Below are 144179 nucleotides of genomic sequence, written 5' to 3'. Positions count from 1 at the left end.
TCGGCTACAGAGTGGGTGGGAGGAGGGCGGGCCATCGTCTGGCCCTATGTCAGGGAGGAAGAAGTCAATGTCCCGTCTATAGACACGCCCACTCATGAATATGCATAAGTAGGCTGCAAATCAGCCTGTTTGTGTAGAGTTGTTCAGAAAGTGATTTTTCAGAGGCTAAAACTCTGGAAAACAGGCGAGTTTGGGAAAATAAACCTCAAATATTATGTTTTTAGAGTTCTTAGAACAAATGGAGATGGTGAAAAATAGCATGATATGGAACCTTTAAGTAATGGAGGGTAGATAATGAGGAGATTAGACACACTTGGGTGGAGACGGAAAACCTACTCACTTTCTCAACACACACAGACAAGACTGGGAAATCAGGGATAAATACAGTAATATTGGCCCAGAGACAGGACTGAATGTATTAAAAATATTAGTACATTTACTAACAAATAAGGGTGTACTCACACTGGCAACTGGGGCCGTTCCAAGCTCACAGCAGGAATCCCCCCCTCCCTGTCCCTTTTCTGACACGGTAGAATGGACGTGATCACCAGCTCAACTCGGTTCCCACAGAGAAACACATCATCACGTTAATTTATGACACACGTATGGCGTTACGTCACCATTAAGCGACTCTGGGTTTGTTGTTGACAGTACATTCTGTTAATTTCATATTTTCTGTTGCGTAGGGTAACTATAAACCAAGATTTACCCAGACACGTGCTCTTTTCACAGACTGGGTTTCCCAGGGCCCCTGAACGCATCACGTTAATTTAAATGACCGTAACTCTGCTCATGTTTGTTCTATCGGAGAAATTCCACCAGTTTATGAAAGATAATAAGTTGCTCTTTACAGCCAGTGTCGGTACATTGCGGTAATTTTACTCACACGTAACAGAAACATTAAAGATGCCGCTTTGTTTTGACGAAATCGACACAAGGAACAGAGAGAACCAAGTGAGTGAGAAAGAAAGAGATTAAAACAGACCAAATAACGGTGGATTTATTAAAAATGAAAGACTCTCTGATGATAAAAACCACCATGAATGGAGGTTCAAATGGATTTATAAACAAAGGAGGAAACTGAGCCTATAAAGGTAAGATCAGTTTAATTTCTGGATCAATAAATGTCGTTCTGATTTTGTGGAGCTATTCTTTGTGTACATTAATATAAGTGTAAATAGATGCTTTTAATGTGTGAGACAATTTAGGACAGAGTATTTGTGTGTTTGTTTAAACTTTGTGTGTGTGTGTGTGTGTGTCTGTGTCCATCTGATCATATTTATCTCCATCACTTTCAGTTTTCCTTGTGATGAACATGACATTATCTAACTCTTCTTTTATTTCTTCTTCTTTAAGTCCATACAGAGTGGACACGCCCCTCCCTGGACATTAAAACCATGAGCTGATCCTAGTTTCCATCATCAGGTCTAGACCCATCACTTCTACAGACAACAGACAGAATAAAGCTCAGAGTCAACATGGGAACATGGGATGCACTTATTTATTGAAATGTATATTAAATGATTATTTAATTTTCTGTAATTTTATTTTTTAGGAGATGTTTTTAATTGTTTCAATAATTTAGAGACTTAAGGAACAGATTGTTATAATGCATAATAAAGGTGATTTACTTGAGTCAGCACTAATTTCAGATTGCTTTTAAGTCTTTGTATAAAAATACTTTAACAGGACAACAATGATGTGCAGAGCTGCAGTAATGATGGCTTCATACAATAATAATAATAATAATAACCACTGCACACGCCACCAGAGAAGCTTCCAGTGAATGATTTACAAATAAAAAAAAGTTCACTCATGGTGACATTGAGATCTCAATGTCACCATCAGTGAACTTTTTTTTTTTTGTAAATTATTCACTGGAAACTTAGATATTGTGTGACAAAGATATCAAAGTGTGTTGTTTTGAGAAGAGTCATATTTATGATTAAAAGTTATGATTGTTCACAGCATAACCTTATATTTAGTTCTACAAAATGTGTTTACAGCTAATTTTACTGATTATTGTTACACATCATCCTGCATGTGCATTATATACAGTATACATGTGAAGATTTAACCAACTGTTGGAGAAACCATTTTATTAAATACAAAGCAAACGACATGCAAACAGAAAAACAAAGGTAGAAATAGTTTATTTAAATTATGAAATTAGTGAGTTGTTAAAGTGCTGAGGTGCAGCGGAGGGTCTTCTTCTGCAGAGACGTGATGATGAGGGGTCCGAGTAAAACCCAAAATTCCATGGTAATTTTGAGGGTATAAACATGCATATAAACACATTACTGGTATATTAACCCATATAAACCAAAAAATATAGAAATGGGACATTTTACAGCTGTGTAATGTGTAACATATTACTGGTATTTTGAGAACAGGACACATGTAGATTTCTGAGCAATTCATTATAGTTGTGCAGGACTGACAGGAACTCCACATACTGAAAATTGGTATTGCCACATGTGCACTAACACGACACGACCTCAGAAGAGAAATAAAATAAGATTAAAAATAAATAAATAGTTGCAACAATTTGCAGTCTTGTTCCAGGTTCTGCTGTCATAATATTCCCATCCTTGTACTTCCAATGTTTAAATGTTTTGTTTTTAAGGTTCATGTTACATTTTGCAAAAGGTTGCACTTTATTTCTGGCTTATTGATTTTTGGTTTGGAAAATTATTACCCTTTCTTTCAGACATTTCATTTATTTGGGCTTGTATTGGTGATGTTTTTGGTTACATTTAGATGAATAAATTATTACACTACACTTTGCTCCCCAAGACACTTTGTTTGTTTTCATTCTACAGAGTTTGTGAGTATGTGTCCCAGAACACTGAAACACCATATATATATATATATATTTATAATATTTATACATTAGCAGCAGTACAATGTCCAATTTCCATTTTTTTCTGGGTTATATAATAACCAACCACATGTGTCCTGTCCACAAAATACCAGTAATATGTTACACATTTGCAGCAGTAAAATGTCCCATTTCCATATTTTCTGGTTTATATGGGTTAATATACCAGTAATATGTGTTTATATGTATATTTATACCCTCGGAAACCCCCTGCAGTGCAGTTCACACCTACGCAGGCCAGACAATGGCCCCCCCATGGTTTCACACATGTACAGAGCTGGTTAGGAACGGCCCTGGTTGCCAGTGTGAGTACACCCTAAGTAGCCACGAACTAAATCAATACACAAACAAAAACTAATAAAACTCAATGCTGAAAGGACGTAAATGATTGGACAAAACTGGACCCATAGTGATTAACCCATTAATAAAAATTGAACAGAAAAATCAAATTTAACAAATTAGTAATAATTTCTGACAGCTATTTTATTGAGTGATTCCCCTGGTACAACTTTAAAATGAAAGTAAGTACTGTATATGCATCATCCATATTAATCCTGCATCATCTGCTTTTCGTGCAACTTGTAACATAATGTGCTTTTAATGCATGAAAAATTAATTATGATATTGCATTTTTGGGGACAAAAAAGTCTGTCAATTGTCAAAGGAAATTCACAAAGTAAACATTTATTTGGACTACACTCAAGTTGACTTTATGGTGGTGAGCTTTTTACACAGAGGTATTATAGCATGTGTTGACTGAGGGAAAAGGATAGAGGCTTTTAACACACTGCTGAGAATTGTTATTTTTTCTGAAAGCAAAACGATTAAATCAGGCAAGTTTAGAGGATGTGAGTGAAGTAAAAAGAACAGTTTGTTTTGGCTTGATTATTAGCAGGAAGGATAAACTTCATCACAAACATTGAAATCCTTTGAAAACAGCCAAAAGCCAATCAATCTGAGTTTCGTCTGGAATGACAATTCCTCATCTGCTGCCTACAGGCAATCAACATCTGGTTGGAAATATGTCAGATGAAGAAAATGTGTGTCACGTGGGAACATGATAAATGGAAAAGTGGTTTCACTCACACAGTGCTACTAAACGCTATGTTTTAGACATTTTAAAAACTCATTGTTAATCCCTGTAAAGCATCTCTGCCAAATAATCCACCAGATGTTTGCATCCTTTAGATTTGGTGCTGATCAAAGAAGCTAGCATAAAAAAATAGTTCTTAAAGTTATTGCATGTAATATGTAGCATTACACTGTGAATGAAAACAATTCAGGCACATTCATTTGTATAGCACATTCCATACACAAGGAACTTTAAATGAATTTTGTGCTATAAATGATTAAAAAGTGGGACAGAACACATTTAAGAGTTTAAAAATTTTGTTTTTTGGACTCTATGGTCTCTTAATTTCAGTATTGTACGACTCACTCTGTTTCATATTAAATCTGCTTTTATTCTCATTGTTGCACTTTGAGATTTGTTTTAAATGTAAAGTGCATTATAAACAAACCAATATTATTAAATCAACAATAATATGATTAAAAATCAGGAGCATGGACCAGCATCATGACAACTGAGTAAAGAAAGTTAACCAGAAAGAGCATTCGGTGTATGTAACCGTAGCAACAGTCGTTTCATCAGTGGAATGTCCAAGTCATTTCAACTGGTGTGGCCAAGGTGGCTCATACAGCTTTATCTATTCATCTGCAAATAACTATTACTGTATCTTAATACATCTGCATTACAGATGAAACAAGCTAACTGTTATGCTAGTACAGTTTTCAGAGTGCACTGAAATGGTATTGAACAATGCAAAGGTGTACACACGTTTATCTCGCACTTTTCATACATGCAACACAAAGTGCTGAATATATCAAAACAGTAACATACAAAAACCCTTTTGCATTCATATATATACATGCCCGTGTGCACACCTATCTTAGTGCAAGAAAAACATTTATTAATTAAAAGGATATAATCTACTAAAACCCAAAAGCCAAGGCTAAATAGGCATGTCTTGAATATACTTTTGAAAATGTCCAGACTCTTCAGGTATGACTGTTCTACAGACGAGGACCATAATGACTCAACGCTGCCTCGCCATGTGTCTTTGTTCTAATTTGAGCAATTGTTCAAAGGCCTCTTTCTGAAGACCTTTAGAGTTCTGGAGTGCTCATAGTATAAAAGCAAAGCAGATAATTAGGTGGGAAAGAGTGTTACATTAGTCAATTCTGTAAAATCCGTGTATGGCTTGTTCTTTGGATATTCCATTTCAAAACGGAAATACAGAAAGAACAAAAAGTAGACATGCTGTGTTTTTCTGTTTTTTGACATCTTTTTTAGTTTGTTTCATATTCATGGGGTGCACGACTAAGAGTTACATAACACGATTTGCTGCCTAAAGTCGTAAACATTCTAATGTCACAAACACCAAGTCCCTTTAATGGCCATTAAAGTTTATTGTTGCAGAGGCCAGAGATGGGCAAAAACACACTTCCAAACAAAACATGATAATATATTATCAAATAAATTAAGACGGCAGGAGAAAGAACCTCAACCACAACGTAGGAACTTTACACATCGTTAACAGAAAACTGAACTAACTTACTCATCGTATGAAAGTAGAAAAACAGGGACAGAATCTTCACATAATTAAACTCCAAACTCACATAATTTACAAAAGAGTCCAAAAACAAACAAAAACAGTCCCAAAGAGTGTCTGAATTAGTCCAGGCTCCAGCTGTAGGTAATCAGCCACTCAGCCAGTCCCACACAGAGGCTGCGTCCCAATAGTCCCTCCTATCTCCTTTCCCATCAACTTTTCCTTAACCCCGTGGACGACGTCACAGGGTAAAGGAAAGGTGTTAGGAGACTTATTAAAGGAGTTAGGAAAAGGCCATCACATTTATTTTGACAGGTAAACGCACTTCCACAAGGTGACGGAATACTCAGACGGTGGCGAAGGTTAGTGACATTTGTCGTGGTAAAAAAAACAACACATTTCCCAAAATGGACTACTAAAAGTGCATTTATAATAGAACTTTCTACTGACATAATCTCAAATATACAAGGTTTGAATGGAAATCAAAGGAAAAGAGGCTACCAGGCTGTGAGGAAAAAAAGTCAAACTAAAAGAACGTCACATGGTTGCTCACACTCACCTTCCACTCAGAAAATCAACATTCTTGATTAGAACATGAACTGAAAATACAAAGGTCATTCTTGGTCCCACACCAGGTGGGAGATAACCAGAAATGATAAAAACTATGGAAATATATGCATTCAGGGGGCATTAAATACTGTTTCATTCCACGTATTTACAAAGAGATTCTTTCAAATGTGTTATCACTCGTGCATTCTATCAACATGCTTTACTAGAGATGTAACGATTAATCGTAAGGCAGTTAAAAATCGATTCATAGGTACCACGGTTCACATCGATGCTCTGAAAATTGAATCGCAGTACTTTTTTTAAACAGCAGAGGGCGCTATATATTAATCCTTCCAGAAGCGGACGTGACGGGCGGAATCTGCTACTATTTTCTTTCTGGCCGCTATTTACTGTTGAACATGCTCATAAATGATTCTTTACCCCTTTAGCACCGAAAGAATATCTGTAATATTACGTGAATATCTGTAAAAGTCAGGTATTTCTATTAGCTCTGTCTGCTAGCATAGCTTCTCTTCTTCACTGGTGGAATAATTGCATGCCAACCGACCACTGGGTTACCATCGCCCTCTGCTGGTCTAAACAAATATCTGACGTAAATACAGTAAAATTACTGGGGTTTTTTTGTTTTTTGTTTTTTAAAGTCCAATTGTTAAGGCACAAAATACATTGTCAGTTGCACTTTTAAAAAGAAAAAGAACTATTACGCAGTTTTGAATTGTTTATTATAGAACCAGAATTTAAATTAATAGGCTTCTTCATTATTCCTTTATTTATTTCATTCAAGATTTATTTTCAGTTAAATTGCATCATTTTGAATAGTTTATCAAGGGATTCTTTTGACAATGAAAAATAAAAGGAAAATAGTATAATATTTTCCCGAAAAAATTAAAGGAATATTTTTCAGTCATTTGTCTACAGTCCCATTTTGTAAAATAAATCGTGAGAAAATTGTATCGTGAACCCAGTGTCGTGAATCGAATCGTATCGGGAGTTGAGTGAATCGTTACATCCCTATGCTTTACAGTTGTTTTTTTCATAGAATTCTGAGCAAAATGTTGAAGTCCGACCAAGTAGGTAGTTGGGTTCAGAAATAAGAGAACGGGGGTACTTGAGCCAAAAAAGTTCAAGAACCACTGGTATATAGAAGTGAACCTAAAGTCAAGCTTTGACTGATAAATACACCAACCACACCCTCCATTCTACAATGAAAAGAATAGTCCTGGACAAATGTGCTTCTAAAGTGCCAGTAACAGTAATAGTTCATGTTAAATTACTTTCCAAATCTGCATTTGCTGAATAGCTTTCCCACTTTCTCAACTTACCCAATCAGTATCTCAAAATGAATGTACAGACTTTAGTAGCAATGTTTGGGATTTCTTGCATCAACGTGCATAAGTTCAGTTGGTGTAATTGTTTCTTGCTCCCAGCGGCTTTGCTTCCCATCAGGAGCAAATGTTAAAATGAACAAAACCAACAGAAAGGCTTATAGCTTGTAGTCAAATGCATTTCTTCCTCTCTGAAATGTTAACTTCACTACCAGCTTTGATCTCGTTCAATCCCTTTGAGCTCAAAAGAACAGTTTAATATAACACATCCTCAAAGTCCATCAATGACCACAGGTTTTCAGTGGTTTTAAAGGTCAAATCATCTGCAGAAAACATGGTCCACTTCTGAGCACCTTTGTAATGGACGGTTTGGAGTTAAAATGAAATGTGAGTGTCAGCCTTGCAGTTGTTTTAGCCTTCTTGATCTTCTACATGCTGGTAGAAAGAAGTCTTTCAAGGAGAGGAAAAGTCAAGCTTTAATAAGGTATGGAAAAAAAAAACAAGCCACAAATGGTGAACAATGAATCTAGCCTTAACTCTCTCTACCTTAATCAATCCCATTCACTTCCATTGTGTTGTTGGTGAGACTGCTGGATTGCAGTCCGGGAATTAAAAGTCACTGGACTGTAAGAAGGCAATCACAGCTATGTTTTATGAAGACACTGCGCGGGGGGCATTTGTGGGGGAGTGGAGGGGGGCAATGAAGAAAGTGGACTATGCCCCATTGATAGATAGTGTAAGGTGGATTTGAGTCCTCAAGTCAATGACCACGTTTACATGAGAGTTTTCATTCCCCTTTAATTCAGAATACAAGTTAGATCCTCTTTAAACTGACCATGTAAACACTTAATTCCAAATGAAAATGGCCATTCCGTATTATACTGAATTAAGTGGCTGGTTTAATCATTTTTTTTAATTCCGAATGGAATAATTCCTCGATCTTGTAACAGTTTAACTTTATATTAATTCTGGTCATTCCGCACACACTGTCCCGATGATGCGCTGGTGATGACATAATCCAAGATGGCCGCTCAAACTCGAGACTATTTATTTAAGCCTTAGAACAGTGGTTCTCAACTGGTGGGTCGCGGACAGCTAGTCAAAAATAAATAAATGCTTAATGTCTCTCATGTTGAACTTGTATTTTATTTTGAAAGAAACTTTTCTGTTGACAGGCATGCTGTGAAATGCATGTTGCACAGGAAAATATATAGATTTATGTTTATGTGTGATTTCAACAGCCATTTTTCAAAAACAATTTTTTTTTGGTTGAATTCTGAAAAAAAAAAAAAAAAGTGGATTGTGATATAATGTCCGTGGCAAAATGTGGGTCCCAGGGTGAAACCAGTTGAGAACATCTGCTTTAGAAGATATGGATATCATGAAAAGAGTGGATAGATGGAAGCATAAACATGCTGACATTCACACGGACACTGGACTTATTACACACAGACATCGGCAAATGAAACACTTCATCGGACGGGTGATACTAAAACCTGGAAACATCCGGAAACATTTCGGAGACATACCGGAAATGGAGTAAATGCGGCCATGTACTGCAAGCACAGGCTGTAATATCATGTTAGAGCTACTATCTTTACCAGGGAGCAAATATTTATTCATGCTTATTGTTTTCCAGAGTTTTACTGGGCTTTATTTATCGGTGATTACTTCCCATCCCTCTTCTCCTGCTCAGTTGACGATAGTGAAACCGTATGTTGTTGTCCAGCTGCTGCTTCAAAACTACAGTCTAAATAAAAGTAAAAACAGCTGAAAATAAAAGGTTTGTTTGATACTTCACGTTCGCCCCCATCCAATCAGACCCTTCTCGACCTAAAGTGGAATTCAATAAAGCCGAATAAACGTGTATCCATGTAAACCTCAATTTTGAATTACTATTTCCATATAAACACAAAGCAGAACACTTTAATCCCAAATAATGAATTTTGAATTAAAAAATATCATGTAACCATAGCCAGTGTTTTTTTTCCCCCTTTCTGATTAGTAGGCACTGGTTTTCTGTATGTCGTAGTTGCAAAAACAAATAAATAGGTGTAGACAATCATAAACTGAGCATGCGTTCAATTAATGAGACAATAAACGTTAAATTTCTAAAGCAGTCTTCGTTTAACAACATATAGTGATCCTCCTCCCTTTCTCCGTTCACAAGATCTCCGTTTTTGTGATCACCTGAAGATATGGTGCTCCTTGTAATTGACGATTGGCACAGGCAGAACGAGTCCTCCTCTGTGATCCCTAAAGCCAGACTGTGTCCTCGGGGAGCCCTGCCATGCTGCATTAGCATGAGGGCAGTTGGATCAGTCCACACTGACTGTGACAGGCCTGCATCCCCCTTCGCTCCTCATACATTAAACAGAATTATACAGTCGCGCACAGACGGAGCAGATCAATGAGGTGGATGGCACATGCCAACAGCTGCCAGGGAGTCACTTTAGAGTTGTGAGATATCTCCGTGCTGCAAAACTAGCTCAAAGAGTCGACTGATTAGGACGCTGGTTCTCCAGGGTGAACTGAAGAACTGAAACTTTGTCTGAGTGGCAGCTAAGACCTGAGAAGACTACTAACGTCTAAAATAAAAGTTCTAACTACCTCATGTCTTGGATGAACAACCAAATGCAAATTTTTAGTTTTTCATTTAAGAGTTTTGCAGAAAAAGGGATGGAATGAATCAATAATCCAATCTAATAGAATCTTGACAAATGATATATACAGTATATATATAACAAAGAAAAACAGTAACAAATCCAAGCATTGTCATCAGATACCCTCCATTTGGCTGCCAGCCATTTTCAGAACAGAGACCCCCTCACTGTCAGCCATTTTAGAGCATTTTGACTGATTTTTAAAGACCCACAGTATATTTTGACAATCTAAAATCGGGAACCAGATTCTGAAAGAATAGACTACTTTCATCAGAATTGTTTTTTTGTTTCTTGCTTAATTCTTCCATAATCAGCAGTTGAATATAATGTAGGGAAGTTTCACACCAAAGGCCAGGTTCTGAGCAAAAACCTGTCAGTGACTTTAAGGCTATTTTTTTTTTTAGCTTCAGTGACACCTCAAACATCTGAACATTGATTTTCTTTCTACAAAACTACAAAAACAAAACTGACACCAGGCTTTTAAAGGCATAATTATAATTATTTTGCTATCTGGGACAGAGTTATATGGTTCCCTTACCGTATTTTGGCCTTCCTTCTCAGTCTCCACACACGCAACTTCCTCCTCCTCCCTGACATGCCGAGTCTCGCCATTTGGCCCTGTTTGTTGATCGTTTTCTCTCATGATCATGACACTCAATAGTCCACTAAGGTCCACACATGATCGGGTTGATTGTGCGCTGCTGTGAGCTTCACAATCTTTCCTTGTAGCGCCATTTTCTGCCTCTCTCGTGATGGTGATAATCATTGCTAATCTATCATCCAAAAGTGCACTGCTGCCACCTACACGACACCAGTTGGTCACTACATCATAGCACAAGAGTAATAGTCACGGGAGAACTCATCACACAGTCTCCCATCAACCCCCGCTGAAAAACACAATTGACGTACATATACATGTCATTGGCAGCGAGCGTTTGGATTTGAAATGACGTATATATACATTTGTCAATGGCAGTGAGTGAGCTAAACTACAGTGAAGATTTATGTATAATATTCAACTTTTTTTTTCTCTAACAATGTTATTCTTTCTAGTGTCACCTTAACAAAAGTTTTACATTTAAATTTAATTTAAGTAAAAAGTTCTGTCCAACTTTTAAACAACCGAAATGCATTGTTAATTAAAATTATTATTTTTTTTTTTTTTTACAAAGAATCACGTGTTTTGTTCACCAACATGAACTGGATTTGTATCTACTTTCTGTAGACTAAATCCCAAATAAGAGACCAATGGGTAGTGAATGCCACCTGAACACAAGCAGGTTCTGATTAATCATGGCCGGGTCACCAGGGTGAGGGGGTCTGAAACACCGAAGGACCATTCATCCATTTTCTGACCAACTTCCTCCTAACCAGGGTTGTGGTGGTCTTCTGGTGTCCAACAATGCATAATATAAAATAAAAAAATAGAATGTTGAACTTGACTCCACTGATGCATTAAATAATATTGTACAGGCCAGTAGCTGCGTTACCATTATCCTTGAAAATGTGCAAAAATCTACATAGCGCAATAAAAACTGGTAATGGAAAAACATAAAATCAGAAAAAAATACTCAAATATCACTAAAAAGTTTTTACACTTTCATGAGAATTTAAGACATTGCAATATTGAAATGTATCGCAAAAGCGCAATAGAAACACTTTTTCCGCAAATCCATGTCACAGAACATGACGTACTTTGTCACATGACCACTGCTCTCTGAGAAAACATGAAGTGGACAGAAGAGGAGAACTGGACATTTCTTAGCATTATACTTGAACATTATTACTGTCACATTAGACATGAAACAACAAAGAAATTCAGTGTCATAAGGAGGTTGACAAGAATTCATCCGAGTCTCCTGCCCAATACAACGTTCAAAGGAAACATTAAAAACGCAACTATACTTTGTCGACACTTACAAACATCGCTTTTATTTTGCGAAAATCTGTAATGGAACTACAGTTTATAACTGACTGAGCTGCTGGAAAAGAGTCAAATTAAATATGGGCGAACGTGGCTCTGGTGGTGGAGGGGTCGTCTTCTGATTGAGAGGTTGGAGGTTCTATCACAGGGCTATACCTGTCTATGTGTCAAAGTGTCCTTGGGCAAGACACTGAACCTTAAGTGGCTCCCAATGGTTGATTAGTGCCTTGCACAGCAGTTCAGTCTCATTGGTGTGTGAATGTGAGCAGACTATTATTTATATTTCTATTATTATGCATCTTTTTTGTACTGTAATGTGTGCACTTGTATTTAATCCTTACTTGTGTAATTTTTTTTTCCTTTTCTCTTTCTCTCTTTGTTTAGTGCTTATTTTTTATTGTAATATTTCTTGAGTAATTTCCCCCTGGATAAATAAAGTACTTCTGATTCTGATTCTGACTACCTTGGTGGTTATAAAAGCACTATATGAAATCAAGTCTATTTACCATTTACCACATGTTATCTCAATAAAACACAAAGTGCATTGAAGTCAGAGCGTGTGCATCTTGCAGCTCCGTGTGCTTTGATTGTGGCATGCATTATTTCTTGTTTAATCCCTTCCAAGTAATGATCTTTATAACGTGGATCAAGTACTGTTGTGATGTAGGAACGAGGATCTCTGAGAGACGTGCGCTGACAGACTTTGTCAGGCTGTCGTGTGGTCCGTATCGACGGAGGGCTACATGTGACCAGTGTCTAAGTGACACAGAAAAATAAAACTTCTGTATTCCGTCAACTCTGCTCAGATGTTTTAAATACACTTGTTCCGTGAGTCCGCAGACAAGTTGGTCCGTTTCCAGACATACTGTGAAACGCTTGTTTTGGTGAGAAAAGTGTTTCGTCCGAAAACTGAAAATGTTCTTTTGGGCCAATTCATTTAGTACGTTTTGTTTTCATGACTTTGCTTTTATTTAGTTAAGGTTTCTTCAATTAAAAAGTCCAGTGGAGGAAATTACCTAAAAAAAAAAACAACCGTAATTATTTTTAATAAGAATAAGTTCCATTCACTGCACACAATTCTCAAAAACAGGAAACTGATGTCAAAGCCATGAACACTATTCATGGTTTGCACACATTTTCCAAAACTCTTGAACTCTTTTTTGCAAAACACTGAACACATGTTTTGCTCATTTGAACAAAAGGCACACATTTTTCAAAAAGTGAACACAAAGACTGTTTTACTGTGTACAACGCAGTGCTGTAATTTTGTGTAAGATTATTTTCATTTAGTAATGTACAGTGATAGACTACTTTAGCTGTGTGTGCTAGTTTTTAAAACAAAGTTCAAATTTGGACAATAAAGTGCACTTTTTACTTTGGTGCAGTGCTTTGCAAATCTTTCAGGTACAGCATCTTATCAATTGAAAAAAAACAGTAAAAATTCAATTACCCTGTGAACTATTGAATCACAGTGAATATTTCTACTCGCATTACTGCTGAAACATCATCAGCATATTTCCTGCTTTGTTCAGTTGCCATCAGGTTGGGCTTTTTTTATTTATTTATTTATTTTTAATATTTGATTGGCTTTACCACCCAGTCTGCTTGTGTCTCCTACTTTGAAAGCAGAAAATCCCTGTAGAGCAAACTCGATCATACCTGACAGTTCACCGACACATTAAAGAAAGTCAAGATGATCTGCCGTGGGCATCGTGATGAGGAATCACTGCGGGTGATGTTCTCCTGTCACCGTCTTTGCCATGATGACTGAACCTAAAACAGCAGCTGCAGGAAATGAAATTAGCATATTCTAAACCCAAATCACAACATTACATAAATTTAATCAATCTCGCATCCCAGCAACATGCCAGAGTCACCAGAGACGCTGGAGCCTATTGCAGCTAAACAAACACAAACAGCTAATACTGCGCAAACATGCATGCGAGAGATCATGTAGAAAAAGATCAGTGTTTAAACCCCCGTCTAACAGTGAGGCATGATCACCCACCACTCAACTTTATTTCTTTTAAAGAAAAAATGACTTTTAATAACTCTGCTCCCCCTCTAATTATGTTTGATATCGATTTCTACTTCATAGAATTGCATACTCTCCAGCTTTAGCAGAGGACATCCTTAATCTAAGCTTCAGAAAGGCCCTTGAAAAATGTGTTTAAAAAAATCATTGACACACAATCCTTTCCTAAATTCCACGATTAAATCCAAATCTTTCAACTGAGGCAAAAAGGTAATGGCCCTGATAATGAGCTACACGGAACAAGCATTAGAATCATTCTCTGCAGTTGCGGTCAAATGCCATTCATAAATGCACTCATCATTAGCCCCTCCAGCGATGCATAGATAAGCCTGCAAATGGCGAAACATTTTCAGGTGACAGACTTGACTTCATGGCTGTCACTTAGAGACGCAGTGAGATGCTAAAGGGTGAAAGAACATAAAGACATTAAGAAAGACGCAGCTTACAGCAGTTAATTAGGATTTTAGTGATTCCTTTAATAGGAATCTGAGGTGGCTCGAGGAAGGCATAAATTTTTTTTTTAAAAAAACCATTTCAATTCTTTTTGCAACTGGAAGAAATCTGCGCCTAAACGGGTTAAAACCCGGAGCCTGGAGTCGCCCGAGGTGTTTTTGCAGTGATGTCATGCCGCGAAAATAGCTCCTCATTAGCACCTCTGAAGCAGGTCGTATGATTAATCATCACCAAAGATTTACAATCCAATTAGAGAGTGTCTGGGTGTGAAACAAATGACTCACCTTTGAGGGAAACACACCAATAAAGAGACCTGAATAGGCTTTTGTGTGGCAAAAATTTGTACACCCGGGTAGATTGATGGAGAAGTGAACAGGCCATATTATGAGGCTCACTGAAAAATATGGGAGGCTTGTCATGCAAATGAGAAAAGACTCAGTTTTTTTATCACATCAAATATGCTCTATATCGCTTACTTCTCAAAACTGGAAACAAAAAGTCCTTTTAACCTCGTCTAGATGAGCGTGCGTGCATACATGTGCCTGCAAAGGAAATTCTCAGAGAATTAGTCATTTAGCAGCGAGCTCTTCCGCAGTCTGGAGCCGAGCCCCACGTTTTTATCCCAGCATTTGCATCACGGCTAAACATAGATCAGCCTCCTCACATCCCTACTGGATGCTTCAAATAACCGTGTCTGAGGCTTTAAAGGGAACGTGTCATGCTAATTTTCACCCATCTCCATTTGTTCTAAGAACCCCAAAAACACAGTATTTGACGTTTATTTCCCCAAACTCGCCTGTCTGCTAGAGATTTAGCCCTCAGAAAAGTGACTTTCGGAGCAGTTCTAAAACTCGGGCAGTTTAGTGGCCTACTTAAGCATATTCATGAGTGGGCGTGTCTGTAAGTGCTGACTTCAAGCCTCGCTCTTTTACGAAGGGGATCAGTAATCACCAAAGCGATTTTATTTTTGCTATCCACAGATTGTTATTGTTTTCATCCAAAAAACTGCACATTACAGTAAAACACATGGCTATTTAAGAGACTATTGTTATTGTGAGTCCGTCTCAGCGCTTCAGGGTCCGTGTTTATCTCATCAGCAGCACCTCTCATTCAATCTCTCACTGGAGTGTTAAGCTGCTAAGTCTTCTTTCTTTTCTAACTACAGGATTAGTACATTTAATGTGATAATCATTTGTTTTGTCCAACCACTGCGTCGCATTGTGTCACAAACACACCAGATCAGTGATACAAGGTGATATAACAGGTACTAAAAATGTGTCTGCTCCCTGGTGAGCCAATGCGCCGAAACAAGATGCGCTAGAAACCGCAGGAGCGTTGTACACCTCCGCAGGAACAAATAGTACTTACTACAGTGTACGTTCACTGTGGAGGCACAGCACTGGCAGCAGGAAAGTTCTGTATTTAGTTTTACAAGTAGCGAGAAAAACAATGGCAGACTTTTGCAAAAGTTTTCATTAGGTTGGGGGTGGAGTCCATGGGTGGAGTTATCAGCGGAGGAGAGAGAGTTTTTTTTTTTTTTTTTTCCCCGATTGCACTTGTGACGTCACAAATGAAGAACATTTGAAACGAAGCAATTTTCTGTGTTGTAAGACTTAGACCACAAACAAACAACTGGATAGATTTATTTCACATTTTGTGTGCCGGTGGACACTCAAGTTGCCTATGTTACCAAAAAGACTGCAAAAGTGGATTTTTCATAATATGTCCCCTTTAAAACGATAAACTGTCTTCAATAACTGCTTGTTTCACACCAGAGTGGTGTCTGTGTTTGGGAGAGCGGGTTAGATTGGGCCCAGAAAAATCCAGCCTGACCTGGGCCCGTGGGCATAAAGCCCAACCAACCCAAGCCCGACCATTTAACTTAAATTGTAGGTCCGAGATGAAGCGGGTCAAAGCTTATCGGCTGCTCGCTCATTGATTCATACCTAAAACTATATTCACACACACACGCACACGGCATCTACCCAAAGATGCATTCATAGAACTCACAATAATCTGAACCATCACAACATTAGCATTAGAACAATAAAACTACAACTATAACACACTGAAGGGATGTTACAGTATGGAGACCAGACCGCCCGTGTGTGGAGCGCAGACCTGACTGAGGCACGCAATCATGCTCTGCTCGTCAACTACTTGTCTATTTTAAAATAGGTTAAGTACGATCAGATTTCATATTAATTAAACTAAAAAGGTGATGCATGTAGCTTATTCAGAAATTTATAAAAATCTTGAAGGCCGACCTGACTCATGCGTGACATCTCGGCCCGAATCAGCCCAAATTTTGGGTCAGGATCTATTTTGATTATGGGTACAACAAAAGCTGCTTCAGGAAGTGTGTGTCTATCGCAGCAGCAGAGTAAATCAGTAAATGTTCGTAGCAGACATCACTTCCCTCTTCTCTTCACTTCTTTGAACACAGAAATACGCTATTCAGTTGTTATTTTCCTACCGCTGCATCACATTGAGTCAAACAAGCAGAAAACACGTCAGTTCGTCTGATGAAGGCGATAAAAGCGGCTCCTAAAAGTTGAAACCGTTTCTAAACGCTCACGTTGCGCTTCAATTCACCTATTTACTGAGGGTAAAGATACAGTATCACGTGACAAAACACCAATGGCGATACCTAAATAGGCTTTTGTGTGGCAAAATGTGTACATGGTGAAGTGAATGGGCCATATTTTGAGGCTCACTGAAAAATATGGGAGGCTTGTCATGCAAATGAGAAAAGCCAGAAGACTCACAGTTTATTTATCACATGAAATACGCTCTATATCACTTTCCAAAGGTGTAAACAGGAACTTGTCTAGATGAGCGTGTGTGCATACATGTGCCTGCAAAGGAACTTCTCAGAGAATTACTCATTCAGCATCGAGCTCTTCCCCAGTCTGGAGCCAAGCACCAAGTTTTAATCCCAGCATTTGCATCATGGCTAAACATAGATCAGCCTCCTCACATCTGCACTAGATATCCAGTGGAGGACTATGACAGCGTGTTGTGACTGCACGTTAACATTTTTGATTAAAAATTCATGAGACTTTATCTCTGCAGCACTACCTGTTCATAATACACAGAAACAGTCTGTGCACAAGTTCTGTGTAATCGAAAAAGGAAGCGACTATTCTGTTTATTTTTCACATTCTTTTTTGCAGTCGGGTTATTTTGTGTTTCGAAGAATGATTCAATCCCTCCCAAATAGGCTTTTCTAACACTTTCTTTGCTGAGTTTGGGAGGAGAGCTCAAATGTGGAACGGATGCAATAACCAGAGTCTCCGTCTGATAGAGTAGCTTTATCACACACTACTTGCACCGTTGGGCTCAAGTGTTCGATCTTGCTGGTTTTTGCACACACGTAAATGGAAAAAGTGCCACATCAGCCCCGAATAAGAAAGGGAAACATGAATTACAATGAAAATAGTTTTTATATCAATCATCAAAATCCATCCAATTTTTTTTTCCATTCATTTCTAATCCTTAAAAAAAGCTTTTTTTTGCAAATAGCAGTGAGTTAGAGCAGCTGTTCAGTCCTGCTCAGCAGAGCATCTTATCTGAAAGTGCCACAGTTCCCTGGCAGAGATGGAGGCTGATAGGGTTTTAGAGGAAAAAAACAAGTTACTTATCTTGACGAATAAATAGAGCACAGGCTTTTCACCAAAAAATCCAATCAGAATCAAATATGCCAGAAGCTGGGTTTGCTTTATGCATTTAGCTACAAGCTGGCTTTTCACCTGCTACATGTCTATTAGACATTAAAAAGATGTCAGTTTGCAAGTTTGCCATGCTAATTAAACAGTCATGCACCATTTTACACTAACTGTGTATTTAAAGTTTCCAAACTAACCAACAATAGATCTTAAGATAATTTTAAAAAAAAAGTAAAAACTGTGCAAGAAACAGAAGATACTGTGATATATACGCTACCACGCTAGGACCTACATCGCATCACACTGTTACAAATGCCGCAGCCTAACATAGGCTGCAATCTATTGGCTGATGAGGGTGCCCTTCAGACAACTCGGCGAGCTGCTGTACTCCAGTTAGGTTTCAAGGTAATGTCCGTGTTTCAACTGATAAGTTTCCTTTACTACATGAAGTCTCCTCCTCACTGCCCCACGTCTACATATCAGTCCATTTACAGCTTTTTATGGTCACTTTTTACTGGAACCAGACTGATACACCACTTCGTACCCTAGAGCTGTTGTAATGTGTGTATGTCTATGGTCTGCACTGTTGATTCACGTGACGTCACTCACATTGCTGCATCGCGACAAAGCTCGAGCGCTAAATTCAGGTGGAGGACAGGAAGCTTGAGAACCTGCCATCTGAAATCATCAAATTGCCCATATCTTGTGTAGTTTACGGCTGCTCCAGTCGTTCTAACCGAGAAAAGGAAAAGAGATTTTATAGAGTACCGAAGATTGTCGTTCACAAAGGTGAGAAATGTAAAAAGTTCACAGAACAATGATGCAAAAAGTGGATTTTAAACCTACGTCTGTGGTCGGGAGGAGCAGAGTCTGCTGATGCTGTAGCGACCACTTCATAAGGTATGTTAGCGAGCTAACTTTGTTTTTGTGGCTGTGTTTATATAGCATTAGGAATCAGTGTACCCTTCATTCTTTGGTTATTCCGTTTTAAAACCAAATCAAAATAACAAATAAACAGTGTGGTTGTTTTGTTTTTCTGATTTAAAACCAAAACAGAAATACAGAAAAAACAAAAAACAGATAAACAGCGGTTTTTTTTTTTCAAACTTGTTCTGTTTTTGTGATATTTATGGAGAAAATAGTGCGAGAACTGAAGAGATGCTACTCTGATCTCCGCTCCGTCTGTCCGTCCTCCTTACGGACCCAACAACTGTTTATCATTTTATTACAAACTGGCTGACTTTTACTGCTGCAGCGCTCGCTCTCTGACTACGTTTCTCTGCATCGTTGCTATGGAGAGGCAGTGTGCATCATGACAAAATGAGTGATCAGAATGATTCAGTGCAAGCAAGAACAACTTATTGTTAATTTCATTGTTCCCCCTGGTCTAATGTGACGGAGCTCAATTTTGTGGCGGCATGAAGCTTATAAAACCGGGAAAAATCCACAATTTAGCCGCGTCATTGTTTAAACTGCAGGGTCCAAAGCGTGAGAAAAAAGTAGCGGCTTATAGTCCGGAAATTACAGTAATTTATTTTTCACAAAGGCATCTGTATTTGTTTGTCAAAGTGTACAATTATTTATTGAATAAAATAACACCAATTATTTTATAAATAAAAAAAAATCTCAGGCTCTAACGAAGCATGAACTGTAAAACTGAGAAAATAGCCTCCATTTAAAACTGTTTTGGTGCTGTGCATTAAATTTAATCTGATTGGTCGGCTATGATGTGATGCATATGATTGTTGTCTGGTCATTTCATTTTTCTGTAATTTCACAATGTTTGTCATTTGAAAACAAAAAAATTTATATTTTACCGAGTAACGTTTGTGTTTAGAAATGTAATAAATTATGTACTGAAGTACAAGTACAATTACTAATTTAGAAATATACCCAAAAAAGTACAAGTACCCATAAAAGCAACTCAATTAGAGTACTTGTAATCCTCTACTTTCACCTCTATAAACCACATATAGTTGCGTGTCCCTTTTTAACACTTGATAGAGGAGGAAATGTGATATATTACCTTGTGTCCATACACAAACTGGATGTGAGTCCTTGTTAGCTCATGCTATCTCATAGTTTACACCTGTTCCCACAAACTGTCAGGTCTGTTTTCAACAGTTACCCTCCACCCATGGGAATACATGGAAGTCACCTCCTGTTGGTATTGATTTTATTCTTGTGAATGTTAAGTGTTTATGTAAAAAGGGTTCAGCAGCAGAAGACGACGACGACATAGGGTAGCCCGAGGCAATAATCCTCCTCTCTCACCATGAGCACCCCTCCCTCTCTGATACACATCATTTTATTTCCTCTGTTACAATGGAAACTCATTGGCAGGGTTGTGGTCAATTACATTTTTTAATTACAATAACGTCTTTTATTATCGATGTTCAATTAAAACAAAATTATGATTATGGTGACCAGCATTTTTTCAATTACAATTACATTCTTAATTATTCAAGTACAAATTCAATTAATCCAAATTAGTGACCCTTTAATAAATAAGCTAATAAAAAATAACCTCTCTCTTGAGTTAGCATCTCTATGCTAATGAGTCAGTTTTGACCCATGTCTTAAATCAGCTGTAAAATACACTAAAAAATATTATCTATCATCTAATGTGTTTTTAACCTTTCAGTTACCTAATTAATAAAAATATTGGTATTAATATTTTTGGTGTGGGCGTCTGAGCCTTTTTTCCGTCACTATACCTCTCGATTTCAAAAAGATAAAATGATACGTAAGATAACTGAAATGTAGTGGGGGAACTTGATGTGAAACCTATTTTAATAACTGTTAACTACGTATGTGTGAGACATAGAACTGTAACATGATGTCTCAGTTTTGGGTTTTAATGAAATTGTAGATTTCCATGCCAATTACAATTATAAAGTAAATTATCTGAACTCAATTACATCATTTACATTTATTTTTTTACTCACTATGAAAATGAATAGTGAAGGTTAATATCTGATGCGTCAGCTTTTATGATGGGCTGCTGCCATTCTTGTTTTCCCTTTAGGCCAGTGTCAGTGAGTCACAGCAGACATGGCTGCTCTGACACATTAGGAAGAACATAATTCACAACATTATCCGTGAATGAGCCTTTGTTAAGTGAGCCTCTGAACAAAAGGTGCAACTTCATCTTTATAATATAAAGAGCAGCCCTCCTCGAAAATAGGGACGAGTAATATGGACCAAAACTCATATCTCTATTTTTTTTAAATAAAATAGCAATATACTATATAAATCAATCCATTTATTTCCCATAAAGTCTTCCCAGAAAGACAATTCTGGGTTCAATGTGATGACGCCAAATTCCACACAGTCACATTTCTCCTCTAAGGCAGTGTTTCTCAAATAATATCACTCTGAGACCCACATATGTCACGGTCATTAAATCGTGACCCACTTTTTTTTTTTTATTCAACCAAACACATGTTTTTCAAAAGTAGCTGTTGAAAACACACATATATAATCTCTTTAAAAAATAAATCTATACATTTTCCTGTGCAACATGCATTTCACAGCATGCTTGTCAAAAGGAAAGTTTCTTTCAAAATAAAAGACAAATCCAACATGAGAGACATCATTTACTCATTTTTGACCAGCTGTCCGCGACCCACCCAGTAGAGGTCCACGACCCACTTTTGGGTCCCGACCCACCAGTTGAGAATCACTGCTCTAAGGCATTGGTTATCAATCTTTTCAGCCCGCAACCCCCAAAATAAAGGTGCCAGACACCAAGGACCCCCACTGTACCTGAAGGTGGTTGAACACAGAGGGAAGTTTACTATTGTTGGCGCCATAGTATATAGTCTTCTTAAAGATGTAAATCCTTGTTTTAATCAGAAATAAAATGGGTTAAAAGTGACCAAAAATAGTGGAAAAGCTGGTGAAATGGGATTTGAAAAACCTCAGAAAAAAAAACGGAGAGAAAAAGTGGAAAAAGGGTTCAAATATTGGAACAATTAGTTTAAACTGGCAAATAATGGGCACGACAAATCGTGAATGTGGTTAAATCTGATGAAAAGAGGTTAAAAGTGACGAATAGCGGATTGACATGCAACTTTAGGTGGGATAAGTAGCAGAAAGGCTCTATAAGTGCCCAAAATGTCTTTAAAGTGGAAAAAATGTGCAGAAAAGGCATTTAAATGTGATGGAGTGTAGCAACAATGCATTAAAAGGGGCAAAAATATGGCAAGAAAAGGTGATGAAAATAGATAAACCCCCCTCCCAGTGTCTTGCAACCCCATATAGGTCCCGACCGCAAGGTTGAGAACCCCTCAGGGACAGCATGTGTGAGTGAGTTCTGTAGTGGGGCTTGTCTAGGGGAAGGTCTGGGTGAGAATGCACTCAGAAATCCATCAAACTGTGGTTTTTATGTTGTTCTGAGAAGTGGTGAAAGCAACAACTTTAAATACAAGTATTTTAAAACTAAATAAGCTATATATATATATATATATATATATATATAGCTTATTTAGCTTATTTATATATATATATATATATATATATATATATATCAACATAAGCGAAATTGTAATTTTTTGTATCCCCAAAATAGAAAACTGGATATATCTTCAATTTGATATACTGTTTAGCTCTACTCTAAAGATGGAGTTTTAAAGAAGCATTTAGTGACATCAGGCGCTAATAGGTGGGAAAAAGTGCCAAATTAAAAAAAAATACAAATAAAAATGCATCCCCCTGTAATTATTATGAGTTATGTTCAAATAAAAATGATTATTTATTTATTTTTCTTACTAATCACAAGTAGACCATTTGGCTAGCGATGCTTTTTGCTCCTCTTTGTAAGCTGTTTGGTTGTTTGAAAGCCAAGGCTAAAGAGGAATGCTCACCCAGCCTTCAAAGTGCTGTGAAGTGAATGCTAAAGAAATGGGGGCTGTACACTGGCAAAGCTTTAATCAATGCTATTATTAATGGTTGACTGCGTTGGATCGGAAGAAGAAGCCAACTGAAAGGACATTTCACACCTTAATCGGGTAGAAAAATAGCAATTGCAGCAAAGCTTCCCCTGAAAATTCATCAGTGTTCATTTGGGACCTTTTTTATCCACAGACACCGGCCATGGTGGTTATGGACTGATGGTGGCAATAACCTCAGGATAATTACCACAATAACACTGGAAACAAGTATTTCTTGGCAAGTATAGAGAATAACATTTTCCAGCTCTATTTGTTCAAGGAGACAACATTTTGAATGCTAGACTTATTCAAGAAAATATATTGTTCAGCAAATGAGATAAGTGTTGATTCTATCCCCCAAATTTACCAAGCCCAATACGTACACAAAAGCATAAAACAATAAAGTTTAGCTGTCATGTTTAATACTGGATCACTATATGGAATATTGTGAAACTTTGAGGTCTTTATCTTTGATAAGCTCATGTTTGACCCTGAAAATCACTAATGTTCTACATATCACAACAAAAGAATACGTAGAGATTACTCAAGCTGCCATGGCAACCACCCAGAAGAGAGTGATTTTTTCACCCAAACAAATATCTGATGTAAATCAGTGAAATGACGTTTTTATTTTTTATTTTATTATAAAGTCCAATTGTTAAGAAAATACATTTTCAGTTGCACTTTTAAAAAGAAAAAGCCGTTTTTGCATTGTTTACTATAGAACCAGAATTTAAGTTAATAAGCTTCTTCTTCATTTGTATTATTCCTTTATTTATTTCATTCAAGATTTATTTTTGCATTGTTTTGAATAGTTTATCAAGGGATTCTTTTGACAATTAAAAATAAAAGGAAAATAATAGTATTTTTCTAGTTTTTTTTCCCAAAAAAAATAAAGGAATGTTTTTCAGTCATCATTTGACTACAGTCCCATTTGGTAAAATAAATTGTGAGAGAATCGTATCGTGAACCCAGTATCGTGAATCAAATCGTATCGGGAGTTGAGTGAATCGTTACATCCGTAGTGACGAGTGGAGAATAATATGAATAAAATGTGTTTGAGGAGACGTGGCAGCAGCATAGGATGGTTGCATAGAGAGCATTCCTGTTACACTGGCTATAAAGACAGTGACTGCCACTTGATATCACATAATTTCTATTGATTTTTAATGTATTATTGTCGCCAGAGTCATCTCAACGTCCAAAAAATATGTGAATACTGAAGCGGGACGTGAATCCGTGACTCATCGCATTGAAAAGCGGTGGCATAATTCACTACACCATCATAACTTCAAAGGCATGTGAGCTATAGATCAAACTATTTTACAATATAAAACAACAATGAGCCTCAAACGTGGATTCATTTAGTCCTTTATATTATCCACAGGTTTGTATTCAGGAAATGTTTTAATGCAGATCAACCTATCAGTGTCTTTCACTTAATGATCTACATCATCCACAATGTTAGAAAGAAAACTACCATTTGCACAAAAAATTAAAAAAAATAAAATAAAATAAAAACGTAAAGCAACACAACATTAGTAATGATGTTAGCACGTCTGCGGTGTGTGATGTTACTAATGTGTTTCAGAGAAGAGTGTTATGGTTCATTAAAGTGTTAAGAAATGGTGTTCAGGTGGGCGGAGCCAGGTAGAAGTCCAGGGTTTCTTTGATAAAACCTGCCAGCGAGCAATGTTGCCATGGTAACATACTCAGAAGAACATAGGAATGAGATACTGAGAGTTTCCCTCATTTGAGCCCCAGAGTTTGAACATAACCCGCTTTATGGAACACCCCTCAGGTAGTGAGCAGACCCTGAGGACCACAGCTGTGTTTTAGATGAGTGCCTGTTCTTCTATTGATTATTGTTGTTGAGTCATTTTCTGTTCATCTCTAATAAACTGATTAATTGATTCAGCATAACCTCTGACTATGTCTCTTTGTATGTAATCTCAGGTACTGAACACAAGAGTTAGCTCGAAAACTCTTACATTACATACATTTTCCACATTTTCAGTAACGTTTTAACAACAAAATTGTAACAATTTGAACTTTGGTTTTTATCATATTGTGTTTTATACTTTTAATTTTCCAAACTCTAAATGAAATGTGGCCTTAGTGTAAGCTTATTCAATTACACAAATCAATGAAATTCATGCTGCAATGTTTCATTTCTAACCTGCTTTTTTTAGTAAAAACAACTTAAACAAAAAGTCCATATTAGTTTAATCAGAGTTCCAAAAATCATATCAATAAATAAACATTTTACCGACCATTGGCGTCTTCTGTTTGTATGAAGGTCTGAGCTTCTCAAAGTCCCTCTCAGGTGATCTAACTCAGCGATCAACACTGATCAGGTGATATTAGCCTGTTTCCTCCTACAGGTGCACTCTGGGAAGTGGAGTTCTGATTCATTTCAGCTCAACAGCCACTCAAAACTCAATTTAAACACTATTAGATTAACATGGTGGCTATTATATATACAGTATATATATGGATCATAAATCATACTAACCCACTTTTTATAAAGTCTACCGAAATTCAGTTTATGGATTAAGTTAAAAACATCTCATATTATGTATAAAGCTAAAATCAAATCGCTGCCAAAAATATTATGTCATTTTTTGAAGTAGACAAGGGGAGAATGATTTGTGGACGGAAGCATGTGTATCTCAGTTTATGGAGTATCCCTTTGGATATTAAATTTAATATTAAATTCAAAAGTTGTAACATCATAAATAAATCACATTTTTTTCATAAGCAAATCTTATTAGGTCAGTACAAAGACTAGAATATTATGGCTAGGTGAACATGTGGATGTTATGTAAGTAGCTAGGCCTATGAATGCTTGTTTTTGTTTATATTTGTGTGTATTTCTATATACTGTATGTATATACATGCTTCTGCTCAAATGTCAGATCTATTTTGTTCTTTCTGAATAAGCTTGGAGGTACACATTTAGATTTAACATTTATATCTAATATTTAACTTTTAGATTTAGATTTTACATTGACGTTATATTTTTACGGGGAAAAATTTATCACAAATTTCACAACTATTGCTGTAAATTTGGTCAAAAGAAACATTTAAAATTTAGATTAAACATTTAAGATTTACGTTTGCATTTAACATTTGGATTTAACATTTAGCATTTACATTTAAAATTTGGATTTAACATTTAGCATTTACATTTAAAATTTAGATTTAACATTTAGATTAGATTATTTACGAGAAAAGAATATCGCAAATTTTACAAACATTGTCGTATATCTAGTCAAAAGTAACAAAAAATTTCACATACTTTTTTTTCAACGTTACTAAATGTCGCAAACAGTTTAATTGAGCATGCACAACTTTACAATCTGCGCCCCCTATTCTTTGGCGTCACACTGTGGATGCTGTCGGACAATGGTGCTTTCTTTTCGTGAGTCATCTCCTTTCCCTAATGTGATTAATACATTCAATCTAACATGACAATTACACATTCATTAAAAAGCCAAGTAACCATATCAGCTTAACATTTGCATGTCATTGGATTTGACACAAGCATCAGACTCCAGCTAGAAGTCATTATCAAATGTTTTATTTTGTGCTGATCTGTGCACTCCCCCCACAATCATACCAACAAACCCCCCAAATAGCACTAGCCATGTGTTGTTTTACAATTTATTAATAGCAACATCATAGTACTAAATGTACAGGGGACGAATCCTATGAGAATCACATTTACTGTGCTGGCAAATACAGAGCTTAGTAGTACAAAAGTAACCAAATCAATTCACCTGGACATTGAAACATTTACCAATAACTACAAAAGGAAATCTAAATGTCATGGGTAAAACTCAATAATTAGCTATGTTTCAAATTCACCCATGACATTTAGATTTATCATTCAGATTTAGATTTTACATCTAGATTTAGATTTTGCATTTAAGATTTCTTTTTGGCATTTAAGATTTGTATTTTTCATTTAGATTTAACATTTAGAATTTAGATTTAAAATGCAAATTTAAATGTAACATTTAAATTTAACATTTAGATTTAACAATGACAATGCATTTTTAAGAAAAAAAAAATCACAAATTTCAGAACTATTACTGTAAATCTGCTCAAAAGTAACATGTACCATTTAGATTCAACATTTAGATTTACATTTAACATTTATATATAATGCACCATTTAGATTTGACATTTTGATTTTGCATTTAAGATTTATATTTATCATTTAGATTTAACATTTAGCAATTTGATTTAAAATGTATATTTCAATGTAACATTTGGATTTAACATCTATATTTAGATTTAACATTGATAATGTATTTTTAAGAGAAAATATATCACAAATATTACTGTAAATCTGGTCAAAAGTAACATGTACCATTTAGATTCAACATTTAGATTTACATTTAACATTTATATATAATGCACCATTTAGATTTAAAATTTCGATTTTGCATTTGAGATTTATATTTAGATTTTAGATTTAACATTTAGCATTTAGATTTAAAATGTAAATTTAAATGTAACATTTAGATTTGACATCTATATTTAGATTTAACATTTAGATTCAATATTTAATATTCAGATTTAACACTGACATTATGAGAAAAAAATTCACAAATATTACTGTAAATCTGGTCAAAGTAACATGTAACATTTAGATTTAGATTTAACATTTATATACAAATGTACCATTTAAATTTAACATTTAGATTTAGATTCAACATTTATACATAAATGTACCATTTAGATTTAAAATTTAGTTTTAGATGGAATATTTAACATTGCAATTATATTTTTACGGGAAAAAAAAGGATCACAAATTTCACATATTTTAGATTTGTGCTGATTGGCTCTTATCCGTGCACACACACACACACACACACACATTCAATCCAATAAACACCCCAATAGCACAAGGCATGTGTTGTTTTACAATTTATTAATAGCAACATCATAGTACTAAATGTACAGAGGACGAATCCAATGAGAATCGCATTTACAGTGCTTGCAAATACAGAGCTTAGTAGTACAAGAGTAACCAAATCAAAGTCACCTGGAAATTGAAACATTTACCAATAACTACAAAAGGAAGAGATGTGGTTCATAGGACACAAAATTAAAGTTATACAACATTGATCCGTCACAGAGACAGACTGGAGTCCCTTTTTGTGTGTGTGTGTGCGTGTGTGTGTGTGTGGCTGTGTGTGGGTGTGTGTTTGTGTGTGTGGGTGTGTGTACATAGTGTTCATATATACTATAGTCTTATACAAAAGTTAACAGAGGTACTCATTGATATATTAAACACAAATATAAAAAGTTTAGGAGTCACAAAATACAAACTCTTCATTTTTATGGCGACAACACAACTCGAGTCAGATTTCCGTCATGGTATGAAATGTGATTGTAAATCTGCATCAAATGAAGAATTCACACGCCCCCAGTATATACGACTTCTCACACATTCAAAATGGAAAATCTACCTATAAATGTATGTTTTTTTTTTCATGTTTTTGACACCTCTACACACTCTGATTTTGGTCAACTCATGTGAAAAGACACACGTTTCTCAGTTTTTCCAGGTCTTTTTTGATTGTGTCAATCATTCCAAGCCTGCACTTTGTTTTGAAGGCATTGCACAGTACTAGAGGCCCCATTGTGCAAATCAAACACAACAGCAGAGTTTTGATCACTCTGCAGGTCATCATGCAACGCAGAGATCATGGGTGAATTAGGATGATGCAAACATTGTTTTTGTTTTGTTTTTTTTCAAGTTGTTGAAATATGTAAAAGCACTGAAGGTGACAGTGCATTTAGCTCTTGTATTTAGAAAGAAAATGTAAACGTAACCGCAGGAGAAAAAGAACGATAAGCTTTACGTTAGGACTTAGAAACAGCAGAGCTACAGTTTTCTAATGTTTGAAATGGTTTGAAACAAAGTGAGAGAAACACATCAGTCATTGAAGTTACTTTTATCAGGTTTTAACCAGGGTTGGGGTCAATTATAACTGTAATTGGTGATTAATTACAATTATGATGTAATGTATTGTCCTATTTTATTATTATAACGATTTCTTTCTCCTTCCTCCTTCAGTGTTTTGACCATTAAGATCTCAAAACGTGTCAACAATTCACCACAGGGGTGCTAGTATTTTTGTGATTTATAACTTTTGTCAAAAAATCTTTTTTATCGATTTTTTTTGTTCAAAATTGTTCCATTAAAATAATTGGGAAATTACCATTTTCAACTTTTTTCCCTTCAACTTTGAACTTGAGCTGTTCGGCCATTTTTCAATCGATTTCAACTTTTAATTTTTTTAAATATCAAACTATCTGTTGTTTTTCAACTGTTATCTTCAACTTTTCTCTGTCTTCAAATGTTTTTTTTAAAGTTTTATGGGCTTATTTATTAAAGGTTAAGGTTCAGTAACTGTGATTAATTGTAATAAATCATGTGCCATTGTCCTTATTTTAATTCTATGTGTCTGTGTGTGTGAGTTTGTGTGATGTTGGGCTTTCTTGAGGATTGTTTGTGCGAGATATTTCTTTTTTTTTAAATTGTATGTAGGTTTTTATGATGTAAAGCAATTTTAATTATATTTATTATATGAAAAGCACTCTATAAATAAAGTTTGATTTGATTTAATTGAAAACATAAATGTAATTGAGTGTCAGAAGGAAAATAGTAATAATAATTGTAATTGTGAATAGGGGAAAATGCCAGTCAACGTAATTGTAGTTGAGTTGTAATTGAACATGGTTAATTGAAGACGTAGTTGTAATTTTTAAAAAATATAATTTTTGACCCCAACCCTGATTTTAACACAATCAGACGCTTTTTTCCAGTTGAGTGTGATGTCATTCCCTTCCCAACAGAAAAACCACATCCTTTCAGCAAATACATTAGCATGACACATTTCTAAAACAAAAAAACACTGCAAAGCCATTTAAATACCAAACCAATTCATTGGCTTTCTTCCACTAGTCTTCAATGGTTATGATTTTAATACAGCTGAGAAAAAAACGGTCAAGACCTCCTCTTGCAGATGTTCAACCAAGATCTTTTTCAAACAACATATATGTCAATGTATATGTATATATATACATATATTTCTATGTTTCACTCAGTGTCTGACATGCAAAGAGCTAGGATTCATGGTCTCAGTGAATGAGTTCCATTTTTCATCTTGACATGAAAAGCCAGTGATTGATAAGTTGTTTGTGCCAAGAAGAGCGTATGTTTCATGCTGAAGAAACAGAAAAGGAAGCTGATATTAGCAATTTATTCTCTACTAAGCACACACGCACATAAACACACAGCTTCCAGACAACATATCCTGAGTCAAACTTCATCAACCGAGAGGAATCTGTTTTCCCTTTAAGCTATAATAATAAACCACGCTCATCAGCTGTTCTGAAACATGGAGTGGAAAGTCAAGACGATGACATTTTTGCATCCATCTGATTGATTTCAGAAAGAAGTAAAAAAAAGAAAAAAAAAGATGATGTTTCCAGGCATTCTTGCTTGTTAAATATATATATATATATATATATATATATATATATATATATATATATATATATATAGCCGACTGTAGATGATACACGTTAGCAGCCGTTTCTGTTTTCTAGCGAGGAAACTTCGTACACAATCTTTCTCCAATTGGAAAAAACTTTCAGTCTTTGATTTTAAGAAAGGTGGTATTATTAACTGGTGACATGGCTATCATGTAGAGGAATAGAAATGTGGCTTCTGTAAAAACATTTCCTCATAATCACTGGCGACCGTGGCTCAGGTGGTAGTGGGTCGTCTTCTGATTGAGAGGTTGGGGGTTTGATCCCAGTACCTGACTATGTGTCGAAGTGTCCTTGGGCAAGACACTGAACCCTAAGTTGCTCCCAGTGGTCGACTAGCGCCTTGCATGGCAGTCCTGTCCCACTGGTGTGTGAATGTGAGAGTGATTGGGTGAATGAGCTGATATGTAAAGCGCTTTGAGACTGTTTCAGTGGTGATAAAGCTCTATATAAATCAAGTCCATTTACCATTTTTACCATTTAACCCTCCTATTAGCCTTGGAGTAAATTTGAGAAGATTTAGATGCCAACTATTCAAGATAAATTCATTCTAATCTAAAAGTTTGTCCTGATGGTGGCGCTAGAGAACAGGTCAAGGTCTCATTATCAAAGGCTTATTTATGTATTCAACAAATAAAGAAAGTGCCTGACACAAAAACTTGCTCAAAAATTATTTTCTGGAGGCAAATATCCCTGGGTCAGATTGAGCCCAAGGGAAAAATGTGTTAGTAATATTTGAGGATAATGGGAGGGTTAAAACAGACGTAGGAAATGAGTACTGGGAATGTTATAAAGCCAGAAATGCATTTTTAAACCTCATGGACAATAATAACTTATTCATCTACTATATTGTAATTTGCCGTTACAAGTTAGATTCAAGATGATGTTGAGCACTTTGAGTATGGCGAGGTTGGCCCAAGTGTCTGTATGTATTGTGAAACACATGTAGATCAGTTGGTTATGAGAATGATCGTTTTGTACAGTAAGGGCTCTTTACATTAGCTCCTCGACATTACGGGGTTTATATTAACTCTTGTAGACAGATAAGCATAAAAAAATGAAATTATGAAATTATATGGAACAAAAATATTTCATATTTCTTAACAGACCCCATGGTGGTATAGTTATTCATTGAGGGACTTTTCCTTTGCCACGCAATTCATTACATAAGAGATTTATCGTTTTCTACCAAAAGTGGCGGCGTTCCCTTTTCGACTTTGCCATTCTCTCTGACCTGTATTGTTGTTGTAAAAATGTACCAAAAAAAGCACCTTAACCGTAAAAAGAAATTGTATGAAATTGACTAAACTACTTGTAAACATGTTTTTTATTTCTGTTGCAACCACTACTGCCATCCTTGGAATACTGTGTTTTATTTTTCTGCTAGAAAAGCAGAACTGCTTTTGATTGTAATAATCATTACCTGACTATCACATGCACACACATTTAGCAACCAAGCCTTTGCTATTAAAAAACTATTCATTATCAGAGCATGTACTGTATCCCAGTGGTGGACTGGGACCAAAATTCAGCCATGGCATTTTGTGTCCAGACCAGCCCATTACATCATCAGCGACACCAAGTAGACACCGTTATTAAATCAGTGATGGTCAACATGAAACTTTTTAACCCCTTTTTTACTTTTTTTCTTTGACCATTTTGGAACTTCCTTTGTCCCTTTTGAAAAAGTTCTGACACTTTTTTCAGACTTTACCTACCTTTTGCCAATAAATACCCCCTTTTTCCTGTTTTTTGTCCATTTTTGCAAGTTCATTTTCACACTCTTATCCAATTGCTGTCATTTTTTGATTTTTTTTTGGCCACTTTTTATCAAAATGAGCTAATTTTTGCCCAATAAATACCACTTGTTTCCTTTATTCCCTACATTTGCCTCTTTTACATTGAGCTCTTTTTCACTACTGTTTGCCACTTTTTGTCCAATAAAGCTACCATTTGCCATTACATACCACCTGGTTCCTCTTTATTTGCAATTGTTTTGGCCACTCCTGAGTGTTTTAGTCACTTTACACTCTTTTCTTGCCACGTTTTTGCCATTTTTGGCCACCTGTGAGCATGTCTGCCTATACGCGCTCTTAAAAAAATAAAGAAAATATGTAGCAGACCGGACCGACCCACCAGGACAATGCCCGGTAAGCCAGATGGCCAGTGCACCCCTGATACTGTATATCCCAATCTAAAGGAAAGTTCCATCACCTAACAACAACTGTTTCTCAGAAAAGCTTTTAAATAATCTTACTTTGCGTCTCTCCATCACATATTTTTATATTCTAATCATCAGACCCCAGCGGAGGAAAGAAATGGCCAATATTTTTCAGAAGTGGAAGTAGTGTATATACAAATACAGTGGGAAAAAAGTGACAAGTGAATGAATGGTATAGATCAAGTTTAGTGGGTTTCTTGGCAGCTACTATTAAAGATTCTCACACAGTAAAAACATTTAAAATATTCATAAGAAATATGTTTGAGAGGGGCTAACCATGAGTACAGCAGAACCCAGGATATGATCACAACACCTTTAGACGCTCAGACGACTCTCATCCATCTCTCTCAACTATTGCACTGCCTACTGAAGTATTATATACGGTTTAGCTAAATATATAATACAAGTACTGCTCGAAAGTGCAGATAAAAAGCTTGGCACACGGTTAGTTTTGTGTTTTTGAAAGAAATACCGTAGTTACACATGTAAACAAAGACACTATCCCCGACCTAGCCGACCCCTTCCCAAAAAAATGGGTAGAGGCCTTTAAAAATAGAACACAGCTGTACACAAATAGAAGCAAATATATAGAAAATACATTTACAGTTGTATAATATACAGTAAGTTTCGTAACCCTCTTGACTAGATAGATACACTCTTCATTCAAAAAAATATATCTTATGTTAAAGAAAGCCATACAGCCTGGCACATGTGAGGCTGAACTGGTATGGGTCATTCATGGGAGTGGTTTTTCATGTGGTAGATGGACCAAAGCAGTGTTTTAACACAGTGTTTATATCCCCAAGTCATCTGGAAAACTCCTGAATGGCTAACATTTACAGACATAGATCTCTATGGAATGACTTGTCATTAGGTTCTTTAGGAATTACTGTAGGTACAAGTCCAAAAACTATCCAAGTAAATCATCTCCTCAGTAATCCTTTCAATCTGTACATATTGCTGTCTGCAGCAGCCAAAGACGCTTACAATTACTGAATTGTATTTGTGCTTTGTATAAACCCACAGGACAACAAAAGGCAGGTGAGGGGGTTTCTTTCATTTTTCCTTCCTTTAGAACATTCCGTGGTACGAGGGTAATCTCTCTGTCTGAGTCTGAAGTTGATAACAAAATTAATGGTGCTGCAAAGCTCACGGGAGTTCCCTCACTTTGACTTAAGAGATTGTTTAAAGCAATTTGATAGGCTTGTCCTAATCTCATTTTTTTTCTTCACATAAAACATTAAGGGGGTACTTTAGCTTTCCAGTGTTGTCTAGTAATTCATTTAGGCTTTGACCTAGCCTCTAAAAAATGAAAAATAGAATAAATCAAGTACCACTTTACGTGAAGTAATACACATAAGGGCTGACATTACGCTGTCATTATGATGACATGGCACCTGTCATTAGCATGAATAAGGTGTCATAAAGGGTGTCATTAAGTGTCGTTTGTTACCCTAACCCCTAATGCTGCGTTCACTGCAGGCGCAATTCGATACAAAGTCAACGTGAAGACGCGCTAAGAAGCTAAGTTTCCATTACAGATTTTCATAAAATAAAAGCGATATTTCTAAATGTCAACAAAGTATGATTGTGCTTTGAACGTGTTTCCGTTGAATGTTATTTTGGGCTGAAGCCTTGTGACTCCTGTGAAATCTCATCCTGTGAGATTTCAATATCAAAACATCTGAAAAACCTCCTCATGAAAGCGTCAAAACTTTTTTTAATTCAGGTGTTTCCATCACCAGTTTTTATTGTGCTATTTAGATTTTGCGTATTCCCAAGTGTAATGGAAACCAGTCTTTTCACCCATTTTAGCATGGAAGAGAAAATAATGGTGGCGGTGTGTGACCACCTGGAGGTCTATGACACGGCCAGTTTTTTTTTACCGTGTCTAGACGGACCAGGAAGGGTTTGACGCAGCTTCTGAAGAAAACAGTAAAACTCAACGGGTTGGATGCGTCACTGGTTAACCTGGTGAAGCCAGGAACGCCGGTGTCGAGCGTTTTGATGACAGCATAGATCAATTTTACTGGGGTTCTCAATAGTTGATGGTGAAAAGAAAAGGAGTCTGGTCGGCGCTTTTTTTTAATATTCTCTTCAGATGCAGATATGAAGCGAATATGGAGAAAACATTTTTCTAACCTGCGGAAGCATTCGCGCCTTCCCCGTGCCGCTTCTGGTGTGAACGCAGCATCATTCTCTACTTGAGAAAAAACATTCCACTACCTAACCCCACTAGATCCCTCCACCTAACCCAAAAAATGCCAACATAGCTCCAATGGTGTAGTAATTAAGCAAAAGGTGTAATAATTTAGCAAACAATACTTAATGACAGCCTTCATGACACCTTATTAATGCTAATGACAGATAATGACAGCGTAATGTCAGCATTTTGTGTTAGCAAAAAAATCTGGTCCTACTGAAGGACTGGGTCCTTGATGAGAAACATTTTGTTTTATACAAGTTTCTTATACATTCGGGACTCATGATGAACTAGGAAATCAAACATTTTGCTGTGGTCTTGGACAAAATGGACCAAATTTTCAGTCAAAAGCTAAATCTCTCGTTTCAGTCCTTGACACTAATTTCAAGATTTTTTTCACAACTTTGAAGGAGTCTTAGAGTTTGGTGCGGGAATATTCAATTGCACTCTTCAGAACGATTCATTTTTCAATAACTTTGCAATTCAAGCAAATTACCACATTAATTATTTGATTGTGGGGCTCAGATTAAATCTTCTCCACCCTTAATCGGTGAAGCTAAGATCGAAATCATAGCCGGGGCCCTGGGAATTTATCTTAAGCAGCTGTCGAGATAAAGACTGGAATTGTGCGTGAGAAATCTAGACAGACCTGAGGCGGCGTGAACGTCCCGTCCAGCTCTTCTACGTGCCGTATCATCATCGTATAAGGAATAAACTGCTGTGGGATTGTGTTGGATTCATCAGCCAGAACCAAAAAAATAACCACCACTCGTATCCATTCAGGAACAAAGCTGCTCACGTCCTAATCATTAAAAATAGGCAATGGATTCATTCACGCTGGATGTATCCAGGTGGTTCTTTGTTCTAAATTTGGCTCGCCTTTTAAAGCGTTTGTCTGTGGTCGATTCCTCTGATTAAAAAAATACTGTGTTTAAAATGGGACCTCAGCTGTAAGTAAAGCATAGACCGTTACCGTGTTCCAGGGTTGGGGTCAATTATATTTCTAATTGAATAAATTATAATTACAATTATGGTGTAAATATTGTTTTGTTTTTATTTTCTTTAAATCTGTTACTGTCATAATCGTAATTAAATTTGTAATTTAGTATAGATAATTGACTTTGCAATTGTAATTGCAATGAAAATTCGATAAAAATTGTCAATTATAATTTAACGCAAAACTGCAGGGAACCGTGTTACAGTTCTACACATATGTAGTCCACAATTGATAAAATAAGTTTCATTCTGAGCTTCCCAACATTTTAGCATTAAAAAAATCAAATTGAGGAGTATACTGGCACCTATATTTTCATTGATTAGGAAGCCAAACAAGGCAACCAATAGATAAGAAATATTAAACACACGCATAACAGCTGATTTTGTTATCATAAGAGAAAGCTAACACAAGAGGACGGATACATTTTTATTAGGTTATTTATTTCAGGCTCAGTAATTGAGAACGTTAATGTAATTTACCTTCTGACGATAATAAATAATTGTATTTGGAAAAATTGCTGTTCACTGTTATTGCAATTGACCATGGGCAATTGAAAATGTAATTGTATCATAAAAATGTAATTGACCCCAACCCTGCCGTGTTCCATAACTACATTGTAGAAAAGTGCTTAATATGAATATTCTTACATACACATTTCTTAAAACTATTCAAAAAAATATATTTAAATAGATTCCTTTTCTTCTCATGTTGTTCACATTATTAGGAAAAACAGAAAAAAAACCAAAAACAAACCTACGCCATTGGAGTTGACTGAGGTTTATATTATATTAGCGCTCTTTCTTTCTTCTGTCCGTCTATTGTTGTAGAAGCTTCCGTCTATCCAGGTTGTGGCACATAGTGGCATTATTGGCACATTGTTCAGATATTCAGTTCATCCTCCACCCAAAGCGCCTCCTCGGGCTCTGTTATCAGATGTTTTCCTTGAGACGTCGGCATCGTCTGCAGTCCCGTCCCATTCACATATCCATATAGAATCTAGAACTAAATGGAGTTTTTGTGAAAACACGGAGTGGCAGCTTTGAGGCTGCTTTACTTTGTCATCTTTATAAAAATAAATATTCTCTTCTCCGGTGTCCAAAGAGTAAACACACTATTTTACAAAAAGGAGTTTTTTTTTGTGTGAGCGTCTTCTCTCTCCAACTGGATACTGTGAAGATACAGAAAACAAGATTAAAATTATCATCACATTGGAAGAATAAACAACACAGAAATCATCTACAATAATAATATGTATGCACGAAAGCGTAGAGCTGCCACAGGGCCAAATATATTTTGGATCACCATATTGTATGAACAATATAATTATATTGTACAAACATTATATTATATTGTACAAACAATATACTTATATTGTACAAACATATTATATTGTAAAAACAATTGTTTGTACAATATAATATCATGTTTGTACAATATATACTTGTAGTAAAATTATGGAACAGAATGAGTGTGGAGCAAAAACAATGTAAAAAAAAAAAAAAATTCAGTTTAAAAACAGGAATGAAGAGAGGCTTTACTAATCAATAGTTGTTTTTTGTTGTTGTTTTAACGAGTACAGTTCCCGTCGGAAGTATGTATTCATGTGGGAGCTTAAGTAGAGTTGTCAGTTATGGCCAAATGGCTGTGTTTGAAAGTTGAATATACAAAGAGGTGTACATACTCTGATAATAATCTGTAGTGTTATAAAGGGGTGCAAAAAATAGTTTTTAATATTGACCTTCTTTTTTAAACCCAAACTGCGACACAGTGACGTCATGAACCGGATGAACCGGAACCGGAAGTACCACGCTCAATATTGCAAGGGAGCCGTAATCTCAAAAATAAAATCAAAATTAACGTCTTGCAACACCAAATTACTCCAAAATAACAAATGCACATACTCGGGGTGTGTGGAAGCTGTTGACAAAGTTTCAGGTCAAATAGACACGGCGTTGGGGAGGAACTCGCTCCACACACACACACACACACACACACACACACACACGTACGCACGCAGAACTTCCTTGCTTTTATAGAAAGATACTGATTAGCTCTGGACTATTTGTGAATATGTAGATTGTTTGTGTGATGATATATGGGTAATTAATTGCATTGTAGTTGTATTTAAAAAATAAATAAATAGGAAGTGAATACAGGGGTAATATTAAATACGTTTACGTATCTTCCTACTCGTTTTCGTACATGCAATTGAGAGGTTTATAGAGTTTGTCTGCTGAATACAAACGTATTTGGATATGAAGTAGTGCTGTTTATTGATCCTAGTGCAACGCTCAACATTTTAGTATTTCAATTTGTCATATTTAGTGGTAAAATGTCAGAATGACTGCCCTCTAGGGGTTGAAACCAGGATATTACAATTGATTTTTGCTATTGGCTGAGAACAAGATCATGTGACGGTGTTGGGAACATCTTGCCCCTTTTATAAAACTAGCACCTGTGGGCTCTACAATCTGTCGTGAGTAGGTTGTATTGATGCTGCGTTCTCACCGGACGCTTTTCAGATGTCAAAATCACGCCTAATGCTCCTAGTTGGATGCTTGTGCTCATTGTCCATCTCCAAACAGGAGGCGCTACGGGATCCTGCGACGCTCCTAGACGCGTGTCCACCATATATTGTGTATGTAAACCTTTTGACACTTTTGGTGTGAATGTGCCATAAGAGAAGAGTGAATAAAGAGGTATTTTGAGTATTGAGTAGCTCATTAACATAGCATAGATTGTTGGTTTTATAGTACGGACTGGGTCTGTCTTAACTGCTCCAGAAACCCCGCCCATAATCAAGACATTTTTTTTGAATCTCCATCCTCGTAGCAGGTCAGGAGAAAGCAGGGGTTTAGTTTGTGGATCAAATCAATGGTCTATTTCTGCTGTTGTAATTCATCATTTTTTTTTATTTTTTATTTAATTTTTTTGTCTGTTGTTCCATGTTCGAAATAAAGGCATCAATTCAATTCAACCTGTGTGTGAGGGGATTGGTGTTGAACTAAGTGCTGAAAAACAGGCCACCCAGTGTCTTTCTTGCGGCCACATTAAAGGGCATTGATGCATTGAAAATCAGCACGGCTAAGCCCTTTTGTGAGCTTAAGAAACACATGGAGAGTGCAGAGATAATAAGTTATCTTATTTCTTTCAAGGCTGCAGCACAGGAAGCATGCTGTGGAAAAGCGACGCTGACTGAGACTAATGTGTGTCCAGACAACACACACTCGCCATGCTACCTGCGGGCAATCTATTCCTTTTAAAATCTGGGTCAATAACAAACAGTGCACCTCATCCTGGGTTCCCAGCAACACTATGGGGGCCAGAGCATATGTTTGACGTTCACGCTTTGCATTTCAAATGGAGGGCCCTTTTAGCATACATTATCTACACATGAAATGTTTCACAAGTCCATCAGAAGTGACTCTTCACTCATGGAAATGTTGAAAACATGGTTTGGGTGTAGTTGTTAAGTAGCACTGTGAATATTAATGAAAGATTTCATAGGGTCAACGATGCTGGTGAATCTATACGGGAAGTATGGGTAACAGTTCACCTGAAGTTTTATACATAAGGCTGAAATTATTAGCATTAATAACGTGTCATGAAGGCTGTCATTAAGTGTCGTTTGCTAAATTATTAAACATTTGGAGCTCTGTTGGCATTTTTTGGGTGAGGTGGAGGGATCTAGTGGGGTTAGAGTTAGGGGTTGGGTGCATTCATTCTTTTTTCTCGATGAAACCCCCTGTACAGTTCTGGACCGTTCAGTTTGGTGGGGAGTCAAGGGCAGGGCATGGGCCGGCGCATGTTACTCAGGTTTCTCTGTTCCATACACTGTTAATTATAGAGCTTGTGAAGGTGTATCAGTGTGGGAGGTGTCTGAGACGTGTCCAGAGACCAGAAGTGTGTAGACTGGATGCAGTCAGCCACCTCTGAGCCTGCGTGGCTAACCCTGGAGATAGACTACGGGCAAGTAAGATGGGAATGAGCATGGGATATGGGTGTGCAGTGTGGTGGGTATGTAAGCAGTGTGGTGAATAGTGAACAGGGAGCAGAAGTGAGGGATGGGCTACCACCCTGGCACTCCTTAGTCTGTCTGGACAGCTGTTTGTAGACTGTGTGAGTGTGGAGAGGGTGTGGTGGGCTGAACAACCAGGGTCAAAAGTGGGAGAGATATCTGTGTCTACAACCATAACCGTGCCTTTCTGGGAAACCACCGGCCATCCAGCCTCCACCGCTATCTGCTCTGTGAGAAGGAGGGGCCAGAGAGGGACAGTGTCTGGGTGTAGTGATAATGCAAATCATCCTATGCTAAAGTTCTAAATTCAGAGTAATTTTAGGTTTAAGGCCCTCGGTGCTAAAACCTTTAGTCTTAAGAAAAGTGTACTCTAGTGGTTAGATTTAGCTTTAATTTATGGTTTAACGTGTAAAATCCACTTTAGATTTAGGGCAAGTTTCCTCTAGTAGTTAGGGTTAGGATTGAGAATATGGTTAAGGATATTAAAAGATAAATTTGATGTGGTAGGTGTCTTTTAGGTTAGGGCAGGGGTGGGGAACTCCAGTCCTCGCTCTCCTCAGAGCTTACACACTTGGGTGCACCGCCGCGTAGTAGTTTCCATTAAAATCCTACATGTTCCATGATTCTTAGCAGTTCTCTGTAGTCTTTGTACTCCTGGGACGTGTTTTAAAGGTGTCTCTACTTTGGTATCTCATGTTCATCTGTCCTGCTCTGTTTCACAGGAAGGTCAAATGCAGGTCAGCGTTACTTTTATTGCGGATCGACACAATGCCGATTTTGTGTGACACCAACTACGCAGAGAAGTCCGTGTGGTCGTAAAGTCTGAGCTTCGCATTTAAATGGTCTGGTGGACTTTGTTTCGCGGGTGTCTGCCCGAGCATGTTTGAACGTTAAGGGTTAGCGTTAATGTTAGGATAACCAACGACTTAATGACAGGCTTTGTGACACCGTATTCATGCTAATGACAGGTGTCATGTCATAATAATGTCAGCCTTTATGTATAAAACTTCAAGATAAGTTTTTTTGTAACCTACTTGACATGAGAACTTTATTAGTGCAAACTTTAAAAATTAACGCATTCTGTCACTTGCGCTTTATCATAAATAGATTTATTTAATATTGAGTAGTAGTCCACACTTTAAATGGGTTCATTTCATTTATGGATCAGAGAAACATTTTGGGAAATGTTTGCAAAGTACCCACCAGAGCCTAAATTGACTGAGTCTCCTCCACGCACAGAATAAGAGGAATAACTTCATCTTGTCAACACGAGATCTCGAACCACTTCTCGGACACGAAAGCCACAGGAATCAGTTGTCTTTCAGTCGGGGAGGGCCTGTAGAGGAACGGGAAAGCAGAAAAAACAACGTGAGTGACACATGAACAGGGTATTTATTCAGATATTTACATTTCCCCTCTAACAAAACACATCACAACTCAGTAATGAACCAAGTATTGATTTCCGTGGGACAGAAATGCTGAGTAAGGCCATTAACCAAGACGACAGACAATAAATTCAATAGATTTTACATCCTCCAAAGCTGATTAGTCTTTCTAGTTAGCTCTCAAAGACTGGTTGCATTATTGTCCTGACACAGGCAGAGAAACAAAGGCCCGTGGCAGTCACTGACTGTAGCAGAGGACGAATGAGGTGACATCCCTCCTACGTGAGTCAAAACATCTTAATCACCCCCTGGTGGCTCGGTGAGTAAACACTATCAACCTGTCCTCCTCAACTTAATGATGCTCAGTCTTTAATTAAGACTTTTAAGCTGTTTTTTTGACGCACACATTAAGAACAACATTAATTGTAAGACTGATAATAACATTATTAATACATACCACAGCAAGTGATTCATTGAGAGTCTGAACATTTAGTAATTATCTTTCTGTGGTGGCCCAATAATGGACTGAGGTTCTGTCCTACATGTGTCGCACCCCGTACTTTAGACCAGGGGGTACGCAATGGCACTACAGGGGGTACTTGAAAGAGAGAGCAAGAGGAAAATGAACTAATAAAAGAATGAACAAAATGTAGTTTTATATCGTTTATTTTAGTTAAAAACGATAATTGCACTGAATATTACCAGCAACTCACAAAACAATGACAAAAAAACACACACACAATAAGAGAAAAATATACAGAATTATAAAAAGAAGAGACAAACATCGACAAAATACAGAAAATGACCCCAAAAACCTACAACAAAAACACACTAAATCAGAGAAAAATACACAAGATCACTACAAAACACTAAGAATTAACAGAGAAACAGACAAAACGACATAAAGAAATAACTAAACGACACCAAAAACACACACACTGAGAGAGAATAATTAAAAATAATAGCAATAACACACAAAACTGACAAGAAAAACACAAAAAATATACTGAATAACAAAAAGAACAGACAAACAACAACAAAATACACAAAAAATTATGATAGAAATGATCTTGATTAGAACAAACTGAAAATACAATAATTGGTGTTGGTCCCACACCAGGAGGGGGATGACAGGAAATTAACTATAGAAATAAAACTATTCATGAGGCACTAAATACCGTTTCCTTCCATTTATTTAGAAAATAGGATTCTTTAAAATGTGTTTTATCACTCGTTCATTCCACCATTATGCTCCATAGTCGTTTGTGAATCGCTTTCTGAGCAAAATGTTACAGTCGGACAAAAGGAGGTACTTGGATTCAGAAATAAGAGAAAGGGGTACTTGAGCCAAAAAAGTTTGAGACCCACTGCTTTAGATAGTTGGCCACATGCAGGACAAGATGGTTTAGATCTGTGGCCCTCAATAAGCAGCCAATTCAGAAAGCACAGTGATGGCAGTAGACCTGGCTCAGTTCCTGGAAGCTGAGAAAATATTCAGAGGGGAACCTTTGGCAACGTGGTGTACTTAAAGGGATCCCCCACTGTTTTTACATCTTTGAAATGTACTTATTAGAAGATCTATGCCTATATAAATGCATTATTTTGCATAATATTTGTTTTATTACCTTTTAAAAATGGGACCGCAGGAGGCGACAGTTCCATCTCTGTGATTTAGTAGTAGACAATGAAGCAGAGAAGAAGAGCTCAGTTCGCTGACAGGCTCTGGTGGCTGAAGTTAGCGAGTAAATCACTTTAGGGTGGGAGTGGGACAAATAAAGAATTTCTGGCGAATCCAAACACAGATTTTTCAAGAATTAGTTTTTGATCATGTTTGAGCTCAGATATTTTAGCATTTCGTTTGCTTTAACAGTCCGTGATTTACTCGCTAACCTCAGTTTACATCGACATATTTAACTTTTTCTAATTCCTTATTTAAAGCACATGTGTCAAACTCAAGGCAAGGGGGCCAAATCCGGCCCATTAGACTATCCAATTTGACCCGAAGAAGAAAGCAAAAAATTCAGAGGAACATGAATCATAAATCAACTAGTTCAGTTGTAGATATCTCCAAAATAATTCACAAATTAAATGAAACTTTACATTATTAGCAGTGCTTTTAGTATTTCACCTTATGCTTATATTCAAGGTTCTTATTGTCATTTTTATCTTTACATAAAAAAACTAAATTAGTTTCTCGGGACCAGCAGCATACAACAAAAGAAATGAAATATAAATCATATATATATATATATGTGATTTATATTTTATATATATCACAAATTGTTAAAAAAACTGCAATTTTCTATAAAATTACATAAAAATTGGCCACGAAATGAAATGAATTTAAATTGAAGATCCTGCAGGGACTGATATCTGTCACTTATTGCTTGGATATTACCAGTGCCGTGTATATTTTATCATTTATTCATACGTGGAAGTGCAAACTAGAGCACAATAATGATTAAATTACAAATTCTCCCACATAAAGTCTGTGACGAGGAGAAACTGCTCCATATTTGGCCCCTGAACTAAAATGAGTTTGACACATATAGCCTACTTATATATACATCATATATATACAATTCAGAATGCTAACATCAAATTGACATTCATTTCACAGTTCAATTTTCAAAGCACACATGCACCGTTTGATGTAAAGACACAGAGAAAATGGAGCCGTAAAGACTTCCTACTGCACAGTATCCATATACTGACTCATTGCACAGCAATACAAATCAGTGGAACATTTCGATATGTATGTGTGTGCGTGTGTGCGTGTGTGTGTGTGTGCGCGTGTGTGTGCCCGCACAGAGCCATAGCGTTCAGCTGGGTGTGAGGCAGATGGATGACAAATGAGGCGATGGACAACAGTGTTGAAGGCAAACAATTTATGTGCGGGGATTTGCTCAGGCTGATTGTGGCTCAGTAACAACACAAAATAATGACTGTGGAGGTTCAGAACAGCCAGATAATTCTACTGCATGTGAGGCAATCATTAGGGCTTTACAGTACACATCAATGCTTTTATTAGGGTTCCTAAATGGGAATATGTAATGAGTTCTTAACATGATGTGAATTGATGGGTTTTAATTAGAGGATTACATTTTACATATCCTATTATTCACTAGTGCTCTCACCTGATATTTTAGAGCAGGGGTCTGCGACCTGTCTAGGTTGCAGCCTAATGTGGCCCTTTGACTCCATATAGCTTTAAACCACCAATGTGCAGGTTAAAAATGCACGTTTTATGTGTGGCAAGAAATTAGCAATTAGCATGTGTTGATCACATGATCATGCATTATCAAATTCAAGTTACTTTTTGTAGCCTTTCAAATACATGAACTAAAAAAAAATCTGCTTTTTATAACATTGTGTTCATGTAAACTGAGATGTGTGAGAATTTGAAGATGCAAGATACTGTTTTATTTCTTGATGTCAATTTATTTTATTTTATTTTATTTTAAACAGTTTTTAAGTTGCCATTTACATGATCAATATAAATCAAATCAAATTAAATCAAACATCATTCTATGTAATTTTAACTGTATATAATTGAATACACTGTATTGTCTTTATTCAGAAGGTATTTTAAGGTACTTTAATCCAGGTGAGATGAGGTTAAATGGTTCCTTGTAGAGTAAAAGTTGTAGACCGCTGTTTTAGAGCTACTGGCAGGAACAATACAGTTATTTTAGTAGAGAATATACAGATGGTTTTAGTTCTTCAAGTCAAAATGATAACCTTAATACCGTATACATGTATTCATTCCACACAGAGTAATGTACTGTATTTAATCCTCCAATTATCATTGGGGTCAATTTGACCACATTCAATATTTTCAAAAGAACAGACATTCTCTTCCATAAATGAAAATACCAACATCAATCAATATGATTCATTCCGTTAGTCATGAATGTGCACCCGAAAATAGAAAAAAAATAGGGTGAAAGATTTTCAAGATACGCTAATGGTACCTTCACACCAAACGCGTTTTGGGCATCAAACTCATGCCTCACATGCGTAGTTGGACGCTTGTGCTCATTGAATACAGACACTTGTCACCAGTGTCGATGATGCTGTGGATGCGTGTCGAGGGGAGGGGCTTCTCTGTTGCCAGTGGTGTTCAAACAATGGATGATATTGTGGCGACCAGTTATGTTCATAATTCACAGTGAAGTGGTGGGAACTTTGTGTTGAGAAGGTGGTGTTTTCGGTCGGATGTATTTTGGTGTGCACTGTGATGTCAGAGGGCCATAGAGAAGTGTGGGTGAATGGAGAATAAAGTTTGGAGTTCCTTGCTGGACGCCGCCTCCGACTCCTGTTCATCAGCTCTATATTATCCAGAGAGCGGCCGTTTCTGGATTCACCAGAGCTGCGCTCGGACGAGAGTCGCTTTCAGCGCTACTTCCGTGTTTCCCGTGCCCAATTTTCTGAAAATCAGAGGCAAATACTGTATCTCTGGGGTCAGATTGACCCCAAGGGTAAAATGTGTGTATGTTTGAGGATAATAGGATAATAGGAGGGTTAATGCATTAACTTCTTACAATATTGCTGATTGTTGCTGACATTAAAGCAGAACTAAGTAACTTTTTCACCTTAATAAATCCTTCTCATAGTGTTTATGGAGTGATAGGGGGTCTTTCATTCCCCCCCCCCTTCCCCCTGCTGTCTCTGGCCAGAAAACAGCACTTGCAACTTTCCCTGCCTCCGACCCGGTGGTAGACGTACTGCTTTACGGCAGCCCAATACAAACACACTGTCGTCAACAGGCACGCACACACATTCGCAACCTAGCGTTCCGTCAGGCAGCACACAAAAATATCCATCCATCCATCCATCCATCCATTTTCAGAGCTGCTTTGTCAGCACACAAACACACACACACACACATTTCCACACTCCCTTCCGTATTACTCCCTCATCATTCATTTATTTTACTTGTCTCTCTTCCTCATACTGTTCACATGGTCACATGGGACTAAATGTGTGAAAGCACCTTAGTGTCACTGTTGTATGATGATTTTTCAGTGATCAGTTGCTGTCTTGGGAGAGCAAAGGTGTGCATGTAGCTGTGGGGTGGAGCAGGAGCAAGTTACTTAGTTCTGTTTTAAATGAAAACCCAGAATCCATTAACTGGCTTCGATAAGACGCATTTAGCTCATCTGCATAATTGTTTGTGGTGTTTCTCGACTTCGCTTGACAATAGTCCATCGATTCTCTCTGGGTTTAGGCCAGTGGAGTCTACTGGCTAATAACATGGCCCCCCCAAACCTTCACTGACAGTTTAAACTTCCCTCTGGACCTTTGATTCAGTGCCTCATTACTCAATCAGCAGACTGTGACCTTCCTATTATCCTCAAATATTACTAACATATTTCAAATTTGGGCTCAATCTGACTCCAGGCATATTTGCCTCTAGAAAATGATTTTTCAGAAAATTGTTGACCAAGTTTTTGTGTGGGCCACTTTGTTGATTTGTTGATTCCATAAATTACCTCTTTATAATGAAAGATTGACCTGTTCTCTAGCGCCACCATCAGGACACACTTTTAAACTACAAATAATTCATTATTAATTAACATTAATGACCACAAGAGTATCAATGCTATTGGTTGTGGTGATAATATGACCTTTCCTGCATCAGGTCAAACTTTCAGTTTTAGAGTTAGTGTGGTGTTAGTGTATCTTGAAAATGTTTCATCCAAATCTTTTCTAATTTGATGACTTTCCCATAATGCACCTGTTGCCCCCTTGGAATGACCACTCCTGATCATTGGTTTGGCAGCCTTCTTTATTTTTATTCCGTTGGAGTTCACAATACAAGAGTAGCACAGTCCGTTGAACACATTTTTTTCTACCCTTCTTCTTCGCTTCTTTTACCTACAATGACGTCACTTCCCCTTAACTGCCAGTCAGAAAATAAACAATATTTCGTTATTAAAAATCAAAATAGCATCAGAATGACCTTAGTGACATTTAAATTATAAGATTAATGAAAATGTAATAAGTAATCAAGAAAATAAAATAGAAATATATATTCTTATATATTCAGGTTGCAACACACCCTATTGATTGATGTTGGAAACCACATCTTCCTCTCATAAACAAATAAATTTACTTATTTGTATGTCTCAGACATATCCTCCTCTACATCACTTTTACTGTGAAAGAGCTGTTATATGTCATGTATCAACTCAAAAGTATCAACTATACACCTGCAGGTGTGGGGAAGTTAGGTCAAACATGGGTCTCACACAGACGGACATGTTTTACACAGCTGAAACAACTGTGTGCAATATGCTCAATCAGCTGTACCCCTAAAAATAGGCAAAGTTAAGAAATATGAAAAAAAAAGTCAACTAATATATTGTGAATGATGGACATTGAATGGGGTCATATTGATCCCAAGGATAATAGTTCTGTTCTGTCCATACCTCTATTTGACGAGGCCCCTGAAGCACTAACCATGAGCCTACATTACTTTTTCACACTTTTTTATTTTTAATAATAGTTTTCAAAAAATTTTTAGAAACTGGATTTTGGGTTATTTGCTGTTTTTCATTAGCAGTTGTCTGCTTCCTTGTATTTTACTCATCTTTTAAGTTTGACTTTTTCTTACTTACTTTTCTTGCTTTTGGCTGTTTGGTAGGTAGTAGATACATTGTTCCTGTGATACTGTTGGTTGTGAATGAGTTTTATTCAGGCACTTCTCATCTGAAAACATGTTGGGAACTTAAGACTTGATGAGTGTGACAGGTTGATAAACTGGGGCACCCTGATTTTTACTCCACTGGGATAACACTGTGTGATCTCAGCAAGTAAACTGTAAAGAAACACGTGTGGGATTCAACCTTTTTTTTTTTAATGTATGACATAAAATACTGGATAAAAACAAAGATAGTCAACATTTGGGAATCCTAAATCCATGGAACATGAATAATTTAATACATCAATTTAAAAATGTAAATTCAGCCCAACCCTGGAATACAGAACATACCTGTTTCCATTGTAAGCGCTCTTGTAGACGGGCGTCTGCTGGATCATCTCGTCGGTGTAGATGGGCACGGCAGTCCGAACACATTCGTGCGAGCACTGCAGGCTGTCGTTGTAGGCAGTGAAGATGTCCACCTTACTGGACACGCGGGCTGGCGTGAAGTCGGTTAGGTTTTGGCAGCTTTCTTCTTGCTGGTGGATCTTGCGCTGATGGCTATTGTGGCGACTGTTTCCAGACTGAGCACAGCTACAGAAACACACACCAAAGACAAGATGCAAACATAAAATCATACCTCGTGTTTCACACGTTCAGACAGTACTGTTGCTATCGTACAACAGGGGTGGGGTCAATTACATTTTAAAATGTCTTGAATTATCCATGTTCAATTACAACACAGCTACGATTACGTTGACTGGCATTTACCCCAATTACAATTAATATTACTATTACTATGTTCCCCTCTGACACTCAATTACAATTTCATTCTCAATTAATAAAATTCAAATTACAATTACTGAACCTCTACCTTTAAAAAATAAGACCATAAAACTTAACCTTCATCTTGTGTTGGTATTTATTTTTGTTCTTTTATGTTTACTTTTGCTTTTATATGGTGTTGCTGCAACGTGTGAATTTCCCCAATGGGGATCGACAAAGGTTAATTCTATTCTATTCTATTCCATTCCACTCCATTCTATTATATTCTATTCTATTCTTAGCTTTCTGTTAGCTTAGCTTATGATAACGGTTTGGTTTTGACTTAAATCTAGGTCTTAAATCAGCTGTAAAATACACAAAAAAATATTATCTATCATCCAATTAGATTTTGATCGTTTGTTACCTTGTCAGGCTGCCTAACCAATGACAATATAAGCATTCATATTTTTGGTGTGGGCGTATGAGCCTTTTTGTCTGTCAGTACACCCCTCAAATTAAAATGATTTTTTAAATGGTAAAATGAGAACTGACAGGTAGTGGGAAATCTTGAAATGAAACATATTTTAATGATTGTTAACTATGTATGTGTAAGCTATAGAACTCTAACATGGTTCCACACGTTTGCGTTTAATTCAATTGTAAATTCGTTTTTGGGGATTTACCATGATCTGAACTCAATTACAATTAAATTACAAATACAACAGCAACGTATTTTTTTTCAATTCCGATTACAATTATAATTACATCATAGTTGTAACTTATCATCAATTTTACAATTATAATTGACAACCAACCCTGTCGTACATGGAACCTAGTGGAAAGGACAGTTGCCTACCAGTTTTTAAGGACCAGAGTTGTGATCAAGGCTGCGATGACCATAATGAGAGACACAGTGATTGTGATTATCTGGTGGACTGCTAGGCCTGCAAACACATGGGAGGAGAAGAAAAGATTGAATTAAACCAAACAATATGAACAATCTAAAGTAGAAGTCAAAGTAATCGAAAATAAAACCATAAAGATCATGAAGACATGGTCTGACAAAATGTCACACTTTGGTAAGTATTTATAATACAAATGTGATACAATAAAACAACTGCAAATTAAAAGTGTTCTTTCATCCCGGACAAGCCCCCCACAAATAAAATAAATAAATAAATTGAATTGGGAGCCTCGCCTCCACATTCACAAACTAAACTTCAGGTGACTTTGACGAACACCAACTTAAAAACACCTGGAAAAAAAAACAAAGTGAACAGACATAAAAATGGAGCACAACATAACACAGAACTAAACTCGAAAGCAAAGCGTCCAAAACAAAGTCCGCCAAATTAATGCACACAAGCAAAACATCCAGGAACAAAATAAATCAGTGCTTCACAAAAGTGTCATATGACCAAATCCTCAAAACACAAAGCAAATATTTATATTACTGAGGTGATGGTGCAAAATACTGGCAAAAAACATATAAACGTGCTATCCCAAAACTACATTCAGGCACACAAAGCATGATAACAGTCTCCCCTAAAGCAGCAATAACAGGCGAACCAAAATGGTAGAGCAACATAGTTAGCCCCAAACTAGACTAAAACTAAAGTTGCTGCACCACAAACAATTGACCTGTGGTAAAATTAGACCAAGTACTCCCCAAAAGTGATTCCGGACAAGCCCCCAATTTATGTTACGGCCCCCTCTAGAATGTAATACCAAAACGCTAGAGGGGCCGCAACACAGAACTAACAGGTTTCAAAGTATTTATTTACTCAAAGATTTTAAAAGTAGCAACAGAACAAAACAGAGAACAGTGTTGAGAACGTTACTTTAAAAAAAGTAATTAGTTATAGTTACTCACTAGTTGATCCAAAAAGTAACTGAATTAGTAATTGAATTACTCAATAATAAAAATAACTCATTACCAAGAAAAGAAACTATTTGAGTTACTGTAAGTTGCTCTATGTCAAATAATTCAGATTTTTTTAGATGCGTGTGTCTGTGAGGTGCTTCATTAAATTTGAGTTGCTTACAACAAATGTGGACAAAGTCTTCACTCCTGGATATAATGAACACTTCACATGCACGTTCTAGTCTTTGACCATAATTAATTTAAAGTAGTGTTTGTATCGTGACCTTAAAAATGACAACTTTTCATCAGACTGCTCCACGCTCACCATCTCTGCTGCTTCATCAAATCTGTAGTGGTTGTGTGTGAGGCGCGTGTGCTGGCACATGTGTAAAAAACACTGGCTCTGATTGGCTACCATGGAACATGACGCTGCCTTAGCCAATCATAAACGCTCGCCTTGTTTCTAACCCACCTCCTCACTACAGCTGCATATGAAGCCAGGGATGCTTTTGCATCGCATTTACTGTTCAGTGACGTTAACGGCGTAAATAGTAATTAGTTAGATTACCCTGTTACTGAAAAAAAAAAAAAAAAGCAGTTACCTAACGTCGTTAATTTAAACGCCGTTATTCCAAACACTGCTGGAGACCTTGGCCAGTGGGGAGGAGTCTCCAGTCTGTTTTGTTTTGTTCTGTTGCTACTTTGAAACCTGTAAGTTTTGAGTGGCGTCATATTTATGTTGCGACTCCTAGAGGGGGCTGTAACAAAAGGGAAAATATAATTTTGGGTAAAAGGGACATAATCGTCATAAATTAAATGACAAACCAAGCGGAATAAAAGAGAATTTTACCTTTATTGGTTCACTACTCTAGTTAGACTTCATGCATCATCCTCAGGCTTTCTTTGAAACATTGAATAGACTCAAATTATTCATTATGAATAAACCTAATACAGGCTTTGAACCCCAAAAACCTTTAATAATAGGAGAAGGATCAATGTGCATTATCCAAAATACGATACAAGCACGCACACATGCCATAATATTTCAATCTCTACCTTAAACTAAGACATTTTTATAACTTAGGATGGGTTTTAGACAATATGTCTTTATTATAGTTATGCCTTAACCTTAAAGATTATTTTAAAATTGAGTTTTCCATCCTTAAAAGTGAAAATAGTGCTGTGGTTTTCCATGTTGAAGCCAAAAAGGAAGGGTTTGTTGTTTGTTTTTTAAAGACAGATGTGCTATATCACGTTCGTCCCCTGTCCAATCACAAGCCTTCGCAACCCTCAGACCTAAAGCAGAATTGAATAAAGGCGATTAAACATGTTTTTCATCTAAACGTCAATTCGGAATAACTATTTCCATGTGAAAACAAGCAGAACACTTTAATTCTGCGTTATGTAATTAAAAAATAATTAATTCTGAATTAAAAACATCATGTAGCCATGGCCACTAAAAGGTCTGTCATCGTTCCTTGAGGAGAGACTTTCATCATGCTTTGTGTGCCTGAATGTACTTTTCGGATATAGTAGTTCTGCCAGTAAATACTCCTTTTTTCCCTTTTTTTGTCAAGTTTTGCAAGTTAATTTTGACACTTTTATCCAAATTTTGTACTTTCTTGAAATTTTTTGGCCACTTTTTATCCAAAGCTAACTTTTGCCCAATAAATATGACTAGTTTCCTTTTCCCCCGACATTATTAGCACACAACACGTAGAATCTGTTATTAAGTCAATGATTCTCAACATGTGGCTTTTTAAGTCTTCATTTTAATTATTATTCCACCAGAAAACCTTAAAAGAGGGAAACTTTTTAACCCTTTTTTTTAATCTATTTCCTTTGGCAATTTAGCAACTTCCTTCGTCTTATTTTTGCCCTTTTTCAAATATTTTGACACTTTTTGCAGACTTTAGATTTCTTTTGCCAATAAATACTCCTTTTTTTCATTTTTTGTCAATTTTTGCAAGTTCATTTTGACACTTTTATCAAATTTTTGGCCTTTCTTTAAATGTTTTGGCCACTATTCATCCAAAACTGACTTTTGCCCAATAAATTCGACTAATTTCCTTTTTCCCTACAGTTTGCCTCTTTTTGTTCCACATTTTTGGCCTTTTCACTATTTTGCTCATTTTAGCTGCCCTTTGCCAATACATACCACTGGCCTTCACTTTAAAACAATGAATATATGTAGAATAATAATGTAATTTTTTCAAAACAATTTTACTTTAAAAGAAAAAAAAAAATTCAAGGATTTTTATTTGTCATCATGTAAAAACGTCTCCAAGTGGCATTGTGTTATTTTTACAACCAGGGCCCTACACTTCTCTTGCTAGTTTAATAACTGGGTGATGTTATTTTGTTGTATATCATTTCCTTAAACACAAGGAGCAAAGTGACAGTTTATTTAATACAGCCAGTGCATAAATCAAATAAACTGATAGATATGATAACACATTGCAAGCATTGATCAAGGATTAAGATTTCAGGATTTCAAAAGAAGAAAACAATGATGTTATGTCTATCTTATTTATAGATTTTTGAAGAAATCAATGAAGCCCTCAGGTAAATGTGCATCTTGTAGCAATGTCCCACAATCTACTCTGTTCACGAGTCAATATTTACCATTGCAGCTTTATTTGCCGATTCCCTTTAGGAAACAGTACGTCCACCAAAATGTAAAAAAAATCTGAAAACAAAAACAATGGTTGTCTTTTCTTATGTTTTGTTGTTTTTCCATCCAGGATGATTATTTTGAACAATGCCAGTCCTAAATGTCCTCAGTGACTGAAACAGAGAAGCCTGTACTATTGGTGGAGGATCTTTGAGGTGTGTGATGCCTCAGGTTGTATTCTGAGTCACTCCACCTGAATGTTCAATGTGCTCAGTGAAGTTTGTCCCTCAGGAGGCTCCGTGCCCTCCCTTTGCATACGGTGTCTATGGAGAGAAGGCTGGAGCTAGTGATTGGCTCTGCAGATGTGAAAGCTGTCTGCAGTGCTTCTCCTCACTGTGTGGGTGGCTTTGCTTGAATATAATACAATGTGATGCAGCGGCTGATGATACCATCAACAAGTTTGAAGTGCAGTCATCTCTCAGGTCTACTTTGTCTTGCTTAGTCAGGTAAAAATCAAGGAACCATGTGATCCAAATGTCATTTGTGTATCAGTGGTTCTCAAACTTTTTTGTGGCTCAAGTACCCCCTTTCTCTTACTTTTGAATTATGTCACACTAGAATATTTTGCCCAGAATTCTGTGAAAAAAACCACTATAGATCATAATGATGGACTGAATGATTGACACATTTTACGTTAAATGAAACAGTATTTAGTGCCTCATGAGCAGATTTATTTCCATAGTTTTTATAATCTCTTTCCTTTTTATGTTTTTAGTGTCATTTTGTATATTTTGTTGTTGTTTGTCTGTTCTTTTTATTATTCAGTATTACATATTATTATTATTATTATTATTATTATTATTATTTTTCTCTTATTTTGTGTGTTTTTGTTGTTTTTTTGTGTGTTGTTGGTAATATGTGAATTATTCTCTCTCAGTATGTGTGTTTTTGTTGTCGTTTGGTTGTTTCTTATGTCATTTTCTATGTTTCTCTGTTGTTTTTTTTTTTTTTTTTTGTATTGTGTAGTGATTTTGTGTATTTTCCTCTCATTTAGTGTGTCTGTTGTCATTTTGTGTGTTGCTGAGAATAGTAAGTATTTTTTATCTATATTTTACATGCACCAGGGCTGTCAATAAATATTCTAAATTTGAATATATATTCGAATAGAAAAAAAATATTGAAATTTGAATCGTATGAACTTGGGCTCATTGCATATATGGGCCACATTTTTGCAGTTGGAGGCAGAGATGGGTCCAGAGAGCTGAGGTCTGCTGAGGCTTACGACCCAGTGATCAACATGTGGTACGATGTCCCTGAAATGGTCCGCAGACACAGTGACTTTGGCATTGCAGTGATGAACAAGCGGCTCTTTATTGACTCTTGTAGGACAAAAAAAGAACTGTTGAGTGCTATGACTGCACTACAAATACTTGGTCTGTGGTATTTTCTGGCATTGACAACCAGTATGATAGGGTGAGTTTGTGTGTGATTTCTGGACTTCCCAGCATGGCTGAGTACTGTTCCCAACGTTAACCCGTCATACCCAGGACACAGTGCTAAAAATAAAAAAAGTCTGAGATGGACTAAATGTTGTTTTCCATGATCCTAACTGGGAGTATAACCTGCCCTGCCCAGGGCTGTGTTTATCAATAAAAGTTTAAGACATTGGAAGAACTAGTGGATCAGTTCATTTTTTGTATTTTGTTGTTGTTTTTCTGGTCCTTTTTTATTGTTTTTATTGTGCAATTTCCTTTCTTGCAACATTTTTCCCTTTTTCTATCTGTGCTGTTTTTATTATTCAGTATAGTTTTCTCTTATTTTGTGTGTTTTATTGTCATGTTGTGAGTTGCTGGTAATATTTGGTATGATTATAATTTTTCACTAAAAATAAACGTTATGTTATAGAATTCTGGGCAAAATGTTCTAGTTGGACATAAGGGGGTACTTGGAATCAAAAGTAAGAGAAAGGGGGTGCTTGAGCCACAAAAAAGTTTGAGAACCACTGATTTAGGACAATGACATTTGGATCACATGGTTCCTTGATTTTTACCTGACTAAGCAAGACAAAGTAGACCTGAGAGATGACTACACTTCAAACTTGTTGATGGTATCATCAGCCGCTGCATCACATTGTATTATATTCAAGCAAAGCCACCCACACAGTGAGGAGAAGCACTGCAGACAGCTTTCACATCTGCAGAGCCAATCACTAGCTCCAGCCTTCTCTCCATAGACACCGTATGCAAAGGGAGGGCACGGAGCCTCCTGAGGGACAAACTTCACTGAGCACATTGAACATTCAGGTGGAGTGACTCAGAATACAACCTGAGGCATCGCACACCTCAAAGATCCTCCACCAATAGTACAGGCTTCTCTGTTTCAGTCACTGAGGACATTTAGGACTGGCATTGTTCAAAATAATCATCCTGGATGGAAAAACAACAAAACATAAGAAAAGACAACCATTGTTTTTGTTTTCAGATTTTTTTTTACATTTTGGTGGACGTACTGTTTCCTAAAGGGAATCGGCAAATAAAGCTGCAATGGTAAATATTGACTCGTGAACAGAGTAGATTGTGGGACATTGCTACAAGATGCACATTTACCTGAGGGCTTCATTGATTTCTTCAAAAATCTATAAATAAGATAGACGTAACATCATTGTTTTCTTCTTTTGAAATCCTGAAATCTTAATCCTTGATCAATGCTTGCAATGTGTTATCATATCTATCAGTTTATTTGATTTATGCACTGGCTGTATTAAATAAACTGTCACTTTGCTCCTTGTGTTTAAGGAAATGATATACAACAAAATAACATCACCCAGTTATTAAACTAGCAAGAGAAGTGTAGGGCCCTGGTTGTAAAAATAACACAATGCCACTTGGAGACGTTTTTACATGATGACAAATAAAAATCCTTGAATTTTTTTTTTCTTTTAAAGTAAAATTGTTTTGAAAAAATAACATTATTATTCTACATATATTCATTGTTTTAAAGTGAAGGCCAGTGGTATGTAATGGCAAAGGGCAGCTAAAATGAGCAAAATGTGGCAAATAATAGTGAAAAAGGGCAAAAATGTTGAACAAACAGAGGCAAACTGTAGGGAAAAAAAGAAACAAGTTGTATTTATTGGGCAAAAGTTAGCTTTGGATGAAAAGTGACTAAAAACAATTTCAAGAAAGGACAAAAAATGGATAAAAGTGTCAAATTGAACAAACAGAAATTGACAAAAAATAGAAAAAAAGGTATATTTTTTGGAAAAAGAAAGCTAAAGTCTGGAAAAAGTGTCACAACTTTTTGAAAATGGGCAAACATTGGACAGAGGAAGCTGCAAAATTGCCAAAGGTAATAGATGAAAAGGAGTTAAAAAGTTTCACCCTTTTAAGGTTTTCTGGGAGAACAATATTTAAAATGAAGACATAAAAAGCCACATGTTGAGAATCACTGACTTAATAACAGATCCTACATGTTGTCTGCTAATAATGTAGTGGGCTGGTCTGGACACAAAAACACTAAGAAAACGACGCATATACTTTCTATGCTCTGAGAGGCGTATGCATATAATGTCTACGCATTGCACAGTGGACAAACGTAGTCATTCTACGCTTTGGGTTTGGTCTATAGGTTTGTTCTGTGAGTGTCCGTAATGTGTGATCATTTTCAGTGATGATTATTGTTCCAAGTGGGAACAATTCAGCCTTTTGTGTCACATCCCTACCAGCTTGCAGAAATGGATGTAGATCAAAACACTTCATCCTCCCCCTCTTTGTCCTTGTATGACTAAAAAACACAAAAGCTTCCTTCATTGTTCATGCTTATAAGACCCCTGCGTGTGTTGATCTCTCACTTTGCTGAAGGACAGTAAGCCACAAACAAAACCTAGCAGTGCTTTCTTTTTTTAAAAAGTAAGGCTGACAGAGGTCTGCTGCACTGCATTGTGAAGCCAGTGCGTGTGGGTGAGTGATAACGCAGTGACTAGGACACAATGACACACACCGCAGCAGGTGACGTGCTGCAGGACAAAAAAAAAAAAAAAAAGAAAGAAAGGAAAAGTCAAGGCGTCATGATGAAAATGCCCGTGTGGGCCGTCTACATCTCACCTCTCCATCAGCCAGCTGCCTGGGCTGCTGATCCAAGCCAATTTGTCTTTGGGACGCTTTTAAAAGGAAGTGCTGCCCCGTCATTTTGAAAAAGCACACAACATCTCCTCTGTCCTCCTTCTGCTCTGACAGCCTCCTCTCAGATAATAAACTCCTCTGGCAGTGCAATGCAAAGGCACAGCAGGTCAAACGTGGATATTTGCCTCTGGAAAATCATTTTCAGGAAAATTGTTCACCAAGTTTTTGTGTCAGGTAATGCTGGGCAATACAACAATAACAATGTATATCGCGATACAGATGTGATCAATATCAATAGAAAATATTTGCAATAGTACGATCAAAAATTTCACTGAACTCCATTAGAAAAATGTATTACTTTATTATTAAATTATCATTATTACAAAAATTCTAAATACTTTGCACATTTTGAATGATTAAATTAACTTTTTTATTTGCACATTGACACATATTTTTGTTTATTTGGCAGTTTTATATCACGGGATTGAACTTTTATTCTGAATTAAAGCTCTCATGTAAACAAATCAACTTGACACCTACAGGTTTAGGGATTTATGGTCACACACAGGCAGACACGTTTTACACAGCTAAAACAGCTGGGGGTCAAATTGACCCCAGAGTAACACCAATGGATGCAATATGTGTTCAGCACATTGAAAAAGTATCATGATGATAATTTTATGCTCAATCAATTGTACCCATCAAATTAAGAAAAGTCATGAAATATAAAGCAAGAAAAAAGTACACATGTTTTGAATGATAAACATTGAATGGGGTCATATTTGATGCCAAGGATAATAGAGGGTTAACAAAATCTCAGATCAACTCAGAGACGTACAGAACCATTAGCTTATCTCTTGCTAATCATTTGCATTACTTTTATATTCCTACTTTACTCCCCCTTTGTGCTCATGTCTCACGGATGTAAGTTAACATCCGTCCACATCCAGGCATGGTAAAGCTCGCCCCTGATCCTGATCAATAGCTGAGGTGTCTTCAGAGAATTGTTTCATTGTGCGCTGATGTCAGATTTAAACAGAGATCTCTCAACTCAAGTCTATTTCAAATCACAAGCAGCTTCAGGAAAAGTAGATCTGTATTCTCATTAAAGTGGCTGATTGGATGGTTCATAATACCAGCGCTTTGTTCTCTCCATTCAAGTTAGACTTAAATCTGATAAATATGATCTCAGGAAACAGAGTCCAGCCAGTGTTCATTTTATGTTAGAAATCTGATAAATCTAATAAATGGAATCATCTTGTGTCTAATTGTTTCTTTTTAATTTATTATAATTATATATCTTTATACTAGATATCCTTACATCCAATAGCACTTATGTTAATGATCCATATAGCAAATACATTCTTGCATAAAATAGTTCAACCCATTTTTTTCAGGCCTATTTTCTAGGACAAGGACAAAAAAGTTTCAAAACATCTGATTTCAACTAAATCTAACCAACAAAACAAGACAAGTCAGGTATAAGAACCTCAGGGACACTGAGTTTATCACTAAAGACAGTTTTGAATCAAGTACAAAATTCTAAGAAATATGAATAAATAAAAAGGCTGCCTTCTCTCCTAATACTTATATTGACCACTTGAAACAAATCAATCATAATGATTAAAAAGTGCATACACCCTTGACCCCTCATAATGATTAAACTACATATAACATCATCCGAACTCAATTGGTATTGTTTAAATCTGCAGTAAATGTCATCTTTAATTAACTGCAATAACTGATCGTTTGATGACTAAATGTAAAAACCTTCTAATTAAAAACTAATGTAAGATATAAACTTTTGAGTTTCTGCCAGGCTCAAATAAAATGTATGTCTTTATCTATTGATAGCTAATGTTGAGACAGTGACAATCAGAAATATCTTAGGTAAATTAACAAAATGAAGACCATGCGCCATGGCAAAGGGAGGAGGTACACTAGATAACAACTACTGGAGAAAATGATGAGAAAAACTACATTCTAGGCTGGAGATGGCCAACCCTGGACCTGTTGGTTCAAACAATGTATTTGTGCGTTTATAAAGTGTGCCTTCTCCAGACCACAGCTGTGTTTGTTTTCCTACTGACTTGATATTCTGTTTAGGGCTGCAACAACGAATCGATAAAAATCAACCAATAAAAGCATTAGCAGCGAATTTCATTATCGATTCGTTGCGTCGCGCGATTTATGTGTCACTGATCACGACACAGAGCCGTTTGATTCACCTGCAGAGTGTTTGTGTGAGTGTGTACCACGAGTGTCTGTGTTTGTGCGCACCACGAGTGTTTGTGTGTGCGTGCACCACGAGTGTTTGTGTGGGTGTGCAAAGTGTTAGTGTGCGCGCGCACCATGAGTGTTTGTGTGTGCGCTCCACGAGTGTCTATGTGCGCGCACCACGACTTTTTGTGTGTGTGCGTGCACCACAAGTGTTTGTGTCGGTGTGCAGGGTGTTAGTGTGCGCGTGCACCACGTGTGTTTGTGTGGGTGTGCAGAGTGTTAGTGTGTGTGCGCACCATGAGTGTTTGTGTGCGCGCACCACGTGTGTTTGTGTGGGTCTGCAGAGTGTTAGTGTGTGCGCGCACCAGGTGTGTTTGTGTGCGCGCACCATGAGTGTTTGTGTGGGTGTGCAGAGTGTTAGTGTGTGCGCACACCATGAGTGTTTGTGTGTGCGCACCACGAGTGTCTATGTGCGTGCACCACGAGTTTTTGTGTGTGTGTGTGCACCACGAGTGTTTGTGTGGGTGTGCAGAGTGTTAGTGTGTGCGCGCACCACGAGTGCTTGTGTATGCACGCACTACGAGTGTTTGTGTGCACGCACCACGACTGCTTGTGTGTGACCTGTGTGCGCGAGTGTTCATTTGTGCATGAAAGACACATTTATTTTAGTTTAATCAGCTTAAGCAGGGTTTAAATGTGCTTTATAGATAAAGTGTTTTAAAAATAATTACTGTATTTGATTGATCGATTAATTTATTGACCGATTAATTGATTATGAAAATAATCGTTAGTTGCAGCTCTAATTCTGTTCATTTAAAATCTGTTAATAAACAAGTGATTGAATCAACCAAGCTGAAACTTCTCAGGTTTGAACAACTACAGAGTAATTTTACTCAATTCTAGCAGTGACTTATATATTTAAGTAACTTCTGGCTTGTATTTAGGAGCCAAAGTGCACAGAAACTCCCATGTGCAGCTCTCTAATGAAGCAAATTAACTCAAGAACCTTAGATCCAACAACACAAACACAACATTAAGTCCATTAAAGCTCTATTTAGCCAGCAGCATATTTAAGGATGAAGGCGTAATAGAGCACATAATGACATAGGTGAGAACTTGGAGTGCAGAGACGAGTAGTAACTGATAATTTAAGGAGGAAAATTTCTGGCATTCCTTCCTGCAAACGCATGGAATAATCACCTTTGGCAGTCAATTTGCCTCGTAGTGGCCTAGACAGTATTTGTTTGGTGAAATCAGTGATAAACAGTGAGAACCAAAGGGAAATGGACAGAGGAAAAGGGGGACAAACATTGATAAGGGGAGAAAGAAGGGAGAGCTTTTGACCTCTACGGCAGCGGGACGTGCGTCCTCATCAATGCTCCCAGCAAGGAATAAATGAGATTTTTTTTTTCCACATCCGTGGCCATGACAGTTTGATGAAGATGTCAACAAAAAGCATTGGGAGTAAATTAGATATCACCTTGGTGCCTACTTTTAATAATAAAACCCCAGCTTAGGCATAAAAACTCAATGGGGAGTCAATAAATGGGCACTGAAGGTAATGCCTGGTTTATATTGTACAACTCATTTTTTAAGTCTTTCATAATGTCGCTTCAAATTTTCAGGCTCAATGCATAAAACCCATAATTGATCTGGTGGTACTGTACATTGTTTGCCTTGGTTTAGCAGAAAAGTCACGATAAAAGCTGCAAATACGGCAAGGGATGAATTACGTTAGACATGGCAGGAGAACGTGACAAAGGCCAGAACGGAGAAATTCATCCCTATTACAACTATTTTAAACTTCATGCAAACAGTTTATAAAAAAATACTCCCTTTGCTTTTCTCCAACAACCTTATAATGGCCACGTTTACATGGGAGCTTTAATTCCTTTTTATTTCAGAATAAAAGTTAAATCCTCTTTAAACTGACCTTGTAAACACTTGATTCTGAATGCAAATTTAAGTCCTAATTAAACTTAAATCCAAATTATGTGGCTGGTTTATTCTGATTTTAATTCTGAATTAAATAATTCTCGGTGAACGTTTTATTCTACTTTAAGTTAAATCCGGTCGTTTTGCGCGTGCTCGTCCATTCGCAATGACGCACTGGTGATGATATAATCCAAAATGGCCGCCCGGACAAGAGCGGAGACTATTTATTTAATAAAGGCCTGAAGACATGGATATAATGAAAAGACTGGATGGACGGAAGCATAAACAAAAGGACATTTACATGACAAATGAAACAGGCTTCACGGGACAGGTGATACTAAAACCCAGAGACAGAGTAAATGTGTTCCCGTACTGCTGCACAGGCTGTGATGTCACCAAGTTTATCATTGTACCTGATGTTAGAGCTACTGTCTTTACCAGGGAGCTAACATTTAGTCCTGGTCATTGTTTACCGGAGTTTTAATGAGCTTTTTTTACTGATGATTAGTTCCTATCTCCTTCTCCTGCTCCGCTGACCAAAGTGAAACCGGTCCCGACCCCAATGTTGAAAAACACTGATTTAGTGGCTCCTGAATAGATTTAATTCATAGTGGTTTTTACGTTTTCTGGTCGTATCACGCCTGGGGTGGGACTAAGACTGACCTATTATTTGTTCATCTCTCTCTCTCTCTCTAGTACCCCCTGTAGTTCCATTGCGTACCCCCATTTGAGAAACACTGCCTTAGGATATTGTGGTACATTGCGTGGAGGCATTTATCACGTTTTCCAAGATAAAAATAACGACTTTCCATCATTTTCTACACTAATGGCCTAAAGCTTTTTATTGTTGCTCTATAACAGAGAGAGAGAGAGAGATGACGGAAAGCAAGCCCACTGGCACTTAAACACAACATGTGATCTAAGCCACTAACTGCCACCTGTGCTTGAAAGGTTCCCTCAAGACCTCTGTCAAACGCTATCTGCTGATTGTCAGGAATTGCCAATTAATGCTTGTGTCAGTGTCCATAAAGTTAGCGAGCTCTTTAAAACCCTTATTGACAAAGGCTGAGGGAGAAGTAGGACAAAGAAATGGAAAATAGAAGCTGACAGAAGGAAAAGATCACAAACGATTACTCAACAAGTCTTTTAACTTCGGAAATAAAAGACATCACTGTATAATTCAGTCAGACAGAATGGCAAAAAGCTAACAGGGTCCAAAAAAAGGCTAACCAGAGTGGATTGCCTTTCTGTTGGTCTCCATTACAGGAACATTAGCTTTTTTACTATGTCTGTCAATGAAGGAAACAGCAGGTGATATCGCAACGACTTGTCCTACAACCGTCAAATGGAAATGACTGCAATTTCCGAAAGTGTGTGAAATGGCTTTGCTCCTAAAGCTGCTTCAAATGGCCATCAAGGGTTATGACGGTCTATTTTTCCCCTCTAACAGAGAGGAAATGACTGCCAAACAACACACGTACGGAGATAGATAACAGATTACATACGCTGATGGAACAATTGATGGAATAAACCCTCGTATCCAAAACACTGTCTCAGAGAACATCTGTACTTCTCTTCCTTTAGGCGTTTGTGTCAACCAATGAAGAGAAGAAGAAGAAGCAGCATCTGCTCAGTCGAACCAATTCATCTCCCCTTGGCTGAGTTTCCTGTAAATCAGGGACAGGAGTTTGACTCTGCGCGCCTGTCACTAAGCATCACTTTTTAAGCCACCATTTAATGCTCGAGAAAAGGAGATTCATTTTTCCTTCACTAAAGTGAGAGTCGATACAGGGAGTGATGATGGTTTGAATGGATTGTAATAGTAGTGTCTGCGTCTGTATGTGAGGCAGTGTTTTTCAACTTTGGGGTCGCCTGGAATTTAAATTGGGTCACCTGAAATGTCTAGTAATTGATAAAAGTAAATTACGGATTAAAAATTAATTTTTATATTATTTAATTATTGTTATTTTTCAAATTAAAACAAATCTAGTTCAAATAAAATGCAGTATAAAGAAAAGGAAAAAATGAATAAAATAAAAGGAATAAATGAAATACAATATAGTGTGTAAATATCTGATCTTGTTACACGAATCCTAGCGACTGATATTAATTCTAGAAAAAAAAATATTTGGGGTCACCAGAAATTTGTGATGTTAAAATGGGGTAACGATCCAAAAAAAGCTTGGGAACCACTGATATATGGTGTTGTGTTACCTACTAGTCCACCAAAGGTGCATGTTCTTCATTACAGGTCAAATTATTTGAAATACATTTCTTAGATCTATTGTATATTTGCTTCCTTTACCAAGATTAAAATTGACACATTTAATAATGAATATACCGCTCACTGTTTGGAATTATTGCTGTAAATGTACTAATAACATTTTGAAAGACCAAAAGTACAAAATGGATCTGATGCAGTGTACTGGGCAGTCCCAGTTCATCTTCCCTTCTGTTATGTTTCCCATTGCGCTTTTTTCAGTGTGAACTACAAGTGTACACACTACCATGATTGGCTAAGGGGTCGGATGCTCTCGCCACTTGAGACGCTCAGGCTGTGTTTGAAATCGCACACTAACATACCACTCATACTAAGTCTGATGTCTAAATTAGTATGTAGTGCCTTCACATTAGATAGAATGCAAAGATTGAGCACACGAGAAACACCGGATGTATACTATATCGGGACATTTTTTGAGTATGCATGCTAGGCACACAAGTCATACTCAACCGTCCCATGATGCATTGCGAGCGGAACGCAAAATCATCCTGCTAAAAGCTAAAAGTCAAACATTCCCTTTTCAAAATGAAATCATCTATTCTTGGGTCTCCGAAAATCTCATTAATGTCGTCATAAAATGTGTTTCTGTGAGTTTTATGGATCGAATGAGCACATGTTGATATTCTACTTGGTCACTTTTACACTTCAAATGTTTTCAGAACTTTCAAAGGTGGAGAATCAACAGATATTTAGCCTCAGTGTGATTCAGGTTTTTGCCGTTGTATGTTCCAAATGCATCTTGGGAAACTTGGAAATATACTTCAGTGGGAACGCTCATCATTCTAATCATACTTAGTATATAGTAAACAGTATATACTCACTGAATGTGTAGTAGGCTTCGAACACAGCCTCAGTTTGAGACAATATCATACAAATGCACGGAGTACTGTTTTTACCCTGTAAATGTCTCTTTTTTCACTTTAATATGGCCAGTTATTAATCATTAATCAGGAAAAAGAGAAATGATAATGTAATGACAAAGTAAAGTAACTTTTTAACAAAGGTCCTTCAAATGAGCTGTGCTTTTAGTTAATATGTGACAAAATAGTCAATGTTTTTTATATCATGACTATCTGCAGCTTTGTCACTCTGAGGATAGTCATGCATGTTTGTGTAAGTAGTAGTTATTATTCTCTCACTGTAAAATTAATAGAAAACAAATGTACACCACTGTGCTGCAGTGGTGTACATTTGGTGTACATACAGAAGGGCCAGGCTGCAGGTTTTGATTCCCAGGGGTAAAAATATGGAACATTTCTGAGTGGATTTTCTATTATCGCTCTATGTCTACATTGTATTTCTCTGACTTCCTCCCACAGCCCCAAAAAATGCTGGTGAATGAGCAAGTTTATCCTTTATGTTACACCCATGTGGTGCTTAGGACATTTATATACATAGGGTCACCACACTTGAATATTGTAGAACTATGGACTTGGTAATTTGGGAATATTGTATATGCAATTCATTTCCCACTAAGCATCACTATTACACACCGTGTGTACATCCTGATGGAACCTGATTTGATGCTCTTGTCATATCAAACTGCTCTTTTGCTCACCCTGACTAGCCTAATATCATCTAATAAAGCCATAGTAACCAGTAGTTGCTTTTGCCGACTGGAAATGTAATCATCTTAGATCGTTAATGCAGCTGACAGCTCCGTCTGTGGAGTAAAGATGGAGGTCCACGTTACAAGCAGCGCAGACAGCAGTAACAATCAGTGAGCATCTGTGCACACCCCAGCAATTACACCCACCCTCACCTACGTATCTCATGGTGACCTGTGTGAAGCCACAGCAACATGAACTACAGCAACTATTCATACAATTGTCGGGTACAGTTAATTTCATGTAACGTGTCAGTTATAATCCACTGATATTTTGATGTTGTTGGCTTTGATCCTGACTGGCCATGATCTGCTGTAAGGTAGCACCTCGGGCATTTGTGTCAAACTCGAGGCCCGTGGGCCAAATCTGGCCCTTTGGAGCATTCAATTTGGCCCGCAGAATAAATTAAAAATGACAGATAAAACATGAATCATCATCGTGTAAATGAAACTCAACAATCTTTGCAGGGGCTCACAGTTTACCCGGTGCTTAAATCTCATGATTGAAGTCATTTTCAATGTTAAACTGTTGAAAAAACTCAAAATACTTACAAAATCCTTCAATTTTACACAAAGTACATAACATTTCCCTTAATTAAACAGAAATTAGTCACAACATTTAAAGTAAAGACCCTGTTGGGACTGATATTTATCACTTATTGCTTTGATATTGTCGGTTTTTTGCATATTTTGTTTTTAATGTGCACATAGAAGTGTAAACTAGGGAACAATAATGTTGAATTTACTTGTTTTCTCACATAAAATTTGTGGTGCACTTCAGATCAAGCTGCTTCGTATTTGGGCCCTGAACTAAAATTAGTTTGACACCCCTGACCTAGTGGCAGGCAGGGTTGGGGTCAATTATAATTGTAATGGCGTAATTGGTAAATAATTATAATTATGATGTAATTATATTTGAAATCGTAATTGGAAAAAATCTGTTGCTGTTGTAATCGTAATTGATTTATAATTGAGTTCAGATGAATTGACTTTGTAATTGCGTGGCATTAAAATTTTATTAAATAAACTGTAATTTACAATTTAATCAAATGCAAAACTGTGGAACCATGTAATAGTTCTATGGTTTACACATAGGCCTAGGTAGTTAACAATTATTAAAATATTAATAATATTAAAAAACCTATTAGTGACTTTGAAGCATTTTTTTTTTGCTTTAGTGACACCTCAACGTTGGTTTCCTACCATAAAACTACAAAAACAACACTGAGACAAGGCTTTTGATGGCAATATTACTATTATTTTGTTATCCAGGTCAGAGTTGAATGGAATACTTACTGTATTTTGGCATTCCTCCAAGTCTCTCCTCCCATCATTCTCCACACACGCAACTTCCTCCTCCTCCCGGACATGCCGAGTGTCACCGCTTGCCCCGTTTATTAATCATTTTCTCTCACCATCAAAACACTCTCAATAGTCCACTTAGTTCCACACATGCTCTGGTCGAGTGTGAGCTGCTGTGAGAACTTCAGCATCAACTCTCATAGCGTCATTTTCTGTCTCATAAACTCCTTTCCTCTCCCTCTGAGCTCCGCCCATCACGGGTGATCTCTTATCCAAAGATGCGCTGCTGCCACCTACATGTCACCCGTTGGTCATTACATCATGGTACAAGTTAGATATTCACCGTAGAGCGTCGTCACACTGTCTCCTAGCAACCACAGTCGAAAAACCCAATTCACGTCTATAGACGGGAATGGTACTCAATGAGTTAAAAGCTTGTGATTAATTGTAATTGAACTTGAGTAAATGAGAATACAATTGTAATTGATTTCAAGGGGCAAATAATAATTGTAATTGAAAAAAAATGCTGGTTAACGTAATCATAATTGAGTTGTAATTGAACATGGATAAATGAAGAAGACGTAATTGGTGGCAGGGTTACAAAAAGTCAATCAATAACTTGCAAAAATAAGAGAGACTGAATATCTAACCCAAAGTGATAAAGCTGTCCTCTTCATTGTCATGCAGCATCCAGGCCTAAAAATGAGGGGGAGGTTGTAAGGAAATGTAGCCGCAGTGTAACAGTGGCAAGCTGTCATGTGCTTTCACTGTGTCACTCTGTAGACGTTCCATAACCAAACAAAAGTGGCAAGTGAAATGTCAGGGAAAGAGAAGATGAATTGAAACAGACATCAAACACATTGTGTTCAGTAACAGGCATGGTGTGCTTATCATCAGCACACATTGATTTTAACTGCATGTCTGTACATCATTATAGCTGGACACAAGTTATTCTTATTCCACTGGACTGTAGCAAAAAAAAAAGTGTGTAGCTTTCCACCAACATTCTGCTTTACTTCAGTGCTTCTCAAACTCATTTGGCTCAACTACCCCCGTTCTCTTATTTCTGAATCCAAGTCCCACCATTGTCCAGATACAACATTTTTCTCAGAAGAATATACAAAAACAGACAATAGAGCATCATGGTGGAAACGAATGAGTGATAACATACATTTTTAAAAACCTTACTTTGTAAAGAAGTGAAATGAGATTGTATTTAGTGCCTCCTGAATAGATTTAGTTCATTTTCTAATCAAGATATTATTTTTACCATCATCAGTATAATGATGATTTTTAAGCAAAAATGCTAATTTTAAAACCCCATTTGTTTTATGCTTTTACTTTTTTCCTCTCTCTCAAGTACCCCCTGTAGTGCGTAGTGCCATCGCATGCCCCTCGGGTTACATGTACCCCGTTTTGTGAAATACTGCTTTACTTCATTCAGAAACATTTACATTTCCATTTATTCTTCTTCAAAAATGAGTTTTGAACTCATTAAAGGTGCAGTCCGCAACTCTCAGATCCCTCTCTCCCCCTCCCTCCCCGCTGCTCTCTTGTCCTGCCTCCAAACTTTCCAAAGTCCCTCCCCAGAGGAGCTATCAAGCTAACGTTAGTCCGACAGAAACATCACAGTAATATAACATGCACTGTTAAAAGCATTTTACTGCAGCGCTTCTCCCTCTCTATGTGCCCACACCTCAGCAGCAGCAGCAACGACAGTGTCACTTACAGCAGCCCACACAGAGGCTGCTGCGTGCACATGAACAACACATGCACTACAGAGTTCTAGTGTAACATTTACAAATCAAACATAATGTAAATCAAGCAGCAGTAATTACCTTTCAAGCAGAAAAGTCACTAATTCCATCTTCTACTTCTCCAGACCTTACACTGTAAAAAAAGATGGCTCAACAGTGCCGGGAAAGGGGCGGGGCCTGTGGGCAACAGCTGTCAGACAGCCCATCAAACACAATCCTGGCTCTGATTGGTTCTTTTTGCTTGGTCGCGGTGAATTCTGGCAATCTGCCAAAGGCAGCATGAGCAGCAGGGGGCGGGGCTCAATGAGTCTGTTTATCTCACACAAACTACTAGTTTGATGTAAAGCTGTCCTTACATCGTGACAGCTTTAGCAAATATGACAATAGTCACTTTTATAAGAGTTGCAGACTGCACCTTTAAGAATCAAGTTATTTTAAAGAATTAAAAAAGTTTCATTTTTGTTGTGAATTTAATTGTATGAAAATGTCTTTATTTTCATGGAAAGGATAGTGATCTACAGATAGAGGTAATGTTTTCTCTTGATTCTTTGGTTTCCTCATTCTGTATGAGGAAACATAATATTTAAATTCCCCTGGAATAAAAAAACAACAAAAAAACACTTTATTTTAGATATTTTTGGCAACACTTTGAAAACACCCTCCAGTGTTTTTCAGAGTGAGTTGTGATGGTAATCTAAAGTAAAATGAACAAACACATCATTGTTTAGTCTACTTCCTGGGGCTTGGTGTATAATAATTGTAGGTCAATTTGTCCTTCAACATTTTAAAGACATAATTTTACTATTAATCTAACAATGATTGTTATTTATTTATCATTTCCTCCTGGCACCTGCTCGTGTGTTGCAAATATAGGCAAGTTCTCTGTCAAAATGTGTTTTAAAAAGTAGGAAAAATGAGCACTGGTAGTGATCTGAGTTAGTTTGACAGGGCCAAATGAGGATGGCCAGATGACCGGGTCAGGGCATGGAAGCTAAAGCTTGCAGGGTAATAGTTGGGTACGACCCGTCTGTAGTGGTCAGTATCTTTGGAACGTGGTCAAAGCAAACAGGCAACGAGAACTAGGTCATGTACAACCAATGCTCGTTGATGCAGCTGCAACAGTGCACGGTAGTGTGTTATGTAAGGACGCAGAGACAGAGGACTTGCATCTGGAATATCACTGTATAGATCAGCGATTCCCAACTGGTGGGTCGGGACCCAAAAGTTGGTCGTGGGTTGCAGACAGCTGGTCAAATTTGTATTTATTTTTATTTCTATTTTCTCTCCATTTTGTTATATTTGTTTTGGATATGTATGTATATATGTATATACATTTTTATATATATATATCCTTTCCCCCACATATTTGACTGTTATTAACTTATTTATTATTATCTCTAATAGCACAATACCATTATTATAATTATCATAATATCACACACACACACACACACACACACACACACACACACACACACACTTATTATATGTATAATATGTATTTGTAAATATTGTCTATGGCCTATAGCTCTTCTTTTGCAATTGTCTCTGTGTTGTATGTGGCAAAAAAAAGACAAATAATAAATTACATATATATATATATATATATATATATATATATATATATATATATATATATATATATATATATATATATACAAATAAATAAATAAATAAATAAATAAATAAATACTTAATGTCTCTCATCTTGGACTGGTCTTTTATTTTGAAAAAACTTTGCTTTTTACAGCCATGCTGTGAAATGCATGTTGCACAAGAATGATTTATGTTTTCAAAAGATATGATATGTGTGTGTTTTCAACAGTTTAGAAAAAAAAAATACAAAAAAACTAAATTTGATTGGTTTAATTATAAAAACAAAAAAGGGCCGCGATGGAATGACAAGCAAAATGTGTGTCCCAGGGTAAGAGCAGTAAAGAACCCCTGGTATAGCTAACACCAGTGTTTTTTAACCTTGGGGTCGGGACCATATGTGGGGTCACCTGAAATGTCTAGTGGTAAAAAAAATATAAAAACAAAAAAGGAGGTAAAAACGGATTCATTTCTATTTTTTAATTTTTTAATATATATTATTTTTAAAATGAACACATTACACACATTAAATATCTAATAACTGTATCCTATACTTATAGAGTAACTAAACCCCTGCTTTCTCCTGACCTGCCACTAGAAGGGAAATTCAAAAAATGACTTGATTATGGGTGGGGCTCCTGGAGCTGTTAGGACACGCCCAGTCTATACTATAAAATATCCAATGAACAATCTATGCTCTGCTAACTAGCTACTCAATAAACCTCTCTAATCACTCTTCTCTCAATCCAACCTACTCACCACAGATTGTAGAGCTCACTGGTGCTAATTTTTATAAAAGGGGCGGGGCTTTTATGTGACGTAAGATGGTCCCAAACAATCACATGATCTTGTTTTCAGCCAATAGCAAAAATAAATTGTAATAGCCTCATTTCAACCCATAGAGGGCAGTCACTGACATTTTACAAGAAAATATGACAAATTGAAATACTTTGACTAAAATGTATCAACAGCACTACTTCTTACCAAAATACATTTGTACAGACCTCTTAATGGCTGGAGGCAAAAACAGGAAACGCCGCTGGCTAAAGCATAGATATATATAAACACTAGATGGCGCAAGCGGGATTTGCCAGCGGCGACCATCTTACCTCAGACAACTGACGTTCTGACGCATTCTACGGTAGCTGTTGAAGTGATCAGCTTAAACCAAAATACCCTTAACTCAATGAAATATTGACAGATTTACAAACGGTTTGTCTTATTACAAACCTTATTATTATACGTGGGTATGACATAGGACGCTTGTACAAGTTGAAATTGCCGCTTGCCATTTGAAAGTTAGGGTTATTTAAATAGTACATGCACCATTGACATCGATGTAATGAGCGTAGCCAGCTGTCTGAGGTAAGATGGCCGTCACGTTGCTACGTCGCTCCCCATTGTCTATCAGCGTGGATAAGTCATCTAGTGTTTATATATATCCATGGTGGTTTGCCTCCAGGCAAAGCCCCGCCCAAAAAAATATGTCACATTGTTTACAAACAATCAAAGGGTAAAAAGGTTTTGGGGTTTAGTTACTCTTTAAACTTTTTCAAATATAAATCTAGTCACTTTGTGCACCACTAACCCTGGCTAATCTGTATTTGTTACACACTTTAATAAACATGCTCAAAAACCAATTCCAAAAAAATGAAATGTTCTCATGGGTTGTTGGACATTTGTGATATCAAAATGGGGTCACGACCCAAAAAATGTTGGGAACCTCTTAGCTAACCTGTAAGATCAAGGCTCTTGATAAAAGTGAAGGCTTTTTGGTGGTTTCTGACTACAGTGGTGGAACTTCAAGATCTTTAATGAGATGTATTAAATGTGACTTCATGTGAAGCAGGAACATCTGACTTTTTATGTGGATTTGGTTTATTTTGGGAGACAGCAAATGTTGACATCCCTCCCAGTTGCGTTTCAAAGCTTTCGTTTCTAGGCCTAGTCCCAACTCTCTGAGTAAAACGTCTGCAACAAGCTGTCAAACATTTATCATCTCTTCAAGTATTAATGATCATACTTGACCACTGTTGAGCTACTAACCAAAACATCCAGACCAATGTTGGCAGTATCCGCTGTATTTTTACGTATTTGTGTGATTTCTACAATGACTTTGAACACAAACATATAACAACCATCCATGATGACAGCACGCTAGGATAGTGTTGGTGATACACGCACGCCATACTGGCTGGAGACAAACTACACTCACGGCTTTCATTTGTGATAGCAGCCCACAGTATTCATGAGTCACAGTGAATTAGACCATGCAGCCCATTTACTGCACGGCTGCCTTCATCTGTGGTAATCTCTCAGTGACTACTGGCCTAAACAGCATGGCTACAGACATGTGAAAAGGGGCATTTATGTGAAAATAAATGCAACGTTTGAATTCAGGTGTTTTTCAAAGCACAAGCAGGTCACTTCTATTTCACTGGACTAATTTTAGAGATGTGCGATTATGCACCTAATGGTGTCTGCTGTGGTGTTAGACACTAAACCATGTTTTTCCATCGGTTAGAATTTAAAAAGCTGTTACATTTGACCTCCAATGACTGTACAAATCAATATATTTTTACATTCCTCTACTACAAAAATTGACACATTTTTTTTTACAAATGCTGTTGTTATTCTGACATGACACCTGTCTTTAGCATGAATAAGGTGTCATGAAGGCTGTCAAGTGTTGTTTGTTATACCCTAACCCAGGGGTCTGCAACCTGCGGCTCTGCAGCATCAGATTCAGATTCAGAAAAGTTTATTTGTCTCCGAGGGGCAATTCAGTTTTAGTTACATCCCGACCAAGAAACATGAAAGACAATAACATATCACGTGGGGGACAGGTACAGGAGTACTGGGGAGGAGCCACAAGAGCAGATGTGAATTGTGTTTTTCGGCTGGGGTTGCTAGGAGACTGTGTGACGAAGGTCTCCTGTGAAAATCAAGCTTGTACCATGATGTAGTGACCAACTGGTGACATGTAAGTGGCAGCAGCACATCTTTGGATGAGAGATCACCTGTGATGGGCAGAGCTCAGAGGGAGAGGAAAGGAGTTTATGAGACAGAAAATGGCGCTACAGAGTTGATGCTGAAGTTCCCAGCAGCTCACACTCGACCAGAGCATGTGTGAAACCAAGTAGACTATTGAGAGTGTTGCGATGGTGAGACTCGGCATGTCCGGGATGAGGAGGAAGTTGCGTGTGTGGAGAATGACGGGGGGAGAGACTTGGAGGAAGGCCAAAATACAGTAAGAAATCCATTCAACTCCTATATAGATAGCAAAATAATTATAATGTTGCTATCAAAGTAGTTTTATAGAAGGAAACCAATGTTGAGGTGTCCCTAAAGCAACAAAAAATATTGCTTCAAAGTCACTAACAGATTTTTTTCAGGAACTGGTTTTGTTTGTGTGAAACTTGCCTTTATTCAACTGCTGATTACAGAAAAACGAAACAAGCTAGAAACAAAATTATTCATCTAATCTAATCTTTCAGAATCTGGTTTCAGAATTGTCAGATTGTCATAGGACAAAATATCCTGTGGGTCTTTAAAACAGACTTTCAAACTGTTCTAAAACAGCTGGCACTGAGGGGGGTAGAAATTCTGAAAATGGCTGGCACTGAATGAGTTAATAATTAATCACATTAACACCAAATAAAATAATGAAATATTTTGTCAACGTAAAAATAAATCATATTGTGCAATAACTCCCATCTTTTTACTTCACATCCTGCAACATTTACAGACCATCAACTTTCCTTTGCACCTCTGCTTAGCCTTAAAGGGGACATATCATGCTAAATCCACTTTTTTAGCCCTTAAATGCATTTTGTTGTATATTTAGAAGTACAGAAAAGTTCAAATTAGTCTCTTCAGGTGCGCCATTGATATCTTTATATTCTGTTTTGGTCATATTTTGCAATCAAAATATCTAATAGTTTATAGTAGACAGTATATACTCATTGAGTGTTTAGTACGTTAGTATGTGATTTCAAACACAGCCATTCAGTAGTGCTTTCGTTTCCTCATGTCACCACGCAGGTGTTCCTCATCACCTCATTACCTTCCCTGACTACTTAAGGAATGTCTGAACACTGCTATATTGTTTTTTAATCCACTTCAAGTCCAAAGAAGTTGGACCTGTTTTATTATTATGTTTCTGGTCTTTCTGGATTTTTAGTTTTTGTAATAATTGAACATTTTTTAGGCTTTTTTACCACACACCTTCCTTTTTGGTTGATCTATTCACTCAAACAATCTACAGACACATTAAACCGTTGACACACAACTTTATCTCAACAGCCATTTCAGAGTCTCCAGTAAACCTTTCATACAGCTCTTATTTCAAACCCAACTCACAGCCAGACGTTGAGAGCACTCGTAAACAGTGTATTGTGATTGCAATAGTACAAAAAGGAGAAAAAAAGGTGCAAAGCGCTTGGTAACAATAATCAGGATTAAAATATATACTGTTTTAAGGAATAATCACTGCTTTTTTAAATCAGTAGTTTTACTTCTACTTGAATACGTTTAAAGTAATGTATCACATTTCTACACCCAAATGTTACAGAGTAAATTATAATATTTTTGTTAAAAATGATCAATGGGCATTATGAAACTACAAAACATTAAATAACCCAACAACAATTAAATGCATCACATCATAGTCGACCAATCAGATTACACTTAATGCACCGGACCAAAGCAGCATTGATTGGAGGTTATTTTCTCAGAGTAATTATTATTATTATTATTATTATTATTATTATTATTATTATTATTATTTATGGTGTATTTATTTATTTATGTATTATTATTATATATTTATTAATTACATATTATTATTTCACAGTTATTTTAGCCTGGGAATTTTTTTTCTTCTTTTGCATTGAATTCATTGGTGTTACAAAAAAACAAATGTACAATTTGACAAACTTTTTATTTTGTACAGATGCTTTTGTGGAAAATAAATGAATTTCCAATTGCGCAAGATTGGGTCTCTTCTTTCTTAAGTTTATACATGAGATGTTTACTGTATGCAAGGGAACCGTGGCAAGATTTATTACCAAAAATAAACGTGGGGGGTGAAAGTAACTAGTAATTTTTACTTGAGTATTTTATCTATGACTTACTTGTACTTGAGTACAATTTCAATCAAGTAACAGTACTTCTACTTAAGTAGGATAAATCAGTGCTCTTTACACCTCTGCCTACACATACATCATGTTCATAGATAGTTATTTGACTAGTGATGCCACAGAAACGTCAAAAATGCAGCTTTTTGAGCAGAAATTGAGACGTACTCTCTTACAGAAACGTCCTATTAATGAATATCAGTTCAAAGTGTTTGGTGTTGTGGATCAATAAACACAGTGTAAGACAAAGGTAGCAGAGATTGGAGACGAAACAAAGCACCTGTTTTCATCAGCAGTCTAATAGCATGCTGTCGCTGGGATAATTATATCTTGCCTTGGGGCTAATATGAATCAGACTTAGGTTAATGTGTTGTGATGGTGAAGGAAAGTTCTCGGCATCACTTATGCACCTATTCGAAAAAGTGATTGTGTTCATCTGGTGTGATGAGTCTCAGTCTGTTTATTGATGCTATAATGTACCTCCATCTGGAGACAACACCTGACTTTCTCTCCTGTCTGTGCTCCTCATGGATTTAATATCAGGGCATCATTTAAATGTCTGCTGGTCTCACAGGATCCAACCAATCAAGTGGGAAAAAAGAAGAGATCACAATAATTTTGACAGGACAATCACTGTATGTACTGTCATTTCATTCCACACTTACCATATATGCAGCTTTGGAAAATTAATGGGCACCTGTTGAAGGTGTATCCTGGCTTTAAGACGGCCATGGTTCTGGTTTGGTTTCAGAGCATCCTAAAACGGTGGCCCAGAAGGGCCAACAAAAGTCACAACACACCAACAAAGAGCCACAACACGACAACAAAAGTCACAACACAACGGAAAAGGGGGGATTATTTTCAAGATAAGTTACTCTGTGTTCAAGGCAGATAGACAGAGGCAGAGGTGACAAGTAACAAAGTACAAATACTTCGTTACTGTACTCAACTAGTTTTTTTCTGGTATCTGTACTTTACTTGAATATTTGTTTTTTTGGTGACTTTTTACTTTCACTCCCTACTTTTTAAAACAAGTATCTGTACTTTCTACTACTTACATTTTAAAAAGGAGCTTGTTACTTTTAAAACCTGCAAAGATGACGTCACGGCGTAAAAAGACTCAAACCAACAACCTTGAAGCTGCTTGTGAAAGGCTTTTCAGCTCAGAAGAACTCCTTTTGCAGTCCAAAACGGCCATGTCTCCATTCCAGAACATGATTCTCTTGATGCTAAATGAAAAATGGTGGTAGTTTGAGGTTTTACTCTCTCAGCCAGGTCCCTTAGTTTCATACGTTTTTAAAACTCTTTAACTCAAAGGTGCTTTAGGTTTAACTGAGCATTTGCATTTTGTTTTCTTGACACATTTTATTTACAATTGTATCTCGTGCTAAATTCTTCAGAATTTCAAAGGTAACATATTTAACTTGTTTCCATGTACCAGTTTTCTACAAGTTCTTAAAAATATAAAAGATATAGAATTTGCTGATTTAAAAACCCTGTCTTATCATTGATGCTTCAAAATGTTTTACTTAAGTACATTTAGTAGCATGTACTTTTTACTTTTACTCAAGTACGGAAGCAACGTCAATATTTTGACCAGAGTCATTTTTGATTCAAGTATCTATACGTTTACTTGAGTACTGAAGACTAGTACTTTTGCCACCTCCGGACAGAGGTCACCCTGGTAGAGGAAAACACTGACTCCAGTGGACCCATTTCCGACTCTATCCAGAAACCAAGCACATATTCGGAGTCGGGAATAAAACCTGTCCGCTGATACCACATTTTACACAAAATTAACACTTTTTGGACTCGGGAGGACCAGACCTTTCCATTCATACCACCCTTGGCCCGATCCGAGCACTTTTAAAATCATACTAAAAGTGCTCGGATCGGGCCAAGGGTGGTATCATCAGAAAGGTCTGGTCCTCCTGAGTCCGGATATGGAGGCTTTAGAAGGTCGGTGTTTTCCTCACCAGGGTAACCTCTGTCAATCCGCCTTGAACACGGACTATTTTATTTTGGAAATAATCCCCCCTTTTCTGTGACTTTTGCTGTTGTGTTGCCACTTTGGTTGGTGTGTTGTGTTGTTGGCCCTTCTGGGCCACCGTATCCTAATCTTGACATATTTTAGTGAACTTGCAAGTAGGCCTAGGCAATATATCGAGATTCAAGATATATCGAGTTTTGTATTTTGGCGTTATAGAAAATTACAATGTCGCTTATATTGGTTTTTTTTTATTTTATAGCTCATTTTTTTTGTTAAAATATTAGTTTTAAGAGTTGCTACTTTTGCTACTTCTCAGAACAGCATGAAAAGCAAAGCTAGATGGATTACTAAGTGCATCCTAACCCAGACCTTCCCCTAAACAATCCACACTACAGAACTCACTCACACATGCTGTCCCTTACAGGAGCACATATTGTGAAGTTTCGGGCGAGTTACTACAAAATTTGCAATGCAACTTTAGCACCCCCTTGTAGGCCTGGCAATGTGGTTAAAAACTCACCGTTTTAAACATGATTTGTCTCCAACTTGCCAAGAACATGAGCGCTCTAGGAGGAGTTTGCTTTCAAAGACGGTGTGGTTTGGCCAAACACTGAGAATTGAGAAAAACTGCCAAATTTGGCTCGCTAAATTCAAAATTGCAGACTCCCTGTTAAATTTAGGTTATAGGTAAAAATTACATTTTTGCTAGTTACGCTCCAGTGCATACACCTACTGAATGCCATTCAGCTAATTCAAAACAGTGGAAAGTTACAAATGCAAAATTGATTAAAAAACAACACATTCAATTTCTCACCAAACTAGAAGAAGAATCCATACAGAAACAATAGGACCTTTGCACCCCCTGTTTGTTAATAAATGGGCCTATGTGCCATTTTGGATGAGTAAATTTAACCCAAAATTGTCTTTCTGGTTAGACTTTATCAAGTTAAAAATACTGAGATTTATATCAGACTAAACCTCTTGCATTACATATGATCTTTTAATAGAACATACACCTCGAGGACCTTTTAAAGATAGGAAATGGATGTGATTTCTTTCTTCTTTTTTTGCTCCCAACCATTAAATGTGTTCTTTTTATTCCATGTGTGTGAGTACACTGTCACCTTTCAAGGTAAATGACACCAAAGGTCTCTCACTCAAAGGTCTCAGCAACAGACTTAGATAGTGAACATCAAAAGAGGGTCCTGTCCCTTTAACTACACTTGAAAGAGAAAAGTTAAGTCGTTGCTGTTACGACTTCTATAAACTTCTAACGAGTCGGTGAAAAAGAAACGGCATTAAAATGTTTGTGAAGAAAAGCGGAACGCAAAGTCCATTCATTCTGACTAATCCAAGTGGCCAAATATTAAAATGTCTTAGATGTCCTCACTGTTTGGGCTCATTATCCGTGTTTATTTTATGATTTTAAAGGGCACTATCTTACTTCTGGACCTGAAAACAATTTTACTAAACAAAGACATGACCAACTGTTAATGTCACCATTATTATCTCTGTGCTTTACAATTAGACCACGTGAAAAACTTTAATTAACAAAGTTCTGGCTCCATTAGACTTATGTATTATCACTCTGTTTATTTCTATTTAAAAGGCCATGTTTGTTAAGGTTGTAATGAAATAATAAATCTATTAAGTCTGGCTGAAAGCTTTTTGCGTTGGCGCCACAGCGGGACTTCCACATTAAAATTACATGTGCCCCCTTGCCATATATTTCAAGCATGAGCGGCTACAATACGGTCAAGGACATATTCTGTGAATGAAGGACTATTTCCCTAAGCTATATTATTGCACTTTTAATTAAAACAGAGTAAAGGTGAATGGATTGTGTATAGCAGTGGTAATAAAGATAAGTAGAGGAATCCAAAGATGACGGACTTCCATTTAATTTATTCCTTCATTCTAAGGGATCGCTGCCATTGCACAGTCTCTCACTGCGAGAAAAAAAAAAATAGATGCAGTTTAAATAAGTATATGCAGTGAAAAAGCTCAATTTACCGGCACTGGCAATTTTGTAACAATGTCAAGTGCAAAATTGAATATGTCTAAATCCTGGTATTAAACCTAATGTTAAATAGTAATATAACTGCTGAGTGTTATTACTTTATCTTATAATAGGTGATCATATAGTTCTAAAGCCACTATTATAACATAATAAAAACACCAATGATATCTTTCCTTTTCTTTATTCTAACTTTAGTGTATCTTTAACATCTGTTGGTATTACTGGTCTGTTCAAAGGGTTCACAATGTAACGTACACTACTAGGTGCCATAGATAAAGTCCATGAGTCAGAAAGATGACCCCCCTTATAAACCTGAATTGTTCTAAAAAAAAAAAAAGTCATTATCTGAATGTCAACATAGCTCCAAAGGTGTCATAATTTAGAGGACGACAGCCTTCGTGACACCTTATTCATGCTAATGACAGATAATGTCGGCCTTATGTATAAAACTTCAAATAAAGTGTTTCTAGAAAAGCAACTCTTACCCATTCAAACTTACTTTGATAATAAGATAATAACATATGTATATATTCTATATTCTGTTTTCATTGTGCAATTTCCTTTTTTGCAACATGTCTTCCCTCTTTCTGTCTGTACTGTGTACAGACCCATATATATATATATATATATATATATATATATATATATATATATATATATATATATATATATATATATATATATATATATATATATATATATATATATATAGTGGGATGAGTAAAAGTTATCTTTATCTTTCAAATGACTGATTTAATATTCGTAATACTTCATCTAATTTGAAAATATTGCAACAAAAAAAAAAAGGTGTCAGAATTCACATCAATAACTTATTCTTTTCACTTAAAAATGATGCTACTTTATTATTTTTTTTTTTTTTTCTGTAAGCCATTGACTCCTTCAAACTCAAACTTTTGGTAACACTTTACGTGAAATGTTATACATAAGGCTGACATTACGCTGTCATTATTATGACATGACACCTGTCATTAGCATGAAATTGAGCATAGCGTTAAATTCAGGCAGGCCAGAATTTAACCACACCCCCAATCAACCAGCAGCTCAGATTAACTTCCTATTGGCCAAAGCATACAGGATACAGGATGTACTACTTAAACAGTGACAGCTGCTTATACCTAATCAGAAAGCATCCTGCAACCCACCTCCACCCCGTCAGTATGTATCAACCAACTGTTGTCATTAACATCTGCTCTGCTTTGTTCCAGGGGGTTTGTGCTAAACGCTCTCCTAACTGCCACGTAAGCACGTGGAAAGGGCAAGGAGGTCCAGGAAACAGACCCATACCGCCAAATATAAGACTTCATGCACATCAACGTAAAGCTTATATAAAATCCAGGGTTCCCCAGTGTAGGGGCCCCCGATGTTGTAATTTTGCTCTCCTACAGAGCGAAGTTTTCAGCAGTTTTCAGCAACATAGGATGGATTTTCTGTTTGTTTTTTCCTTTTGTAATCGGTACCATCATAATATTTGTTGCACACTTGGACTCAAAAGGGCTGTCTTTACCTGAGGACCCCTGCAGCCACTTAGCTGCCCGCGATGCTGCCTGTGTACTTCCTCCACTTGGTAACCGTAATTACCGTTCAACATAAACACTGTAGCTTAGTGTGTGGCGCACATGAAGCTAATCATCATGTTTAGAACTCAACAGATCACATTACATGGGTGCACACGAGCGTGAATACCGTCTGGTTGAAACATGTTCAGGCTTAAAGAGACATCAACTTCATTTTGTTTGGACAGGTTTGGGTCGTTTTCTCTCGGGCCAGGTCTTCTTTTTTCGGCACAATTAAATGTATGCATTCTCCGAGTGTGTGTGCACGTCTGTGTGAGTGTGTGTCATTTGAAAAGCGCATCTTGGAATCAGTCTTTTCTATTCATCATCACCTTCACCAGTTCAACAAATAACGTTTAGCTTTAAAGTAAGGCTGGAACAAAGATTAAAAAAAAAACTTTAGCTTTACTTTACTAAATTTAGCCCTCTTATACATTTCAAAATGTTCTGCACCGGTGGCGCTTGCTCGCACGCCACGTGATCCCCTATGCTGTGAAAAAATCCTGGCGAGAACCCTGAAATTATGAATAAATCATTTATTTTGACTAAAGCGGTCCTGACTAAACTAAGTGTCATGAAGGCTTTCATTTAGTGTTGTTCATTACCCTAACCCCTAACCACACTAGATCCCTCCACCTAACCCAAAAAAATGCCAACATAGCTGCAAAGGTGTCATCATTTAGCAAACAACACTTAATGTTAGGCACCTTCATGACACTTTATTCATGCTAATATAATAATAATATCAGCCTTATGTACAAAACTTCAAGTCAAGTGTTACCAATCTTTTGCATTCTATTTTTTTTTTTTGCCTTACTCGGTGTGTCTCCATATGGCTTTGGTGGTTTGACCGTCTCCGAGTTGCTGATGGTGGACTTGGTGGTGCTCTTGGACTGTGTTGTGGTCACCACAGTGGTTGTGGTGCTCGTGGTCGAGGTCACTGTGGTCGATGACGCTCTGGAGAAAAACGTCACGTTGCTCTCTGGTTTGTTATCGTCATCTACGCTGTCTGTTCCCACGGGTCCCCAGTCGATAAATCCAGCCACCGTGGTAGTCCGGCCCTCCTGGGACTTGTCAAAGCTCTCCCATTTGAGCTGTCTTCTTTTTCTAATTAACAAGCGCCCACTTGATAAAGCTGCTGGAGCTCCTGCAAGAACAGCTAAAGGATCACGCGTCTCTATATGAGAGTATCTCAAGCGGCATTCCTTACAAGCCGTCAGTCCTTTATGTCCGTGCTTCCGATGCTTTTGGCCTTTGACTCTTGGGACAATCCCCGCCCGGTTATCCTGAGGTGGAAGGACCGGGTGGAGGAGCCGTCGGGCCAATGGGCTCACTGTTCTCCAATGGAGCTTGTTAGGCATATCCCAGAGAGGCTGCAAGCGAGGCCTTGTTGAGCGAGGCATGAACTTAGGTGTGAGTTTGATTCCCAGGCCCTGATTAAGAGGGCTGCACGCAGTGAAGTCCAGGGTGAGGTGAGTCATGGCCAGGAGGATCCACACTCGGTGCCCCACACAGATGCCTGGCTTCAAACCAGATGGACTGCAGAGAAGAGAAAGAGAATTAGAACGAATGGTTCAAATTAAAGCATGTGTCAAACTAATGGCCCGGGGGCCAGAATTATTTGGAGCATCCAATTTGGCGTGCAGGAGAAAGTTAAAATGACAGAGAAAACATGAATCACTGTGCAAATTAAACACACCTGGTGCTTATATTACATGATAAAACTCAAAATTCTTACAAAATCCTTACATTTTCAACAAATTATTACATAATATTTCCCTTAATTTAATAGAAATTGGTCACCAAAACAAAGAAATTTAAAGTGAAGATCCTGTTGGGACTGATATTTATCACTAATTGCTTGAATACGGTCAGTTTCTTACATATTTTGTATTTTATGTACACATAGAAGTGCAAAAACACCATGATCACGAACAAAAAGAATCATGGCATAGAAATGAGGGACTAGTAACAAAAACAAGTAACTTATTTGCTAGTGCACAAGTGTTAAACTCATGGCCCGGGGGGCAAATCCGGCTCTTTGAAGCATCTAATTCGGCCCACAGGAGAAAGTAAACATTACAGAGAAAACATGAATCATTGCGTTAATGAAATTCAACATCCCCGGTGCTTATATGGCATGATTATAGTGATTTTTAATGTTAAACCAATGGAAAAAAAAATTCTCAAAATTCTTACAAAATGACTACATAACATTGCCCTTATTTAATTAGAAATTGGTCTCAATTTCTAGGAAATTTAAAGTTAAGATCCTGTTGGGACAGATATCGGTCATGTATTTCGTGATATTGTCGGTTTCTTACATATTTTGTGTTTTATGTACCATCAGGTGACCATATTTTGATTTACAAATAAGAGGACACTTATGGACCGACCTCGGCATACTCAAGAAGTACTCAACGTTTTCTTGAATCTACCTTGTAACGGCAAAATACAATACAGTAAATAAGTGAGTTGTTATTGTACTATAAGGTTTAAAAAGCATGAAAATGTTTGTGTACACGTAAAGACTAACTACAGAAAAGCAAAATAACATTTGTTCATCCAGAAATTTAACTTATTTTACCCATAACTTCCTGTGTTTTTAAAAGTCATTGGGTTTTTTTTCTTTTTTTTTTTTTGTAATTTTGTGTTTTTTGGAATTTTTTGTTTAGTTTTATCATCATTTTGTACATGTTTCTGTTCTGTATGTTTTTGCAATAATTGTATGTAATTCCGTAGGTTATTGGAGTCATCTTATGCGTTTTTGATGTCATTTTAGTTCTATTTTTTGGTTGGTTTATGTGTTTTTGGAGTCATTTTGTGCATTTTTGTCCTCATTTTGTGCATATTCTTATTATAATTGTGTGCGTTATTGGACTATGTATTTTTAAAATCATTTCAGTGTTATGTTTTTTTTTTTTTGTGGTGATTTTGTGTTTCTTGGAATCACTTGGTTCGGTATTATCATCATTTTATGCATTTTTTTAGTTATGTAATAATAACAATCTTAAGCAATAATTTGCTTCCCAAAGAACCACTTAAGATACAACATAAAGGTCAGGCTCAAGTAAACGCTATTTATTCTCCACTTCCCGTTCTCCAACGTACTGGAGATTCATATCAATCCATTTCTGATTGCACCAACACACAAGGTCAGGCCGGGTTTAGCTGATCATCATATTCTGAATTATCTCCACTCAGAGACAAAGTCATCTGATTCTCAAAGGGCAGTTTGATTATGTAGAGCTCTGATCAGGATGATCCCGTGAAACAACACAGCAAGAAGAAGGCACAGCGTGACAAATACAGCTACTGCCTCAAGGCTTGTTTTTTTTTTTTTTTGTTTTTTTCCTATAAAACTCCCTTCTGCTCATCAAAAAGGCCGACAAGGTGACAGAACAGCTGACTGTAGAGGTTCAGACTGATTTTACAGACAACCTTCTTTTGGCCTCTGGGACAAAGCTACACATTGATTCCATTGGAGCGTCCTCATCATGTGCTATCGTTCATCTGTGCTGTCCTCGGTCATTTTAGGCCCACAGGACGACTCATATACTGTATAATATATCAGAGAGGTGATGACGGTCAAGAATGTGAGAACGGGCTTTTTGATGAGTCACGTTTTAACAAGTTTCTAATGATGAGTAGGTGATGCTGTCGAGACATTTTGTGAAATCAAATGGAGGAAAACAAGGTGCAGTGCGTAGGATTTACCCTTTGTAGGGTTAGGATTAGCAAAATAAAAGACTTTTCATTGAATTAATCCACTTGCTGTACCCCCACCCACAATGCTTTACAATCAAGATGTATTAGTTTCCAAACCATGCAAAACGTGTAGCTACCACACCATATTTTATATATATATATATATATATCACCTCGAGACAATACAATACATATGATCATATATCAAACTGGCATTTTAAAATGAAGTGACTGTAGTAGTTATTTAGCATTAATCCACAGCAGACACTAAAGCAGGACAAGGTTGGGGTCAATTACATTTTTTCAATTAAAATTACATCTTCAATTATTCATGTTCAATTATACCTCATCTTTTCAATTACAAATATGCTTTCAATTACTCAGTTACTAAAGTTGAATATCAATTAATCACCTTTAATAAATAACCACACGAAACGTAACCTTCGTCTTGTGTTAGCTTTCTGTTAGCATCTCGTATGCTAATGGCTCAGTTTTGACCCAAGTCTTAAATTGGGTGTAAAATACATTAAAAAACATTATCTATAATCTAATTTGTTTTTCATCTCTTGGCTACCTTGTTAAGGTTCCTAACCAATGAAAATATTGGCGATAATATTGTGGATGTGTGCGTCTGAGCCTTTTTTTCTGTCAGTTTATCATTTTTTAAATGGTAAAATGATTCTCAAGAGAAGTGACAGGTAGACTTGATGAAACATATTTTAATAATTGTTAGTTATGTTTGTGTAAGCCATAGAACTGTAACATAATGCCACAGTTTTGCGTTTGATTAAATTGTAGTTAACAGTTGTTTTTTAATAGAATTTCCATGCAAATTACAATCACAAAGTAAATTATCTGAACTCAATTACGATTACAACTGCAAATGTTTTTCCAAATGCAATTACAATTATGTCAAAATTGTACTTTATTATTATCTACACAATTGTAATTCTAATTGACCCCAACCCTGAGTCCAAATAATATCTGGTGTTCTGCAGTTTAGTAAAACATTTAAACCAAAGATTAAATAGTAAAACATGTAGTGGTCACACCATATTTTATATGACACCAAGACACAATTATTGGACACAATAAACATGATGATATATTAAACTGTCACTTTAATATGTGAAGTGACAGTAGTAGTTAATCCACAGCAGACACTAAAGTACGTTTAAAATGTTTTTTTAGATATTTCTCTTCACGCATCACTCGCAAGTGTTTACAACAGAATTCAGCTTTAATCTGACACATTAGCAACAAACCAAATGACATTAGGTTTCTATAATTATTTAAAGCCATCTGTGGAGACAATGACCCTGGTTCCTCAGGTACAAACCAAAAACACCAGCATCTTTTAATATGAGATGTGAAGGACTGCCAAATGACTGATAAATAATAAACAAAGGCCTTTTAACTGACTTTAAAAAATGACTGATGTGGTCATATAGGAGCTTTGGCAAGGTCAGTGAATTATTAATGCCTAAAAATATCATTGAGAACTTGTTTTACGAGTGTTTAAAATGAGCCGTGAACTCAGACAAAGTTCCTGACTCTCCAAGTCGTAGTGATGCGTTATATGAAATCTTAAGGTCTGTGATCTTAGGCTTTGGCTTTGACCAATAACATGAATGTTGTAGTCTATGAGCAATATGGGACTGGATTGGGAAAATCATATTAAATTTAAAAATCACATCGTCGAAATTTGGTAATACACCACCTTTTACCTTATGGTAATAGATATGACGTAACTATTGTTGGTTGACTAAGCTATATTAAAATTGCTGTCAGCTCACAGATATACATACATTATATAAAACAGTTTGTATGGCGTATGGATGATTTCACCTTTAGTTTATTACAAAATGGTATGGTAACCAACTGTAATTCAAGTATCAATATCAAAAACAAGTGGTACGTTTATTAAACTTTTGCTTCTACAACAGACTCTGATTCTGTTAAGGTCTTGATTTATTTATTATTTTTAAAGTAACCACATACATCTATCAAAGTTTATGTGCATATGTTAGTTTAGTGCAATGAAATGTTTTTTTTTTTCATTAAAAAACATGACTTTTTTGGATCGAGACAATAATTGCGCGGTGAAATATTGCAATATATCGCTGAAACATTTTTTTCTTACACCCTCAGTCAGGACTAACCCCCCCCCCGCAGACCAGCACGTCTCAGATAGTAGTGGAGCTGGAGCCTTCATCACCAGGCTGGAAGGTGAGGTCGTCACTTAGGTGTACACTCAAGTATAGCTAAAGATGAGATCATTTCCCCCGTTGCCCCTCTGAGGCTCTAAAGGAGTTGCACGACAACATCATCTCGCTTTAAAACAATCATCTAGATTTACGTGGTTGCTGGGGACTTCAACCATGTAAATATCACATTTTGCCCAAATTCCACAGAAATGTCTCCACATCAACTCAGAAAATAGGCCTGGACAATATTTTTAAGAGGTGTCAAGTTTTCTATTTTGACAATAATGAAAATGCCAATATGGCCCATATCGAGATATTATTATTTTATAGCTTATTTTGGATTCAAATACTTGTTTTAGAATTGCTTTCAGTACTTTTCAGAACAGCATGTTAAATGGATTTCTTAGTACATCCTAACCCAGACCTTCCCCTCAACATCCACACTACAGAACTCACTCACACGTGCTGTCTCTTACAGGAGAAAAAGCTAAAAGTGGCTCATATTGTACAGCTTTTTCTTAAGAAATGTGCATATGTGGTATTTTGCATTAGCAAATTGTGTTTCTGGTAAGACTATTTGAAATAAAATTATTTTGAGAAAAAAAATATTGAGATATGAGTTTTGGTCCATATCATCCAGCACTAGTCCTACGCAGGGCTTGAGATATCCTATCATACAAATACACCCAAATAAGCACACCTATAGATAAAAGATCTATGGGCGTAAAGGCTAATAATTGGCTCTGTCCAAAGTGTTTTTGAGTCCAGAATCAAGGTGTTTCTTTCATCTGCAACCTTTCTAATCCTGGTGAAAATTAGGATTTTGACAAGTCTTAGATTGACCTTCATATCCGGCTCCTCCAGGCCGACAGCCACACAAATGACTGATTTTCTCCGTTGCTTTACAAAGTAATTTCATTCCCTGTATTTCTGGCTCTTATACTGAGATCCAGGGCTTCAAAGCAGACAGCAGTGTCCTGAAACGCAAGTTGATAAAATGTCTTTAATGTATCTTTCATTCAGGCTCACCTTCATCTAATCCCTGAAATACTTGGCATTACAGTTCTCCGATACCAGTCTTCTTGCAGATAGACTATATTTTCCCTTGATTTTGCCTTTGTGACACTCACTGAGTGTGAAAACATTCCTGGAGCTCTCCAAGGATAAACCATAATGCTGTGACAAACCCCTAAAGCGGCACAAGTTTCACCCAGTGGATTATTTACCATACTGCTAGGGCTTACCCGTATTCCCAAGTCAGTGATGACAGTATGATGGAGCATGTGCTTATAAAAAAGAACACCAGACAGACAATGCCACCAGAAAGCAATCTGGCATGTAGTCTGGGTGAACGCTAGCGCTTACACTGCCATCTGCGCACAACTCTTCCCAAATATCTTTTCATTACGTGGGATGTTAAAGTGTATCAGTAGTTCTTGAACTGTACGACTACAGCTATTACCAAGTCTTCGTTGCAGGCTGTTTTATCTCTAGTGTGTTGCTCCTTCACTGAGGACCCCACATGGATCATTTTCCAGACTAACCTCCCCCTCACACACAGCTATACCTCCCCAAAGACACTGGAAGCAGTCCTGCAGCAATGAGATATTAGTTTAGATATAGGCTGCGTCTGAATATTCCCTCCTATCTCCTTTCCTATCCACTGTTCCTTTACACCCAGAAGTGTTTAAGAGGTGGCCGTGATAAGGAGCGTTCAAGTTCACTTTCAGCTGAGGAGAGAAGGCTCAATGCTTTCTTTATAACATCATTTAGCCTAGCAAACATCGATATATCCTTTACCAAAGGAGACCAAATAATGCTGACCCACGATTCTTTGTGACGACAACATTTAAAGGGACACGCACACTCGAATGCTCACGGAAACTTACGATGACCGACAAGGAACGGAGATCATGTAAATATCCAATGCAATAATATGCCTTGAACAACTTTAAATAATCTAAAACCCATATATTAGGATATGTAAGCCATATCATCAGATTATAACTGACATAAAACAGACTCTCTGTCATTCAAGAAAAAGAGATCAGAGACATTTTTAGCCACATTATGAGTGTGAGCAACCATCCTCAATGTGATGTTCTTTTAGTTTCACTTTTGTTCGTCGTAGCCTCTTTTTGTGTGTTCTTCCTGGAAAATATATGATTTTTGGAGTCATATTGTGTATTTGTGTGTCATTTTTTTTTGGAGTAATGTTTGTCTCTTTCTGTTGTCATTTTGCTTGTTTGTTAGTACTGTGAGTTTGTGGAGTAATTTTTCATGTTTTTTTCTTGTCTTTTGGTGCATTTTGTTGTCATTATTTGTGATTTTGCATATTTTTTCTGAGTAGTTTTGTGTGTAACTGTTGTCGTTTTCTTCAATTTTGTAGCAGTTTTGTGTGTTTCTGGAGTATTTTCTGTGTTTTTCTCTCATCTTTTACTGCATTTTCCTGCAATGTTGTAATTCTTTGTGTTTTTTATTGTAGTCTTGTCCTTGTTTTGTGTATTTTTCTGTCATTTTGTACATTTACTTTGGCGGCCGCATACAATTAGGCCGAGGGCCAAATGTGGCCCCCAGTTTCCTAAGTCTGTTCTACAGTATTTAGCTAAAGCATGCTAGAACCACTCTTTGCACCTGCTTCTATACAAACATAAAGACACACAGGACAGGTAACCTTTTTAAAGGCAACACATAATACCATTTACCTATCCCTGATACTGGAAAATTCACATTACCAACATAATACCATCAAAAGATTCCAATGAAAGAAGAGCCGTGTTTGAAGTCTGTAGAGAAAAAGATTCACTGTGTAATCCTGTATTGAATGTCTACGCAAAGGGTGAGTGTGGTTCATAAAGAAAAGGCCTTTCACACACACAGACTGTTATGCCTCAAACAGTCAGGGTGGATTGTATGTTGTCGTCTACATCCTACATATCAGAGTATTGATAAACGAAGTGGACCACTGAGGTTTGCACTTTAGCACACAGCTGATCTTTCATTGTTCTGTAATGCACTCTTACATGAACTGAGAGAAGTGTTTCAAAGCAGCAGCGTTTGAACAAATGTACTTGAGTTGTTGAGTACTGTGTGTAATCACATTGATCATCCTCTTATACACATGTATACATCGACACAGGCTTTTTCTTTGCTGAAGCCTTGGCAATTTGTGTCCAGACCATTATCTACATTATCAGTGAAACCATATAGATGCAGTTATTAAGTCCATGATGCTCAACATGTGGCTCTTTATGTGTTCATGTTAATTATTATTCCCACAGTAAATCTTAAAATGAGAACTTTAACCCCTTTAGATCTACTTCCTTTGGCCATTTTGCAACTTCCTTCGTCCACTTTTTTGGCCTCTTTCAAAAAGTTCTGACACTTTTTAGGGCTTTAGCTTCCGTTTGCTATTTAATATCCCTTTTTTCCAATTTTTTTGTCCATTTTGACACTTTTATCCAAATCTTGTCCTTTCTTTTATTTATTTTTTGCCACTTCTTATCCAGAAAAGCTACCATTTCCCCAATAAATACCACTTGTTTCCTTTTTCCTAAAATTTTGCCTCTTTTTGATCCACATTTGCCCTATTTCACTATTGTTTGCCACAATTTACCCATTTAAGCTACCCTTTGCCATTACATACTACCTGTTTCCTCTATATTTGCCCATTTTTTGGCCACTCTTGATTGTTTTATGGCCCATTTTATTCACTTTTTACTCTTTTCCTGCCACATTTTTACCACTTTTGGACCATTTTTGGCCACTTGTTACTATGTCTGCTTCTACTCGCTCCCAGACCGGCCCACTTTGGGTCAGATGGCCATTCCACCCCTGGATGAAGCTAGATTTCTGCAGCCACACAATAGTTCTGAAGCAGGGGGTCACCAACGTTTCTGAAACCTTGAGCTACTTAATAGTAACTGAATAATCTAAAGGGCCACCAGTTTGATAAACACAGAAATACTGATACAATTTCCCAGTTTCACTTTAATTAGGAGGAAAGATAATGCTTAAAAAGTTAGGAAATACTTAATTTCAATATGCAACACTTTGTTTCTCTAACTTATGTCATTGTTTCATTCTCAAATGACCACTTCTTAAACATTTCATAGGAAATAATCATCATGTTCCTATTTTACTAGCCAATAACTATTCATTTACTAAATGAAACATGTTCTTACCATTGAACAATTATGTAAGATTTGATAAAATTCCATTTTCTTTTTCTTTTATTTTTCTTTTATTTTTCTCTGAAAAAACATCACAATTTTAATGAAATTCTATCAGCGATACTTGAACACATTTGTCTCGTTTCAGTGAAAATAAACATTTAAAGATTTTATGTATTTAACTCTAGTCGGGCTCTGATTACATCTTTCATCTGAATTCATATATGTACGATAGAAGCCTAATAATTTGATTTTAGATGGAGTTAATTGGTGACTAGTGCTACTGTTAGAACAGGCCTGAGGGGACCTCCAGGGGTCCATTAGGGGTTCAATAGGGGTCCAAAGTAGGATAGGATAGGATACTGTAGGACACACGTGTTAAACTTATGGTCCGGGAGAATCCAATTTAGCATGAATAATTGTGTAAATCAAACTCAACAATATTTAATGTTAAACTGTTGAAAAAACTTACAAAATCTTACAAATCCTTCCATTTTTCTACCTATTTCTCATGATTAAATAGAAGTTAGTCACAAAATCTAGAAAATTTGAAGTAATGATCCTGTTGGGACTGAAATCTGCAACTTATTGCTTGAATATTGTGAGTTTCTTACAGATTTTGTATTTTATGTATACTTAAAAGTCCAAACTAGGACAACATTTGAACTCGATTTATATTTGAGGAAGTGAAAATAAAGAAAACAGTTGTTAGAGAATGTATGAGGTGTTTTAATTTGAAAAATAAAAAAAAAAGTATGACAAATATTTCTGAGCTTTCTGCCCCTTCCTGCACTGTATATCTATTCATGTGACATTGTCACTATTGTTTTGTATATCATTGTATGTTTCTATTGTTTTTATATGTATTCTATTTCTATTACTATCCCTTATTGCTTGGATGTTGTCAGTTTCTTACAGATTTTGTACTTTATAAGTATACGAAGAAGTGTAAACCATGCAGGGCACATAAATGTTGAAATTACTCGTTTTCCTGCATAAAATCTGTGGCCCACTTGAGATCGAAGTGCTCCGTGTTTGGCCCCTGAACTAAAATGAGTTTGACACCCCTGGTATAGGTGATCAGGGCAAGTGTTTTATCCTTAAAGAGAACAAAAAACCAGAAAAGTGTCCAAACTGTGCTTGTGTCAGCCTTCTTTTATATAAAAAAAAAAAAAAAACACCCATGAAATATTGATGTTTGGCGCACAATATCATTCAGGAGTTCTTGGGTCATGTTGGAAAAAAGAAAAGAAAAATAACTGGCAGAGCATCAGAAACGGTGTCAGTAGAGCTGACATTAAAAACCAGCTCCGACAGATGGTCCAAGCTTCAGATCTGTCACTCAAAACAGTGTGTGTTGTATTTTGTTCTAAAGCAAAATGCCTATAAAAGACATTCTTTGTGAAGATAAAGAGAACGTGTCTCCTCAAACCCTTAGATACAGGAGTAGACAGTGGGTGAACTACATGAGACAAATACTGTTACTTGATTTAAATTGTACTCAAGTACAAGTAAAAAGTAGTTCAATTAAATAGTACTCAAACAGACCAAATCTTAATTTATTTTCCACAAAGGCATCTGTATAATGTCATAATGTACAATTGTTTTTTAAATAAAATAACACCAATGAATTCAATTCCAAATTCTCCAGCTCCAGGTATAGCTACATTTATGAACTCTAAAACTGAGAATATGACCAGCATTTATTGCTGTTTTGGTGCCGTGCATTATGTTTAATCTGATTGGTCGGCTATGATGTGATGCATTTGATTGTTCTCTAGTTATTTCAATTTTCTCCGCAGGTTTTGCAGAATCAAAAAATTTAACCATTTGCTTCATATGCGCGTTCGAAGCGAAGCCCCGCCCACCAGCGACACATCCAACTCGGTGAGTTTCACTGCCTGCTAAACATAAACCACCAGTGAAAAAAGCCGGTGTGATTAGCGGCTAATGCTATGCTAGCTCAGTGCTACAGAGAGAACTTTTACCTGCTACTACCACCTCCTCACTGGTTCTCCTCCACACCTAATCCTTCCTAGTCCGGTTCTGGTTATAAAGGCTGTGTCCTACAGCTCCAGGTGGTCACACACAGCTTCTACGCCATGGTCGAATGGGTGAACAGTCCGGTGTCTGACGTCATTGTCAACAAAGACTCTGATTGGCTTTCGTCATGTGAAACAGTCGTAGGAGTTCAATATTTTCAACTCTTGCGAATGTGCGAATATGACAAAAAATCGAGAGCGCTCTTGACGCACAGATCGGACCGCAAAGCCACACAGCAAAGATTTTACATCTGGGACATGTTTATCCATTGACTGTATGTAATCTGATCGCACAAACTTTTCGTGACGCATTCGACTGAACGCAGCATTACATAGGCCAGTGGTTCCCAACCAGGGGTACGTGTACCCCGAGGGGTACTTGAACACATTGTAGGGGGTACTTGGAAACATTGATGAATCTATTTCTAACATGCTGAGTCATTTTTAAGCCTATTCCAGATACTGTACATGCTCATCCAACATCTTTTCCACTCATTGACAATAAACGGCATTAATGGAATAAAAAATATTGTGGCCTTAATATCCTACTAAATTGTCACTAACATGTTATGCACATTACTAAAAATTGAGGTGAATATATTATCTGATATACAATAATTGTAATGCTCAAAATTGATATTTAGTGCGTGTTAAATGTACAGGTTGACATTTTCAAGCTGTAGGAGATCTCAGAGGCCAACATGTTATCAACATGTAAATAAAAAAGAAGACGAAGGGGTTCTCCTAATCTGAAGAGAGGCCTTGGGGGGTACATGAGACAGAAAAGGTTGGGAAACACTGACATAGGCTAATGTGTAATTTGTGGCAACGCATGGAGGCTCCTGACAGCTGGTCGATTTATATTCTCGTATCCCATTTTTACTTTTGATGCATGTACCCCCATGACAATTTGCGTACCCCTGGGGGTACCCGTACCTCACTTTGGGAACCTAGGATCTATTGCATTTGAGACGGCCAATTGTGCCATTTCTATGTAGTTCATTACGTCCATATCTTATATCAAGTTTTTTTGGCCTGTTTCAAACCTGTTTTAAACCTCACAGCCTCAACAGACTGGAGTCATATTTACTCAAACATCCACCCCTAGTGAGAGAGAACATGAAGTCAGTTAGTGTGAGAGAACAGGATACAGAGGATACAGAGGATAGGGTTAGATGGAGGAAGATGATTGGCTGTGGCGACCCCTGAAGGGAACCGCCAAGAGGAAAAGAAGATTTGACATAAATAATGACAGAGGAGAGCGTACTGTGTCATGCCCTGAATTTTGTTCCGTTTGGTCTGCTTGACTTAACGCATTTTTTTTTATTCGCTCCATATCCTTCACTGTCATTCTCTCTGACACGGTACCCCACCCTTTCTGAGGCTTTTTAATCCCTCACCCATCACCAAACTTCATAGCATTGTTACTCTATCATGTTTTAGTTGTGCTTAAATTAATTAATCACAAAATATTTTTAATCTCTTGACAGCACTAATTTTTTGGCCCATTTAGTTAGAAAAAGATGCTTTAAAAAATTGTATTCCGTGACATTTTACTCTCTCTCTTACTGCTGGAACAACACCCGGCATTTGTTCTGGGACCTGATGGTTAACAAATGAAGCGTTGGCTCCAGTTACACTTCATATTGACAATGTGCTCTTTTTTACATTTTTAAGTATTTTCCATCATCCATCTTCTTCCGCTTTATCCGGGCCGGGTGGCAGAGGCAGCAGTCTCAGCAGAGATGCCCAGACCTCCCGATCCACGCACACCTCCTCCAGCCGTTCTGGGGGGACCCCGAGGCGACACCAGGCCAGCTCAGAGACATAGTCCCTCCAGCGTGTCCTGGGCCTTCCACGAGGCCTCTTCCCAATAGGACATGCCTGAAACACCAGGAGGCATCTGAATCAGATGCCCGAGCCACCTCAGCTGGCTCCTTTCGACGTGAAGGAGCAGCGACTCTACTCCGAGCTCCTCCCGAGTGACTGAGCTTCTCACCCTATCTCGAAGGGTGCGCCCAGCCACCCTGCGAAGGAAACTCATTTTGGCCTCCTGTATCCTCGATCTTGTCCTTTCGGTCATTACCCAAATCTCATGACCATAGGTGATAACATTTGATAATATTGTTTGCTTACAGTTAAATATACTATTAGATACATAGTTTATTGCAGTCCTTTATGTGGCTGAAGGGCCAATTCATCTCATCCTTGAGGCTTGACACACGTCAAGCATCTTGCAAAGGAAGAGCAGTGCCTGGCGCCTGATGATTCTGCTCATCCTCCAGAACAGATCAAAGCAGTCGAGTGCCGAGTCGACTATTATGCGGTTGTGATTCTGCAAATCATGTGCCAGTGTGACGCTGATAAGCAGGGAAACAAAGGGCAGGATGCAGTCTCTCTCTGTGTGTGAAAGGGGGCCAACTTTAAAGGCCTCTAGAAGCCTTTTATATCATCCTTTGTGGTGCTTTGATGTTTTCATAATCATAAAGTCAAGCTTTATAGAAAATGGCAAGACAGTTAGGAATACATTAAAGCAGAGGACTACACAGAGCAACTGCAGAAAAAAAGTCTAAATTTAGAGACAAAATCCTTTCTCAGAGTGAGAAGACGAGGGCACAGCAGCCTCGTGAAGGATTATCCAGCTCTGAATTTATCCTCCGCACATTGTTAAAGCTAGTGAAACAAAACTGCTATCAGAGTAGTTCATCAGATATTGCTTCTCATTATTGTCTCTCTGCTGTACACACTCTGAACACACTCTTTGAGTTCTCCTCACACTTGGGTAGAGTAGAATTTAATTACAACTTGCTGGCATCAGCACATGGACCTCCCACCTGGGCAGTCCTTCTTCAATCTCTCTAACCCAGTGGTTCCCAAACAGGGGTACGCGTACCCCTAGGGGCACTGGAGCACATTGCAGGGGGTACTTGGAAAGATTTAACAATTCATTTAAAAATAATCAGGATATATTCCTAGTTTCTTTTGAGGCCAATTTTTGGACAAATTCACTACAAACTAAGAGCACTATTGCTCAATAAAATACTATATGTTCTTGTAATTTATTAAGAGAGGATTATTTGATGCTGTAGAGACAATGATTTGACATAGGAGGCCACATTAACTTACGACTGATGTAATCACATAAAAGTTGCATTGTTTTTTTGTTTTTTTTTATTTATCTTTTAAACAAATTATTACTTTAAATTCCACTAATTCTTTTGAATTTGTAGATTAATGTTCAAGGCACAGTTAGGGGTCTATGGAGAGGGTACTCAAGATATGAAGGGGGTAACCATGATTTGACAAAAATGCAAAGAGGGTACACAGGACAAAATAGCCTGATGTGGGACCAACACTGACTCTTTATGTTTTAATCAAGATCATTTTTCATTTTCTGTATTTTCTTGTTTTTTTTTATTATTTAGTATATTTTTATCTTATGTGTGTTTTTGCTGTTGTTTTTGTGAGTTGTTTGTATTATTTTAATTATTCTATCTCCGTGTGTGTTTTTGGTGTTGTGCGGTTGTTTTTTTATGTGTATCGTGCATTTTTCTCTGATTTAGTGTCTTTGTTGTTGTTTTGTGTGTTGCTGGTAAAAGTATTTTTCTCTCTTAGTGTCTGTTTTTCTTGTTATTTTGTGTATTTTGTCATTGTTTGTCTGTTGTTTTTGTTATTCAGTGTATTTTCCCTTTGTTGTGTGTTTTCTTGTTGTTTTGTGAGTTGCTGGTAATATCTAGTATGATAAACATTTTTAACTAAAATAAACATAATAAAATCACATAATTTTAATGTTTTCATTTGTAATTTTCTACACTTTCTCTCAATACTTAAAACTTTTCATGGGATTTTTTTTTTTTTTTTTTTTTAATTAACCAGAAATTGTGAGTAATTTTACATCACTGTATCATATCCAAGCAAAAAAATATCTACAACCATGCAACATACTTAACTTTTTTTAAAAACACAATATATTACAAATTTATTTGGAAGTAGAACTTTACAATTATTCAAGTGGAGTTTCATTGAATTTGTCACAAATTCAGTCAAACTCAATAATATTTGCAGGAGTTTCCAGTTTTCCCACGCTTGTAGAACACAATGGAAGTCATTTTTACTCCTGAATTGTTTGAACAAACCTAGTTTTTCCAAATTCCTGCTCAATCCTCAAATTATTTGACAACATTTCCCCAAATTAAAATACAGTAATATTCCCACTACCCAATACCTATTGCATGGATATTGCCAGTGCCTTATTTTATCTAAAATGCTTTTGTATAATTTAAACATGGGAATGCAAAGTGCCACTTGTGTTGAAATTGTTCGTTTCCCCACCTCTGTGGCCCACTTCAGATCAAAGTTGTCCGTATTTGGCCCCTGAACCAAATTGAGTTTGACACCCCTGTTCTAACCTATGCTGCCATCAATACACATGTTTCCAGCCAACTAGTGAGTATAAATAGAGTTTTCTAGCCTGCACAGGTATTGCTTGTTAAATGTGACTCTACCTTGGCTTTTCTCTAACTTTCTTGCCAAGAACAAGGTTACTGCCATTCACATGTTTCAGAGCTCTAGAAAACTCTGTTTTTTTTTTTTTTTGTTTTTTTTTAAACCGTCGCTCCCACACAATTCTAAAAACAGCAGTTGGAAGAAAAAAAAATGTAGTCACAGGGGAACAGATTCACCAGCTACAGTTCACAAAGTTTCCTAGCAGCAGTGGGTGGTTTTTCTCTGTTGGATCCAAAGCAGCCACAGCGAGAGGTTAGAATGAGATGTGATGTGCACAGAATAGAGGAAGGCACGTATGCACGTTTTCAATCGCTTCACTTTTTTTTCCTAACATCAGTTTCAGTGCTACGTGGGTGCTGATGCACTCTGTACAAATTAAATTAAAGCTGCAGTATGTAAAGTGTCATCTGGTCAAGAATCCATAATTACCTTTGAGCATATTGTAATTTAAAGTGTTCTGAGTTCTTCTTCTCTTGTTTTGGGCGTTACTATTGGCCGGATTAAAGTCAGCCAGTGTCTCCTTCTGCTGTGAGATGACTGCCAGGCCCCGCCCCCCAGGTCATGTTGCACACACACGCATGCGTCTGCTACATGGGTTAACAACAACAGTCAACCTAGCATGTTTGCAGTATTAGGCAAAAAATGAGAGCAAAGGATCGCAATTTGTAATTTGTGTAATGCGGAAATAAGTCATAGTGGGGCTGCAAACAAAACGCTTCCTCATTGGCCATATAAGAAACCACTACACCGCTGAGTAAGCAGCATTTGTAGCAAGCAATCAAGCTAAAGTTAAAACTAGTGGGAGCAAAGAGCCAGTGAGTGGACACAAAACATATCCTTCTCTTGGCTTTATACTGTATTTAGGCTTCAGAAATCCAGGAGAGTGACGCTAGATTTCAGCCAATCAGAGATCTCTCTACAAACAGAGTGCTCCATGAGTAAAAGTGCAATGGTGGATATTTTCAAGAAATGAAAAAAAAATGTCTCTTACTGTCCTCACGTGATTTCAAGTCTCTTCAACATCAGAAAACTGTCAAATAAGATAAATTCTCAAGATCTGTCACTAGTCTCTATTGAAAAAAAAGTCGCTAAGAGCTCCACATTTGTGTGCGTTCACGAATATACTGGGGACCATAGCTTTGGAAACAGGGAGGGGAGCGGGGAGCATGAATGTTACTGTCTCATATTTCTACATACTGCAGCTTTAAGTGAAAGTAAAACACTTGGCCAAAAAGCTCTATTTAGCAATGTTTTTTTTCTAATTTAAAAGGTGTTTAAACCCTGTTTTGATAAGAGTTTTTCTAATTATATCTGAATAAAATGGTCTTCCACTCCAATTTTGTTTCTTTGAACTTTGGCATAATGATTTGGTAAATGTTGCCTAGCTTAAGTCTGTCTGAAAGTGTAATTAATAATCCATCACATGCAGGATTCCTAGTATTGGATTCATAATTTAAAGACTCACACTGGTTGTCCCACTTTTGCTATGACAACTCTAGTATCTCCAGCTTAGCATATGATTATTACTGGTGGATGAATGAATATTTTCATCTTACTAATATTCCTATGAGTGCTAGGCCAGGCTACCATCTGTATGGGTATGGGTTCATGTTTACATTGACTTGATTTGCTCATTCTGATGCTTCTTCCAGTTAAAACATCCACTCTTATAGTTTGTGCTACACTATATTAGATGTTATTTATAGCCACGTGTTCTGAAAAGCCAAACACTGTCAAAGCTTTCCTAAAAACCCCTTGAGGGGATTTGCAGATTGGTTAAGTCCTCCTTTAGAGTCGTAGACTTCCAGGAAACCATTAAGTAGCTCTAGGAAAAACGTTGTTAGATGGCACAACTTTAAAAAGGATTGTAAGACCAAGACTACAAGCTAAAAACAATGAGATGCTGGTTAGATGCTCAAACAATGAGTTTCCATTCATTTCTACCTTCCCTGGGTTCTGTCAGCCCCGAGCGCCGCATGTCCACACTAGGGAGAAATTTCCGAAAATAGAGATTGGAGGATATGGAGCATGCATTTGCATTAGCTTTAGAAAGCTACAGAGAAGGAGAAAGAAAAGAGGGAAGAACTGAGAAGGAGCTGTGCGACAGTCTTCCCCCTCTGGGGTAAGTGGGGAAAAAAAAGAAACCCGGATAACATCTAGGCCATGGAACAAGGACAGGGTCCTTTCATATGACTCAGTGTGGGGGCAACGCACACAGGAGAGCAGCTATAAGCCCCACTGACAAAACAAGCTGCCTTAAATTTAAACAACAGTGCAAAGGTGGGATGGAGGGAACTTTATTTAGTAGCAAGATACAAGTGAGGCACATTTTGTCACATATTTTCAATGTACTTCTTTAAAATCAAAGTATTGCTTTGTTGTAAGAAAACGTGGGACAGTGCAGAAATACATTTCCAGCCTCACCAAACACTTAAAACTTTATGAAAACATAATAATAAATAAATAATAAACAAAATTAGAGCAAAATCCCAATTTGACGAAACTATGGGATTGTAAAGTTGAGCATGCAAAAAAAACAACTTTTTGCAACATTTAGCAACAAACTATGTTTAAAAAAACATGGACATTTTTTTATGTTACTTTTGACCAGATTTACAGCAATATTGTTTTAATCGAAAAATTACCGGTATGTCAAAGTTGAATCTAGACCTAAATGTTCAATCTAAATGTTAAATATTACATCTAAATCTAAATGTAAATGTTAAATCTAAATGTCATAGGTGACACCAAATATTTAGCTAATAATCAAATTCACTAAAATTACCAAAATAAGAGCTTTAATATTTGACATTTAGATTTAGATGTAACATTTAGATTGCAAATTGACATTATATTTTTACGAGAAAATAAATATCACAAATATTGCTGTAAATCTGTTCAAACGTAACATGATTTTTTTTTTTTTTTTTTTTTAATCACACTTTTTAAAAATGTGGTTTGTTGCTAAATGTTGCAAAAAGTTGCCATTTATTATTGAATGTGCAATTTTACTTTCTCAATCCAATCTCTAAGAATCATTGCATACATACATCACTAAAGATCACTACATTTTTCATCATATACTCATTTGCAATGCGTATAACATGTAGCTAATTGCCCGTCTTTCTAGAAACGGGGAAAACGCATCATATGGAAATAAGTCTGACCTCTTTAAGATTAAAGAGCTTTAAATTGGATCTTTTTTATTTCTTTGCTTGAGAAGAAGCACGTTAAGAAATTGATAAGCACAGTGCTTTCCTCCTCTTATTATTCTTATTATTCTTCTTCTTCTTCTTCTTCTTATTATTATTATTATTATTATTATTATTATTATTATTATTAATAATAATAATAATAAGTCCTGCCTGTAGCTCTAAAACAGCCTGACCCAAAATAATAAGTTTTCAACAAGACATCAGCAGACATTGTTAAAGAAGCGTGAAATCTTAACCTATTTCATTTCACTTCAATCTGAGACATCTTGGTAAAAGTTTTTCCATTTTAGAGGATGCACACCTCAAATTTAAAGCACGGTTCTTTATAAGAAATATATTTCAATGACGTTTCTTCAATATTTTGCAGAAGGATGAATATAAATTCAGTTTTAAATAGTCTAACATTACATAAAGGAATGATTCACTGGTCAGGCATTAGAAGGTCTGCCAATCTATGATTCTAGTCGTAAATCTACCATCAGCAGAAAAGAGGCTCAGCAGAGCTCCCACGCACGCACACGCACGCGCACGCGCACACACAACTTATTACCACCACATAGGAATGACTGAAAGCACAGCAGAGTGCCTTATATAGCAGTGGTTATAGAATATGATGCAGTGATCATAAAACAGAAGAATTACAATCAACAAATTCATCTTCTGTAATGACTAACGTGGTCAAGGTGGGGTTCACCCTCGACCGGATGCCAGTCCGTCATAGGGCCAACACATTCTCACACATGCATGGTTTATGAATTTGACACTAGAGAAAGCTTTTAAGCATTTTAAACCTTTTTTATTTTAAGTAAAACAAAATTCATACACATTCCTTTGCATGGTGTATTGTATGATATAAATTAAACAAAACTTTATAAAATGCATAAAATAAAACATCATTGCTTACTAGCCCTGCAGCTCATATACAAACTAGTAAAATATTAATTCAAAAAATAAAATAAATACGGAACAAAAAAAAAGAACTACTTTTAATAAATAATCTTGTACTTCAGTAAAGTTAAACTGGCCATTTATTTTGAAACATGATTTCCAGCATATTTAAAAGATAACAAAGCTCAAATCGCAAATAGAACATTTTGAAAATCCCTGGCGATAAATAAATACCTCTACTGCCTTCGTTTTTTTGTGTTTCTCTGGACAAGTGGAGTATGTGACTGTCTGACCAAAGGCATGAGAGGAACTGTTGCTCTTTAGATGAAGGTTTTATCTGTTGGTCATCCTGCTTCAGACAATGACCACTGGGTGATGTTAAAAATGTGTTGCATGTAAATGTTTACAGACATTTTTTCTCTTCCTTGTCATTAGACTAGACAAGTGAAATGTCCCCACACCACTGACTTTAAAGACTGAGCGGTTTCCCCACTGCTAACCATGCTAACCAACATGCTAAAAGTAAGCAATGATGCTGTCAGCATCGCCAAACTTTAGTGAGTTGTGATTTGCTTATTAACTCACGTGGTAGGAATTCATAATCCCTGCGTACTGACTCACAGGCACAGCCAGCAAGCCTTTTCACACTCTGGTTCAGTTCTCGTGCATGAGATCAGAAGTGGAGAGGGATAAACTTGCCATGGCTGGAAGTGTAGGTAGTAAGTCTGACAGAGATTTACATTTACATTTTTCCCGTTGGAGCGTTGATTCGTTAAAATAATTTTTGCGCAAACGTGGCATTGGTCCCCAAGGCAGGGTATGGTGCTAAAGCTTTTTTTCATTTTGATCTTCCCAGTAAAACTGTCACCAGAAGAACTTCAGCTAACCGTAGATTATGCAAGGCACAAATTTTATTGCGACTCCTCGTTCATTAAAAATATAAGCGCAAATATTCATTGAAACTTGTTCGTTGAAAGACAGTATAAATGACTGCAGACTGAGGGGCGGATTCACTAAAGGTTTAGGGGTATTAAAACGTGTGCAAACATCACTCCATGCTCTAACAATCCGTACAAACCCCAGGGAATCAGGAGTGTGCGGTTGCTGCACGTCGCAATGTGCCCTCAATCCATTTAGCGCATTTCCCTCTAATGAATATGTATAGTAGGCGGAGCTCACAAGGCCAGCAAAAAAATGGGAGGAGGACATGCAAAAAAATTCATGCAGGGGATGCAATTAATTAATCAAACAACAATTAATCAAACCTGGACTTGACTGCGGCCTCTGTTTTTCCATATAAATTTAGTACGGCCCACAACCAGGTGGTAACCGTCAAAGCTTTTTGCGCAGTGATGACAGCAGTGATATTTGGGAGGAGACGAGGCACTCTCCATGGCCAGGGGCTGCTTCTCCTATGGGGATCATTCCCGTACGCTTGTTATAGATGGTACCATGTAGGAAGAACAGGCCGTTTTGTTGTTGTAGAGCTGCACTTTAATATCTGGCTGCACTATAAACATAAACTCGCTACCTGTCCCAAATAATTGCCAAATACAATTAGGTAAGATAAGGAGAGGAGTGGCTCAAAAATCATTTTAATTAATGACCTTTATTAAAATCAAGTATGCTGTAAACTGGATGTCTAGGTAATTGCACAAAAAGCAAAACTACTATCCGTTGTACTTTGATTGCAGAATTTAATAATAAATAATAGTAAAAGCACTTTAGCTTTTAGCTTATGGTCATAATCAATCGTAAATGCAAAAGCATTTTTAAAAGGTAATCTAAATGTCTTCTGCATGCAGAGGACAACATATAATGCAGAACTAAATTTGTTTTTGTATAGAACAAGAAAATATTAGATCAAAAAAATGGTAATAACAAATAAAACAATTAATGAGGAAATAAATCTCTATTACAATACATGAATGCACACTCATGTTACAGGGTAACATTATTTGGCAACCTTTTGTCTAGACTGAAATTGATGGATTAAGATATGAAAAGGCTGAAAAGGAGAAATGCCACTTAATTTCATTAAACTCTTTCCAACTATATCTTCAAATGAAAATAACCTGAAGAGAATACACATGTACAAGCTGCCTTTGAGTGTACATTCTCTTCTTTCTTATTTAAAGTAATGTACTTGGTCACAGTAAAGAAAGGAACTGCAACTAACTTAATCTCTTCAGCCCCAACGGACCCGCTGGCGGGGGCAGCTCCAGCCTCCGTGACATATTGCAGTTACACACTTGTTCCCAAACTTGTAGAAAACTTTGCCATAGTTGTTGCAAAGTGGGCTTTTACCTTAACTTTTTTGTACAAAAACATGCGTATCTTTGGCCTAATGTTTATTATTATCACCAAACTTGCTAAAGTTGATGTCCATATATTAGCTAAATTATTGTATTTCTGCTTTTATAGCCTTCCTTAATGAGAATTGGCTTTATATTTAATGTAAATCTCTCGTGTTTTTTGGGCGGACTACAGATTTCTGCATTTGAAACATAATTTATTGTCACTCTGTATCATATATTTCTAAAATGTCAATTTTAAAATAATCTGTAACCACTAAGGGTCCTACTTCAATCTGAACAAAAATAGCCATGTAGGTCATGTAGAAGCTTAGAAAAACATTATTTGTTATGGATATGTGATTTTCAGAGAAAAGTGGCTCACGTGCAATAGCCAATAAACAAGCTTTATATAAAGGTTAGGTAGGTAAATGGATTTGATTTACAATATGCATTAAACTTGAAGTGAAGAAGTCCCAAAGCACTATACAGTTCCCGCCACATTCACCCATTCACACACTCAAACTAGCATTGGGAGCAATTTAAGGTTCTGTGTCGTCCCGAAGGACAGAAAGACAGCTAGAACCTTGGTATCAAACCCCTTCCTCAGGAAAACAACCCCTCTTCCACCTCAGACAAGTTAAACAGATCTCCTCATTTTTTTTGTGATTCCTGCTTTATAATGATTACCAAAAGCTAACAGAATAATTTTTTTTTAGTGTTAAACAATCTAAAATGAGTTAAAGGAGTAGCCAAAAGGTGGAGATGGTTTAAACAAGGTTCAATGTTTTAGTTAGCCATTTTAGAAAAGGTGTTACTTTAAAATCTTTCTCACTCTCCAACATTCCTTTAATTGATTTCTTCCTTGAAAGAAAAAAAACACGCCATATTTTTTCAATAAAAGACTGCACTACATGTAGGACCTGTACTACGAAGCTGGATAAATATATCCAGATATCTCTCCATTAGCGGGGTTTCACCTAACTTAACATTCTCATTCCCAGAGCAGCTGTACTTCGAAGCAGGATATCAACACGTTAACTCAAGTCAGGTGATTCCAACCTGGCTGCATGTGCGCTTCAATAAAAGGGGTGGAGTTTGCAGCATCTGACTAATCACAATCACGGAGAAACCCTGTAGAGCAGCTTAGGTTACTTATCATGGCTCAACAATTATTCTTAAAAATATATAATACATTGAAATCCATAATCCAGGCCCAAACCAACACTAGCTGTGTTTCCATTACCTTTAGAAATGTGCAAAATCTAAATAGGGAAATAAAATCTGATAGTGAATAGACCTGAAATTTGAAAAAAACACTCAAATATTGCAAAAAAAAGTTTTTAAGCGTTCATGAGGAGATATTTCAGACGTTTTGAAAATGTGTCGCAGAAGCGCTATGGAAACACCTTTTCCACAAATTCACGTCACAGGACGTGATGTACCTGGTCACATGACCACTTCTCTCCGAGTAAACATGACGCGGTACATGTAAACAGAAGAAGACCTAGACTTTTTTTTAGCATTGCTTAAAATTATTGTAGCGTCAGTCTTCCAGCGGCGAAGTCTCACAGGATGAAATTTCACGGGAGTTGCGAGGCTCCTCCCCTTACGAGCCTTCAATGGAAACACGTTCAAAGCACAATACTTCGTCGACTTTTGGAAATATCACTTTTATTTTGCAAAAATCTGTAATGGAAACTCAGCTGTAGTTGCCGCAGAAAAAATGCTGGCAGAAAGCTGCTGACACTGTTAATTATGGGTATAAGAAAAAGATTTGTCAATATATCGCGATATTTCACTGCACAATTATCAAATCAATTCAAAGTATGTCCAAATTGATTTTTTTAAATCATTTTTTTTTAACAAAAAACATTTAATTGTGCAAACATATGCATTGCACGTAAATATCGGCACAAAAACAATGTCAATTTCAATTGAGATTACAATTATGGCAATAATTGCCCAATATTTTTGGTAGACTGATCATATCTATTGCACTTAAAGTTTCCAGTCAGGTTGCAAAAGTCATTTAGCTACGGTAAATCTCTAGATCCATCCTTGAGAGAACACTTGAGTAAAGGTTTGACAGAAAATAAAAGTGTAATTGGAGGAAATCCTCAAGCATGTAAGATGCAGCCTCTCATAGAAATCAAATATTCATGTGACAAATGTTGCAGTCTCGCGATTCCAGCTCAATAAATTCAATAGACTGTTTATCATGAAATAAATTGAAAATGTCAGAGACGGCTGAAAGGACTTTTTTTCTCATTTTGATGAACAGTGCTGCATATGTGACATGGTTTGATAGATTATTCCATTTAAAGCTTGTTTTAACTCGTCTTACGTTGTGGGACACAATAAAGTCTCAGATGAAAGAAACAAAAAAAAGTTTTTGAAGCAAAGTTTCAGCTAAAAGCAAAGACGATACTCAGCACTGTTGCCCTAAAGTGGGTTAATATGAGAACATGATAGAGAGAGAAGCAGACAGATAACATTTGTTCTCAAACACTGCGTGTCTCATGCAGCCTGACAGGCAGAGCATTAGGGCTTCTTTACAGACATCAGCACCTTTTCTTTTTCACTATAAATCTCACTGACAGTATCATATTATGGCAGCAACTCATATTTGACCATAAGCTGTTGTTATTTGAATCCTTTACAGCTCGTTCACCAATACTCGCCTTTTTTTCTACTCCTCTCAATGTGCAAAGAGCTTTTCAGAGATGGAATTCCAGGAGCTTTTATTTCAGAGAAGATATCAACGCTTAGACAGATTATTAAGTAAACATCTCAGTGTCAAAGTAGAAGAATGGGTAAATGTAAGATGACATCTTAAGTTTGGCACTTAAGATGTCGGGTAAAATGCTAAAGGTCTAAGGTCATTTAGTCCAGGTGTGTGATTTGATATATTGTAACAAGTCTCATGTAGTTGTAGTTGTTTTGTTGCAATAATAAAACGTGCATAGCTGTCAAACAACACTGCTATACATTTAGGGCCCTATTCTCCAGTCTACAGTTACATGCTTCTCTCCTGTGCGTATTCTCTGGTCCAGGTTCCTGACACGCCCACCACGCGTAAGTCTGTGAATGAAGGCGGTCTGAAGCCAGGACAGAGCCATGATGTCATCATTTTTGGGCTGTCTAGAAATCACGGAATAGAGTTTTCCTAACACTTGTAAATGTCATTGAAATCCATAAGAATGATAAAGCACACTTTTAATTTGAAACGCCTTTGTTGAAAAACAACGTAACAGGTTGATTTGATCAGATTATTGATCAGATTATTGCAGTGTGAGGATCGGACACATTTTTCTGTCCGAGCCACAGTTAAAATCTCTCTTTTAGCCCCTCTCATACTAACGACATCAATATTTGTTTGTGTGAAAAACCTGATTTGATTAATTTCTTACATTCCTGCATTAAAAAATGATCAGAGCGCATTAGTCATCATCTTCATCATCTGTCATCAATGTTTACTCTTGTAGTGGATCAAACTGTGGCTTTACGTTGGACAGAGTGGACAGAAGTCTGACGTCTGTCAGCGTTTCATTTACCAAGCTGCAGCAGCCGACGCGCACAGCTGATCAGCTGCAGGACAAGGAGTGGACGGCACGGGTAAAACACATTTTGTCCCGTCGAGAACTGGTAAATGTCAACATATTAGAAATGCTGATGGTCAATCTTTTGGCGTGCTTGTGTTACAACTCCCACTTTCCCCGCCACCACCATGGCAGTGCCAGTTTGGATAGATTCTTATTGGGGCGCTGCACTTATTACAGGTTCAGAAGCGCGTAAGAACTTAAGCAGACGGGAGAATGGGCTTAAAGCCAGATTTGAATGGGAACACCCACATTTCAGGGCCACTCCACCCAGAGTGCGTAACTGGGATGAAGGCACGCAGCGACTGACTTAAGTAGATGGGGAGAATAGCGTACAGCTAAAAACGGTGCAGCTGCCTGGTTTTTTGGACTTACGCGCATGGGAGAACAGAGCTGTTAGTGTTGACCTTTGACATGCAGACAAGGTAAAAAATAAAAAATAAACATCAAAAGAAGGAAGATCAAAGGTGCAATTCCATACTAGCAAAAATACTGTATATACTACATATCTCTTAATAATGGAAATCTATTGAAAACATCATGGTATACTAAAGTGTACCAATGTTTGAAACAGGTTTCAGTGACTGGGGTCAATGCTACATGTGTTTGGGGGGGGGGGGGGGTCTATTTATAGTGAGCTCTGTGATAAAAGCTGAGTCCCTGTTGAATATGTATTCGTGTCATTGTTAGGGTTAAAAAGGACTGTGACAAGGCCATGATAACAGGAATAAACACCTCCACAAACACACCCACAAATGCTAATAGTTGTGTGTCACCTGTTCAGTTTCCAAGATAATATATCCAGTAACCAAATCAATTTTTCTCGCTAGGCGGTATTTCTAATTTGTCAATCGTGTTGACTGAATCGTGCCAGATAGCGCTCCGAGGATGTGACACGCTCGATTAAACCGGACAGTGCTGATCACTCACTGAGGTTTCTTGCTCCGTCTGTTATAAAAGGTCGAAATGTAAACAAGTTTCTTCCCCAAAAACACCGCAGTGCACAGTTGTAGGATATGTTCCATTAAATAATGAATAATCCTTGAATATAGAATGTATAATCTTTATACAAAAATAACCTTTTTGTGTCCTCAGCAGTTTGTCAAAACCTTTTGATTACAAAGTTTCTTTAAAGGTTTTTTTTTTTTTTTTCTCAAAAGTACATAAACCATTAGAAACGACCAAACGTTGACGCTTCGTTGCCAGGCAACAATAACCATGCACTAAACTACAGAAGAAAAATATTTGCCACCCACGAAAGTTCACCATAGGCCTCCGACAAACCTTATTTATCACAAAGCTTCAGTATATCTATAATCAAATGTTTTGTTTCTGTTCAGCTTGAATTTTTAACAATCTAAACAACAAATAAATAAAAATTAAAAAATTCATACAGTTTAAAAATGAATAATAATAATTCAAAAATACAATTATAATCAGTATTTTTAGATTGTATTATTACTAGACATTTCAGGCGACCCCAAAGTTGAGAAACCCTGCATTACAGTGACTAGTAAATGATTTTTGTTCATTATATGTTTATGGAAAACATTATTTTGGTTTTCTGAGTCATTTCAAAAACAACTTTTTGCAAGGAATGAATTAATGGGTAAATATAAATGCTTTCCTACTATAAATATCAGCATGAACATGGATTTTAAAGGAGATCCTTGTGTAATGAAATTAGACAATGATATCAAAGGCATTGCAATTACATATCTGGCCTCAGCTGGATTTTTATTTTCTAATGTGGTTTTAAAAAAAAAATTAAATTTGGTTTTGTCTCCTTGGGCTAAGGGTATTGTCTTTGTTCCTTTTGCAGCTGCTTGTGGGCGGAGGAGTTAGACCGCCCTCTGTCAATCTCTGATATTAAAGGGATAAATACCACAGTTGGTTTTCCGGAGACTTATGGAGATTTATGGATCGCTTCAGTGCAGCAGGCCTATGGGAGGCAAATGTGGGAAAAAAAAATCTTTTAAATCTTGTACACACAAACACACATAGTCCCCGATGCCTAGAGCTGAACCACAGCAGCTGCTGCTCTGGCTGCAAGAAGCCTCGCTGCTTTATGGGCTTCAGAACATATTTTACTGAAGAAAACAAACAAAAACGGAGAAAGCACTGTGTGCGTGCGTGCGTGCGTGTGTGTGCGTGTGTGTGGTCCAAGATTCAGCCACGGCTGTTGCATCATCTCATTAATTACTCCCACTGCACAATGTCCAGCACTGCTGTGTACATGGCCCACATCCTCAGAGGTAAAAATAATAAAAGATGAATTAGCAAACTGGACAATCCTGAGATCCCATCGCCCTCGCACTGGCCAAAACATGGAGCAGTTCATCTTAAGTGGGCCGTAGAATTTAAAGCAGGGAAATGAGTAATTTAATCATTATTGTGCTCTAGTTTGCACTATGAATAAATGATAAACATGTACAGCACTGGTAATATCCAAGCAATAAGTGACAGATTTCAGTCCCTGCAGGATCTTTACTTTCAATGTATTTGATTTTGTGGCTCATTTTTATGTAATTTGGGGAAATTTCATGAAATAATTTGAAGAAAAGTTTTTTGAAAAAAAACTGAGTTATTTTAACAATTTGACTTTTAAAATGACTGCCATCATGTGATATACAGTATATATATATATATATATATATATATATATATATATATATATATATATATATATATATATATATAACAGAGAAATAATAAAGAAATTGAATATAAGCATGGGGGAATTTTAAGCACTGGTAATATTTTTTTTAATTTGTGTATTATTCTGGAATTAGTTGCTAAGTTACACAATGATTCATGTTCTGACATTTTTCTAACTTTCTCCTGTGGGCCGAATTGAATGGTCTAAAGCACGTGTCAAGCTGAAGGCCCGGGGGCCAAATCCTGCCCTTTAGAGCATCATATTTGGCCCTCAGGACAACAAAAAAAAGGATGAAGACATTATTAATTTTGTAAATTAGCAATTTATTCAATTGTAGATATCTTAGCCCCTCCAAATACACAAATTTACTAAAGCTCCACAATATTTGCGCGGCTCAATATTTTACAGTGCTTATGTCACATATTGGAAAACATTTTTAATCCAAATTGTTTAAAGAACTCTGTTCTTAAAAAATACTGAAATTATTCCACAAAATTCACCCAAATTGAATAAAAATGTGTCACAAAATCAAGGAAATTTAAGAGAAGATCATGCAGAGGTTAATATCTTATTGCTTGGATACTGTCAGTGCCTTACATACTTATCATCTGGAAATGAAAACTAAAGCACACCAATATTTGTGGCCCAAGATCAATTTGGTCAATATTTGGCCCAAGAGTTAAAATGAGTTTGACATCCCTGCTCTAAAGGGCCAGATTTGGCCCCCGAGCCTCGGATTTGACACGTGACGTAAAGTACAATGACATAGGGAGATTTTTTTTTTTTTTCTAAGGTGTTAGTGCAAAGTGGCATGATGTGAGGTGCTACTGTCCCTCAGCAAGACCCGTTAGTGGAGCAGACGGGTTATTACTAAATAATCCGGCCCCTAGTGGAGCTGGTATTGATCAGGCAAACGCTGACTATACATAAATCAAGTATGAGCTCTGCTGTTAGTTCTTTTACTCTGTGAGAAACAGTTATTCCCTGATGTGGCTCAAACTAGACAAGGTCGTCATTAAAACCTAATTAGGTTGAGACCAGTAGAAAGGAAAAGCTTTTACTTGAGATCTAGTTTTTATATTAATTTAAATTTACAAGATTAAAATTTCATTTTATTTTAATATGACAGTGCAAAAAAAAAAAAAGCTATTCAGAGCACTGACTTCTCAGACTTCTCAGCATTGTGCAACATCTGGCCTAGTTTAAATTCAAAGCATTACATGAAGCAGGAATACAAGCTTAACCCGACAGATACTGTATGTAGCAATATTAGACTAAGATGTTCACTTTTGAAGGAAAACATTAACATTTGTACATGGGGGGGGCGGGGGGGTTGAGTATAAATCTATTTTAATGGGATTTAGAATGGAAAAAGATGTTTCAATTCTAAAAATAATTATCACATTTGTTACGTTCATTTAAATATTAATCGGATATCTACATCAAAAGTTTGAGTTTAGTAATCGTACATTATATGGCAAGTGCTGCAAAATAAACATCATCAGGTTAATGCTTATGCATACACCAAGATCACAATTAATATAAAGTTCCTGAGAAATAAGTGAAAATAGATACATTAATTCATGTTTTGATGGGGATTTCAATCAAATTATTCACCCATTAAAAGGCATCTTTGTCATACACAGTTGTGGCTGCAACATTTCACCATTTCCATGTGTAAAGTGTCGTAGTGAACTTCTTATATCTTGCTCTGGATGCAATTGAAAATCCTTGCCCCCAAAAAACCTACATTTTGCCACAGATCATGTTTCTACGTCAAAAAGAACCAAAATTATGATAAGATTGAAATTCATACAAATGGCGGCCATCTTGGATCTTGCTCTGAGCACACTTAAAGGTCTTTTAAAGACACATTGTTGACCCATATGAGTTGAGTAATAACAAAAACCTTTTACATTTTGTTCTCAGCATCTTGTCACATTATTGACCAGTTGTCAAACACTCGGCTTTGTTACATTTCGGGCTCCAACAGCTCTGTTTATTTTTTCATTTCATACAATTAGATGAAGTGGGACGTAGGAAGTGATTGTGCAATCCATGGTGAGGCACCAGTGCTGTTTTTGAACAGACAATTCTAAAGTTCTATCTTTTAACTAGGAAAATATCATAATGGCAAAATTTCTGTTGAAATATTTCAACCAAGAATTATTCATTTGATCATTTTTTTTATTTTTTATTTCATGGATACGAGGTGGCGCTCCCTGACCAAACGTCCACGCTCTACTTAGCCTCTATTGGTTAAAGGTTCTGGCCTTCTGCTTTAAACTCTCACCACAGAATATTAACATTATCAACATGAATAATAAATGAGTCACATGAAAGAATGAATTCAGTGTATCTTTCTCCTGGATGATAAGTGGTGTCACTCAGAGCGAGGTCATCTATGGTTCATGGCTGTTCCTGTAATCAGCCTCTTTCGCTCTATACTTCACGTGTCTTTCTCCATTAGTGGCAACAGTGAAATGAACCACGCCTGTTGTGACAACCTGTTCTGGTCCTTCTGGATCCGTCTGACTGCTGAGCACATACTCACACAAACATGCGCCAGCGCCCACGCCTCTCAAGGATTGGATCTCAGCCTATTTCACTGTAAATTAGGTTAATTATTACCAGAGGCCGACTTAATAACCCTGTTAAAGGCTATTAAGTTGGCACCTAAATCATAAGAATCACTTGAATATATGATGGTAACTCTATTTGCTGTTGTTTAATCCAACCTAGGGCTGGGCGATATGGACCACAACTCATATCTCAATGGCGATATATGATATACATCTTGATCATTTTAATTTGAATGAAGTTTAACCAGAAAGACCATTCAGGGTTTAAATTTGCCAATTAAAAATTCCATACATCGCACATTTATTAACAAACTGTGGTGATGAATTAAGGTTATCTTGATCGGTGATGTCAGGCTTCTACTGTATGTTGTAAAATAAAGACATTTTTGGTCGTTCGTTAGGTATGTTCAAAGTTAAATATTCATAGGTGGCCATAATGGATTTTCCAATATGGTGATGCCAGTTAAGGCTACTGTCAAATAGGCATCATATTTAGAATAACTGATGTCCTGAACCTTCAAAAAAAAAAAAAAATTATTTTAATTATGTGACTTTTGGTTAGCTAGCAACAAAAAAACCTGTTTTTTGGGTGGCCGCCATTTTGAATTGTCGAATATGGCGACCCCATTGAGAATTGGCTCTGGCACCTGCTAGATTTGAATTCGACAGCTAAAAAAATGCAAATATGCCAAATTTCATGCTTGAAGACACATTTTCACAATTCTTCCCCTAACAGACCAAACTACTATAAGGGACAGCACGTGTGAGTGAGTTTCGTTGTGTGGCTTGTTTAGGGGAAGGTCTGGGTTAGGACGCAGTAATACACAGTATATCAATACAAAATAAGCTGTAAATATATATAGATATAGGCGATATTGTAATTTTCTAAATCACTAAAAGAGAAAACTTGATATATCTTGATTCGATATATCGACCATCCCTAATCCAACCCTTATTTCATACCAACATTACACCAAATTCATGTCTCTATGCCTTCTTGTCCAAGTCCCACCAGTATTCCTCCAGGCGGGATTAAGCAGTCACCTACCTCTACTTTACAATCCCACTGTAAGCAACTGGTGAATAAAGGCGTCATGAAGGGCAGCCAGTGTCTGTGCCACTAATATTTAACAGCTGCTGTGTGCCGACGCCTGATAGCATCTCCAGTGCCTCAGCAACACAAGAGCTCACCATGGGGAACCTACTACTGTGTGACGTCCATGAAACATGGAGCCTGGAAAAATGAATTCCTGTGTGGTTAACCATTGAGTTGGCATGCAATGTTGCCAGTATAAGCTTGGTAGAGGTTTACAAATATATATATATATGTGTATAGGTTGTTACTTTCATAATCTGTGCACCCTTCATTCTTTGGTTATTTTATTTTATTTTACTCTGCTGCGTTTGATAAAATGATCTTGTAGCATGTTGTCCACCTCACACCGATGGCAAAGAGGCATAATTTGTGTGTCGATGATGTTTCATTAAATAGTTATTGATGCTGGAAGTCAGAATCTGTGAATAACTGCCAATTTTACTGAAAAGTGTTACAGTCCAAATAGTATTCAAATAAACTGGTGACTGACTATCGACTGTGGGGCTGGTGTGAGGAACAACAGATGTTAGAAGTTTTTTGACACTTTTGCAAAAACAATTGTAGCATTTTTGAGGGAAGTAAAAAATATGTGTTTTGCACGTTATAACACCACAGCAGCCGTCAACACACACGGACATTGATCACAAGAAACGAAGAGCACCAGTAGATTCATTACACCACCTCTGGTTTGTTTAATCACATATCATGTGCAAGTTTTTCGTAACATCCTTTTTGTCTGGTTTTGATTTATTCATGTATTAATAACATTTCATCAGTAATGTGCTTTGCTCCTTGACAGATATCAATTACTGCAGTAACTTCTCCTTAATCAACTTGATTCTCTGGCTATTTTTTTATTTATTTTTGGGAAATTTAGGGAAATAATTTGAGCAAAATTTAAGGATTTTGGAAAAATCTTTCAAAAGTTCTTTCAACAATGTAGCCTTAAAAATGACTGCCATCATATGATACAAGCATGAGAAAACTGAATGTGAGCGCTGGCCAATATTGTAAAGTTTCATTAAATGTGTGTATTTGAAGGGACTACGAAATTGCACAGTGATTTGTGGTTTTTCTTTCTTTACTTTCTCTTCTTGGCCAAATTAAATACTCTAAAGAGCCGGAATTGACCCCTGGGCCTTGAGTTTGGCATTTGTGCGTTAAAGCTATTGAAATAATCTCAATCAGAGAGTGAACAATCAATTTTGCTGCGTGAAGAATGACACATCAAACACAAAAAGCAAGCGGCCCAATTGAAAGACAATATATTTGGTAAAGGAAGGAAGACCAAGTGACTTAACATCCTTAAGTTTCTGTCCTATAGTAAGATATAGAATAAGGTGCTACTCAAAATTATGCTATAAGTAAAGGTTTTACAGATTTTGCCAGATTGCATTTTTACTTGTTCCTATTGACATTTTTAACATCTGTACCAAAAACTTTACCAATATAACATTAGTAAAGGGTGGCACACATTTTCAGTATTTTTATCGCGCAACCGAAAAATGCGTAACTCACAGATATCAGAAATGTAAACGATATAAGGTTAAGTATATGGTCATTAATCGTTTCTCCCTGTATTCATACTAAATGATTAAGAACATTAGAACAGTTCAAAGACTATTCCCGAAAATAGAAAAAAGTTTAACATTGTTCTTCCTATAAATGTGCAGCAATTGAGTTCATTTTTTTTGGTAACAGATGCTTCCAATGTAAATTGGAAGAAAAAAAAAAGCAATCTGGCAATATTTGGTAATTTGGCAATTCATTTTGTAAACCACCTTCATACAGAATCCATCCAAGACGAATGGGTGAATATGAATCATACATCGGTGTTGAAACACATTATTGATTAAGTTATTGCAAGGTAGTGATGTCACTTTGCAAGACCAAGCCAGGATTTACATTTTCATTTTAAGCTCCTCACATTTCCCTTTCCAGTACAAGAACATGTATAGACGTTCAGGTTATTGTTACTATTCCATTCCATTAGGTAAAGGTCTGTGATGTCAATGATTAACAATAAATAAACATTAACTAATGGAAATATGGTGAAGTATTGGGAAAAAAAGCTTGTTTTTTAAGGTATAATTAAGTCAAACCGGAGTTTTGTATCAAATCATTACAACTCTGAACATTAAGTAGAGAAAGCAAAATGTTATCTCAAGACAATGGAAAGAAAATGAAGAGAACTGCAGAAACCTTGATGGAACATGAATGGCAACATAAGGAGAAGCAAGTAAATAATCATTTAAAAATAATTATTAATTAGAAGCATCTAAATCTTTGCAAAAATGGCGCAGCCCCGTTATCAATGTCTGTAGTTTTAGAAAGAAAGACCGAACAATCATAGATATGTAAGATCATTTTTACTTTTGCAACACTATTATTTTGAATGGCAAACATTTGGGTGGGTCTAGAAGTATCAATAAAATATGAATTTTAGCTGGTCAGAAAGTTTTCCACAGTACTTGGGACCAACCACTGCATGTGGTCGTCATGCTACTTCAGCTTTTGTAAAAGATTGAGAATAAGATGTGGTTCAGTACAAGATATAAGATGTAATCTTAAGATTTTACAGATGCTCTATGTTGCACACTACCAGGACCGTGTCCATGGTTTGCTCACTGCAGATGTTTTCATCATTTCTGTTCGCCCTAACATATACATTGTGTCGTTTTCCATTAATAAAAACGACACGCTGATAACTGTACAACCACATCCAGTAAATTCACTGAATACTGGGCGAGAAGCGGCAGTTTATTTCAGCATCACCCGTCCACATTAATCCTGCATTCCATTCTTGACGTTCTTTGTCATGTCAGCAAGTAACAAGGGAATTCTCCCAAGATGGAAAATTGGTTTCTCTGGGTCCAATCCATCTAAAGATACAGGAGCCGATACAACTACTCCGTTTTATCATCTTGTTAAACTGATCCGGCTGCAGCAAACATTGTCAATACGGTACTTTTTTTTTTCAGCCATGAGACGTACGTTCTGTGCATGTGCATGTGTGTGTGTGTGTGTGTGTGCGTGTGTGTCATGTATAATACATGCATGGTTGCAAAATGACAGGAATTAAAACCTCCAGAGGGAATGAGATCCAGCAGGTGGTAAGAAAACCTCACATCACACTATTATTTAACCCAAACCTGTTTTAGGACACATGACTTGGTTCAATCTTCTTAAATCTTATTTTTTGGAATAAATCACTAAGTCAGAATAGCAGTCGTGCTTTGTCAAGCTAGCTAATCACAATATGATAGATAGATAGATAGATAGATAGATAGATAGATAGATAGATAGATAGATAGATAGATAGATAGACTCTATAGTCTCACCGCATTCATGTATATTTATATATATACATAGTGTGCCCATGTATGTATGTCTGTAAATATACGTATTATTTTATTAATGATATTTCTAGACCAACCCAAATTTCTTATATGATCTTAAATTAATATTTTGTTCAATATTTTTATTGTTTGATGTTAATTTCTGTGAACTTTGTTTAAATATTAGTTTTCCTCATATATCCAAGATTAATTGTGCATTATGTCTCATGATTGTATAAGTGTTTGTTTGTTAGCCTTTATTTTAAATTAGTGTGTATTTATTGAAAGGGGTGGAGCTCTTATACAAGCCCTTTTGGGCTTTGTTCCCCAGCTTGCACCTTAAATTTTGTTTTTTGTTTTTTTTTAACGTGTGCTAAATAAATAAAGTAAAAACACGTAACTGTTTGTGTTCGTGTATGTATATATGTATGTACGTGCATACCTAAATGCATGTGTGTGTGTGTGTGTGTGTGTGTGCGTGTGTGTGTGTGTGTGTGTGTGTGTGTGTGTGTGTGTGTGTGTGTGTGTGTTATGTTACGTTTCCCCTTTTTTAACACTTGTAAGTTAATTGAATTTTGTTCCACATATATATAGTGAAACCCAATTTTTTTATTTATTTTTTTTTATTATTATTGTGCACAATACAAAATGAACTATTTCTTTTTCTTGTCTTTTTGTGTGTACACCGTTCTGTCACACTTGCTTTGAGAATTTAAACTTGTTTCTCCTTCACATAAAACATAGATAGATAGATAGATAGATAGATAGATAGATAGATAGATAGATAGATAGATAGATAGATAGATAGATAGATAGATAGATAGATAGATAGATATACATGTCTGTGAAATGTTTGTGTGATGCTTGTTTTAAGCGTTTGGCGTCTCCTGGTGTTTAGGATGAGAACTTTCTCAACTTGAATCTTTTTTTTTTAAAATTCTGTCGAGCACCTGACATGTTTATTTGTTGTTGTTTTGTCGTTTAATCATATAATCCTTCATATTTAATTAGTGACAATGATGTCATTGATGATGATATAGATGTTTATCACAGACTAGAATAAATAAAGAGAAAATGTCCAGCAGACGCTCCTATAACTTGCAGTGGCGTCGATAAACAGCACTGAGATGACATGTTATTTAACAAACCAAAAAATGATGCAAAATGTGTGAAAACAAAGCTTCAATATGTGCCTTTTATTTCCTTTGAGGGCACGAAATGGAAAACGTGTTTTTTTTTTCCTCCAAATTGTGTGTGTTTTCTGCGTCTTACCTGCGCGCAACACTCCGTTTTATCCACATTGTTCTTGACTGTTGGCTCAGTCCTCTGCGTATCCTCCCATTTACATGGGTTTCCACATCAGTCAACAACTGCTGAATAGAATAATCGTAGTGAATTGAAGATAATTTAAGTTTTGGATCTTACTCCGGCTAACATCTCATATGCCATATCCATGTCCAGCGTTACGCACGCTCCATTCCTCCAAAGAAAAACGCTGTAAAGTTGTTGTTTTTTTTTTTTTTTTAGTTGACAGTTTTAAAAAAGGAGAAATGTGGTTCAGGTACAGGTGAGACCAGGCAAAGGCAAAGGCACGCTCAAAGTTTCCCCTTTTTACGCAAATCCGTCCTCATCCAGCGGCTGCAGACACAAAGCTGTGCGGGGCGCGAACACGGGGCGCACAGCTGGCATCCTCGTCCTCATCCTCATCCTCACCTTCTCCTACATAGTCGACTGGCGGATCAATAGCAGGGAAAACTTGGGGGCGGAGGACGATGAGGATGATGAAGGTGGAAGTCACCAAAGGCAGAGAGGCTCCTCGGGATCCGCCTGCATCTCTGGAGGTGTCGGAGGGTTGGGGGTCTCAGACAAAGTGGGGACAGGGAGAGGATCAAACTGCGAAGATGAAGAGGCGGAGGAGACTCTTTGAGACAGAGTGAGAGAGGGAGGGGAGGAGGAGGGAGAACAGGAGACTGACGAACGGAACGCTCGCTGCCGTGACGTCATTTTAAAGCCGAATCTGTCATGTGCCAGAGTCGCGTGCGTTTGACAAGAGGCAGAGGTGTAAAGAGTACTGATATACAGAGGTGGCAGTATTCAATAAAAGTATAGATACTTTAATAAAACAAAATGACTCTAGGTAAAAGTAAAACTATTGAAGTGGCCACCCAGGGGCGGATCTAGAAAAATAATCAATGGAGAGGCAAGAGGGTGGTGGCAACATATATCAGACTTAGATGATCCATACTGAATTATAGTGCTGGGTAGCGCCAGGTACCTCACGATGCAATATATCGCAATATTTCTGCGCCCGTGATAACGATACTATCGCGATAATCAATATGTTGCAGGGAAATTAATCCACGATACATCACGATAACTGTCACTGAAGAAATTCAGAATTTATCTACTGCACTGGATCTATTTCACAGAAATTACAAAACGTGTCAATCAACTTGACATGAATGACAGCCAAGTGTATACTGCACAGTGGCACTTCTTAAAGGGCCCATGTTAAGCTAAATCAACTTTTCTGTGCTCTAAACGTCATAAAGTGTTATTAGGGCTTCATACACATGTCCAAAGTGTTTTTTTCATTGATTCCCTCAATCGTTAGTTAGAGGGTGATTTGCTCCTTTCTTACTGCAGGGTGAGCCCAAACACCTCGCTTCAATTTTCTAAGTCTTGTGACCAATTTCTATTTAATTAAGGGAAATATTATGGAATAATTGGAGAAAAGATAAGGATTTTGTTGCAATCATGCAACATTGCTACAAAGGGCTGGTTTTGGCTCCCGGGCTGTGAGTTTGACAAGTGTTTTATGGGTACTTTTGAGTATATTTCTAAATCAGTAACTTTACTTGCTCTTAGGTACATTTTAAAAGTAAAGTAATTCATTACATTTCTACACCCAATCATTATTACTTGAAGTTTTATACATAAAGGCTGACATTACGCTGTCATTATTATGATGTGACAACTGTCATTAGTATGAATAACGTGTTAAAAAGGCTGTTAGTAAGTGTTGTTCATTACCCTAACCCTTACCCTACCTATCCCCACTATCCCCGCCCCCAAGACCCATCTCGCAAGCCCACCACCCACCCCACCTGCCCACGTGCTATGGTCTCAAGGTCTTTGTGACTGTGTTTTGCTTTGTGCATGTACGCCAAGGAGGTTCTTTCCTCGTTTTCATATTCTCCTCTCCAACACGGAATTCAGTTTAAAACTTGCCTTTTCCCCTCACCTCTCCTTCCGTTGTTATTCCATTTTTTTCATCTAAATACAGGGCGCCGCCCTTCAGGTTATACAGTATGTGATTGACTTTTCATGTTTTCTTGGACGGGATGAAACTGAAATTGAAATAAATTGTCGTTGCTCTGTAACATGTGCAATGATTATAAAGCTATTAATTAATTAATTAATTAATTAATTAATTCATCCTTCCACCTAATCCAAAAAATGTCAACACAGCTCCAAATTTGTCGTAATTTAGCGAACTACACAAAGCTGATATTCAGAGTTTCTGAGAGGACGTCTTGATGTTCCGCCCTCAACAACTCCACTTCCTCCCATACTTGCAATCTACCAGAAGCCACACCTCTACGTTTTTGCATGTGCATCAGGACGCATTGATATAGGTCTATGGGTCATCGTGGCGATGAACATTTCTGAGGTAAGCGCTTCGGAGTGCTCCTCTATGTTGCTCAGTGATACCCGTTTGCTGTTGTGACCCACGTTCTTGTTTCCGTGCACAGTTTATGCACTTGCACTCCCTTTGATTGACAGAGTCCGCTCCAGGAAGTTGAAGCCTATTGGCTGGGCGAACCCGGCGCTCGTTTCCATTTATAGGGGTTTTATAGGGGTCTATAGGATGAAGGCGGGTCTTATATACACTGATCTATATGAATGACCACCTACAGTAGACCATAGTAAAATACTAGTTTGGTACTTTTTCAAATAAAATAAAAAATGATACATAAACATAGATTTCTCAGAAACTCCAGATATCAGTTTTAATGACAGGCTTCGTGACACCTTATTCATGCTAATGACAGTTAACGACAGCAAAATATCAGCCTTACAGTATGCATAAAACCAAGTAAAGCGTTGCTTTTTTTGTTAATATTATTTCCGTTTCATGGTCACACTTAACATAATCCATATGTTCTTAGTCGCGTCTGATCGATGACCAGCCACTTTCTTAGGTTCAGGTTGAGGTGATAGCATTCATATAGCCCTTAATGTTTTGTACTTCTGAATAAGTTTACCGTTTGTGTTATTTTCTTACTCACATTTTTTTAATTTTGAAGTTTACAGTGAGCATTTCATAGTGAAAAATATGTAATGTTGCACGTGAACCTAGATGTGTTTAATATTCCAGAAGTTTCATTTTTTTCCAGGCTATTTCTTCATCATATGTGGTTTTCAAATATGAAAAAAAAACTTTAGATTTATTTGTTTTCTGATAAAAGAAAAGAGAAGTGTTCCATTTGTAATCAAAATGTCTTAAAATTGTTTATTTGCATTTAAGGTTAATGGTTGGCCCCCAAACATTTTTGCCGGGCCAAATAAGGCCCTATTGGCAAAAACTCTTCGTAATAACCTTTAATGAAACGTTCACAATGAGAACACACAAAATGAGTAAATATTATACAGTTCAAGATATTCATCCATAAATTTGAGGTTTATTACATTAAAATTATGATTTTTCAAAGGGGACGTTCATTAGCTGTCGACAGTAGGTTGCCAAATCTGATGATGGGAATTTTCCAATCCGACCAATTAAGAACAAATGGCTCCATGCAAGGCCCCTGGGCTCTAACAGTTTATTCCAGCTTACATCAGCACCTCTGTGGGCCCTTTGGCAAGACATTAGGCCTTTAACCGCTCTATTACAATAACGTAATCTTCTATATCTCTATTCACCCCGATGAACAATTTGAATGTTCCAGTTGATTAAACATGCATGTCTTTGGTCGTTAAGAGAGAGCAGACGCGATCTTATGTAAACAAAGAGAGAACATGCAAACTTTACACAAGTCTGCACACTGGGATCTTTTTCTGTATTGAAGTGTATCGTTTTATTGTTATAATGATGCAATTTTAAGTGTAAAAGTAGGATTCCTTTTTGAAAGGGATCCTCCACTGTTTTTTCAAATGTGGCCTAAAATCTCAGAAATGCCCTTATTAGAAGATCTATACCTAACAAAACACATTATTTTGCAGCATATTCATTTCATTAACTTTTAAAATGAGACTACTTTACAGTTCTAGAGCCAAATAGAGCATGTACAGATGACTATTATATTTAGTTTTATCTTTGTAAAGTACTTTGAGCTGCATTGTATTGTGCGAAAAGGGCTTTTTATAAATAAAGATTGATTTGATGATTTGGTCTGTGTTGGAGATAAAGCAGCAGGTCTACAAACAGCACACGGACAAGAAAATCCCCAATTTTGAGATGAAATGGTGAACTATTGCCATGTTTTTGGCTGTACCAATTAGTCAAACAGTCAGACACATTTGAAGTTTTATAGATTGCCAAAAATCATAACAAAATCAGGGAGAACGATCTCACAAGCTATCAGAGGAAAGGAGGCGTTTGTGGCTAGCAAAGCTAAACCAGGATCTGCGATTATAGTAAATATATAGTATAATTGATAATGATGAATACAAAAAATTGTGTCAACGCATTGTTTAATGTTGTAAATTCATGATAAAATTAGGCCGGCGGCGGCTTTATGCTTCTTTTTTGCTAGAGTACCAACATGAACTGCTGCAAATGTTCAGCACCTTCATGTAATTTAAAGAATGAGAAAGTTAAGTTTCTCAAATCAAGCAGTGTTATTATTTATGATGTTCTACATGATATATGATACAACACTTTATACATGTACTTTAATATGGGAGATACACAACATGGAAGGATAGACTTGCTGGCAGTTGTAAATCATAAAGTTAGAAAACAGATAAAGACAGAATGAAGGATACATAAGGATGAAAAGCATTTAAAAGTCCAACAACGTAGATTATTGCATTAAAAGTCTAACAATGTTACTCCTCCTTCACTGAACGCTGAACACATGCACACTCCTGTGGCGGCCAGTGGATGATGATTTTGTCGGGGAGTGGGAAGTAGATTGGAACAATCCACCGCTTTATATCCAGAGAAGTGTGCACTGACCACGGTTTTTGCTCGTTTTAGCCGCTTGTTTTTTCAGTGCATGGGTCTACGGAGCAACCGCGGCGTCCGCCATGTTGGACAGCGCAACCAACAGCAACACAAGTTGTCATTTTGACTGAAAAAGCTGCTAAATGATCTAAAAAACAGGCTGAATGTTTCACTCCAATACATTAAAAATGGTAAAGCAGTCCCATTTTTAAAAGTTAATAAAACAAATCTGCAAAATAATATGTTTTGTTCAACATAGTTATTTTAATAACAACATTTAAAAGATTTTAGGCCACTTTTGTAAAAACAGTGGAGGATCCCTGATTGATATTCTCATGCTGGGGGTGTAAACCAATGAATGCAGTTCAGCGTGTATTCAAATGGAAGGATGCAGGCTGTCGTGATCTCAGAGTTCAGCAACTCTTCACTACATCAGGATCAATCACATCACCCTGAGCTTCAGGGAAGTGATAACTCCCTAAGCTGAGGTTAAATGCATTTTACCACCATAAAAACAACTTTGTGAAAAGGGGTTTATTGCACCCACCTTTTATATGACACAAACGTAGCATTAAACTCTTATCCCAGCGGCGTTTTGCACACCTGTACTACAAGATGTCAGCAGGAGAGAAAATCCTGTATCATTAGAATCATTGCAAACATCTGACCTTATTGTGAGATAGGTTAAAATATTGCCCGTGACAAGATCAACTCTTGCGTGAGGAAAGGCGAAAGCGTTGCGGCCTTTTCTTTCAGCGCCTCAGGGTCAAAACGTCAAACCAATGAAAGCATCACACCTGGTTTAGCCTTTTGAACGCCTCCAGGCTTTCCTGGACTCAAAAGTAGTACAAAATCTTGCGTTCAGTGCAAAATGGGTGCAAATTTGAGTGCACATTGCGTTGTACTATAGGACCAACATGTGATTCATGAAACATTAGTATTTGACCAATCCCAGCGTGCAAATGATTGTCTGAATTCAATTGTCATTAACTTGTCACGCCCTCCTGTTTCGGAAACCCCGCCCACAAAGGTTAAACAAGAAAAAAAAGCTTCACATCTGAGGTGGAGCAAAAACAAAGATGTGTTTTTTGACAGTGTGAAAACTGGAATTAAAGGAGCTAATTTAAACACACTGTGGAAGAGGATTAGCTACTGTGCAGGTGACGTCTGCCCCCCTGTGTGCACTGAGAACAACTTCACAGCAGAGATCCTGGAGACACACATGGATATGACGTTTATCAGCCTCAGTCCGCATGCTTTAGGCAAAAAATATCACATTAAAATAAATTAACGATTGAAAAAAATGACTAAATGTTATCCCTTGTCTGTGTGTATTCTGCCTTCAGTCAATCTCATCTAAAATTCATCACATTACCAATTACTGCAGCGCATTTGGGAAAGTTTAAGGAACTATTTACATTTAAGAGCATGAATGAGTCCCCAGTGATGTGCTGTATGAAGGAAATATGACCTCATTCTCCAAGACAAAGCATAGTGTGTGTGTGTGCGTGTGTGTGTGTGTGTGTTTGCACTGGGTGAACCTATGTGCTACCTGCTCAGTAGCAGAGTTTATTAGTGGGGTTATACGGTATTCACAACGTGAGCTTTTTAAAATTAATTTTATTGTGTTTAATTCGAGTCAATAATCAGTTTAAATCTGTTCTAAATGTGTGTCTGCTTATGCTTAAATGACAGCTGAGGTTTGTTTAATATAAATATGGTCGAACACACGTAGTACGCTGAGATCTGAACATATAAACGCTTGATAAATTACATACGAAAAAGCATAGATTTGTAAACTCTGGTGATCTACATGAATGGGAAAGAACATGGAACCCTCGTTTGGTCTTTATCATGTTTGAAATGGACAGGGAAAGGAATAGGGGCTTTTTGTCTCTTCTGTATTATGTCATTGTATAACGAATGAGTATCTCTCTCCTCTCGTATGTTTGGGTGTGCGTGCTAGTATGTGTATGGATGCATGTTGTTGCTGTATGAATAAAGAAAAAGTATGAATTTGTCTATATGTCTCAAGATGATTTTTCTCTAAATCTTAACTTAATACAAATATTTGAATAATAATTAGGGTCTTGGAGAAGTTAAACTGCTCAGCTTTGGAGATAAGGTCACCATATTGGATTTACTGCTGAGACATGGACCCAAAGGCTGAAGGAAAAATTGTGCTAAGCCTGACAGAAAAAAACATTTGACTCCCCAAGCCAGCCGTTCCGTTTATCTATTCTCCAGGATGTTTGTGTCACCTGACGCTCTGTCCCCCTCCTCCTCCTCCTCCTCCTCACCACCACGTGGAACTTTGATTCTGAATCAGAATCAAAATGAAGCGAACGGATCATGTTTCAATGCCTTCTTTGCTATGTCTTCAAATTTTGTTGTAATTGTGTATTTTGTCACATCTGTGTGCGCTGAGATCTTTTTTTCCTAATCCAAAAATGCACCCCATAAAGGAGCACAGTTTGGGACCTGCCTTTTTCCCTCACTTGACCTCATGTTTTTCCACTTCTCATCTAAGATACGGGGCACTGTCTTAATGGCATGCGACACACAGTACCTTCGTCCTGTACTCTGTCATATGTGATTGTCTTTTCACGTTTCTTGGACGGGATGTAACTGAAACCAAATTTCCCCTCGGGGATGAATAAGTATTCTGAATTTGAATATTTTCTGTGAAAATTCTCAACTTCACTTTGCCCTCTTTGTTGTTGGTCTGTACATAGTTTAATTAGCTTCCTTGATCAGCTTCCAATTAGAAGCAGTGTCTTCTCCAATCATCATCTTAAACGCAGCTGTTTATAAGCTCATTCCTCCTCTCTCGATGAGGAAACTTTCCTCCCACACTAATTGTTGCTATAATACACACTTCCTTCAAAAGCCCTCATTATTGCATTACTGTGCATACGTACTCAGATCTAATCCAGGAGTGTATCTGCTTCTGAGGAGTGTCGGCGTCTTCCCAGCAGATGGAAGCTGTCAACGCTCTATGTGTCACTTCCTCCACGTCTCCGTCTCTACATTCACACTTCAGCTCCCACTCTCGTTGCTTCGCATGCTTCTGTTTCATGTCTGCGAGCTCACACGTGTTTGCTTTTGTTAGATCGTGTGAGCAACACTCATGATGTAGCTGTGACTGGTTTAATTTGGCCTCATTGATAGTCACAGGTCGTCATGTACTGTATATGAGTGGCTGCAGGTTTAGCTTCGGCCCGTGTGGTTCTAAAAGCAGCAACGTTGCTAAACATCTCCAGTGTGAGCCATTAGCGCGCCGCCATGAGAGTGTGAATTAAAAGGAAGAAGGATTGCTGTGTATCTGCTAAGCAGGAATGAGACACTGCAGACAGCAGTGGTGAAGTGACTCAGACCGTGATCAGAGTTTCAGCTACGCACATAGAACATCAGCACAGAGGCTGGCTCCCAGTTTAGAACATTTACACAAGTTGTAAAAAAAAAATAAATAAAAAGCTGCTGGAGACAAAGGTTTTATTGTTTTTTTTTTTTTTAATCTGATAAATCCATAGTGCTACATAAGCAACTGGCAGCCCCTCAGACACATGCGTCCCTCTGTCTAATTTTATGAGGCCTCAACAGTAAATGTACAAAATGACAGAAAAATACACAAAACAAGAGTTAGAATACATTAAAAGATACAAATTACAACATTGCAGGAAAATACTTTAAAAGACAAGAGAAAAACAGAAAATACTCCAAAAACACACTAAACTACAACAAAAATGAACAAAATGACAAATGTAATACACAAAATTACTCAGAAAAATATATGAAATTCCCAAAAGCATACAAAAAGACAAAAATTACTCTGCAAAACCACAGTACTCAAAAACGTCAACATAAATACATAAAAATGGCCCCACAAAAGGCAAAATTTTCAAAATGACAACACAAATACATAATGACTCGAAAAAAACACATTTTACAGGAAAAATACACAAAAGGACAATGGAAATGCACAAAATGCCTTACATCAAGCAAGACAACAACAAACATACACAAATTGACAGAAAAAAATGTTTGTTCTTTCCTATATTAATGCTCACAATACTTATTATTCAAAATGCTCACATGAATGTTGATCATTGTGATTCAGATGTAAAAAGTACCCATAAGCTAGTTAAAAACTGATCTTTTGATAGAGCTTGCAATTGAAATGCATCATGGGTATCCTTTCATTTTAATGCAAGATGAGCATGAAACACTAAAACTGTCATAAGGTTGATTCACATTTTAGTGAACAAATAAAAGCTGGACAAATAAAAATAAAGCAAAGATTAAAAAGTAATTTTAAGCAAAACCGCTAATGTAGAGGGTCCAGACATAATGTTTACAAGACATGATGCGCTTATCTGGAAAGTTAGACTATGGATTATCTCTTGTGGCATGAGGACAATAGTGGTTGATTACTGTAATGTAAATAGTTATTTTTGTCTACTATTTATGGATTTTGAATGAATTCATTATGAATTTTCTGTATTCAACGTTGAAAGTGAACAATCTTTCCATGCCACGCAATGTTGTACAACTTATTATTGGTGTTAGACATAATAAGGGTATAACTTTTACATCTTAATAGTTTAGGATACAATAGACAATTCCAACTAGAATCAACATCCAGTCTATACATTTTGTTGTACTATTATTCCATGTCACAAATGGCCCAAATGTATGTCACTAGTGAATAACTAATAAACAATACATTATTACAAGACACAGAGGTAAGATACAATGGCCTCATGTAAAGGTGGGGTCCCCGTGGATTCTTAAAAACTCCTAAAAGGCATTAAATGAATTAATCTAAAAATAAGGCCTCAATTATCATTGAAATGTCTTAAATCAATGTTACATTTTACCACGTAATAAGTATGATTTCATGATTATCCATATCTCAAAAAGTATTAAAGCGATCAAACTAAAAATGTACAGTGTGACTATTAAATAATCACAGAACAATTGGCAGAACATTCAGAATTTTTTTTTTTAGACCAAACTATGTGAGATGTCCTGAAAATGTGTTGAAATGACATGGATTGACCCAACTGTTTGATGACCTACAGCAGTGGTTCTCAAACATTTTTGGCTCAAGACTCCATTTCTCTTATTTTTGAATCCAAGCCCCCCTTTATCTGACTGCAACATTTTACTTAGAAAACTAATTAAAAACATCTAGATCATAATAATGGAATGAATGAGTGATAACACACATTTTAAAGAATCTCATTGTGTAAATAAACGGAAAAAAACAGTATTTAGTGCAGTGGTTCTCAACCTTTGTTGGATCATGACCCCGTTTTGATATCAAGAATTTCTGGAAACCCCAGAGACATTTTTTTTAAATTAGTTTTTGATCATGTTTGAGCTCAGATACAGTATACTGTATATATTATTATTATTATTATTATTATTATTATTATTATTATTATTATTATTATTATTATTATTATTATTTATTTTTTACTGCATTTTTGTTGAACTAGATTTATATTTCACAAAGTATATAAATACATTTGTTTAATATTGTTTGTTTTAATTTAAAATATATATATATGATATTTAAATATTTTCAAAAATCTATGGTACTTTAATATTTAATATTTCAGAAATTTCAGGTGAACCCACATGGGGTCTCGACTCCAAGGTTGACAAATACTGATTTAGTGGCTCCTGAATAGATTTATTTCTATAGTTTTTAACATCTCACGCCTGTTGTGGGACCAAGTCTAAGTCTCTCTCAATGTATGCATTGTGTTACTTTCTCAAGTATTGTAAAAAAAAAAAAAAAAGATACAAATAATGCCACCAATTGTTGCTTTGTTGCTGCCATATGTTTACTAATGACTTTGTGCTACTGGAAACTGGAGTTAATGAGTGGAACAAGAATAATGAACACAAATACGCGGAAAGGCTCAGTAGGACTGAACTCAGTTTGGTGATGTTTCTCTGTTGGTTTACCACCATGTGTTACTTCTATCACTTTACAACATCCCTCACAAACTGATGTTTGTGCCATTTGTTCTTTGGTTATTTTGTTTCAAAACCAAATAAAAAATAGAAATAATGGATTGTATTTTTTTTTTTGTTTTTTTTTATCAATTTAATACCAGAAACAGGAAAAAAGAAAAACTAAATACTAAAAAAACAAAACAAAAAAAAAAAAAAAAAAAAAACAGCGTGTTTCTGATCAGTTTTTAAATCAAAATAATAATGGTAACATTATATTGGTTTGTTAGGCGGACTTTTAATCCAGGACAAAAATAGAGCAACGCATACTGTAAGTGACATGACTGATTAACTGGTGAATAGAAACATTATTAACACATAAATGTATCAAAACAAAAAATGGATGTTACAAAAAGCACACACAATATGTGATTAAAGGAACCATAGGCGGTGTAATGAATCTACTGGTCCTCCTCGTTTCTTGTGATCATCTTCTTGTGTGTGGTGACGGCTGCCGATAGTGGCTCATGGTATTATGGTATCATAATGTGCAATATATTTACTGCCCTCAAAAATGCTGTGTAATTGTTTTCGCAAAAGTGTCAAATCGTAGAAGTTCTAACATCTACTGTATTGTTCCTCACACCAGCCTCACAGTCGATAGTCAGTCACTTGTTTATTTGGATATTATTTGGACCAGAACACCACAAAACAAAACAAAGATGAGCAGCTTTTAATGAGCTAAAACATCCACACACTGCATGAAAACATGAGCAGGACCAGAAAACTGCTAAAAGTCCTACTGTGTGTGGAGACTTGGTCCAAGACCTGGGGAGGGAAATGAGGTGCGGCGGACTTCAGTTCTCGCTCTAATTTCCCCCGTAAATTTCTCCCAAACAGAACAAGTTTATTTTTTTAAACAGAAAAACAATCCGTGTACCCTTCGTACTTTGGTTATTCTGTTTTAAAACCAAATCAAAATAACAAATAAACAGTGTGGTTATTTTGTTTTACTGACTTAAAACCAAAACAAAAATAAAAAAAATGCACATCTTCATTAGTGTCAATGTCAGTGCTTGATAGTTAAAATAATAATAATCTATCTATCTATCTATCTATCTATCTATCTATCTGTCTGTCAGAAATGCATCAGATTTCCTCAAAATAAGCTTATAGGAACTCTATTCTATAAAAATGTTATGATTGTAGTTAGTCTCACATTTCAAAATAAATGGTAACATTATTATTTTTTTAAATGTATATAATTTACCGTAACATCTTGTAATCCCGACAGTGGAACAAACTACAAAACAGTGACATGGTTGCAGCGGACTTTCAACAACATGGGGAAATGTAAATGTAACAAAAAAAATGCTTGTCCAATGAAGATTGTTCTTTATGGTTTCAATTTTTTGTATTTTTGTTGATGTTTTATACATTTCTGGCTATTTTTGAAGTCATTTTGTGAGTTTTTAGAGTGATTTTGATTATTGTCTGTTTTATTTGTGTATTTTTGTTTGTTTACTTTGGGGGCCGCCAGTTGCACGTCTGCACTAGATTTGTAATTGACTTCCTGAGGATAAGAAATAATTGTAATTTAATTCTAATTGGAAAAAAAATGCTGACCACTGCAATTGAAATGTAATTGAACATGAGTAATTGAAAATGGAATTGACCCCAACCCTGAACTACACTGAGGGGCGGATTCACTAATATCTGAAAGAAAGGTGGTAAACCAGTTGCTTCCCTAAATCCTTTGGTGACGCAGTTTCCTCACCTGCTGCGAGGAATTCACTAAAATTGCAGCAATGATTAGTGCACGTGCAGAAGTGGTGCAGACCTCCCTATTTAAATGAGCGTTTTGTACGTGTTTTGTTGAACATGGAGCGTGAAGGAGAGCTGAGTGCGCAGAAGTGAAAATTCGAATGGCCTGTTCTTCCTACATGGTACCATCTTTAACTAGCATACGGGAATGATCCCCCGAGGAGAAGCAGCCTCCAGCCACAGAGAGTGCGGATCTCCGCTGTGTCCCCCCAGCCACAATGGGGAGACGAAACAAGAAAGGTTTAAACACGTTCCTAAAATTGTGAATTCATTCATCCCAAATACTGTATATTAACTCCAGGTCTGAAAATACCATCCCTCGGTCATCTTTCCTCTCTCCTGCCCAGTCTCCACACAAATATCACTGCTGTCATCACTGTGCAAAAGGCTTTGACAGTTACCACCTGGTTGTGGGTTGTGCTAAATGTATACAGAAAAACAAAGGCAGCAATGAAGTCCAGGTTTGATGACTTGCATTGCGTGCCCTACATTATTTTATTTGCATGTGCTCCCATTTTTTTGCTCGCCTTGTGAGCTCCGCCTACTATACATGACTGAGGGCACATTGCGACGTGCAGCAGCCGCACACTCCTGATTCCCTGGGGTTTGCACAGATTATTAGGGCGTGGAGTGACATTTGCACACGTTTTAATACCCCTAAATCTGCCGCTGAGTTTTTATGTCATTTCAAACACAGCCACGTTTTCTTTGTGACAGTTTTTTGGCTTATTTTACCCAGCCCCTTCAGTTTCCTTGGAGCCCACCACCCACCCACATTCAAAATCTTGGCCCCAATATTGAATGACTGTATCCCTAATTCCTCACACAGGTGAATACAGTATATCGATCATGTCCAGGTAGTTGAATGAATATTTTCTTTCTTAACGTCAGGACGACTGAGCAGCTGAAAAATAACGAGCCAGAGAAATTGCACCTGTAGAAGAAGAAGGGTTTATACGTTTGGTTCTGGCTAATTAAGAACATTGTGTAAACCTCTTTCTGCTTCCAGAGAGTTCAGTATGTTAAACACACATGAGGAAAAAGGCTATTTTAACCACTTTCATTTGGTAGGAAAACCACTTGTCTGTTTTACTTCAAAGGCATCTCCATTGTCAAGAGTCTGTGCAGTGGTTCTTAGACTTAATTATGGTTATGTAAATCTTTTATGTGAAGATAATTACCCATTTTTTGCACCACACTCCTGCTGCATTGCACCCTGCTAATTATTCTGTGAGAACCATGGATCAAATCTATCCACCTCATCAAGCAACATTAAACTCACTGTAGGATTAAAAGACTACTGTTTTTTTAAAAAAAAGATACATTACTTATTGTTACTTGGTTAGAAATGATGGAGATCTGTTTGTAGAAATAGACTAATATAATGGCAAGAGGATTACTGACTTTAAAGTTTTGCAGTGTTGGGTGCTCTTGGAAAAACAGGGGGATTATGGTTTCCCCAGCCTCCCAGCCAATCACAACTCAGAACACATGTAAACAAAGACACACAATGGCTGAGAATGCTTTAACCATGATGCCTTCATGGCCATGGGAAATCTCAGCATCAGTTAACCACTGAATACACACAAGTGGAACATAACCAGAACATAGAACCCAGTCCGTTACAGTATGCAGACCAGACCGGGCGGTCCGTGCGTGGAGCGCAGACCTGACTGAAGCACGCAATCATATTTGTTCCCTGCGCTCCAGCAGCAAGTGAGGAATGAGCAAAATCAGCAAACAATGTGAACGCTGAACATCTAAACGCAACACAACGCCGTCAATATCCCTCCCACTACTAGCAGAAATCACTTTTTAAATGACACCACAATATAGAAGTGTTTTTGTGTTTATTAAAAAATAATATTTTTGTAATAAAGATTTTTTTTTTTTTAAAAAAAGTGAAAAATGAAGCCCAAGCCTGGCCTGAACTCGGGTCGGGTCGGGTTGGTCTTGGCGTCGAACCAATAATCTCAACTCTACCAAGCATGGCGTTTGTCAGGGCTAACAAACATAATATCAGACAATTAAGGTATAGTCATATGAAGCAAGCAATTACAAAAAACACAATAGGTGAAAATCATAATTTAAGCCAGGAAATAGTAAAGCGTCCAACTGATGGAACATGTTCAATACCCACAATGTGCAATAAAAAATCTTTGGCATTGTTGGCCATAGGGTTATCTTAGTTGGTGTAACTTACAAACAAAAGGATTTCATTAACTGTGACACTACCTTAGATTGGACGTACAAACAGAAGTATGAGGGATCAACGAGCTGCCCTATGTTCCTTTAAATGATGATTTTAACCCATCATGTTTTTTGTAATGTATGTTGGGTTGTCTCATTTTTATTGTTTTTTTCAGATTTTTCCTCTCTTTCATGTGTGGCTGATTACATAAATAACCTCAGCTTTTTCTATTTTCATTGTTCTGTCTCAGTCTGTGATTGGCTTCCATCACAAGGTGTGGGAGTGGCCAATACATGATACTCGTGATTGAGCCAGGAGGGAGGAGTCTCTTTTAATTGGCTGATGTCTATATATAGGTGTGACAACAACCAGAAATGTTTGTTAGCCCTGATGAAGACCATGATTAGACAAAACATTTTGACTTTTTAATGATTATAATAAAGATGTTTAAGTGTCTATTTCCTCATTTTGATTTTGATTCTTTGGCCCAGACTGTTTTTTTTTAGGAACAAAAACTTAAACTGGCTTTGAGCATGTCCTCTTTAAAAGTTTTAATTGTGTCTAATGCAGTATCCCAGGCCAACATTAAAAGAGACATTGCTGTATAACTTTCAATTTTCAACTAAATTTTTATTTAGTGGCTCCTTCAAACACGAGAACCAAATAACAACTCCTGGCACTTTTTTATTCATGTAATATTTTTCATTGCAGGAGACCTGTCACTGACTGTTAGACAGTCTGTTCTTTTCTCTATATATCCAACTCGCGCAGCCAAAATTAATCTGGAAAAAAGTTGAAATGGGAACACTAAATGGAACTTATGGTGCAACACCGAAAAGAGAAAAGAAAGAGGATTTTTCTGCTTTTAAGACAAAATAGGAAAGTATAATAATAGAACATAAATGTTATTGGTAGAGTTATTATTATTTACTTTCTTAGCTATTAGCTGTCAACACATTTTATCCTAGGGGTCATACTGACCCCAGTTACTGTATATTTGCCTCCAGAAAAGTATTTTTGGAAAACTGTTGACCAAGTTTTTGAATCAGTCACTTTGTTTAGTTGTTCAGTGCATAAATAACCCTTGATAATGAAACCTTGACCTGTTCTCTATATACTGACATTAATGACCACGAGACGTTGAACCCTATTGGTTGTGGTGATGATAAAATATGACCCCCCCACCCCCGTCACACACAGACGGACACGTTATACACAGCTAAAACAGCTTGGGGTCAAATTGACCCCAGAGGAACACCCACGCGTGCAATATTTGCTCAGCAGATTGAAAAAATATCATCATGATAATGTTTTGCTTAATCAATTGTACCCATCAAATTTGGAAAAGTCATGAAATATGAAGCAAAAAAGTCAACTAATAATTTTTGAATGATAAACAATGTTTATCATTCAAAAATTATTAGTTGACTTTATTATTGTTTATTAAACATTGAGTTAAAAAAAAACAAAAACAAAAAAAAAATAGGAGTATCTGTAATTTTAATGTTCTATGTCCTTTTCCATTTAACCACCTAATACTATTCAGCAGATATAGGCAACTAGCGGCCAAGGGGCCACATGCGGCCCTCGGTCTAATTCTGTGCGCACTCCAAGACAAATCCACCAAAAAACGACGTTGAAAGTAGTGTGAAGCCAAATATTATACACAAAATACAGTAACTCCAAAAAAAAAAAAAGAAAAACAGAAAAATGCACAGAATGAAGCAACAAACACCAAGACACAAAAAAGATTATACAAATACACAAAAAAAGACTCATATTACACACAAAATGACAGACATACAACCACCACCTAAACTCACAAGATTACAACATTAAACAAAATAACAGAACAAATGCCCAAAACGACAAAAATACTGAGAAAAAAAGGCACAGATTGACAATAAACAAAATGCAAATATAACACACAAGAAATAAAACACGACTAAAAAAATCCACAAAATACCAGCAAAAATTCCCAAAATGACAGATAAATAAATACACAAAATGACTCCAAAAACACCCAAACTGACTCAGAAAAAACTACACAAAAAGACGACAAACGATGACTAAAAAATCCTTTTGTTATTTCCAGTTAATGCTCAGATTTGTCATTATTCGTACTACTCGCATGAATGTTGATAATGTGGCCCTCAGATCAGTTGCCCATCCCTACTACACAGCAACAAAAAATAGCATTTGTTTTTGTTATTTGCAAAACAAATAATAAACTAAAATGATAAGATATAATTGTTTTATTATTGTTATCTTTATGATGATGATTATTATTATTACATTTAAATAGAATTCTTTTTTCCTTCGCAACCAAAGCAATGATACATCACAGCATAACATTAGAGCTGTAGAACTACAGCTCCCTTCATTGGTTTGCTTTGATAATGTTTTTTTTTTTTTAAGATGGATTTAACTTTGATGATGTAATACCAAAGAAATAGTATGACACAAACAGATAATGCAATCCTTGCTTTCTTCCCATAGAATTGTCCGGTTGTGATGTTTAGGACACGCTGAAAATGAGCTGAAATCAACAGAAAGAGCTTATGTTTTGGTAAAGGCTCTATTAGATGTATAAGCTACAGCAGATGTTGTTCCTGACCCACGATACATCAAATGGCCAGATGCAGTTTCCCTTAATTCTTCAGTGAATACGTTTGTGACATTCCAAATTTTACATTTCTTTTCTTGATTTACTTTTGTGTTGCTTTGTTGTTTACTGAATGTCTTATTTGACTGGATTAATATCATTGTGGGCCTATCAAAACAAGGTTTTTGAATATTCATGAAGTAGTCAAGTAAATTGTTGTAATTACTGCAATGTTCCCACCTTAATTTGTTAAATTTACATTCATTATAGTGTTTCGTAGCTTTAAATTTGGAAGGTGTTCACAGTGACCCCGTGAACAGCTGGGCGTACATCTTGTGATTTTAAAAGAATTACACTGATTTACTGCAGAGACACTGATACTGAACCTCTTTAATCTTTCCTCAGTTAAGAAAATGCATAAACTCACAGCCATAATATATTGTCCAACGTTTTCAGTCTACATACAACACACTGTAATACACCATGGAATCTGACACCTTTGCAATAATTCATTCAGTAATTTGACAGGTCATTCTTTGCATCAAATAGACGAAATAGCCTCCCTAGATAACCCAGTCTCACTCCAAAATGTCGACTATGTTTGTTTACTGCGCAATGCATAGACATCCTACGCATACACCTCTGAGGGCGTAGAATTTCTATGCCTCATTTGCCCAGTTGTTTCTATAAGGAATACGTCGAGGTCACGTGACCACCTGTCAGCTCTGTTTGAGAAAGGAAAAACATGGCAGATCACTAGAAATCGTTCTATATTAAGAGAGCTTGTGGCTTTAGCTTGATATTAAAAACATTGAGTGATACATGTACTCTTCACTTTCATAGTTTTCATTCAGTTTATGTATATCCAGCCTTTCACTCGTACTAACTGAGAATGTATAGCTGGTGAGTGTCTAAGCTCATAAAGCTCCACCAGTAAGTGGTGATTAAGCACTAAGACATTTATTTTACTATTTGTGTACATTGATTGGCTCAGAGGGCAGTTTTAGCTGGCTGAACCAATCAAATTAGGGCACAGGTTTCTTTTTTTTCCCTCATTTCAGAAGTTATGACAGAAAATTAATTCAATATAGATCTGATCAGAAATCACAAAATTTTAGCATCTAGCACGTACCCAGGGGCGTATCACCACATTTTGGAGCCCTGATACAAACCACCTTGTTGGGCCCAAACTTTAAGTTACGTACACTTTATTTTTTAGCCCAGAAACTATACTTGTATTCTTGCATTATTATATAAGCTTTTTTTTTACTTCCCAAATTTTTTCGGGACATGCCCCCATTTTTTTTTTTTTTTTTTAGAATTAGGTTTTGATTATGTTTATTAAAGTGTATGTGTTACAAATACAGAGTAGCCATGATTAGTGACAAAATGACAAGTGCGCTAATTAGATATTTTCATACTGCATTATATTTGAACTAGATTTATATTTGAGAAAGTATAGGATATAGTTGTTTGATATTTGTGTGTGATGTGCATTTGAAAAAAAAAATAATTCTAATTTGTTTTCAATGTTGTTTTTTTTTTTTTTTTTTTTTTTTTTTACCAATTACTGGACATTTTAGGCTATCCCATTTTAATTCAAGGCTACCACACATTGGGTCCTGACCCCAAGGTTGAAAAAATGTTTTAGTGGTTCACTGAATTTTATGTTTGTGACATACTTTTGTTACAAATTAGGGGTGGCTGAAATTGATTTTTTTTAGGGATGGGGTGGAAAGGAGGTTCAACTAATATATATATATATATATATATATATACACACACACAAAGCAAATGTGTACAACAGTTAATAAAAGGCACATATAGAATGATTAGAATCATGGGGACACTAATTTGGAGAGAGCATTCGTGACTCTCACAGAATGAACCGTATTGATTGATGTTGATGATCCCCTCTTTCCTCTCATAAACATTTATTTACTTATTTTATCTCATTTTTTGAAATATATTATGGGTTATTCACTATCAATTCCTCTGTCTCAAACACATCCTCCTCTACGTCACTTTCACTGTGAAAGAGCTCTTCCAAAATGAGAATATTGTCTCTTCATTAATGACCACAAGAGTATGAACCCTATTGGTTGTGGTGGGTGATATGACCTTTCCTGCAGCGCCACCATCAGGTCAAACTTTCAGTTCTCATGAGAATACTGACCCCCGCCCCATGTCATGTATCAACTCAAAAATATCAACTCTGCACCTGCAGTTGTGGGCGGTTGAATTGAACCCAAATTGACCCCAGAAGAACACAAATGCATGATTATGCATTCAGTAAATTTTAAAAATATCATGATAATTTTATTCTTACTCAATTGTATCCATCAAAATAGAAAAAGTCATGAAATATGAAGCAAAAAAAGTTTTTTTTTAATTATAAACACTGAATAGGGTCAAATTGACCATAAGAATTATAGGAGGATTAATAAAGCATAAATACAAGGATTTAGCTGCTTTTAAATTTACATTTCCCTTTGCATTCATGAACAGTTGTTGATATAAAAAGGAAAAAAAAAAAACAAGTCCAATAATGAATTGAAAAGACTAAATATGAGTCTAAAAGGAGGAGGGAGATTGCACATTGTTTTATTGTCTGCTGTATCTCACTGACAACCAGTATCTTCTTGATAAACAACTTTCACTTGTGCTATGCTTTCACACAGCTTGTGGTAAAACCACAGAAATTTGTCTTGTCAGCTTTAGAGGACACATTGTTTATGTCGTCCACAGCCTCCCAGGTTCTCCTCACTTTGATCAAGCTTTGTCTCCATAACAAAACCCTTTAGTTTTATGCTTAAATAATGAGGCATCGGGCATAAATAAAGTGAACTAAAAGTTAAGTGCAAATACAGAGTTGATTTAATTTTAATTTGAAAATAAAGGAAAAACATATGTATTTTACGTTGGGCTATAAGTCCTTGGGCATTCATGAATGACAGACATGTGAAGTGTAAAACAAAGTGACTTTACTCATTTTTCTGCCTATGCCAGGGGTGTCAATCTCATTTGAGTGTATAAGTGTTATGTAAAATATAGAAGGCACTGACCATATCCAAGCAATACAGAACAGATTTTTATTTAATTTGGGTATTTTTTGTGGAGTAATTTAAGGGAAAATTCAGAATTTTGGTAAAATGTATCATTCTTTCAACAATTTGAAATTAAAAATGGCTGCCATCTTGTGATAAAAGCATGCAAAAACTTTAAAATCTGTAAATATTTTTGATTTTCTTTGAATTTTGTTGTTAGGATGGGTTACATGATCATTTATCTATCATTTTATAAGCTTAAATACATGCTGCTACTTAATCCTACAGGGAACTTTGTGAATTCACTGTTGGAGAGACTGGATTTCTAATGTAACACCCATGCAAGCAATGTGAGAACATGAAAACCCCAAAAAGAAAGGTCTGAGGTCCATCCCTGTGAGTTAAAGCCAGGTATTCTTGCTGTGAAGCAGAAGTGCAGACCTTTCAATACCATTATCGTTGTTCAACCTTGAAAAGAAGGAACTTTTTTCCCATGTAACTTTAGAGTATCTAAAGTATTAATCCTCCCTGTAATGCTAAATATTTCTCCCAAATAAATCAATGTAAATGCATTCAAGCATACTAAAGGGACGTTGAATAACTCTTTTGCCTTGTGAAGGAGCTGTAATGATGAGAGGAAACTTCATTTGTGACCAATTTTTACTTAATTTGGGTATATTTTGTGGAAAAACTTAAGGAAAACTTCTGAATTTTGGTAAAATGGATCAATCTTTAAACAATTTGAGATTAAAAATCACTACCATCTTGTGATATAGAAATGCAAAGACTGTAAAACATGTAAATAGTGTAGATTTTTCTCTAAATTTGTGTATTTGGGATATATATAACTGAATTATATGAACATTTTACATAATGATAATGATATGATGATTTTCATTTTTTAACTCTCTCCTAGGGGCCAAATTTGGCCCCCGGGCCTTAAGTTTGACACACGTGGCCTATGCAGTTTTCCTTAGAGTTAAGATAGACTGAGAGAAAATAAATCACCCCGGTACTTGAGTGTCTTACATGATTAGTTGGTGGATTAAATGGTACGTTAAATCATGCTTAATTTGCTATTGACTGACTGAGAGATCCAATTCCCTCTGTATTCCTGCTGCCAGACTTATTCTGTGCTTGTGGGGAAAATGACTGTCTGCAGCACCCTCAGCCCTACTAATAATAGACATACTACATTGTACTACTAAATGTTCACATTTGTAGTACAAAGGTTTTTTTCTTCTATATGTTGCTGCGTATGGGTCTATAATAGCATGTGTGAGCAGTGCAGTGAGCAGCCCGTGAGCTATTCATCAATTTGTTGAATCATATAAAGGCTGCAGATGAATCAGAAAGTGAACAATGTCAACAGACTCCTTTTGAACAGGGATCAGTGATTTGAAATGATTGGAGCTAAATGTGAAGAAATGTGCTTTGAAACCTTTTCTACAATAACTGTTGGTTCAAGAATTAAAAGATGACATTTGTCACATAAATAATGTTTATTTTCTTAAAGGGATCCTTCACTGTTTTTACAAATGTGGCCTACAATCTTTGGAATGTACCTATTAGATTTTTGCCTAACAAAACACATTATTTTGCATCATATTTGTTTTATTAACTTTTAAAAATGGTGAGGACTTTACGGTTGTGCTCCTTCATCTTGAAACCACGTGATTGATGATGTCACACGGCCGCAATGCCTGTAAATATCCCACTGTTTTCTATTAAAGTGAAGCATTCAGCCTGATTTTTAGATCATTTAGCAGCTTTTTTTTTTTGGTGAAAATGAGAATTTGTGCTGCTTTTGGTTGCTCTAAATCAGTGGCACCAGGTACGGTGGCCCACATGGACCACACCTCACCTCAGACCTGTTCTAACAGCAGCACTAGGAACCAATGAGCTCCATATGAAATCAAATGTACTGGCCAGACTTCATACTCAAAGATAATACAGGTGACAGATGTAGTAGAGTTACAAACTGCTGTACTTTCTATGTTTTTTTATTAAATTAACCATATTTAAATGGTTTTTTTTTTTTCACTGAAACATTGGAACAAATCTTACTGTTGCAGATAGGATTCTATTAATTAATATGCAAAGTGGATTTTTGTAAATTATAATGAAATTGTTCAATTGTGCAAATGTTACATGTTTTACGACTAGTAGGAATATAGTAACAATGATTTCCTATGAAATGTAATGAAAATGAAATAATTTATTGACTTAAGAAAAAACAAATTGTTGCATATTGAAACATTTCAGACCTTTTTAAGTAACGGCTAGTTTTTCTTATTATCTTACTCTTTAATCAAAGTCAAATCTTGAAAATGCAGTATCCAAAAATTGTATATATCCCACAAGTAGCCCTTTGGAATATTCAGTAATAATGCATTATAATGTAGTGGATTTTATATAACGCTTTATCACACTCAGTGCTTTACATAATTAAGGCATTATTCTTTCACTCCACACTTGGTGGTGGTAAGCTACTATTGTAGCCACAGCTGCCCTGGGGCAGGCTGATGAAAGCGAGGCTGCCATAGTGCGCCATCGGCCCCTCCGACCACCAACAACACTCACTCACACACTACATTCATAGTAGACAATGTGGGTGAAGTGCCATGCAGCGACTGTCCCCCACTGTGGCACCTGGAATTCTCCCTGGTCTCCCATCCAACGACTAACCAGGCCCAGACCTGCTTAGCTTCAGAGATCTAATGAGGTGGGTAATGAAAGGTTGGTGACCCCTGATGTGAACAATCAGGAAAAGTTAAAGATGTCGATGTCAAAAGGTTTCATTTAAAAAAAGAAATCTAAATTTTTTATACTATTGAGATAGGAAATCACAAAAAACTTTTCTCATTCCCATTGGTTGTTTGGACAGGACACATCATTTATGCATACATTTTATAGCCATACATTAATGCTGCTACTTAATCCTGTGGGAAAAATTGTGAATTCACTGCAGGAGAGACTGAATTTCTACTAAAACACACATGGAAGCACAGTGAGAACATGGAAACCCCACAAAGAAAGGTCCGAGGCCCATCCCCATGTGTTAAACCCAGGTATTCTTGCAGTAAAGCAGATTGCAAACCTTTCAACCTTGAAAAAAATCACTTTCTTTTTTCCCCTGTAACTTGTCATACATGTTAGAGTATCTAAAGTATTAATCCGTCCTACCATGCTAAATCTTTCTACTAAATAAATCAATGTAAATGCATTCAAGCATACTAAAGGGATGTTGAAGCAGTCTTTGAATATCTACTTTGCCTCCTGAAGGAGCTGTAATGATGAGAAAATCTTGGTGAAATATTGTCACCTGGATGAAGAGAGTAATGGGAGCCCTCAAGTCATCGTCATGGAAACAAGCCTAACAGTACCAGAACAGAGGATGCGACAGAATATTATAAAAGAATAAACTGTACGACAGGGGAAAAAAAGCACTCCACCTGATTGGTCGATAGCACAGAGAAATATTGTTCCCAGGTCACAGTTTTTTCCCTACGTGGCGACAGGACTCGTAGACAAGATAAAAGATAAAAAAGAACGTAAGAGGAGGAAATACTCACTGCTGGGGCTTCAAAGAGCAATTTCAGCCCTCACAGAAACATTTTACTTGATTAATCTGCTTATAAAAGCCTCTTTCAGCAGACAATGTTCTTCATTGGACACATTGAACTTCCACTTGCATTTCATCATTCAAATCGGAGCAAAACAAAAAAAAAACAAAACGCTGAATCTCATGTCCCAGTGCTCTCACACAATAAAAAAGCACAGACATTTTCCTTTAGTAAAACAGCTCAGAGAGAAGAAGGTCAGGGTCTGCACCTCCTTCTGAGAAACAGAGCATGATTACTTTTGACCTGATGACTAAAAAAGGCCATCGTACCAAATCGCCGTCTTGCCCTTGCTACTTTGAGAATGCCACTCTGGTGTAGGGGAACTTTTAGCATGAGTAATCATGGTTGTTAGGTTAACAATGAAGCACTGCACTCGCTGGAGAGCTTTTAGTGGTACAAGGCCATTGGAGAACCTGCAAAGCCAATGTCACACATGGTTGACTTCACTAAGCGCTAGAATCGGCACAGACAGAATGAGAGAAAGCCAAAATGAACAATCGGTTGTTGGCGAGAGAAAAACGTGAGAGGGGCTGGTCTTTACAACACAACAACACTTCACAGGGAGCAACATTATTCTATTGTTTCATGTGTGTTTCATGTGTGTTCATGCTGCATGGAACACATTTCAAATTGATGTACTACACTATATATGAAATGGATGTTGTTTTTCCTGGGTTTAACAGTTCTTCTTAGATAAAGGTTTGTGTTTAGGTTCAGGTGTAGGGTTCAATGTTTGGAGCTATAGGTGACGAATGCTTCCATACTAAGGTTAGGTTAGAGCAGTGTTTCTCAAATGGGGGTATGTGTACCCTAGGGCACTACAAGGGGTACTTGAGAGCGAGAGAGTGAAAAACAAACTTGGGGTTTATAATGTTTATTTTTAGTTAAAAATGATAATCATATAATGATGATGGAAATGATTTTGATCAAAACAGGAGATGACCTGAAATGATAAAAACTATAGAAATAATGATATTTAGGAGACGCTAAATCAGAGTTCAACCTTGGGGTAGGGTGGGGTCACCAGGAATTATATTGGGGTCACTATGAAATGTCTAATTGATAAAAAAAATAATGTTTTAATGTAAATTATTATTACTTTACCACACAATCTCAAACAAAAATATTCTAAACTTTCACTTTCTCAAATATAAATTTAGTTCAAATAAAATCCAGTATAAAATATTGAGAATAAATGTCTCTGGGGTTGCCAGAAATTTGAAATCTAAAAATGGGGTCACCACAAAAATAAAGGTTGTGAACCACTAAATTCTGTTTATTTTCACTTATTTACAGAATGAGATTCTTTAAAATGCCTGAAAAGATCACAATGATGGAAAGAATGAGTAATAACATGTAGTCAGACAAAGGGGGACTTGGATTCAGAAATAAAAGTAAAGGGGTACTTTAGGCAAAAAGGTTTGAGAACCACTGGGTTAAAGGACGGTGAAGGTAATTTTCAGGGTGCTTTCACACCAAAGAATCATAGAGCGGTTAAAATGCTCTATAGAATTCATTTCCCCTGATAGTCCCCCTCGACTGGCAGGT

At 36.8% G+C, this 144179-nt stretch overlaps 1 protein-coding gene across 1 annotated transcript; it reads right to left on the bottom strand.

Moving 5' to 3' along the window:
• Positions 1 to 36210: 36210 nt before the first annotated feature.
• ajap1 (adherens junctions associated protein 1) lies at positions 36211 to 119127 on the bottom strand. The gene is made up of 6 exons (XM_028453228.1): positions 118472 to 119127; positions 81708 to 82429; positions 49732 to 49819; positions 48462 to 48704; positions 41283 to 41415; positions 36211 to 37229 (listed from the first exon to the last, which is right to left on the bottom strand). Exons 1-5 carry the CDS (start codon positions 118498 to 118500, stop codon positions 41343 to 41345), a joined length of 1155 nt encoding a protein of 384 aa, XP_028309029.1. The 5' UTR covers positions 118501 to 119127; the 3' UTR covers positions 36211 to 37229; positions 41283 to 41342.
• Between the last annotated feature and the right edge of the window lie 25052 nt (positions 119128 to 144179).

Source organism: Gouania willdenowi, chromosome 7, assembly GCF_900634775.1.
Source record: "Gouania willdenowi chromosome 7, fGouWil2.1, whole genome shotgun sequence".
Taxonomy (NCBI): domain Eukaryota; kingdom Metazoa; phylum Chordata; class Actinopteri; order Blenniiformes; family Gobiesocidae; genus Gouania; species Gouania willdenowi.
Note: the sequence above shows the minus strand (reverse complement) of the source record. Positions and strands in the feature narration are given on the sequence as shown.

Coding starts and splice junctions, on each gene's coding strand:
- ajap1 (XM_028453228.1), bottom strand. CDS start 118,500: ATGTGGATAAAACGGAGTGTTGCGCGCAG. Junction 49,820..81,707: donor GCCATATGGAGACACACCGA/GTAAGGCAAAAA, acceptor ATGTGTTTGCAG/GCCTAGCAGTCCACCAGATA. Junction 48,705..49,731: donor ACTCTGGTCCTTAAAAACTG/GTAGGCAACTGT, acceptor GTGTTTCTGTAG/CTGTGCTCAGTCTGGAAACA.